The sequence below is a fragment of the Gigantopelta aegis genome, chromosome 6, assembly GCF_016097555.1.
Source record: "Gigantopelta aegis isolate Gae_Host chromosome 6, Gae_host_genome, whole genome shotgun sequence".
Lineage (NCBI taxonomy): Eukaryota > Metazoa > Mollusca > Gastropoda > Neomphalida > Peltospiridae > Gigantopelta > Gigantopelta aegis.
In genome coordinates, this window is record NC_054704.1 from 20,925,569 (window position 1) to 21,069,747 (window position 144,179).

Genomic DNA, 144,179 nt, shown 5'->3' on the forward strand with positions numbered 1-144,179 from the left:
CGTGTGTGTGTGTGCGTGCGTGTGTGTGTGTGTTTCAGTTGATTTAGATATGAACACAAAAAGTATTTAAAATAAGTGTTCAACCAATCAATTTGCCGTGATCACATTGATTTATTAAATAATCGGCTATTTGATGTCAAACATTTATACATTTTGGCATTTTTCTATTAGTAGCAAGGGATCAATGATTAATCAATGTGCTCTAGTGATGTCCTTAAACAAAACAAACATTAACTTTTCTTTTGTATAATTATGAAATATTTTACTGGACACCCAGCTTTAGTCCAGCTGAAGGGGAGTACAGCGTAGTGTGGTCTGCATGGATAGAAGAAAGGGAGGAATGTTTTATTTACCAACGCACTCAACACATTTTATTTACAGTTATATGGTGTCAGACATATTGTTAAGGACCATACAGATATTGAGAGTGGAAACCCGCTGTCGCCACTTCATGGGCTACTATTTTCGATTAGCAGCAAGGGATCTTTTATATGCACCATCCCACAGACAGGGTAGTACATACCACGGCCTTTGATATACCAGTCGTAGTGCACTGGCTGGAACGAGAAATAGCCCAATGGGCCCACTGACGGGGATCGATTTCATACCGACGGCACATTGAGCGAGCGCTTTACCACTGGGCTACGTCCCGCCCCTGCATGGATAGAAGAAGGAAGGAAGGATCAGAAGCCGTGGCATGTTTTATCTGACGACGCTCTCTTCACATTTTAATTACGGTGATATGGCGTCAGATGCATGGATAGAAGAAGGAAGGATCAGAAGCCGTGGCATGTTTTATCTGACGACGCTCTCTTCACATTTTAATTACGGTGATATGGCGTCAGATGCATGGATAGAAGAAGGAAGGATCAGAAGCCGTGGCATGTTTTATCTGACGACGCTCTCTTCACATTTTAATTACGGTGATATGGCGTCAGATGCATGGATGGAGACAATACGTTTAAAACAGTACTTTAATGTTTAATGATAGCAGCACATGAACGCAAAACGACCAAATAAAAGTGATTTGAGAAGAAATAATTGTACTTAAATGTCATCATTCATTTTATGAAAGACTTGTCAAGTGTATGAATGTTATTTGACCGTCCATTTTGTCAGGGGATCTTTACACATCAATATATTAGAGCAAATATTTTTATATTTTTGTATTTGTTATTAAAAATTTTGACCAAAATACTGCCTTTGTTTTTGTTTTTATTTGATGATTTCAAGACAAGAATACTGTCGCTCTTAATGCAAATGTCTAACGACACCTCAGCACATTTAAAACAATGGCTACTTGGTGGCTAACCATTTCTATTTCGACATTTGGTCAATAGATAAAATCCGCTTCTTTCACATAAAAATGTCAGATAAAGCAGCAAGAGCTCTTTTATAAACACTTTCCAACATATTTAACAGTACATACCACAGCCTTTTATATTCCAGTCGTAGGCATTGGTTGGGATGGGGAAAAACCGTGGTTTCAAAGGGTGAGCGCTCTACCACTGAGCTACATACCGCCGTCCTTTTTTAATGGCAACATACTTAATTTAAGTGTGATGTATCTAGGCAATTGACCAAAATAGTGTTTATTAAGTGTGTTTGCGTTTCTATTTTGCATTGGGAACATGTTATAAAACAGGGATGCGAGATTACAGCCTCAAAATATGGGAACTATGTTTTGTTTAACGACACCACTAGAGCATATTCATTAATCATCAGCTATTGGATGTCGACTATTTGGGAAACCCACTACATTTTTCCTTTAGCAGCAAGGCATCTTCTGTATGCACTTTCCATAAAACATGACGGCACATACCACGGTGTTTAATTTATAATTCGAGGAACACTGACTGGGATGAGGAAAAACCCAATCAGAAAAGGGGTCAAAAGAGCAAATCTCAAAACAAACAAACAAAAGTTTAAAGAATGGCCTAAGGTTGAATTTATAATTTTATGATACACTTATCAGGTTATGTGTATATCTATAGCTCTCTATTGATGGAGGTATTAAATACACGCAGATGTGCAATGTGTACACACATTTAACCGGTATACTTCAAAGAAAATGCACAATAAATATGTTTGTGTTATATTTAGAAATATTTACATAACATTTGTTGGGATTTGGGATAGAATACCATGTAAAAATTACTTAATTTGTAATAGTTATCGATATAAGAAATTCTAATCGCAGTTAATTTTATCCAAAAAATTCCCAAAATTGAATAAAACTAAACAAATACCGGTAGGTCTGTATTGAACTTTATTAGACAGAAGCATTGAACCCTGATCCATGTCATACAAATTAGAAATGATTGACAAACGAAGCGAAATCAAAGTCCATATGCTCCAGATTTTCGCCAACCTATCAAAAGAAACGAATAGTATATTTGTTTAAAGACATCTCGGCATATTATATATATATATATATATATATATATATATCTAGGAGAGGCCTAGTAAGTTGGCAAACTTGTGCCCAATCCTTTTTGTTGTTTATGCAATAAAATATGTTTTCAATCAATATACACTGAAGTAAATACAGACCTTTGGCCAATCTAAATTTAAAGCGTCCATTTGGTTGTCTTTTAAACTGAAAATATAAAGTAAAACTCGTCGGTAGACAGCGTCCATCAAAGGTAGCATCAAACAGTACTGTAATAATATTTTTAAATAGCTGTTTAATACAAGTCAGTTTGTTTTATTTTATGTTTAAGTTTATCTCATATATTAATATATGTTTTCATTTATTCATTCATTTCAACTTATTTTCATGCTTATATCTAATTAAGGTTCAATCACGATGTCCTGGGCACACACCTCAGCTATCTGTTCAGGACAGTGGGTTAGTTATTAGTGGTTAGTGAGAGAGAAGAGGGTGTAGTGGTCGTTAAAACTCACTCTGGGTGGGAGCCGATACCGGGTTGCGAACCCTGTACCTACAGCCTTATGTCTGATGACTTAACCACGACACCACCGATGCCGGTTGTATTTTCAATTTTCTTTATGTCTATACTTTCAGTTTACAGATACATTTCTCAACTAAATTAATAATGTTTTTTTTTTGTATACCTGGTGGGATTATTTTTCCTCTTTTCCCATGAAATCAACCCAAAGGCCGATATATTGATTGTTACATTAGAATCCTCATCCTTGTATGAGGAAGTTAAGGAAATGAATCTATTTTTAAAAGAAATATTATAGTAAAAGAACTGCTGTTTAAAAGTTGTAAAAGTACATGCATAAAGTGCAGTGTTAAATTTCAAGATATCAAACCCCTAAATACCTAACGGGCACTTATGACTTGTTTTGTTTTTATTACTTACAGTACCTTCAAATTATGTTCTGGCAGAAAGCCTGTCATGGCTGGTATATTAAAGGCTAATCTAATTAAAATTAGCTCCATTACATGTGGATCTAACAGCAGCCCGTTGGAGCTCATGTCCAGTTGACCTTTCATTCGACCAATCAAAACCTTACTTGCAAAATCATGCCAGTGATTTGAGTGCGAGTGCGAATAATTTTTACATGCTCAAAAACCACTAGAGTTTCGAGCATGTTCGTCCTGAGGCCTGTCTCTGGATAGCCAGGGGCTTGTCCCGGGACAGAAAAAAATTAAGCCGACAATTTTGAAATTTACATCCAAAAATTAAAAAGTGGGCTTTTAAAATTTTGATGCGCATCTCTAATTAATATAATTAATAAAAAAAATTCTACTCATTAAATTTGGTCGCTAGATTAGATCGGGTGGTCAAAAAGAAATTAGATAAGATCGGTGGCCTGACTCGGGATGGAGGGGTGTGTGTGTGTAGAGTTGAAAATGTGCAGAATTTTGAAAATAGCAATTAGTGAAAAAAAGTTAATAGAATTTTTAAAAAGAAGTTACAAGCCTAAAATAAAAAGAATTGACTGCTCGGTCGAATATTTATATAATTTGGAGCATTTTAGAAGGACAGTCCAAAAATAAATAAGAGAAAGAAGAGAGGATCGGACTATTTAATAATATTAAAAAAAGAAAATAATTTCGACATAAACTTTTGAACGAAGGTCCGATTTATATGTCAACGTGAGTGGCCTCGTTAAGGCCGTTAGGGCACACAGCGTGTACGGACGAGATGGGTTGCATCCCGTCAAGAAAACTACCAATCTAATTAAAATTAGCTCCACTATTACATGTGGATCTAACACCAGCCAGTTGGAGCTCATGTCCACCAATCAAAACCTTACTTGCAGAATCCTGCCAGTGATTTAAAAATAATTTGAAAACATTCCGAATTATCCTGAGGGTATACGACATGTTTCGTGTGAATTACGAATGCCTTAAAACATGTTTTATTTTATAAAATAAATAATTTGTAATGTAAAACTGAAGACTGATTTAGTTTGGGGTTTTTTTTTTTAAATAAATAAATAAATTTTAATGTAAAATTGAAGACTGATAACCCATCCCGTACGTATTGGAGTAATTCACACGAAACATGTCGTATACCCTCAGGATAATTCGGAATGTTTTCAAATTATTTTTAAATCACTGGCAGGATTCTGCAAGTAAGGTTTTGATTGGTGGACATGTTAGATCCACATGTAATAGTGGAGCTAATTTTAATTAGATTGGAAAACTCCTAGATTGACAGTCAATAGACGTTGAAGGTGTAGTGCTGTGTTGAAATACAGATCTTGAGAAGCCGGATCCGTCTGAGCGAGAGAGAGAATCAGACTAGGGTATAGTCCAGTCGTCATGGGTTGGTATAGTGGTGCGGACGGGCCAGACTCCGGAGGATACGAGATGGTATCACAATAAAACAAAGTAAAGTCTAGAAAAGAGTAGTAGGGGCCGACCCCGCTTCCTATTTCTTCTTAGAGTGGGGCGGTCAATCTTCCAGTGCTGCTAGGACAGGCTCGGATATGTAGAGACTAAACGAGAACAACCGTGGCGTTCTGCAGAATGGCCGTCATACGAGTCACGAAAAAAACAAATCAACATAGTCAGACGGAGAAATGACGTGGAGGCAAGGAATCTCGCTAAAAAAGAATCCAACCTGGTGGTGCAGACTGTCGGAACGAGAAGCGTTCCAGCTTTCAATCGGTTCCAATGGCCGCATACATCCCAGTAGAAAACTTCTCTTCGCTGACAAAAACAACGAAGTGAAGGATCCCCAAGTCGAGCCGCGAAAGCACGGGCAGGGTGCACAAGCGAAAAAACAAAAAAAACACGTCTTACCGCGTGGAGTTCCAGACTGGGAATGATTTGAAAATAATTTGAAAACATTCGGGATTATACCGAGGGTATACGAAATGATTCGGGTGAATTACGAAGTATGCCGGAAACTAATTTCAATATAAAATTTTATATAAAATTCGTTTCAAGACGAAAAAAAAAAAAACCCCGTGATGGTATAGCCATAAAATCTGTTTATACTAGTATACAATCCAGAGTTTATTACTGCACTTTTACCCCTGTTTTTTTCAATATTGAAATAGACCAACAAGTTCGCCTATTGCATAGATAGTCTCGCCCAGTATTTTTAGAAAATTTGTATGCTCCTGAATAACGCTATAAAAGGCGAAGTGTAATTGGTCGATATTTAAATTGTTATTTATAGATGAAATCTCACCTGGACATGGGAGTCCACGCATTGCTGTTAGATCTAATGGTAGACCAGTAGAGCTAATTTTAATCAGATTGATTAAAGATCGTGGTGTGTACTATCTAGATATGAAAACGTGCATTTAAAGATCAGTTGCTGCTCGCTCGCTCGCCTGCCTGCCTCTCTCTCCCTCCCTCCCTCCCTCCCCCTCCCTCCACCTATCTCTCTCGCTCCCTCTGTCTCTCTCTCTGTCTGTCTGTCTCTCTCTCTCTCTCTCTCTCTCTCTCTCTCTCTCTCTCTCTCTCTCTCTCTCTCTCTCTCTCTCTCTCTCTCTCTCTCTCTCTCTCTCTTTCGTATCGTTAATTAATTATCTCCTTGCCACTTATAAAATGTTATAATTATCGGTAAATCTTTATTAATGATTATGATTAATATGGTCTGGTGGAACGTATTCGGGATTCAGATTCCGAAATCGGCCGAGATGTTCCGAATGCCGAGGTTCAAGCGTTATTGTTGTTGAAGTCGTTTCCTCCCCTAGTTGGTAGATCCATACGTAATGTACTGCTACGAGAACTAAAGAGTTGAGAGGTACCATTCATTTGCCAGGCAGTAAAAATTGGTTACATAACAAGGAATGTTTAACATATTCGTGATATTCTTGAATGTCTATCAGTTCTGACATGCTTTTGCTTGGATACCGAACTTCCATTCGAATGATTAACCATAAAATACTACAAACCTCTGAAAAACACCATCCATGTGACTATGTCTATGGCATAGTTATTTACAATTAAGTCAGTACGGGCCGTGATAGTAGGCCAGTATTTGGCCATTTTCAATCTATTTCAAACCTAGAGTTAACTGACATGGGGCAGATTCAGGAAATATTTTGTGAGAAACAAGCATACTCCTAAAAAGCTTCGGGGAAAGTATTGCTGCGTTAAAGGTGCAATGACCAATTTAGTGCAAGCTTTGCAAAGAGGCAGTGGAAGATGAGGCACATTTTCTCGTGGACTGCAAACGGCTAGAAACGAACAGAAGAAAATATTTTATTACACTCGCACAAGAATTCCCAATATTCCAAACACTAAATAAATACGAAAAGTGTTATTATATCATCAGCTGCCCTAAAACACAACTCATTACAGTCGCACAACTCTGCTCAGATTTGGACACAGCACGAACTAGCCTTCTAACTAGACCCCCTTGCCACTTAATAATATTTATTTATTTTAATTAACCAAATATCGAAGAACAGACAAAAGACAATAAAACCTGTTACACTACATGTACTTTATTAAACAAGAGTTGTAGTTTAATTTTTTTGATGTTAGCGTTTAATTTTATGTACTTTATTTTTGCTGGTCAACCAGACTATGTTTTTATTATACATATATGAACATGGAAATAAAGTTATTGTATTGTATTGTATTGTATCCAAGTTTGTTTTAGCCGGGCCAAAACTAAAATAACTAGATGGGTGCAGTAAATGAAGAACTGAGGCTCAGTTTGCTCCAGCTCAGCAATAAGGGCACTTCGAATTTAAAGGGAACTTTTTAGGGGGTGGAGGTGGGGTAGATTACAAAGGGCAGTTGTTGTTTAGTAACTTTTTTCTCTGCCTGTGTAATACAAAAAATGGTAGACTATCAGAATACATGCTTAAGTATTTATAAATATAATATATTAGAGTGGGATATAGGCTAGCTCAATGGTAAACCATTGGGGCAGGACGTAAAGTGCTCACCTAGTGCACAGTCGGTCTGGGATCGATCCTCGTAGGTGGGCCCATTAAGCTATTTCTCATTCCAGTCAGTGCACCACAACTGGTATATTAAAGGTGTGAGCTATCCTGTCTGTGGAATGGTGCATATAAAAGATTCCTTGCTACTAATGAAAAAATGGAGGGGTTCCCAATCTAAGACTATATTTCATAATTACCGGTCAAATGTTTGACATCCAATTGCTGATGATTAATAAATCAATGTGCTCTGGTGGTATTGTTAAACAAAACAAACTAACTTTTGGTAAACCATTTGTTTGAGGTGTCATGAGTTGTAGAACTAATCCTCCTCAGTGCATAAACCCATTTAATTTTTCCATTTCCAACCAGTGTATATCAAAGACTGTGCATGGTATGTGCTATCTTGTCTGTGGAAAAAAGATTTAAAAAAAGACATAAAATTACAGGTATATGAATATAGGCAATGGTTTATGCTAGGTATGTGACATAAACAAAACAAACAGAAAATTAAACAAAACCGAAACAAAAACAAAAACATAAACATAAGAAAGGCAGTGGTATATGTTATCATGTCTGTGGCATGAAAAATCCAGCTAGTAAGTAACCTATGTTTGTTTTGTTTTTTTTCTAGACAAGGGCCAGTTTGCAGTTACCCAGTGTTTGATCCTGAATAGTCATGTATAAAAAGAGGCTGTTCAGTAGTTATGTGACAAAAAATCGGGCCATTTTTGTAACTCTTCCACCACCTATATAATATATAATGCTAAAATCACTGTCAGTCTGGTAAAATGGAAAGAACTCTAAGTATAACACTGATAATGTAGGCCTACACATACATTTAATTTTTTTTTTTTTTAATCCAGTTTTGTATATATAACATGTATTTGCAGATAGTTGTCATGAAACACTTTATTGGTGTTGACGTCGGAACAGCCAGTGTGCGGGCTGCCGTTGTTGACTGTAAAGGAAATATCATTGCTACGTCCACAGAAGAAATCAAAATCTGGAATCCAAAAGCTGATTTTTATGAGCAGTCATCCCATGACATATGGAAAGCCGTTATAAAAACTGTCAGGGTTTGTACGTTAAATATGTGTTATGATTATTTTAAAGCAAAGTTTAAATTTGCAGTATAAAAAGGAAACAAATGTTTGTTTAATGACACTTATGGGCTGTGGTGGGATGTAGCCCAGTCGGTAGATCGGTTGACTGAAGTGCTTGGGTCATAGGATTCCATAGGATCGAACCACCTTGGCAGATATACTGGCTTCTTCTTATGACTGTTTGATCAAAGACTGTGATGTCCTGCTGGTATAAAAAATTCCTTGCTGCTAAAGGAAAAATCAGAGTTACCAAATGATTGATAAGATACTTTATGCATTTCTGGCCTGGTGCTTGTAAAGCTTTTAGAGTCTAAAACTCGAGACTCTAATAGCGTCTGAGACAGTAATGTCATGACAATGCCATACAAATAGTATGTGTGTGACGTCATTAGAGATTGAGTCTGCACTCTAAACGTTTTATAAGCACAGGCCCTGGTGACCTTAGTGCTAAGATTGCTTCATGGGTTGTACCTGGGGGATAAGAGTTTGTCTCCCACAGCAATTTTTAAAAGAATTGCCATGGGTGAAACAGTCCACCGACGGCAATTTTGAGCCTGCCTATGGCAATTTTTTTTAAAGTGACATTTGCTGCAAATAAACCTGACTGAAAGGCTATCTTTTTATATGTAGACATCTTTTAAATGTGCAAATGTTAAATATTGGCAGATAACATACACCAGGTGTATATATTTTGCCATTATTGAGGAGCTTTATCGATGGCACACAAGTGCCATCGGTGATGCTTGCTACCTACAGCAATTTATATCTCAACGACAGTACTTGCCAGCGGTGCCACCGTTAAGTTTGAGCCTTGCGATGGGGAGAAACTTGAGACAATTGATCCTATAACCCACCACATGTCACATTTATGAAATGTTTGACATCTAATAGCCAATTTATTTGTTCATTAGAAGCACAAGCACTGGTTGCGATGAGGAAAAACTTGAGACCAACAATAGCAATTGATCCTATGACCCAATACATCCCAGGCGAATACTCTACTACTGAGCTATATTTTTCCACCTTATGGTATAAGCTCAGATCCAAATTCATTCAGGCAATGAGATAGAAATACTGGTAAATGTTTAGTGTCATCAGTTCTTAAAGTAAAATAGAAAAGAATATTTATTAATCAGGCCTGTGAAAATTGGGAGAATGGTCGTTTCGTTCACGCGTAGCTCGCGAAAATCTAATTTTGCATAACTGTTCACGCAAAATTTGGAGCAGAATTTACTTGGATATAACGGGTTCCACAAAAAGGAAATGGGTTACCTGGATTTATTTCTGCATAACCGATAAATGGGTCACACAAATTTTCAATTCTCAGAGACCTGGTAATGACACCTTAGTAAATTATTTAATACCTAGAAATCTTTATTCACTAACAAACCACAATTATCAAATGTTTGACATCCAATAGCCAATAACCAATTATTATTAGTAGGTGATGTTTCATTACAAACACCAGCACTGACACTATTTGTCTGTAATCATCTATGTTTTATGTTCAAGGAGAACCTGCTCAGTGTACATAGGGTAATAAGGAAAATTGGGCACCCAGCTTGTCTGGTGATGTTCAAAATGTTAAAAAAATTAAAGCAAGAAAGCATATTGCTGGTGGTCTAGTGGTGGACCATCAATGGACTGATCAGTAGCTTTATTGTTGGCCCAACGTCATTTTAGTCTGTCAAGCCATGTTTGTTCACTGTTGTTGGCTGTCACAGTAGTCTTTCATTCGTTAACCAGTGTCCATTCCAATGAAAATCACTGTGGATCAGTGGACTAATTTTGATGTTAAACATAACAATGGTAATTGGATTAGATTATTAAAGAAGAAATTTATTTTCTCAAAATGGGGTAGAGGCAAAATGTTATTTTTATTTTATATTTTCACGACATTAGAAATATCACACATGAAGCAAAGCCATTGGGGAGGGGCAATGAAAACATTGGGCAGGGGCAATGAGTAAAACAAGGCCCAGCCTTTATCCTTGGGGTTGGTGGGGATGTAAAAGTAGAATTTAATTTATAATGGCCTAAATGTTTTTTTATTTTAGGGTGCTGTGGACAAGTCTGGAGTTGGTAAGGAGAGTGTTTCTGGAATTGGTTTTGATGGAACCTGTTCACTTGTGGTGCTGGATAAGGACTGTAAACCTCTGTCAGTCAGCCAAACAGGTTTTCTTTTTTATATTTTAGTTAACATTTTGAAATATTAAAACATTTCTTAATTACTTTTTAACTGCTAACATTCCAGTTTTCATATAATTTCCTTACTCGTCTATGTAACAGTTTAAAATACCACCAGTCACCCATCCCTTCAGATAAATACCATGACCATCAACCTATGGGATGGGATGTAGATCTGAGGTGGAGATCTTGCCTACGGTGCAAAGAGTCATTGAATCAATCACCTTCAGTGACCTTGGCCTTTTCAACCAGTGGCCATGGGGAAGTGTATAAAAAAGATTTGCCCTCGATTGACTCAAGTTTTGTCTCCATCCCAGCCAGTGCTCCATGGTTGGTACATCAAAGACTGTCATATGTACCGTCTCATCTATGGAAAAGTATATATATAAAATATCCCTTGTTGCTTTAGTATTAGGTGGTCAGGCTACTTGTGCTCCCTTGCACATACCGGTGCAGGCGACCCTCTCACCCACCCCAAACCTTTTCCTGTCCTGAATGGAGGAGCCGGCGAAATTCAACACCTGTGCCCCTGACAAGTGTGTGCTACAACAACTTGTTCTGAATGTGCACTTTAAAACCTATGACCTGACCTGACGTTTATCATTAGGAATAGCCAGTTTGGTGATAGCAGGTTTTCTCTCTTTCTTTCTGTTAAACAAATGTTGAAATAACCATATGGCATATATTAGGTATCGTTCCAGCCAGTGTGCCACGACCGGTATATCAAAGGCCACGGTATGTACTGACCTGTCTGTGAGATGGTGCATATAAAAGATCCCTTGCTACTAATGGAAAAATGTAATGGGTTTCCTCTCTGAGACTATATGTCATCATGACCAAATGTTTGACATCCAATAGCCGATGATTAATAAATCAATGTGCTCTAGTGGTGTCGTTAAACAAAACAAAACTAACTATGCTATACCAAATAGCATAGTTTAAAATGTGCTAAAGTAAGGTGTTGTTAAACATATCTTGCTTTCCTTTTTCAATAAGTCTGTTTGAGTTTAATTTGACAGAATTGTAATATTGTTTTCAGGTCTTGCTGAGTGTAACATAGTTATGTGGATGGACCACCGTGCCGCTGAGCAGGCCAGTGTTATCAACAGCACCAAACACGATGTCTTACAGTATGTCGGCGGTAAAATGTCCCTCGAGATGGAACCACCAAAACTGCTCTGGTTGAAGCAGGTTAGATTGGGAAAAACTATTTTCATGCAGATGTGTATATTATTGTTTTTGTTTGAATTCATGCCTTATAGTGAGACGAGTTAATATTTTGTCTTATATATATATTACATGTCTAAGTATGTTTTATATATATATAACTAATGCACGTATAAGTATGTGATATTTATAAAGTAATACATGAATAAGTATGTTTGCTATATTTAAGTACACATACATGTACAGAAGAGCACAATATATGAAATTATCTTTACTTTATTGGTATATCAAAGGTTGTGGTATGTGCTATCCTGTCTGGAATAGTGCATATCAGGTGCGTAGGACGGATTTTCAAAGTGGAGGGGGGGGGGGGGCTAATTTTTATGGTTACAATATAAAATGTGTTGTGCGAAATTGCGAGCACCGCAGGCACGAAGCCCCAAAACCCCATAAGGAAACATTTAAAATATTAACCCCCTTTATAGCGATTCTGGCGAGACATTTAAAATATTAACCCCCTTTATAGCGATTCTGGCGAGACATTTAAAATATTAACCCCCTTTATAGCGATTCTGGCGAGACATTTAAAATATTAACCCCCTTTATAGCGATTCTGGCGAGACATTTAAAATATTAACCCCCTTTATAGCGATTCTGGCGAGACATTTAAAATATTAACCCCCTTTATAGCGATTCTGGCGAGACATTTAAAATATTAACCCCCTTTATAGCGATTCTGGCGAGACATTTAAAATATTAACCCCCTTTATAGCGATTCTGGCGAGACATTTAAAATATTAACCCCCTTTATAGCGATTCTGGCGAGACTTTAAAATATTAACCCCCTTTATAGCGATTCTGGCGAGACATTTAAAATATTAACCCCCTTTATAGCGATTCTGGCGAGACATTTAAAATATTAACCCCCTTTATAGCGATTCTGGCGAGACATTTAAAATATTAACCCCCTTTATAGCGATTCTGGCGAGACATTTAAAATATTAACCCCCTTTATAGCGATTCTGGCGAGACATTTAAAATATTAACCCCCTTTATAGCGATTCTGGCGAGACATTTAAAATATTAACCCCCTTTATAGCGATTCTGGCGAGACATTTAAAATATTAACCCCCTTTATAGCGATTCTGGCGAGACATTTAAAATATTAACCCCCTTTATAGCGATTCTGGCGAGACATTTAAAATATTAACCCCCTTTATAGCGATTCTGGCGAGACATTTAAAATATTAACCCCCTTTATAGCGATTCTGGCGAGACTTTTAAAATATTAACCCCCTTTATAGCGATTCTGGCGAGACTTTTAAAATATTAACCCCCTTTATAGCGATTCTGGCGAGACATTTAAAATATTAACCCCCTTTATAGCGATTCTGGCGAGACATTTAAAATATTAACCCCTTTATAGCGATTCTGGCGAGACATTTAAAATATTAACCCCCTTTATAGCGATTCTGGCGAGACATTTAAAATATTAACCCCCTTTATAGCGATTCTGGCGAGACATTTAAAATATTAACCCCCTTTATAGCGATTCTGGCGAGACATTTAAAATATTAACCCCCTTTATAGCGATTCTGGCGAGACATTTAAAATATTAACCCCCTTTATAGCGATTCTGGCGAGACATTTAAAATATTAACCCCCTTTATAGCGATTCTGGCGAGACATTTAAAATATTAACCCCCTTTATAGCGATTCTGGCGAGACATTTAAAATATTAACCCCCTTTATAGCGATTCTGGCGAGACTTTTAAAATATTAACCCCCTTTATAGCGATTCTGGCGAGACATTTAAAATATTAACCCCCTTTATAGCGATTCTGGCGAGACATTTAAAATATTAACCCCCTTTATAGCGATTCTGGCGAGACATTTAAAATATTAACCCCCTTTATAGCGATTCTGGCGAGACATTTAAAATATTAACCCCCTTTATAGCGATTCTGGCGAGACATTTAAAATATTAACCCCCTTTATAGCGATTCTGGCGAGACATTTAAAATATTAACCCCCTTTATAGCGATTCTGGCGAGACATTTAAAATATTAACCCCCTTTATAGCGATTCTGGCGAGACTTTTAAAATATTAACCCCCTTTATAGCGATTCTGGCGAGACTTTTAAAATATTAACCCCCTTTATAGCGATTCTGGCGAGACTTTTAAAATATTAACCCCCTTTATAGCGATTCTGGCGAGACATTTAAAATATTAACCCCCTTTATAGCGATTCTGGCGAGACTTTTAAAATATTAACCCCCTTTATAGCGATTCTGGCGAGACATTTAAAATATTAACCCCCTTTATAGCGATTCTGGCGAGACATTTAAAGTTCCGAAATAAAAACTGGCGAAACAAAACAAACTTTATTTCTTTTTGTTCTCCATTTTAATAAACTGGTATAAAATATTTCTTCAAGCATAAATACTCATTTTGGATGGAGGTTTTTATTGGCAGTGCTTTCTATGTATTATAATCTTATTTTCATATTTGTGTCCTTTGAAAATTGCACTAGATCAGAATGCACTATAATGGTTGTTATTCCGAATAATTCAAGTCACCCAGTCATGTGTTTCGTACAAGGTCAGAAATTATGCTGTTCAATAAAATAAACATTTCTCCTGAAATGATGCTAGGCGAGCAATCAAATAAAGTTTCAGATATAATGTATAAACATTTTATCACAAGGTGATCAATTTACCACTCTCCTGAAACTTTCCAGGTGAGCATGTGGACGGGAGTGGGAGTAATCACCCGCCTTTCCTGGTAAAGACTGTAGGCATGATTTTCTTTTATGTAAAACCCCAGTGTAACAAACAGGGGTGCAGACATAGAAAATATTTAACTATACCCACCAGACCAGAACCAACTAAAGTTTACTAGCCCACCAGAATTTCTACTTGTCCACCAGTCTATAGAACAATATATTATTAACAATATTATAGTATACAGTGTCTTCACTTCAAATGATATATATAGATATATTGACAAAACATTATTAAGAACACTTGGTAAGTGATAAACATCACGTGGCAAACCAAATAAAAAAGACAGATCGCTCGTCGGACTGGTAGTTGCATTTTACTCACTTTTGTTGAGCGGGCGAGTACTTTCTGCATCCCTGACAAAGCTACATTTTGAAGGACACAGAAATTACATGAAGTGTGGTTTTCTTTAAAATTATTTTATGACAAACGTTTTGACAAGAACGCATATATTAATATGGACGCTATAGTTTTTCAGCAAATCAAACAATGTAGCACAATAAATTCCTACCTACTGGTGCTAAAACTAACTGTCTGGTTCTGTATGTAACTTAGTTATATACAACATTCTGACTTGGATTGCAGATTTAGTCAAAATCAGGCCAGATGCATTACAAAAATTAACATAAACCTCAGTTTTAAGATCTATTCTTTATTTAGATTTGGGGGGGGGGGGGGGGCGAGGTGAGATGTAGCCCAATAGTAAAGCGCTCGCTCGATGCGCGGTCAGTCTGGGATTGATCCCCGTCAGTGGGCCCATTGGGCTATTTTTCATTCCAGCCAGTGCACCACGACTGGCATATCAAAGGTCGTGGTATGTACTACCCTGTCTGTGGGATGGTGCATATAAAAGATCCCTTGCTGCTAATCGAAAAGAGTAGCCCATGAAGTGGCGACAGCGGGTTTCCTCTCTCAATATCTGTGTGGTCCTTAACCATATGTCCGACGCCATATAACCGTAAATAAAATGTGTTGAGTGTGTCGTTAAATAAAACATTTCCTTCACTTCGCTCCAAAGCTATAGTACCGGACGCCACGAAAACAAAACAAAATGGCTGCCCCCAGTCAGCAGGAATAATCACGATGTTTTATTAACTCTAAAATTACGCGTTTTTCATTTCTTAAAGTGTCAGTATGTGTTGGTGGTCCGGGTATGCATCTTTCCAACACATAAGGCTTGTTTTTCAGTTTACTATGCCTTTAAGTTCAGCCATAAATCAATGAGCGAAGCAATTTTGTCAAAAGAAAACACGGACGTCGATTAGCATCAAACAGGCACGTGATTCGAGACGTTTTGAAATGCACGCTGGTATTAGATCGATAAAACACTAACAGAACTGATTAATACGTGTTTTACATACACAGTGCACATTATTATGCATGCTGCACTATATTTTATGCGCAATCTATAGAGCTTCTCGGGTTCTGCCGTGTATATTTGTTTTTAATGAAGAATCGGTTTTCAATGACATGCATGTTGTGATTTATTAGTCACCTACTGGTCTAACAGGAAGGGACTAGTATATATTTTGTATTACTTTGTCTGTTTCTCTCTCTGTCCGTCTGACGCCATATAACCGTAAATAAAACATGTTGAATGCGTCGTTAAATAAAACATTTCCTTCCTTCCTTATTTTGAGTTTTGTTTTAGGAAATTTGGCTCATACATGTAAATAACATTAAATCAGTGGTCATTTTTGCTGTCCCAGTTTTTTCATAATATTTTATCAATTATTTTGGAAAATGTGAGGTTTTTTTAGTTTGTTTTTGTCTGTCCAAGCAGACTAATTTTTTCCTGTCTGTTTCACATAATCCAGGGAGTATTTTAGGGGAACTGAGACAAAATTGTTATATTATTAATTGTGTATTCAACTGTCTAAGTGTCTTGGGGTAAAAAAGGTACTATTTATAAAGGACTTTTTCATTTTTAGAATTTGAAAGACCACTGCTGGGATAAAGCTGAACAATTTTTTGACTTGCCAGATTTCCTCACCTGGAAGGCAACTGGAAGTATGTCAAGGTAGGTTGAACAAGATGTATCAATATTATTTTCACCGGTCTCGGACATAAGACTGGTAGGTACAGGGTTTGCAGCCTGGTACTGGCTTCTACCCAGAGCGAGTTTTAACGACTCAATGGATAGGTGTAAGACCATTACACCCTCTTCTTTCTCACTAACCACTAGCCACTAACCCACTAACCTGGCCAGACAGCCCAAATAGTTGAGGTCTGTGCCCAGGACAGCATGCTTGAACCTTAATTGGATATAAGTACGAAATTAAGTTGAAATGAAATATTATTTTCTATAAGTGATCTGTCAAAAGAAACATTTTGAAAACTAAACAAATTTTCAATGGACAGATGAAATGAATGGGGAAAAAAACGAGGAAAAATAAGCAAACTAAAAAAGAGAGAAAGAAGCATGTATTATTTACTCCGATTTTCAAGCGAAAAGATTCAACCATTTCTCCCAATGTTCATTAAATTTGTCATACTGTCAATTTTTAAAATAAATACATCTTTCTATTTGGAATTTAGAAAAACTAAACTAATTTGTGCAAATTTTTTCGGGTCTTGTTTTTTAGAACTGCAATCTTGCCACGTCATCTTGTAACAACATTTTAGTTTTAATTAATTTTAATTTCAGATTTTTAGAAAGAAAAATGTTAAATGAATTTAAATCCTGTATTATGTCCGTAAACAAAACCCCTAATGTGTATGTTTGTTTTTGATGTATTACTAGATCCCAATGCTCTCTGGTGTGTAAATGTGGCTATACTGCAACTAGCAAGGAACATGGCTGGGATGATTCTTTTATGACATCTATCGGATTGCAAGATCTCATTGAAAATGAATACGTGAAAATTGGTGAGGTGTTTAAAACCTATGAATTGGTTTTTAGATTTCTGTATTAAAATCACAAATCTATTATTGCATTAAAAATTATATAATTATACAAAATGGAGTATTTGAGATATTTGAATGGAGTCATTACACTTTGCAGCTATCTTCCTGTTTTCTCTTTGGGGTCATACAAATATAACGTAACACTTTATACACTAACTTTGTATACTAACGTGTACAGCTTTACATAATGTAATTTGTTTGACTTAAATAGTTATTATTTTTCCATGCAGACAACATACCAATACAATGTAGGTAGTTACAGCTAGATGTATATACATACAGTACCAATTATAAGTAGTGTACCCATACTTTTTCAGTTTGTAATACAATACATAATAATATTATACCCATTGCATAATAGTGTCTAAGTGCGAGTGGGATTAATTTTTACATGCTCATATACCACTAGAGTTTCGAGCATGTCCGTCCCGGGATCTGTCTCTGGATAGCCAGGGGCTTGTCCTGGGACAGATAGTGTCTAATGATACATGTTTAGATCTTGATATTGAGGTTAGTATGTCTGGAGAGCCATGTAGAAGTGGATTAACATGGTTTGTAACAACTTTTTAATTTTACCTGTTTAACATAGGTTATAATAATTTCCAATTATTCATCTTCAGGTCAAGAGGTCAGAAAGCCTGGAGAACCATGTGGGAATGGTTTGTCTGAAGAAGCCGCAGCTGAACTGGGTTTACTTCCAGCCACACCCGTCTCCACCTCGATCATTGATGCTCATGCCGGGGCTATAGGTGAGCATTACATGACAACTAATTTTGATACTGTGTATGTATTTTTGTTCTGAGCACAGCAAGGTATATTATGAACACAGTAATGTAATTAACAATAAAAGGAAAGAGTCAGGCTAGGCTATCTGATAAAGGGTTAGTGATACATATGTATTCAGAAATGCAATTTGAGTTATTGTAACCTAATTAAGGCGTAATATTTGAGAGGTTTTCGAATGAATTGGTTTGATACTTGTTTAGGCACCATTACCTTATGACATCTTTATTTTGGGGGGGGTGGGACATAGCCCAGTAGTAAAGTACGGTCGGTCTGGGATCGATCCCCATCGGTGGGCCCATTTGGGCTATTTTTCGTTCCAGTCAGTGCACCACTACTGGTATATCAAAGGCCGTGGTATATACTACCCTGTCTGTGGGATGGTGCATATAAAAGAACCCTTGCTGCTAATCGAAAAGAGTAACCCATGAACTGGCTACATCAGGTTTCCTCTCTCAGTATCTGTGTGGTCCTTAACCATATGTCCGACGCCATATAACCGTAAATAAAATGTGTTGAGTGTGTCGTTAAATAAAACATTTCCTTCACTTCACTTCAAAGCTATAGTACCGGACGCCACGAAAACAAAACAAAATGGCTGCCCCCAGTCAGCAGGAATAATCACGATGTTTTATTAACTCTAACCATATGTCTGATGACATATAACCGTAAATAAAATGTGTTGAGTGCGTCGTTAAATAAAACATTTCCTTTCCTTTCTTTATTTTGGACGCAGTGTTATGTCTCTGGTGTAATCTAAAACCCTGTTGTTAGAAGTCACAAAGAAGTATTCAACTACAGTTAAAACTGTGGATAAAAAACACACTGTCGCCTCATAGAGCCTACCAAATTGTTGAAGAATGCCTGGGGAATGCCGTTCTAGATCTGGACTAACGTCTGAGCCAGTGCTGCCAACGTCACCGGCTGGTTAGGCAGCGCATGTACACGACGTTGCATCTCATCCCAGACATGCTTGATTGGTGCAAGATCGGGTGAGACTGCAGGCCACTGCAACACATCGATGTTCTGCTGCGCTAGAAAATCCCTTACCACCCGTGCGACATGAGGTCTAGCATTGTTTTGCTGAAACGTGATGTGACGTTACTGTCCTTGCACAAATGGGATGACGTGAGCTTGGATAATGTCTCCACAGTAGCGTACGGTGTTCAAATTGCCATCGATGACCACAAGAGGTGTTTGTCCAGTTGACGTGATACCACCCCAAACCATGACACTGCCTCCACCAAATGCACGTCACTCCACAACACAGGCGTCACTAAAACGTTCTCTAACACAACGATAGACTCTTGAATGGCCGTCGCTGTTGTCTAAGTGAAACCTGGACTCATCCATAAACCGAATACCAGCCCAGTCTCGGCGATTAAAGCGTAAGTCTCTTCTAACCAAGCCAGATGTGCTACACAATGGCATCTTAGCAAAACTGGCCGGACAGCCGGACATCGCGGATGGATACGCCGTTCACGTAATCAATTCCGTACAGTTCTGGGGCTGATGGCACGCAATTCAAGAATGGTCTGCACTGTCAGATTTGCCACTTGGATTGTCCTGCTGTCGTGATGTCATGCGTGGATGACCTGCACATGGTCGGTCTCTGACATTACCAAATTGTTGAAAACGTCTCCACAAAGCCTGAATAGTGTTTATGTGGACACAAAATTGCGTAGCAACAGCGCAATGGAGCATACCAGCCTGGATCATACCAATTGCGCGAAGACGGTCATTTTCATTTAGCCTGGACATTGCTCTACGACCACTTTCAACCGAAAAAATCTGCTTTTCTGTTCCCCCGGTTGCCAGACAATGATCCGACAGTAGCAAAGTCGACAAAAGCTGAAGCAGTAAAATGTTGGGCGGAAAAAGTGTGAAAAACAGACCCATGTCCATGAAGCGAAACGGCACATGCCAATACGGCATTGACCCAGCGATTGTGTGGTGGTGTGTTCACTGGTCAACTGTGCAAAACATCAGGCTAAAATATTGAGCGGTGTTAATTTTATCAGATTTTTTTAGGTTACACTGTTACTTTGCTGCTAATCGAGAAGAGTAGCCCATGAAGTGGCGAGAGCAGGTTTCCTCCCTCAATATCTGTGTGGTCCTTAACCATATGTCCGACACCATATAACCGTAAATAAAATGTGTTGAGTGCATCGTTAAATAAAACATTTTCTTCCTTCCTTCCATTCAGTCAGTGTTGCACCATTCAGTCAGTGTTGCACCATTCAGTCAGTGTAGCACCATTCAGCCAGTGTTGCACCATTCAGTCAGCGTTGCACCATTCAGTCAGCGTTGCACCATTCAGTCAGCGTTGCACCATTCAGCCAGTGTTGCACCATTCAGTCAGCGTTGCACCATTCAGTCAGTGTTGCACCATTCAGTCAGTGTTGCACCATTCAGCCAGGATTGCGCCATTCAGCCAGTGTTGCACCATTCAGTCAGTGTTGCACCATTCATTGAGTGTTGCACCATTCATCGAGTGTTGCACCATTCAGCCAGTGTTGCACCATTCAGTCAGTGTTGCACCATTCAGCCAGTGTTGCACCATTCAGTCAGTGTTGCACCATTCAGTCAGTGTAGCACCATTCAGCCAGTGTTGCACCATTCAGTCAGCGTTGCACCATTCAGTCAGTGTTGCACCATTCAGTCAGTGTTGCACCATTCAGTTAGTGTTGCACCATTCAGCCAGGATTGCGCCATTCAGCCAGGATTGCGCCATTCAGCCAGGATTGCGCCATTCAGCCAGTGTTGCACCATTCATTGAGTGTTGCACCATTCATTGAGTGTTGCACCATTCAGCGAGTGTTGCACCATTCAGCCAGTGTTGCACCATTCAGTCAGTGTTGCACCATTCAGCCAGTGTTGCACCATTCATCGAGTGTTGCACCATTCAGTCAGTGTTGCACCATTCAGCCAGTGTTGTACCATTCAGTCGGTGTTGCACCATTCAGCCAGTGTAGCACCATTCAGTCATCTCGCTCTAGCCAGTGCACCACAACTGGTACATCAAAGGCTGTGGTATGTGCTATCCTGTCTATGGGATGGTGCATATAAAAGATCCCTTGCTGCTAATCGAGAAGGGTAGCCCATGAAGTGGTGACAACAGGTTTCCTCCCTCATTATCTGTGTGGTCCTTAACCTTATGTCCGACGGTAAAGTACGGTCGGTCTGGGATCGATCCCCGTCGGTGGGCCCATTTGGGCTATTTTTCGTTCCAGTCAGTGCACCACGACTGGTATATCAAAGGCCATGGTATATACTACCCTGTCTGTGGGATGGTGCATATAAAAGAACCCTTGCTGCTAATCAAAAAGAGTAGCCCATGAACTGGCTACATCAGGTTTCCTCTCGCAATATCTGTGTTGCACCATTCAGCCAGTTTTGCACCATTCAGTCAGTTTTGCACCATTCAGTCAGTGTTGCACCATTCACCGAGTGTTGCACCATTCATCGAGTGTTGCACCATTCAGTCAGTGTTGCACCATTCATCGAGTGTTGCACCATTCATCGAGTGTTGCACCATTCATCGAGTGTTGCACCATTCAGTCAGCGTTGCACCATTCAGCCAGCGTTGCACCATTCAGTGAGTGTAGCACCATTCAGTGAGTGTTGCACCATTCAGTCAGTGTTGCACCATTCAGCCAGTGTTGCACCATTCAGTCAGTGTTGCACCATTCAGCCAGTGTAGCACCATTCAGTCATCTCGCTCTAGCCAGTGCACCACAACTGGTACATCAAAGGCTGTGGTATGTGCTATCCTGTCTATGGGATGGTGCATATAAAAGATCCCTTGCTGCTAATCGAGAAGGGTAGCCCATGAAGTGGTGACAACAGGTTTCCTCCCTCATTATCTGTGTGGTCCTTAACCTTATGTCCGACGGTAAAGTACGGTCGGTCTGGGATCGATCCCCGTCGGTGGGCCCATTTGGGCTATTTTTCGTTCCAGTCAGTGCACCACGACTGGTATATCAAAGGCCGTGGTATATACTACCCTGTCTGTGGGATGGTGCATATAAAAGAACCCTTGCTGCTAATCGAAAAGAGTAGCCCATGAACTGGCTACATCAGGTTTCCTCTCGCAATATCTGTGTTGCACCATTCAGCCAGTTTTGCACCATTCAGTCAGTTTTGCACCATTCAGTCAGTGTTGCACCATTCACCGAGTGTTGCACCATTCATCGAGTGTTGCACCATTCAGTCAGTGTTGCACCATTCATCGAGTGTTGCACCATTCATCGAGTGTTGCACCATTCATCGAGTGTTGCACCATTCAGTCAGCGTTGCACCATTCAGCCAGCGTTGCACCATTCAGTGAGTGTAGCACCATTCAGTGAGTGTAGCACCATTCAGTCAGTGTAGCACCATTCAGCCAGTGTTGCACCATTCAGTCAGTGTAGCACCATTCAGTCAGTGTTACACCATTCAACCAGTTTTGCACCATTCAGCCAGTTTTGCACCATTCAGTCAGTGTTGCACCATTCAGCCAGCGTTGCACCATTCAGTGAGTGTAGCACCATTCAGCCAGTGTTGCACCATTCAGTCAGTGTAGCACCATTCAGTCAGTGTTGCACCATTCAACCAGTTTTGCACCATTCAGCCAGTGTTGCACCATTCAGCCAGTGTTGCACCATTCAGCCAGTTTTGCACCATTCAGTCAGTTTTGCACCATTCAGCCAGTTTTGCACCATTCAGTCAGTGTTGCATCATTCGGCCAGTGTTGCATCATTCGGCCAGTGTTTTAACCTTGCTTCACTGTGCTCTGGAGACTATGGTTCTATTTGCCATGGACAGTCATCAGTGTCTTCTAGTTTCTGGTGGTACATATGGGACTGGAGATGGCAGTGACGAGTCCATAGTCTGGATATTGTCATCTGCTGGCATCTCTCCAGGTTGTGGAGTGGGTCCTTGTTTATGGTAGTTTTTGTCTTTCTGTAGGAGATTGGTATAGGCATAGGAACTCTATTAACATGCCCATATCCAATGAAGGTTCAGGCGCGCCCATCCCAGGCTTAACCTCTGACTTCACCAGTGACTAATTCCGGGACAGGAGGGAAGGGGGTAAGTTTGAGGTGGGCAGAATTTTGATTTTTTTTTTTTTAAAGTTGAAAGTGACATGTCTGGTCAAAATTGAAAGCCAAACAAAACATTTGAGTGCTCATCCAAAGTTTGAAGGTGATTTGAGCGCAGGAGATTGGGTTGCTCAGCTGTTCTTTGTAAGCTTTATATAGGGATAAAATAATATGATGTGTGCTACAACAGCTTGTTCTGAACGTGAACATAAAAACCCTAGCTGACTCATGTGTGTCTATTAAACTTGTGGCTAGTATACAAGGTATCCCTACATCATCACCATGATTTCTGTTTTGCAATAGGTTGTCTTGGTTGTCAGCCTACTCATCTGAGTGTTGAAGGGTCAGAGGTCACAGGTCATCTGGTTCTCATTTGTGGAACATCTACATGTCATATGGTGGTATGGTATAATATATACTCTTCAAAAGAAGAAACGCAAAACCACATTGTCGTAACATTTGGAGAATTGATTTAATTATTGAATGGTGAGACCGATAATTACCAAATGTTGCAGGATTGTTCACAATTCACTCTAGTCCATTGTGAGTAAGTGATAGGACACACCACCAAGGTCAAGGTCATCTGGAGTCAATACCGGGTGTGGCCTCCGCGTGTGTTGACAACTGCCTGGCACCGCCTGCCCATTGAAGCAACCAGAGTACGGATGACGTCCCGGGGGATGGTGGCCCACTCGGCCTGCAAGGCTGCTGCCAGCTCGGGCAGGGTCTGGGGCTGTGGTTGTCGCTGTCGGAGGCGTCGGTCCAACTCGTCCCATAGATGCTCAGTTGGGTTCAAATCCGGTGATATCGATGGCCAAGGAAGGACATTAATGTTGTTGTTCTGTAGGAAAGCCGCTGTGAGACGTGCTGTGTGAGGCCTGGCGTTGTCATATTGGAACACTGCGTTGGCGTTGGCCATAACTGGAACGATGTGTGGCCGGAGGATCTGGTCAATGTAGCCCTGTGCATTCAGGTTGCCCTGCACGTGGACCAGGTCAGTTCTGCCAGTGTGTGAGATGGCTGCCCACACCCCGCCGAATCTGTCCACTTCCTGCACGCAGTTTGCCGCATAACGTTCACCACGACGCCTATACACGCGACATCTTCCATCATGACGTCGGAGCAGAAATCGGGACTCGTCACTGAACCACACCTGTCTCCATCGCAGTTGAGGCCATTGTCGATGAATCTGGCACCACTGCAGTCGGAGTCGACGGTGTTGTGGTGTTAAGATGACACCTCGAACTGGACGTCTGGCACGAATTCCTACCTCACGTAGGCGGTTCTGTACGGTCTGGTCGGATATCCTGCGCAAACCTGGTATTGCTGCGGCTGTGGAGGTGGCAGTAGTCAATCGTTCCCGAAGGTGGCGTACCCGGATGTAGCGGTCCTGCCCGGGGGTAGTGACCCGTGGTCGACCGGATCTAGGGAGGTCACGTGTTGATCCATGTTGCTGGTAACGGTCCCACAGTCTGGAGATGGTGCTTGGGGACACATGGAATGCCCTGGCAACGGCCGTTCTGGATTCGCCTGCGTCTAGTCGGCCGATGGCATTGTTTCTCTGCGGTTCACTGAGACGTGGCATGTCCTGGATTGTCAACTGTCGGCCAGATACAGAGGCCAGGCAAGCGAACACCCTGCACTTTTATACTGTCGGTGTTCATGTTGCACGTGCAGACAACGCACGTGCAGTGGTGACATGGTTTGCACGTGGCTGCGTTTTTGCGAATATTCACATTTTGGAACTTTATTGTACAGTATCTGCGTTTTATCGAATGTAACCGTGGGAATGTGTTTGGGACATGCAATGACCTTATATTCACAAAGCATGAACCGGTAGGAAACATAAAATCGGAGTTATAACCCATTTGTACCCTTTTGCGTTTCTTTTTTTGAAGAGTATATGTGTTTAGGAGCCATGTTCATTTTACAGTGCTATACAGTATGTTTTGTTGAAACTTACAATTTCCTGCTTAGAATATTAATTTCTATTCATCCTCTGTTGGTTGTACAAATGTGGTGGTATAGTATAATATGGGTGATTTAAGGAGCCACATTCTTTTTACAATGCTATACAGGACATTTAGTTGTAACTTACAATTTTTCTTGCTTAAAATATTAATGTCTGTTCATTCTCTGTGTTCTTAGTTGTTCAAAGGTTCATAGAAGCTCCAGATAGTGTTTTCATGTCACCATTTGGCAGATGCCAGAATTTGGATGATTTTTCTTAAAGGTTGACTTAATAATAGAATTGTTAACTACATGTATGAGGTATATGGTTGCTGTAAATTTGGTTTTCCCAGTAACAAGTAAAATGTGTTACTTCTATTTTTGCTTTTACATAAGTTCTACAAAGCATCTTAAAAGATACCTCTGTTAAACATTCTTAAGTATTTTTAATAACATGATGTCATTCTTAATAATTTTCTGATTGTCACGAATCACTACATAGCTGTCGTTGAGGAAATCTTACAATTACCTCACTATTCAAGGCAGTTAATTCATGGTACTTTTTGTTTTGAGTCAAAAAACTATTTTAATGCAGAATTTTCATTCTTTTTTATTCAATTAAAATAGTCTCCTTTTAACTTTACATTAGTACGTTTAGTCATGGAGAATTATTCTTTGACTAATCAAGACAAAAGCAATGATTTGTTTAGCGACAAAATTTAAAACATTTAGGTTGGGGAATGTGCGATGCATTTATAAATGATTTGGGTGGAACATAATAGCCTAGTGGTAAAGCGCTCACTTGGGATCGATCCCCATCAGTAGGCAAATTGAGCTATTTCTCATTCCAGCCAGTGCACCACAGCTGCTATCCTGTCTGTGGTATGTGCTATCCTATCTGTGATATGTGCTATCCTATCTCTGGTATGTGCTATCCTGCTTGTGGTATGTGCTATCCTATCTCTGGTATGTGCTATCCTGTCTGTGGTATGTGCTATCCTGTCTGTGGTATGTGCTATCATGTCTGGTATGTGCTATCCTATCTGTGGTATGTGCTGTCCTGTCTGTGGTATGTGCTATCCTGTATGTGGTATGTGCTATCCTGTCTGTGGTATGTGCTATCCTATCTGTGGTATGATGCATATAAAAGATCCATTGCTACTAATGGAAAAGTGTAGTGGGTGACTATATGACATTTTAAAAAAAAAATTGACATCCAATAGCCGATGATTATAAAACAATGTGCTCTAGTGGTGTCATTAAACAAAACAAACTTTTGTAAATGATTATGTACTAACATATAAAGTCTAAGAGAAGATATGAAATAATTAATATTTCAAACAAACAAAAAGAAAAGAAAAATGTACAATGTGCATAAGCAATATGTTTTTAAATTGGATGCATATATTTTGTTTACTTTGTTTTAATAACTTTATTTAAATTGTAATGTTTACCATAGTAACAGATATTACCAATAATATTTAAAATTTTACCACAGTAACTTATATGAATGTAGTGATATTCAGAAGTACCCTACAGTTTTGTAAGAGGGGACAAATACTTTAATATGTTTAAAATCATTCCAGTATACACAGCCATATATAACTGGACAAGCCATAGTATTTTGTGTTTCTAAGAATGTTATTTTAAAATAAATATTGGACAGCTCTAAAATCATTGTGGACTGAATGTATGAACTGAGAACTGAATCAATATAAAACAGGTTCTTTCAGCAGGGGCAGATCCAGAAAACATGTTTGAGGGTCCCCTGGTCCCACCCCCCAGGATTTGCCTCTGTTCAGATCTATAATATAAGTGACATTTCTTACACACTTGTTGATGAGAACACCATGTGTTATTTATGATTACGCATACTTGTTAACACATGTACGTATGTTGACAATTTCAATATATACGACTGGCTGCTTCTAGGTGATGACCAGGTCACCATTGAAATACATCCAATAAAAAACCAGCACGATGGAAATTGATTAGACTGTGACGTATAGTTAACCTGACAATCATGTGTCTGTGACACGTAAGTCAGCTACAAGTGCAATGGCTGTAAATAACTTTAGTCAAAAAAGATGTTAAAATTTGCTTAAAACATGGTTTTTGAGGATATGTAAGAAATAGAATAATACATTTGTGTCCATTAGATTATCTTACAACTCGTTGTTTAGAAACATATCAAACTCGCTTTCGCTCAGATACATTTTAAAACAACTCATTGTGAGATAAATGGTATCTAATGGCCACTCATGTATTATTCTCTATTTGATTGTATTCTATATTCAGTTGAGTGCTCAGCCAGTGTTTGTGCCTGGAGTGTGGGGACCGTATTACTCTACAATGATTCCTGGATACTGGAACAATGAAGGAGGACAAAGTGCCACAGGAAAACTGGTAAGCATTAGGAAAGGAAAGAAAAGTACTGTTTAACCACACTTTAGCACATTTAATGATGGCTGTTCAGTGTCTAACATATGATTACTTTTATATTTGGTCAATAGAGAGAAAGAGAAGAAACCTGTGTGCGATTTTGAGGAGAGTCCAGGAGACCTGGGTTGCAAAAATCATATAGGACTCTCTAGCTTGGCTAGCATACAAGCCCGCATGGCTCGTAAAAATTATTTGTACAAATTACATTGATTCTTTGAAATGACACAGTCAGTGTATATATCAAAATCCTGGGAAACCACAGTCTTGAACAGCGATCTTTTCCATGGTTTCATGCAAAACATCTAGTTAGTGCTGCAACAATAAACCGGTATACCGGTATACCGCGATAATTGATCAGCTCGATACGAACCGCGGTACAGTTTTGCATATCGCGATTTTTATACGCTATTTTTTTTCCTTGTATTTTATTTGACTTGAAATAGGCAAATAAACAAACAAAAACCACATCATTTTATTAATTGGTGGTGACAGGAAGTGTAACTATCACGTTAAGCGTAGTCGGCTTACTTGTTGGCATACGAAGTGATAGGTCGGTTATACTTGGTTCTGACTTCTAAACAAAACGTGTTTAATGTCCATTGAAAATAACCAGTTAACGATAATTACAAATAAATGTTTTGTTACTTACACATTATCATTCATTGTTCATTTACGTTGGAATACGGCTACGGCTATCATCTTCAAAGAAATAAACCAACAAGTGAGAATCACACTTCGCTGTTTTTCACTGAACTCGGAATACTTCAGCCGATCGTTCAAAATACCTCAGCTAATAACCTCGGCTCTGGTTTGGTCGATCTGCCGAAACATAGCAACTCAATACGTACATTTCCGTGTTAAGCGAGCAGCAACGGAAAAGCCCGATAGTAAGGATTTCCGAATGTGACAATTTATAAATAGTTTGACACCGTCACACCGGTGTTCTAGTAGACAAGTATTGTGTTAAAAAATAAAAATATGGCCTAAAACATTTAGCCTGACAGCTGAAACTAATAAAAATCATTAAAAAGTTATGCCTTCTGTTTTCATTAAAAAAAAGACCCAACCCATAAATATTAAATTTAAATAATATCAACTATATTGCAATACATATTGCAATACGGTTTCTTATATCGCAATATATCGCAATACGGTTTTGACCGTATCATTGCACCCCTACATTTAGTATATCTTCTGTTCTACTGGACATACATGGCAGGGCTCGCTGGGTTGGTGGCAGGCTCTAAATATTTGCAAACAGGAAGTCCATATGACACTTAAATTTTTAAAACCAAAATCACATACTGAACATATAGACGATAAAGCAGCATAGAGAGGATAGTACATACCAAGGACTTTAGTGTGACAGTCTTGGGGTGCTGGTTGGTACAGAAGATACAAAATCTGTAGAAGTCAATGAATCTTGCAACCTATTGCATCTCAGGCGAATACTCAGAGCTTCATCCAAGCACACACCCCACCCCCGCCTGTAGAAAAGGAAAGGAATGTTTGTTTAACAATTGGTTAACACATTTTAAACTACAGCTATTGGAGATTGATTTATAGACATTGGATTGGCTGTTCCTTGAGGATGACCACTGAAATTAACACTACTGATTGTTACCAGTGATGCACAATAACTCTGCAAGTACATGTGCCATAAATAACTTGGTAAATATCCTGGATTTTGAGATTATGTAAGAAATAAAACAACTACACTTGTGTCTGTTAGGTATCATTTATCTTACAACTCATTTAATCATTTAAAAATTTATCAGTTTAGTAGAAACCTGTGTTTTGTAGATCAGGGCACAATATTTCACGAGAACCGTTGTTCTGTTCGCGTGTCGGTTACTTAACTTTAAAATCACGAGAACCGCCAGTCAGTTACATGGTGAACAATTACATTCAAAAATTAAAAGTACCATATATTAGTAATGAAAGTGAAAATCAGTTTGTGTTTTTCAGCCACCAATGTAGCACAGGACTGTAGTCCAAATGTTTTAGGATTAGGTAGGCCTAACTGATCGGATACAAGAACTATATTCATGTAACCGAACAATCGGTTACCTAAGTAAAATGTACATGAACTGACTTCCGGTTACCTAAGATTTTGAAATATTGTCCCCTGGTAGATTAATATCTTGCATGATGAACACTTACTTTTTTTTTAAATATAGGAAATAATTTCATTGTCTTGTCATTAATTTTATTTATCCATTTATTATAATTTCAGATAGATTTTGTAGTTGAAAATCATTCAGCTTTTACAGAAGCCAGTGAGTTAGCCAGTAAGAGGTTAGTAAATACAAATCTTGGATTTATTTAAAGCCGCACACCCTAGTTCCATCCAGCGAAAATAAATTATAGTTTGGTTAATCTACAAACCTGTAACACACTTAGATCACGTTTTTATCAAATGGAGTGAAAAAGCAGGTTTTATATCGATAAATACCTTGGGAATCCCCATGTCCCAATTGCTTGAAATAATTTTGAAAGTTAGTATTCTGATGTCACCGGTAGATGTTGCTCGAAGCACAACAATGCCTACGTCACGACAAATTTCACAGACTTGGGGTGCGTTCGTTTCACCTCTCCTGGACATGTTCCAACTGTTCTGTCCTGGTTGTATCCCCTCTCCAGATATCGTAAGACTTAGCAAAATTAATGGTTTTAAGGGTTTGTAACGTTTTGTATTGAGACACTTACTTATCTGAACTTTATTGTTACTGAAAATGTTCACGAACTGTGAAGAAAAATCTCATAAATGAACAACAACAAATCGGATGTTGATTGCGCGAACCGTGCACGAAAAAACAAACCGAACCAAAATGATAACGGTCATGTGATATACCAATGTCTGTGACATTGAAATGGAAATATCCCCTCTAAAAATAGATTGGACCTCGCTTGCTTAACGTTTTTTTCTCGACAACACGTCTTATGAAAAAAATGCAAAAAATGCATTTCATAGTTTTACAAACATCAGGATTACCAAAAAGCACTTCAGGTGAATGGAAATGTGTATTCTAAATAATAAAATGTAAGTTAAGTGCAATTTTATTTGTGAAAAATGGTGTTTAATAGCAAAAAACAACGCCGTAATGGTTAACAAATAAACGTAACTAGGGTGTGTCCCTTTAACAGCAGTTTATTACTATATTAAAGTTTGTTTTGTTTAACAACACCACTAGAGCACATTGATTTATTATTCATCAGCTATTGGATGTCCGACATATGGTAATTTTGACACAGTCATAGAGAGGAAACCCACAACTTTTTCCATTAGTAGCAAGAGGTCTTTTATATACACCATCCCACAGACAGGATAGCATATACCACAGTCTTTGATATACCAGTTGTGGTGCACTGGCTGGAATGAGAAATAGCCCAATGGGCCCACTGATGATGAAAATAACCAAAAAGTTTGAAATCCACTACTTTACTATTATACTCTGAATCATGATATTATAAATGGTGGTGGGTGTGAACAACGCTGGTAGGAAATCTACAGTGCTAGTCAGGCCGAACCATTATTAACAAAGGTGGGAAGGACCCTGCTTCTTGTATTCATTTCAGATCCTCTCACTCCTCCCCTCTCCCCACCAATTTGCCCTGATTGGTGTATAAATATTGTTTGTATTAAATTTTAAAAAAGGTTCTGCATTTGAAAAAGTAGCCTTGCTTACCAGTCATTTTATTTTATATTTCTCTCCTAATTTAGTTTTCCTATTCTAAATAAAAGATGTGCTGAAATATATATATATACACATGTAGATTAATTTTTCTTTTATGTATTTCAGAGGAATGCACATCCATGATTATCTCAATTATGTGCTGAACAACATGGCTGTCAGCAGGGGCAGACAATCTGTGTCTGAACTGACAGAAGACCTTCATGTGTGGCCTGATTACCATGGCAACAGATCTCCCCTTGCTGATCCAACCTTGAAAGGAATGGTATAAAATGAAAAATAGATGTTACTGATGACATTGAAATACAGTCGAACCTGGTCTAACGATCACCTGTACATAACGGTCACCTGCCTATAACGGCCACTATAAATCCCCCCAATGCATTTCCTTCCTTATTGGACCTGTGCATAATGGTCACCTGTCCATAACGGCCAGCGGTCACTATTTTCCATCCAAAATCACAGGTTGAACCTGCTATAACGGTCACAAGATGATCGTTGTGAAGACGTTTTTTGGTTTATTTTTTTACCCTGGTTATGTCTTTACTTTTTCGATCATCTTAAAAACTATAAATTAAATGTGTTTATATGGCCATGTCTGTAGTTTTGAGTTTCTTTTCCGTCGAAATTGAAAAACAAATGGACACTCAATAACTTCCGTGACACGCAGTTACTGGTGGTGTAATTTGATTGGTTCTCACGCATCCTCACTGAACAGTAGATGACTTCCCATTGACTGTACATAATGTCATCTGTATGTATGGTCACTCTATTGAGTCTTGAGAAACAAAACAAATGAGGTGTTATGTTAGGTGTCTGATTGTTTTTAGCTAGACATGATTAGTAAATAAACATGAATTTCTGAAGGCGGCGGTCACATGGGTAATAACCTTCAATTAAACAAAATATCTTCTGACATGGACAGTCTCATGTAATAAAAAAATCTTATTTATGACACATGTATGTCTTCTATGTATGTCTTCTTTCTTTATGACAGTTGGGATATGTTTTAATATATGGGTTCTAATTTTGAACCTGTTTATAAGGGTCACCTGTCTATAACGGCCAGTTTTGTCAGGTCCCTTGAGTGACCGTTATATACAGGTTTAACTGTATATATTAATGTATTTTCTTTTTGTCCAATTAAAACTGAGAATTATTTTTTTTTTAATATGGGTGCACCATATCCAGTGCACCATAACTGGACAAAGGCCATGTGCTTTCCTGTCTGTGGGAAAGTGCATATAAAAGATCCCTTTCTGCATTAGGAAAATGTAGCGGATTTCCTCTGACGACTACGAGTGAGAATTACCAAATGTTTGACATCCAATAGCTGATAATTAATTAATCAATGTGCTCTAGTGGTGTCGTTAAATAAAACAAACTTTAACTTTAATATAGGTGAATATCTTAATTTGATATGTTTTTATTTAAGTTATAGATTTTGTTATTGATAATTGATAATCATAGTTTACAAAACAAATTAATTCTCCCATATTTAAAAGTTGTTATATAGCCAAATAACCTACAGTGATATGAGGTTATTTGTTACTTTTATTACAAAATAGTAACAGTTGTGAATGTGGTATATGACAATTTATGTAACAAAAAAGTGTTTTGTTTTTTAAAAATCTGATAACAGTCAACATTTCATGAACATTTCAAAATAGATTCAGGGTGGATTTAAAAGGATTCCAAACAGCAAAATGAGCCAGTGCTTTAGCTTAAGGGTGCATCCACAGTTTGGTTTCATTGTTTATAGATTTGTTTGCATGTCAATCATCAAGTAAATCTACTTCCTAAAAACTGCAGTCACGTTTTCTTTCAATATTGTGACATTGTTCACAGAATTTATATTGACATTAATATTATATTGAACTGAAATGAATGCAAAAGTGATTTATGATGTGCAACCGTAACAGCTTAACACAGAATTGACTGTTTGAACAGGTTTGACCTCACTCTATATTTTCAGGTGTGTGGATTGAACACAGCTTAACACAGAGTTGACTGTTTGAACAGGTTTGACCTCACTCTATATTTTCAGGTGTGTGGATTGAACACAGCTTAACATAGAGTTGACTGTTTGAACAGGTTTGACCTAACTCTATATTTTCGTGTGTGTGGATTGAACACAGCTTAACACAGAGATGACTGTTTGAACAGGTTTGACCTCACTCTATATTTTCAGGTGTGTGGATTGAACACAGCTTAACACAGAGTTGACTGTTTGAACAGGTTTGACCATTTCAGTGTTTGAGCTAACTCTATATTTTCAGGTGTGTGGATTGACTCTGCTCGCTAGTGTTGAAAGTCTGGCCTTGCTGTATCTTGCTACAGTGCAAGCACTGGCAGTAAGTGTTCATCATTCAAATATATTGTCAAAAATCTTCTCTTTTTTCTCTTTGTTTTTTTAATTACTCCAGTCATTTACAGGGGATGATTTCTGGAGTTGAAACCCCCTCTGCTCAAACAAATAAAAAAATATATATATATTTTCATGGGGAGCATGAATTCACCCAACCCCATAACCTCTGCTTTCCAGTCTCGACCCCCGGCTAAAATTATTATGGTTGATTTTAAAAAAAGTAAGTTTTCATAAGATGTTAGGGCTGTTCAAGAAGTGGAGGGCAGAATACACTATAATATTATTATTTTATGAGGGGTCTGCTGCATATTTTTATTTATTTTATTTTATTTTGTGAGTAAAATTAATATTTTCCGCCATTTTTCTTTAAATGGTTAAAAAACAAATAGTTTCTTCTTTGTGGCATGTTCTTAAAATGAATGAGGGTGGGACATAGCCCAGTGGTACAGCGTTCACTTGATGCGCGGTCGGTGTGGGATCGATCCTCGTCGGTGGGCCCATTGGGCTATTTCTATGTGCACCACGACTGGTATATCAAAGGCCATGGTATGTACTACCCTGTCTGTGGGATGGTGCATATAAAAGATCCCTTGCTGCTAATCGAAAAGAGTAGCCCATGAAGTGGCAACAGCGGGTTTTCTCTCTCAATATCTGTGTGATCCTAAGCCATATGTCTGACGCCATATAACCGTAAATACAATGTGTTGAGTGTGTCGTTAATAAAACAGTTCTTCTTTTTTTTCTTTTTTTTTAAATGAATGATTTAAAAAACAATTTAGAGTGAACAAAATGTCAAGTGTCATTACAAGCCAACATGTAGCAAATCCTAGCTCAACACACATTTCGGTAGTTTTCATAAATGAAATAACAAAACAAACCTCAGTGTGCAAGATGTTTGCATGTATAACAGGTCAAAATGTAGAGAAACAATGTTTAGAAGTCGTCTTTTATCAAAACTTGCTCAAATAATATGACACTTGCAAAGAATTACCACAAAATCTGCTGGCCCTTAATTAATTTGGGGGAGGGATTTAGCCCAATCAGCAGGATCAAACCACCTTGGTGGATCCATTTAACTGATTTGGGTTTTTCAACTAGTGCACCACAACTGGTCAAAGGCTGTGGTATGTGCTTTCCTGTCCATGGGAAAGTGCATATAAAAGATACCATGCTGCATTGAGAAAAATGTAGCGGGTTTTCTCTCATGACTACGAGTCAGAAATACTAAATGTTTGACATCCAATAGCCGATGATTAATTAATCAATGTGCTCTAGTGGTGTTGTTAAACAAAACAAACTTTAACTTTAATTAATTTGCCTCACATGTGTGACTTGTGGATTAAAAATTAGCACATATCATTTTGTTTCACCTTATCCATGTTCTCATTTTAGTGGGCATAACAGTCATAACAAATGAAATGATAAATAGAATGTCAGTTAATTTTACCCATCCTAACCAGTGTCCCACGATTGCAATATCAAAGTCTGTGGTATGTGCTATCCAGTCTGTAGGAAAGTGCATATAAAACATCTCTTGCTACTAATGGGAGAAGTGTAGTGGTGTCGTTAAACAAAACAATCTTTTACCTTGCAGTATGGAACTCGTCACATTCTGGACAAGATGAATGACAGTGGACACAAAATATCGGCAGTGTACATCTGTGGAGGACTTAGAAAAAATGAGCTTTTTGTTAAAACAAATGCTGATGTGATTGGTGAGACAGTCCTCTTTTCCTTTCCTTTAGACAGTCCTCTTTTCCTTTCCTTTAGACAGTCCTCTTTCCCTTTCCTTTAGCCAGCCCTTCTTTCCTTTAGACAGTCCTCTTTTCTTTCTCTTTCCTTTAGACAGTCCTCTTTTCTTTTCCTTTAGACAGTCCTTCTTTCCTTTAGCCAGCTCTTCTTTCCTTTAGACAGTCCTCTTTTCTTTCTCTTTCCTTTAGACAGTCCTCTTTTCTTTTCCTTTAGACAGCTCTTCTTTCCTTTAGACAGTCCTCTTTTCTTTTCCTTTCCTTTAGACAGTCCTCTTTTCCTTCCTTTAGATAGTCCTTCTTTCCTTTAGACAGTCCTCTTTTCTTTTCCTTCCTTTAGATAGTCCTTCTTTCCTTTAGACAGTCCTCTTTTCTTTTCCTTCCTTTAGATAGTCCTTCTTTCCTTTAGACAGTCCTCTTTTCTTTTCCTTCCTTTAGATAGTCCTTCTTTCCTTTAGACAGTCCTCTTTTCCTTTCCTTTGCATGCAATTTTAGTTTTTTCAATAACGATGGTGTGACATCAGTGGTGTTTACTTGTTGTGCATTTATTTTTCACTATCCATGTTTGCAGGTCTACCAATCATATTACCCGATACATCAGAGACAGTGTTACTAGGGTCAGCCATTCTAGGAGCTTGTGCTTCCCACACTTTTGCCAGCACTGAGGTACATCATTTAGGACAATTAAAAACAAAATGATATGGTATGAATGTTCTTAAGGGTTTTTCCTGTCCCAACCAGGGCCCCATGACTGGTATACATATTAAAGGTTGTTTCATGTGCTGTTCTGTCTGTGGGAAAGTGCATATAAAAGATCCCTTGAAGCTAATGAAAAACATAAGAAGTTTCCACTGAAGACTATATTTCAGAATTACCAAATGTTTGACATCCAATAACAAATTATTGATAAATCAGTTTGCTCTAGTAGTGTCCTTAAAGATGGGGTCATTCCCCCTTTCTTGCTTCGTTCTAGCCATATCCCTCTTTAACTGCATTGTTCCAAGATTTTTTTTTAAATGAAACTGTTTTATAAATTGTATTAATTGCAGGAAGCCTTGAAACAGATGGGAGGTCAAGGAACTGCTATAAGTCCAAATGACTATGTCAAAAGGTAATTCCATTCATTAAAAGGATTATCCTTAGTTTGTAGCCATTTTAGAAGATTTTAAGACTACAATTCGTCATGTGAGAGCCAGAAGGACGTAAGTGCATCAAAATTCATTTTTAAAAAGCCGAGATAATGCAGGAAAACTGTTTTTCTTGATCAGTAGTTAAGATGTCGAATTTGTTTTAATGATAATGAAAGCTGAACATATTTATGATTTCTTTGTATATTTGCGGTATTTATAGTATATTAGGTGTTTTAGTTATTTGCTTAAATAGTTGTAGTTAAGACAATTATTCATGAGTAAATTAAATGCGTCATTTACGACCAACAGTATATCAAGTATATTTAAATATTTATTCTGAAAGAACAATCACTTTTAAAACATTTCAGTTTTGCAAATCACATTTATTTTTAAAAAGGAGAAAGCTTGTAAAAAGAAAATATTTAGAAGCAAACATTCAAATATTACGTGAAAAAAGTTATTTTACTTTTGTTCATAATAATATGATAAATAAAATCACCAATTGAACAAAATAATAATGTGAAAAAAAGTACTTTGACTTGTGAAATCCTTGTTTTCTTTGACCCACCCCTGATTTTGTGTGACCTTATCTGGTGCAGGGTTTCTGCCAGAGGGTAAAATAGGTATGGTACCATACCGAAATATTTTTGTAGAACGTAACCCATTTTCTTTCGGAGGGAGGACCCCCCATATCTCTGTTGACTGTGGTTGCATTCAGTTCCATAGAGCCAAAAATTTCTATCTGGCAGAAACACTGCGGTGGTAGTGCTCCATGTTCGTTGTTTGATGATAGGACATCAGAATCAGACGACTTGTCCATACAAAACCTTTTTTTCTTGGTAAGTATTCGTTCCTGATTAGTCATCAGAAAAGCTGATGTCATGTTGTGTGCAGTGTTCTTTCCGCGTTCCTTGCGCCATGGTATCCTTTAATGAAGAAACTATGTTTAGTAGCTTATTAGTTTGGGATATACCGGGTTCAAGTGAAGCTCATTCAAAGGATATAGGCTTTACATTGCCAATGAGGGTGTGTACTGAATATCAGATCCAGAAGCAGTGAACACTATACCATGTTCACCTATTGAGTATACAGGATTCTCTCCAGGTTATACTGAGTGAACAGCAAACCCTATAGCTTCTGCTGTGCATTGAGTGTACTCTCCGGGTTCATTTGTGTGTTCAGTGCACACTACTGGTTTTGTTGTATATTTGGTGATCTCTCCGGATTCCATTGTGTGTCCAGTGATCTCTCCAGGTTATAATGTGTGTTCAGTGATATCTCCAGACTATGTTATGTGCAGTGTTCTCTCCGTGTTTTGTCGAGTGTTAAGTGATCAATTCTCCGGTTTCTGTTGTGTGTGCTAAATTATTTTCTGCATCTGTTGTGATTGATATGTCATGTTCAAGTTCTCTTATGTGTGCTATGTCACGATCATGGTATGTTGTATGTGTGTTCTGTCATGTTCTTTAGGTTATGTTGTGTGTACTATGTCACGTTCAGGTTCTGTTGTGTGTGCCACGTCATGTTCAGGTTTTGTTGTGAGTTCTCTATTATGTTCAGGTTATGTGGTGAGTTCTCTATTATGTTCAGGTTCTGTTGTGAGTGCTATGTCATGTTCAGGTTCTGTCGCAAGTGATTGGATAAAGGCTGTGGTATGTGCTGTCCTGTCTGTGGGGAATTGCATATAAAAGATATGTTGCTGCATTAGGAAAAATGTAGCGGGTTTCCTTTGATGACTATAAGTCATAATTACCAAATGTTTGACATCCATTAACCGATGATTAATTAATCAATGTGCTCTAGTGGTGTTGTTAAACAAAACAAACAAATGAAATGTCGCAAGTGCTATGTCATGTTCATTTTCTATGGTGATTATTTTCTCATGTTCAGCTTTTTGCTGTTATATTCAGGTCTTGTCACTGATGTGCCAAGTATGTTGTGTATGCTATATATCATGTTCAGGTCCTGCTGTGTGAGCTATGTTATGTTCATGTTCTGTTGTGTGTTCTTTGTCATGTTCAGCTTCTGTTGTGAATGCCTATGTTGTGCTAATGTTTTGATGTGTGTGTTGTGTCATGTTCACATTCACCATTCTGTTGTTTAGCTTAGCTTAGTAACTGGTTTAACGTGTCCATATACCACTAGGGTTTCAAACACACCTATCCAGAGTCCGGCCTCCGATAGGATCAGGGGTCTGACTCAGGACAGGGATATTCTGTTGCAAATATTTGTTAACTGTAAAGTTAATCAAAGTTCATAGATCTTGCTATTGTTTATGTTGAGGCCACATTCACTTTATTCGCCTTTTAACCTTACATCTGATAACACTGTCTTTTGTTACTGGACTTTGTCCTGGATAACTTACAATGACGTTTGTATGTGCAATATTGTTAATCCATAATGCCTACATTAGGGCAATCCTGTAGATCTTCAAAGGCAGCTGAAAGGCGGAACTTGATCACCGTAACATATAATTAAATACATGTACATCCCAAATCAGTGTGATTATGCCACATACAACATTATTATGAATTAAAATTGTATCTACAGATACAAATTACATGTTGGAAACTTTGCTTCAATTAAAAACAGATATTTGTTTTTCAAAAAAATTCACCAAAACATGTTTATTATTATAATTATGGTGCACATAAAATAGCAAACCATACAAACGTTAATGTTACTGCAATTCCTATTTATATATATATAGACACCATTCTTGTCTAATGGTTCGTTGCGTGCAGTACCAAATGTTTTTCTTAAACAGACCAGGCTCTCACAATGACAAAAGTCATATTATTTTTAGGATTCAAGCTCATACAAATATTGACATAATGTATGCTCTATTGTACTTCGCATTTGTAATTTCTATCACAGACCGATAACAAAGAATACATATGTGTCGTATTTGGCACATGCAACCTATGTCAGACATAATTATATAATGAACTGTATTTAAAAAGGGTGTATCTACCACACACGACCAGTCATGTTCACATAATGGACAGCAAGCAAATCGGAGGAAAGACGTATGTGTCAGTTACATCTATTTTCGTGCAAATTGGTATCTGTGATTCACTTACGACCATTTAAATCCTTCTGTATAAGCTACTGTCACACCATGCCGGAAAGCATTAATGGACGTCCGACAGAGCGAAAGAAAATTATCCGGTGGTGAAAGTTGTCTCCATTGCTGCTCAAGGCCCTTCAAATGGAAGAACACCCGATATTTAGCGGATAAAACACACAATGACCGCACAAACACCGGACAAGTACAGGACAATTACCGGCCACTATAACAGACATTACCGTATGAGCAACGGACAAGATCCGGTCAAAACGAAAGCGGAACGCATGAGAAACTGACAAAATGTTCTTCAAACGTATTTGTACAGGTCATGTGACGGACAAAACGGGTATAAATAGTCCGGTGAATTGAACACAGGGCGCACATATCATCAGGCTCCAGTTGGCTCATCAAACATCTCAGGGGGCATCCTCATGAAGGTGACAAATGCATTCTGGTCTTCTCTCCGCAGCTCCATCATGAGTTGGTCATAAAGACCAAACTGTCGCCGCCTCTCAGGGCCCAGCCATGCCCTAGACCACCATCTCCGCTGCCCCCTTCTCCTCCTTCTGTTCTCTACATGGGCATAGATGTTGAGATTGGCATCTAGCAGGTCAATCTGTGCCTGGATCAGGGCCACTTTATACTGCAGGTGGAGTCTCACATGACACTCCATCATGAAGGTCCTCATGGTCCCAGAAGGTCTTGAGGGGGTGAGACAGGGAAGCCATATTATATACCCCGGAGGATGTACATCGATGTCCGTTTCGAACCTGGTGAAGACCCGTTACATGTATGGTACTTATACTGTACTTTTCCTGAAGTCATCAGTTTTGTCCTGTCGACCCCGTTACACATCCGTTATTCATCAGTTCCCATGCGTTCCTTAGCAGGTAATCGTCCGCTGAACATGCGGTACACCTCCGGTTCATCTGACACGTCAGGTAGTAGTCCGGCCGTGAGTCACGTCCACCGGACATCAACGAATGCGAACTGACAAGTACAGGATGAGGAACACACGAGTTCCGAACAAAACGCATGCCCAGCGCACAACAACCGTACAACCGGCGGATGCCTTTGTCCGGTGGAGTCTGTGGAGTCTGTTCCGCCGGGTTTGAACGGACCTCGCCGGATATTGCCTGACAAGGAACGCATTCGCCGAACGACAAACAGACAGGAAACGCATGTGAACGGAGAAGAACGGATTGAAAATTTTGCTCACCGTCGGACATCCGTTAACGCTATCCTGCAAGGTGTGACAGTAGCTTTAGTGATGCAATTAGGGACACAGCTACGATTTTTTGTGACAATATGTAATCGGGGATGGCGATTCCGAATATGCAAAAAACGCGTTTTAGGTCGTATCTGCCACTTGCGACCTTTAAGCTCTCACGCGACAAATTTATTTACATTTTTTGCTTAAAATATGAATACAGATCTCAATAATCAGTGCATTTTTGGACATCGTAATATTTTATTTTAATCAACAGTCAAATGAAATTTAAAATAATTCACCCAAAAGTCATTCCAGATGTATTTATCTGTATGTTTTACATTTAAAACATGTAATGAAATGATAGTTTTGAAATACAGGGAAAAGCAGTGTTTATTTTGGGGGGAGGGGGAACAAGTCTTGCAAGGCTGAAAACTCCAAATAGTCCATATAAAAAATAAAACCTTTTTTTTTTTAAACTATTGTGAAAAGTAGATAATTAAAATGCTATCAAATCAAAGCTCTTCAAACTCATTATGCTCAGTGTGTTGTGGATGGTGTTTTCTTGCTTTTCTTTTTTTTGGAGAGGGGGCAAAAAGTATAACAGACGTCAGTGATGTTATGTACAACATTCTCAAATGTCAATCAATAGCTCATATAAGGCAACACTACTTCTAAAAGGCTTCTTTTTTTTCTTTTTTTTTAAATGTTTCAAAATGTATGATCACTAGTTAACATAGCAAATTGGGGAACATGCCAAGTAGAAATACAGCAGAGATCTTTCTTTCAAGCTAAATACTTGCAGTTATCATTGCATGTTGTTGATTTGTTTTTGTGAAAACATGAAATGAAATAGTCACATTTGATGTGGCATATTATTCAAATAGGGAGTTTTGAAAAAGTATGTTTGGTGTTCAAGATGGCCACCAGGTTTAAAGTTGGAAGTTCATGAGAAGAATGCTTTTAACATTAAAATAACAAATGAACTTTTTAAAATGTGTATTTAAATCACAAGTTCCAGTTTCTTGCATGTGTAAATTAGATTAATCTGTAATATTTCAATATCAATTTAAATATTATTTTGACACATATGGTTAAGGACCACACAGATATTGAGAGAGGAAACCCACTGTCGCCACTTCATGAGCTACTCTTTTCAATTATTTTTTAAAATTTCAACATCATTTTACAAAAAATTTAAATATTATTTTGACACATATGGTTAAGGACCACACAGATATTGAGAGAGGAAACTCACCGTCGCCACTTCATAAGCTACTCTTTTCAATTAGCAGCAAGGCACCATCCCACAGACAGGGTAGTACATATCACGGCCTGTGATATGCCAGTCGTGGTGCACTGGCTGGAACGAGAAATAGTCCAATGGGACCATTGATGGGGATTGATCACAGACCGACCGTGCATCAAGCGAGCACTTTACCACTGGGCTACGTCCCACCCTATGGTTTATACTCTACATGCATATTATCAAGAGGTTTAGCAATTTGTTATTCAATGTGCTCTAGAGGTGTCATTAAAACAAATTGTAACTTTAGTCATTTGGAACACTTCATCAGTACTGAACTCCTTTGAAAATCCACCTCCCAATAATCTGTTATTGTTAGTGCATATGTGAGGCTACTATAAAATGCTAAAAAAAAATCCATATCCTTTTCACAACTCAGATTTGACTGGTGCATTTTCAATGAAGTTAAGTACATAAGTGTAACACACTGCATAAACTAGATGTTTATCTTTAAATTACTAGCAATTTGTTTTTTTTCTTCAGATTTCATGACAAGAAATATAAAGTGTTTCTGAAGATGCTGGAACATCAAAAAGAATATCAGACTATCATGGCCTCCACCTAGTGACCAGGGGCACATCCAGGATTTTTCCTGGGACAGGGTACATCCGAAAATGGGCCATCAGTATTTGACAATCTATTAATAAATGATAGAAATTGAATAATTAAGGCATTGACAATCCCCAGAAGGGTCAAAATCCACACAACCACTGCTGGTAGTAGTTCCATTGCAATACTTTGTTAATCCATACAATTATTATTTTCTATTTTTTTAAAATCTATTTTACTTATGCAAATCTTATTAAATGTCCAAATGATTATTTAATGCATGTTGAGCATTTGCAATGAATGATAAAGGTGGTAAATGTTTTTTCTATTTGTAATTTTAATTATATGTAATTATGAATAATTATTTTTTATAAAAATATATTGTAAAATTTATATTTAAAAACCTGTTATTTACATCAGTACCGCGGTACTGGTTTCTTAAAAGTAATTTTTTGTATATATTTAATACATTTAGTTTTAGGTACTATTGAGATCTCATATTGACCAAGTGTGCTTTAATATACTACAGGAATGCGATATTAATTTTAAATCAAAACTGAACTGTAATATTATGCTCAAATGAAGGTAAATTTTTTTAGATCAAATTAAATGTTTGTGAAAATTATTTTATACTTAAGAGCTGGAAAATCACATCCCTATTTTCATAGAGCACTGGATGTAAAATTTCAGATATTGTGGATTTCAGCTCAATATCTTGATGTATTGCATATAAATACTATATAAGTTCAAGGCATTAAGGAAAAAAAATAATAAAAAGTCCAAAATACTATCTTGGATATTTCATTTCAACTTATTTTTTGTCCCCTGTCCAGGACAGTGTGTTAGTTGTTAGCGAGAGAAAAAGAGGATGTAATGGTCTTACACCTACCCACTAAGTTGTTAAACCTCACTCTGAGTGGGAGCCGGTACCTACCAGCCATATGTCCGATGGTTTAACCTCGACACCACCTAGGCTGGTAGGCTGGACAGTCGTAATCTCTGAAGTCAAGGGCCGTAACTCGGTCAAAATGGGAAATCCCCATTGAAACTCAAACTTGAGGTGTGATCCTCAGTGCCATGGCATAAGGCATTGTTAAAAAAACAAGGGGGGGGGGGGGGGGGAGGGAACGAAAACCATATACAGGACGAATGGACATACATAGAGAAAAACTGTGTCCCCTCTGGTTGGACCAGCAGTGAACTAATAAAAGACAACCCCGATATGAAATAATGGTTTATTTTTTAAATCTTTTAACAAGTTCTGGCATGTGTACATGTACACAGTATGTCTGCACATCATACCACACTTTCATGCACATTTGTTAAGAGCACACACTGTTGTAACATTCAGCATGACACTAAACTACACAATGTTACAGCTGTTTTACATTACATGATAGATCAGAGCTCTTCAAAAAGCACATTGGGGGGGGACCCAAAGTTAATAACAGCTTTCACACTGAAAATGAAAACCAATTTATCAACAATTTAAATGACAGCTTTTGATTATGAGTCTTGTGTAATAGAATTGGGACAAAACAAATATGTGATAATGCAACAAGTATCCAAGTTCAAAGTTTATCTTAACCCAAATAGAACAGATTTTAAAAATATATACTGTTTCAAAATTCTGTTGTATTTTTAAATAAAAAATTGTAAGCTACAGTAACGTTTCAAATTCTGTTACCATCCTAAAAAGAGACTGCTATTGGGATATTAAAAAAAAAAAATCTTTGATAGAGATCAGTTCATTTAAGCATGAGTTTTAAGTACAATACTGGTGTAAACAAATTATCATTAGAAGTAAAATATTCTGAAATTAAATACTGAAGATTTACATTAACTATTTTTGTTCTTATTTTTTAAAATCGAAGTGTTAAAAAAACCCTCACCAACCGTCAAGTACATGTATCCACAACATATATAATTAAAAACACCAATAGCTGTTTATTAACACTCTCACTACCAAATTCTGTTTGCCATTTAAAAGATATGAACAGTTTTAAACAAGAAAAGAAGAAACTGAGACATTAATACTGAGTGTCTATGGACAATGGCAACTGGGGGAAAATATAGGACCTTGATAATCCTACAATACACAAATTAAACTCACAATTAATTCGCTTCACAAAATTAATTCAACTAGTGAATAATAATAAAAGACAACTTTAGTGAATTCTGGTATAGATTTAATTTTATAATTTTATAACCTATTGAATGCAAATGAATTTCCTTAAAACATTTACAATAAAGGTTACTGTAATAAATGTACACAAGTACTTAGAATAAAGTGGTAAACACAACAGGCCGAATTTACAAGTATATATCTCTTGGTCATACAACTTTCCTAAATAGTTGTGTATATTTAATAACCTACAATAGATGCAGGTGTTTATCCACATTTTTTTTCCATTTTTTTGGGTCTGCATTTGACTTAATTAAACATAAAAATAAAATAAATGCACTATGATCACCTAAAGGAAATTTTGCCTATTAGGTTTTCTCAAAATAAAACCAAATTATTTGAGGGTTGGGGGTGGGGTCAACGAGTAACGAGCAAAATGCACGTTTGCAAAAACTTTACATAAAAGCATGATAATCTGTCTAGGCACAGTGTGTTGCATTTCTCTCCTCCTCCTGTAAGGCCAATATGTTCAAATGCTGGCCATTATTGGTTCACATACATTTTGAGACTTAAATTTAATAGTTATTTTCTTAGTCTCATTCATAATGAAATCCATGGATGCTAAGGTTGTGGTATTTTATGTAATGGATTATTAACAGAAGAGAAAAATGGTAAAAATGTCATTTAAAAAAAATGTTGCAATATAGTTTTTAAAACAAATTTGATGGAAGTTACCTCCTCTTGGCCAAAAGCTGACACTATACATGCCAGAATGTCAATATTCAGACAAGTCTTTCATACAGTATGCCAAATAACACAAAAAGTACATCAGTTTCTTGGAACAAATTGTTGTAATGGCAACCACAATGAAGGAAATGTTTTATTTAATGACGCACGAATGAAATGTACCCACGTTCCTTGACCTTCAGTATCTTGGTTGTTAGACAGAGTTCCCTTTTACATGAAACGTAAGTCACCAACAAGGTAATTTAGTTTCAAGGTTACCTACAGCATACCAACATCCAAACATCCACTGTCCAATGGTTTGCAGGTAACACCACAAAACGTCCACATCGTTAGCACAAGGTCGTCTGTATATTTTCCGCAATGGCTATGACCACTACACTGAGAAACTGAGATTGATCCCCGTCAGTGATCCCCGTCAGTGGGCCCAATGGGCTATTTTCTCTATCTAGCCAGTCCTCCACAACTGGTGTAACAAAGGCCCTGGTATATAGCATCCTGTCTGTGGGATGGTGCATATATAAAATATCTTGTTGCTATCGAAGAGAGTAGCCCACGGAGGGATGACAGCAGGTATACTCTCTTTATCTGTGTAGTCTTTAACCATATTTCTGATTGTTCAGTTACACAAATTATATTTGCACACTGAATAAAGTTCTCAACATCCTGAAGTTTGTAACTTTTTATTTTTAAATGTAACCAATTAGTGGTTCGTGTTAATTTAAAGTTGTGTAACCGACACTCAAATAGAACCACAGTCTGCATAAAATACTGTGCACTATACTCTTCAATCATGGACTAGATGTACTCCAACATTGGTTTCAACTACTATCCTGAGGTAGTTAATGAAAAGGGAGGGTGACATGGACCACTACAGCAAGGCAGCTACTTAATACAAGACGTCCGATATGACAATACAAGGCCATGGTAGAATAAAAGTGACACATACCTAAATACCAATAGTCTCAGGTGATGGGATGTGGCTCCATACAAATTTACAAATAAAAGTTCTCAGATAAATCTTAAACTGAATATATATGTCACAAACTTCAGTACCATACATTGATAGCTCAACAACTTAATAAATTCCACAATAGTGCATTCTGTTTAAGATGGAGCATATATAAAATATTGTTAAAATCGAAACAAAATTAATCAAATGTTTTCAGTCTTTATAAGGATTACTTACATACAGACATGCCAAAATGATATCCCATTCAAATGACAGGTAAATGTAATTGTATCTTATGTATTATCATTAAACTTACTTATATAATTTTCATAGCTAAGCTAAAAGACAAAAGCTCCTCATAGAACTGGCCATCCACTTTGATCATTGGTAAAATTACAAGCACACAATTATAATGATGCATAAAGATAGACATTCCAACAACTGATCACAATGTGAACATTTATAGCAGGTAACATCAGTATGAAAGTTTAATGCAATTACATTAAAACATTGGGCACAATATGAATAAGTAAGGGATCAGCAAAACTGTTCAGACATTTGAAACAAAAACGACTGAAATACAGATAGCTACAAATGTGACTTAAGAAAAATTAAATCACTTCTGCCATTTGTCATACATATTTAAAAAAAAGAAAAAAAAAGAGAGGAAACAGTAAAAAAAAAGAAAAACCCCAATTAGCTCCATGTGCTTCAAATCTTCAGTCTTATGTTCATAATATATTCATGAATAATGATATCACATGAAAAAATTCTTTGTGTGACCACGACCAGTTGAAGAAATCTCAACAACCATCAGAGTTTAATGTCAAGGTTGTTGTTGTCACCGACTGGACAAAAGGATGATGCATCTCCTTGCCACCCGCGTGGTAAAGAATCTGTACAAACAATGATGATGCTATGAGAGTGATCCCAAACATGACATGAACAATATTAGTCTTATTTATAATCAGTCTGATTCCGATTTTACTGTAAACGAGGATGAAAAACTTTCACAGGATGCTGAAATCAGAAAAACAGTTTACTTTCATTCAGTGTTCTACTACAACAATTTTAGTATTTGAAAAAACAAAACAAAACAAACAAAAAACACATATAAACTAAACTTACTGCTCAAAAAGCTGGTTTGATGCTAGATCTAAAATCAGATTGCACAAATCGAGACCCATTTGATTTAATGTCAATATGTTGTTACATGCACATCTACAATACATTAAAAAAACAAAAACATTTTCTTTAAAAAAAAAAAGAAATTGATGACAAAAAACTGGGTGCTTAAAACAAACAAATGAAGAATCTGATGCTGTATAACATAAGTACATATAAATAGTTCAATTATTAGCATCCATACATCAAATGGGCATTTCAGTTTATGATAATATTTGAAATTAATTCAACACTTTTGTCCGTAACCTTAAGCAATAAATACTTGCAGCTGAAATTTATTTCTGTGCAGGATCTGCAGATAATCAACTTCAAACAAAAAGAAGTGACAATTCTGATAAAAACCAATTTGAGAACAATTATTTGTTGCTGAACAGGAGGATGTATTGGTAGGTGGTAACATTTCATACAAGTTTGTAAGTCAAATGATTAAACTTTTACAGCAAAGAAACTGATATGTCATAACTTGAAAAACACTTTGAAATCAGCAGATAGATTTTTGAATTGCAAAAACATATTAATAATGCCAAATATGTATAATGGGGAAAAGCATAGATCATTAACAGATGCCACAAACATATAGACAAGGGTGCTACAATAGCTGTAGCAAAAAAAAATAATAATAAAAAAACTATACACCATTAATATTTAAAATAACAGATTAGCGATTTCAACAAAGATTTTTTTCAAAAATTGGCAGTTCAACTTTGTTCAAATCATGGTAAATACAGAAGGATATGCAAAGGTCAAAAACAAATGCATTATTCCATTCTTTATTTTAAAAAAAATAAAAAATTAATTGTGTGACAAGTACCACATCGGTCCACATTTGTATAATAAACAAGAATGTCCCACTGCTTTACGAAATCCCAGACAAAATTGTTTAAAAGCTCAGTCCACTACGAGTAATAATGCAGCGATTACTGTCCTCTACGCTCGGATCGTTTTAAACCATTTAGATGTGATACAAGTCAAATTTAGCCACCAGGCATCACATTGCACATGAGAATTTTTTTTAATTCAGCTGTGCATGGGACAACGTCTGGCCAGGCCCGGGTCAAGACTGACCTTCTGTCTCTGGGTCTTGAACACTGCTGTCGGACTCCTCGCGGCGAACAGCCGGCGTCACTCCTTCGGACTGAAGAGATATTTTTCTGTCAAAAAAACAGATCCACTTCTATTAGTGGGCAATATAGAACGGAATGGAATATTTGTTAGATTAACACCTCAGCATATTTTAAAACATAGCTATTTGATGTCTACATGTGCAACCATGATCACTGTTTCATTAATCAAGATCATATGGTTTGTAAAATTATAGAGTTAGATGCTAAAACGTAACATACCTATATGCAACAGATGATGTTGTCAACAAAAACCTGATATGCAAATGAAAGATAATTTTTGTTTAAATGTTCGAACACAAAGGCACAATGCTTAGTTAATGGCCATTTATTAAACAGTAACAGTGTGACATGGTGAAGAATCTAAGACAAAAACCTTTCAGACGTTAAATGAGTTTTCAATTTTTATACACCAATCATGGAGTATTTAATGTACTATACTACTAACATTATCTTCACTGACAGAGAATACTACAGAAAAATTATAAGCAATATAGTTTTGGGGGAAAGCAGACTGTGTACTAAAGCAAGTAATAAACCATAAAAAAACAAGTACTTACTGTTTTTTCTTTGGTGATTCGGCATCTGTTGAGTCTGCTTTTCTCTTCTCGGAAACCCTTTCTTCTTTTGCAAATTGTTCTTTTTCCTCAGCTAATTTTAGCTGCTGTATCCGCCAGTCAATTGCACGCAAAATAGTTTCACTATCTTTTGGATTTGACTGAAGAAAAGAAAAGAAAAATCAAGGTATAGTATTTACTTAAAAGGAATTATTGATTCCAATTACTGATGTTTAAGTTAGCCACAAATTACATCTTTATAATCACCATCAAACAAATATATATATATATATATATATTATTTTTTTCAAGTAACTAATGTTTTATTGGAAATGTACATATACAAAATATCTCAAAGTTACCACATAAATGTACTCATGGTTGTGGCTCACATTTGATGTTTTGAATGACAGCTGATAGTTCCGAGTGCAACAGCATACCAAGAGTAAGTTTATACAGTAAGTGATATGTCCCATACCCCTAGATAACATTACATGGCACAAAAAGGAAGTTTGACTCATTCAATCAGCAGTCTGGTTTAAAAATGTGTACTGTTATACAAATTTCTTGCAAACTTTTGTTAATGGGAAACAATCTAAGCATGGTATTTTTATTAATAAAGGCAACAATCAACTTTTTGTAAAATGATAATAACATAGTGACTAGCAGATACAATCATTTTCAACCTACTGGGATCATTTTGCCAAGTCGGTAAAAATGCTATAACAGACAAATGACAATACATTGAACTATCAAATAGAAAACATGTTTTTTTGACAAAGGATTCAACTTAATTAATTTAAACAATAGTCTGGGAATGCTTTAGTTGTTATTTACAAAACAACTTCAATAAACTTACCGTTATTAAGAAAACTTTAATTCCATCAACTCCATCTGTGGCTGTGATTCGGACACTCTTCTGACTAGCTCGCTCCACGGTCATCCCCGGCCAGATCTTTGTATTGAGTATTAGACGAAGACTGCCCTGTGTTCTCATGACTGAAATCACAACAACAACAACACATTAAACAATATTGGAAAACAAAGATTACACCCTGACAAAACAACCACTCAAGATTCTAGTAATTATGTTTTCTATTCACAAGGTTGAAGCTAGTATTCACCAAGTTGTCAGATATGATAATGTTCAGTTCCAAAACATATACAATATATTTTCCAAAGAGCCAGACAAAGAAATATTTGGTTAATGGGCCCATATTTTGTTCAGCTAAAACACATCATTTTACCAAAGATTTTCAAATCAAATACATCACAGATTAAACACAAATATTCTAACATTAAAAATGAATATAATATTTCTGATGAAAAGAAATGCAGATATTAGTCCAGTTTCTCAATGACAGGATGAAAGCACTAACGTGAAGACGTGTTAGAAATCTCCTACAACTTACTGAGTCTGGAATTGAAAGCTTCCGCCGTGTCTTCAGGCGAAGTGTCGTTCAGTCTAAGAGTTCCCCGACCTTTTTCCACCCAAACTTGTTTGTCACCGTCGAACAGAAATAACTTACAACACACCTGAAACCAAACCAAGACATAACAATAATGCAATGCCTTTCTACTGAAACATTTGTTTCAGACATGTCTTAAATGTTTATGGACATAACAATGGACACTGGTAAGATCAGTTTGTAAAAGTTGAAACTGGGAACATGTGGACAATAATCGCTCTCACCAATGCTAGATTCAGTGAGTAAAATGTAGATAATGTAACATTACAGTAAATATTTTCCAATTACATTTGATAATGGATTTCATAATCGATCTTTACATCACTACCAACACCACTACTGCCACTTGATATAAATATTAGCGTGGCGGAGGAACTGAAACAATAGCCAGGGTCTTTACCTGAAGAACAATACAGTCGATGATTGATTAATCAATTTGCTCTACCTTACCTGAAGAACAATATAGCCGATGACTGATTAATCAATTTGCTCTACTGTACCTGAACAATATCGCTGATGATTGATTAATCAATTTGCCTACTTTACCTGAAGAACATTGGATTCTTCCTCCTCCCCTGTTACAATCTCCACTTCTTTCAGGTCAGGTTTCAGCCCGTGCTTGGCTTGGTACTCTCTCGCCGACTCCTCCAGTGTTCGGTTAGCATTTTCAGCATCTACACAACACAAAACACAATTAAATAATAATACCAGCCATCTTTAATACTGGTCACCTAGATCAGTAAAAGAAGATAACAAATTTTTTAAAAATGGTCCATAATGGGAAGAAAATTAAACTGAATTGCCCATTTTTAATGCATGGCATGCTTGAGATTGTAATTTTAAAGCTGGTTGTGTCAACAGGAAGATTATTGGAACATTAATTTGAACAAAGAATGTAAAACAATAAATAAGCTAGATGAAAGAGCCAGGTTTATCGATTTTTAACATGTCAATTACCAAGTAAAAATTGTACTTTTTTTTTTTTTTAAATGAAAGAAAAAAAGCATTCTCAGAGTACTGCTAAAGCAATACATGTCCCCTAAAACAAATTTTCATCTCTTAAGTTGAAGGGTCATAACTATGTCAAAAATGGGCAAATCGACAGATAAGTCAACCTCAATCTATAACTCTACATGATAAAAGCAATACACCAAAAATATGTTGGACAGACAAACCGACGGATATAAAAATGGCAGTGACAATGATGTATAAATATACAGAATTTACTCTGGCATACGAACAAACTGAACTGAAATGCATGCAAAAGTGGAAGACTATGTTACCTGATGAATCCCGGTCATCACCATCACTGTTTTTTTCTGCCTCCTCCACTGAAGAGTGTGAAAAGACAACTCTGTCGGTCAAATTCTGACCAAATGTGAATCCCCTTGCCCCAGCTGCAGTGTCATTACTCGTCATCTGTGCAGCCGCAAAACTCTGAAAATGTAGTTAACAATCAGTGATATAAAATGTTGTTCAAAGAAAATTAAGAGGTTCTCAATCTGTGGAGACTTCTAAACTAGGGGTGGGGGGTGGGGGGGGGGTGGCGTAGATGTCAAAGGAAGCCAAGTAAATTACCAGTAGTTCACGTTTGGCTTTCACTATTTTTACTGTTTAAATTATATAACGTTTATTATGCTGCCAATAGTACCCATTTTCCTGAAAAGAGACCAAATTAGCATCTATCGTTATGGGAAAAAATAATAATCAAAATTTTAAATATCAACCAGAATTATTATCAGTGTTCAAAATTGAGCAAGAAATTTAACATTTAAAACCCCCAGCACAAACTAGTTAATAATCATGATAAAAAATACTTTTTAAAAATCTAAAATATTAGAACTCGGTTCCAGTTTTAACAGTGACTTATTTTTATGAAATACTAACCGTGACACGACTTGTCAAACTTTGGCAGAAAATATTGTCATTGTTTGATGTTGCACCAGTGGATGTGGAATCAACTTGGCTGTGAAATAAATAAATAAATAATAATAATTAGGACTCTGTTAATCATCACCATTGATAATAGCATTGACTATTAAGGGACATTACTGAGTTTGCTGCAATTTCTAAGATGTTATCGACTAACAGAGGCTTTTTAACGATTGTAATTACCTATCAAATATATTTTTTTGCGTAAAATACCAGTGTCTGTATATTAAACGTGTTTCTGATAGTTGTAATATTTGTACTAGGTTAAATTCCATTTTATTTCCTAAAATATTCTTTTTTCGTACGTATGAAATTATTTGAAGACAAAATCTAGTTTGGGCTTCTTACAAATATTAAGACGCTCAGACACACATTGAATATACAGACAGGGATATTCTAAACAAGAGAATATATTCACTATTCAAGTTTAATCGTAGAAATATTTTATTAGTCGAAAACATCTTACAATGCAGCAAACTCGGGAATGTCCCTTTAAGCTTTATGCTAGACCTGTCCTGTTAAAAAATTTTTATTAACACTGTTAGTTAATATAACTATGTAGAGACATTATTCTATTGCAACTCTTTAAATTAATGTTTTAATTTATAATAAATTTATAATGAAATATTAAAATGTAAGAGAGTTACTGGCAATTTGTTTTAGGTATAAAACTCTTCTTTTTTTCATGTATGTGATTATTACTGGATTGTATATATATTATATTTTTTTTGGTATGAATTTGTTATATTAAGCAAACTGCTGAATTTGTTTTATTAAGTTCCATTAAATATTGTCCATGTTGTATAATTCTGTATCAAATATCTGGGTTAAACAGTAACTAAAAGACATTCAATGAACCTGCTGTATCCATTGGAGATAACTTTCTCCGTTACGGGTGCAGCTTCTGCTATTCTAGACAGTCTGCTACTGTCCTGCTGATTGGTGGAGCTCACTTCACTCAGATCGTCAGCACTTGAAGCATTCGACACGGGATTGCCATTAGCTTCACTCTTTGATGGCATCACATCAGTGGAGTTTGAGGTTTTATCTAGACACAAGATTTAGAAACATTTTATTACATGTCTATTAAGCTGAAGTGTGTTCAGGTGGGCAAGTTTTTGTTAACAATGGATGGGGTATGAATTATGGCTAGCTCTGGGTGTGCAGAAGAATATTTTGCCAAATTATATATTAACCTTCAAAAATTGCAAGAACCATAGCATTATCTTTTCAGCAATTTTAACATTAAATTATTTCGCCAAATTAATACAAAATTTGCCAGTTGGGTTTAAAATTCATAACTGGTAAATTTGGCAAGTGGCAAAGCTAGCCCTGTTGAATGAATGTATGTTTGTTTGTCTTCTGAACTTCTGTATCGGAAATAAAACGGTTTATGAAACTCACTTAGCATTGAATTCTCCCATATTGAAAAAAGAAACAAAAGAAGATGAATGATGTCGGTGATAAACCAGAGCTCCACAACCCGGCATCACCAACATTTCTGGGGATAATACACAATACGATAAAATATAATAATTAAAAAATACTAATACAAAATAAAACCCCATTTAACTGAATTATCCTATCACATTCATATAAAATTCAGTCTTATGACACATGATTGCTTGACCTCCTAAACAAACCTCTGGTTTATTTACGGTAGAATTAAATAACTACAAAACTTAACACATCTTTAATATATTGCATTTACAAACCACATTTAAATTATCTCTAAAGTGAAAATCATACTAAAATTATTTCTCTCCAGTTGATAGGTGGTTACTGGTAAAACAAAAAACAATGATGTAAAATATTAAAAACAGGTAAGTAATAGAACTAACTTAATTCTTAAACAATATGCCGTAGAAATCTCCAATCAAGAAAAAAACTTTTTACATGTGTTATTATAGAGTTTAACAGTTGAGCTTTATGATGTAATTTAAATATCCAAAGTAACATCTGAACTACATTACATTTTCATTACTTTATAAATTAGATCAAGATAAATGTAATAATTAACAAGATTCTAAGAATACTGCTAAAGCAGTACATGTCCCCTGCCAATTTACCAGGCTGAAAAATTTTTTTTGTATCTCTAAAGTTCAAGAGCCATAACTCTGTGGTGACTAATAAAAAGTGAAAACTAAAACCTAAACAAACATTAGTATATTTATTTGCAAATTTCTTTACCTACCAGAAAGCTACTTAAGTTTTAATGGGCCAATCGTATGACAATTTAAAAACTGAAATTACCTTGTTCAGGCTGTTGACGGGGATCAGGAAGAGTGGCAGGCCGAAGTATTGATGGAGGAGGAACTGATGCCGAACTTGCTTCTAAACGGTGGAAATAAAAATACTGACGTGCATCAAAATGTAAAAGACAATGGCAATTTACACACACACACACAAACCTTAAGCAGGGCTCACAATGGGAAATTTTTTGGTTTAGCCAATTTTCTTATTCATATGTAGAGAATTTCATTAAAAATTATTAACAATTTGTTAATTTAAAGGTAGACTAAACTCCAACAAGAGCCTTATGTGTTGGAAAGATGCATACCCGGACCACCAACACATACTGACACTTTAATAAATGAAAAACACGTAATTTTAGAATTAATAAAAAACCATGATTATTCCTGCTAACTGGGGGCAGCCATTTTGTTTCGTTTTTGTGATGTCCGGTGGTATAGCTTGGGGCGAAGTGACGTCAGCTCAGGTCCAACTTCTCTATTATGCACAGTGTAAACAAACGCTCTAATTTACAAGGTGCTTCGCTTTCATCAACCTGACTTGTAAAACAACATAAATGACTTGATAGTATAATAAACTATTTAACTAAATATATTTCAATTTGCATCAATATAATGAAATGGAGTTACAGTATTTCTTTTCTTTTAAAAAATCCAAAGAAAAAATGCATATTATTAGGCCTATTGGTAGGATATGTTCAAGTAAAAACGACCACTCATGATACCCAAGTGGTAATTTTATTTTATTTTGGACTACATAATTAGTTAGTTTTGTGATTTTAGATGGGAGAGTCTACTTAATCAAGGGTTTTACAAAATTACTTACAGTAAAATAAAACAGAACGGCTGGTAAAGTCCATTACGATTTGAGGTTATCACACAATACCCTGTGATCTTAATAAAAGAGGCACGTCTTTTTAGTGTGTCTAGACAGTGTCTAGGGACCGTCTAAAGATACACCTGCAAATCAAGAACCACAGGTACAGGCCACGGAAAGAAAACACCAATTAACCAAGAAAACACTCCGACTATTATTTGGGTTTTGGGTTAATTTATATACAAAATATAAGTTATTTCAACACTTTGACAATGGTGGTTTATTATGTATTGAAAAATAAACCACATATACACGTTGCTGTGTTACTGGGATGTATATTATTACAGAACATTGCGATGCATCCGCAAAAATCGGGTATGGTTTGTTTCTTCAGTTCGATGACCAATTCCTGATGTGACACGTTAGGTATTACATAACTACCAGCTCGCCAGAGGGTGTATTCACTGGGATAGCACAAAATGGCTGCGCCCGTTATATATAATAGCCGTCACATTTAACCGTTTTATTAATTAATTATACGATTATACTTGTTGATATTGAGCAATAATGTGCATTATGTATCGTTGAATATGCATACCAGTCCAAAAGCCTTGCTTTAGCATTCCTTTAAGGAATGTTTTATTAGCCAAAGATTAAATGTTGTAGCCAATTTGTATAAAAATTAGCAAATGGCTAATTTTGAAATGCACAGGGGTGAGCCCTGCTTAATTTATTTTAATATTTTTTTGATAATAAAAGGCACCACCAACATGATTTCTTATAGCCAACATTTACAACATGTAATTCACATCATACCTGCTAAAAATAGAACCCAAGCCTTTCAAAGGTCAAATCTCTTGACCAATGGGAATCTTCTTTAAATAAAATGGCTGCAAGCAAAACAATGCAGTGGCACAACATCTATATTAACCAAGGACTAAAAAAAAAGTGTGAACTTTGTATGGATTTGTATTCAGATTTGTACCAGTTGAAAAACTGTTCAACTTTGTGGTAAGTGATATATTAAAAAAAAAGTAATTAAAAAAAAATATATATATTCCTTGGAGATATTAAACATGCCTAAGTACAACAGCATCAAATCATACCATTCTTTTTCAAAGCCTCTACTTGGTCTGCTAGTCTTGATGGACGAAATAGAAATTTCACTTTGCTGTCATCTTTCCCACCTTAAAAACAGAGTTAATTGTAAATGCTTATAATTAGTAAAACATACAATACTAAATTATTATAATTAGTCTTATTAATTTAAATAAAAACTATACTTACAATCTAATACAACAAAGATTTGGCAATGTTCTTTAATTTTGTGCACCATATTATAATCTTTAAAACAATATATAGAGCTACAATGTTTATTTTAAAGCAATAACGTTACAATGAGAAAAGAGATGTTGTACTAAAAAGAACCAAGTTATCAAAAATATTTTAGCAATTTAAATTTTTATCAGACTCACTGCATGGATCAGAATCTGGGTCACTCTGAGATGAAACTTGGCTGTCCGACTGTTGTGATAAAAACGGATTAGCAGAAAACCGACTTGGAGCTATCAGTCCAGCACCTTAAATAAAAACGAAGAGTAAAATTCTATCCAATTCTGAGTAATATATTTTTTATATTAATACATAAAGATTAACTTCTTTATAACACAAAAGGATGAACAAACAAAAAAGTAAGTTAATTAAAATTAATTAAGTACATTAGTTCAAAAAACATTTAATTAATATTTTTGAAATGGGTTGCTGTAACCTGACCTGAAAAAAAAAAAGAGAGAAAGAAAATGCCAAGTATAGCTAAAAGTAAATCACATGTGAAATGACTGTCATTATTTACCTTAATTCTGTTTAATGGTTGACACTATAAAACAAACAGTATTAAATCATGTGTTGAGGATTACAACCAACTTTGTGAAGTATGCTTCTCACACGTAATTAAACAACTAAGCATATTTTTTAGATATCACTGTATGCACCAGTTGGCATTAGGCAACTCCATTATTATGTAAATTGTGAAAACATGTTTTAATTTTTCAGTTTTGGTGCAAATTTCTGTGCATGTTATTTGATCAATTAAACTTTTAACGTAGCCTTATAAGAATGAAATCTGAAAAATGTACACGGTTGCATAATTTTGTGTAATCTAAATATATGTATTATTAAACGTACAAAGGATTGTAGTGGGGGTATCTATTACATATTGCATATACCAACAAACCTTCTGAAACTTGTGGATGCTGATTTGCTGTTGATACAACATCATTCTTTAATGTAGGCTGAGGACCAAAAGGGTTACTGGAAAAAGTACCTGCCAATAACAATTTTTAAAAAACATGATGATTTGACACAGAGAAAAAAATACACCAAATAAATATTCCCTTAGACGAAAATTACTCAAGCAAAGATGCAGGAGATATGTCCTACAGAAACTAAAATATTTATGTATTAAGTATAAAATGTTACAAAGAAATCAAGAACCAGAACCATGACACTACCATTATATCCATTTCTGGGGGTTAATAAAACTACAGTGAAACCTCTCAAAATCGGACCTTCTGTAAACCGGATTTCCCATAAAGCCAGGCCATTTTTTACGGTCCTTTTTTAAAAATCAATACAGAAATTAACCTCTTTAAACCAAATACCTCTTGAACTGGACATTTTACTTGGGCCCAAGCTTAGAGGGGTTTCACTGTATTTAAAAAAGAAAGAAAAAAAAAGAACCAGAACTTTTCATTATCTGGCATTAATTTCGAAAATCTAGAAACATTATTATGATACTTTAATAACCAAAATAAATTAGTGCTTGTATTAGAAAATGTTATAATTTTAATAATTTTGTCTTTCATACATAATGAATTTCTAAAACCTTGGAGTCTGTCAATCATTTATACATTACCCAATTACAAACCTGAATTAGTTCCTGTACCACCAAAGGCTGAAAAAAGATAAATTTGATTGTTGTTTTTTTTAATATAAAAATCTTGGATATTTCAAAGGACTGGCAATACTTTGATATATCAACAAACACATATAAACTATAAAAGTAGTATAGTAGAAGCATATTAAAAAGATGAACAGAAATGAAAATCTTATCACTACCTAGAAATACTGAATACCAACACACACACACAAATACATACACATGAGCATAAGTTTAAAGAAAAAGAATAAAAATAAGTATCAGGAAAAATATTAAAAGCATGTACTCCCTCAACCAGTGTTACAACAGAGAGCATGATACTTGACAATCATGGAGAAGCAAACAAAATTGTATAATTCACCAACTGAAAGGGAACTTTTTTTTTTTTTAATTGTTCAAATTTTAATTTCCCACCTAAGTATCATTATAAACATCTACTGTATTATTAAATTATGGATGTAAAGTAAAGTTTGTTTTATTTAACGATGCCACTAGAGCACACTGATTTTTTATCTTAACATCGGCTATTGGACGTCAAACATATGGTCATTCTAACACTGTTTTTTAGAGGAAACCCACTGTCGCCACATAGGCTACTCTTTTATGAGAGGCAGCACTGGAACTTATATTTGCGTTTCCCACAGGAAGGATAGCACAAACCATGGCCTTTGTTGAACCAGTTATGGATCATTGGTCGGTGCAAGTGGTTTACACCTACTATTGAGCCTTGCGGAGCACTCACTCAGGGTTTGGAGTCGGTATCTGGATTTAAAATCCCATGCCTCGACTGGAATCCGAACCCAGTACCTACCAGCCTGTAGACCGATGGCCTAACCACGATGGATGTGGAAGTTAATATAAAAGTGTCAGTTTCTCCTTTTTCTTCCTTTTTTTTTTTTGACACATTAGTTCCTTCATGTATTCAATTTAATTTTAACACACACAATAAATATATATGCATTCTATTTTGGACTTATAATACAGTTGACTTTCAGCATGGTATGCTTAATTATCCTACATTGTATTCTGCAGGCTCAAATCCATAATTGAGAAGTGAATTCTCCCTTCCCAGGAGAAAGTTGGGAAGTTTGATAAAACTTTTCATCATGTTCTGCGTTAATTTTGTGCATAAGTAAAAACACAGATCGACAAGGTAACAAGTAAGCTATGGTACCAAACAAGTTTGTGTTTTGATGATTGTCGTGTGATTTTGTTTTTAAAATCAGATTAGGTCCAAAATATTACAGTGATTTTGACTTTTCACTACTGCTAACTCAGCAACTTGTGCCAACTTTCGGCATTAAAAAGACTGTGTCCATTTCGCCCGCTAGATTAGGGCTTGATTCTGATTTTGCCTAGCATAACAACTGAGAGGCTTACTGTACCTGTGAAACCGGGTCTTAACTGTGAGCCCAGTTTTGATGGCTGGATGACTGAAGAATCATTTTTCTGCTGATTGTCGGAGCTAGTGGAGGAAGGGGAAGTACCAGATATGGCAGTCGAATTCAAGGCTGGAGATGTCTGGTCTGAAATAGCAACAGCAAACTTAACAGAAATTTTTTAAACATGTAGTGTGTAATAATTATTCAAAAACAGACTTGCTTTGAACTTGCTATCAGAAATTATAGATTCGTATTAATAAGCAAACACTGAAGAACAAAAAAAACATGAGTGAAATTCTTGGATCTAGAGAGGTCTGATGTAAAAAGTCTCAGTATATGACATCAGAAGTCGAAATAATGCCATCTCAAATGATTTTTACCGGACAACACCATCATGGGACGGAAAAGTTTTTACCTGTCGTCCCATCAGACCAGCAATTGTTTTGTGTTTTCAAAGTCATATTTGGTCCAGCAGGTTTTGAATCGGGCTGGCTGAATTTGCAACTTGCTGGAACAAGTATCCAGCAGAAATGTCAGCCCCCGAACTTAATATTTTTCTATAACACAATCACATGTCTCGTACTATCACAGGTTCAATATTCAACTCCTCAACCAAAAGGAAAAGGAAAAAACAGTCATAGAAATAAATTGCCAATGATTGGTCAAGTCTCATATCGGTTACACAATGCATGATTTTTACCATTTCCTCACTTACTGTCCATATTTTCAAGTATGTTTATTGTATTTCATATAGTGGTGACAACTCTCACTGACATCATTTTGAATTCATTAACATTGATTTTATCTCGTGGAATTAAATGGGTCCTACCAAACATACTAAAATTTATTGACTGAAAATTTTGCACAGGGAACATTTTGTTCAGTATCATGTCATGATTTGCTAAGCAAATTTCAGAGATAGGTACACAATTCTAAAATGTTAAAAGAAGGGACAATTAAGGCATTTGGCCAGGTATGCATATTCAACGATATATAACGCACATTATTGTTTAATATCAACAAGTATAATCGTATAGTTGATTAATAAATAACGAACGCAGCCATTTTGTACCATCCCAGTGAATACGCCCTCTGGAGAGCTGGTGGTTACGTAATACCTAACGTGTCACATCAGGAATTAGTCTTCGAAATGAAGAAACAAAACATACCAGATTTTTTGCAGATGCATCGCAATGTTCTGTAATAATATCCATCCCAGTAAGCCGGCAACATAATACAGTTATTTCAACACTTTGACAATGGTGGCTTATTTTGTATTGAAAAATAATATATACTTGTTTTGTACATAAATTAACCCACATACTGAAATAATAATCGGAGTGTGTTCTTGGTTAATTGGTCTTTTCTTTCCGTGGCCTGTACCTGTGGTTCCTAATTGGCAGATGTATATTTAGACGGTCCCCAGACACTGTGTCTAGACCCACTAAAAAGACGTGCATCTTTTATTAAGATCACAAGGTATTGTTTGTTAGCCGCGCAGACGCCCCTCAAATTGTAATGGACATTATCACTTTATTACTGTAAGTAATTCTGTAAAAGCCTTGATTAAGTAGACTTTCCCATCTAAAATCACCAAACTGACCAATTACGTAGTCCCAAAGAAAATAAAATTATCACTTGGGTATCGTGAGTGGTAATTTTTGCTCGAACGTACCCTACCAATAGGCCTAATGATAAGCATTTTTTCTTTGTTTTTTTTTTAAAGAGAAAAATATTATAACTCCATTTCGTTCTATTGATGCAAATTGAAATATATTTAGTTAAATAGTTTATTATACTATTAAGTCATTTATGTTGTTTTACAAGTCAGGTTGATGAAAGCGAAGCGCATTGTCGTAAATTAGAGCGTTTGTTTACACTGTGCTCAAGAGGGGTTGGACAGAGCTGACGTCACTTCGCCCCAAGTTATACCACTGCAACGAAACAAAATGGCTACCCCCAGTTAGAATAATCATGTTTTTTTATTAATTCTAAAATTACGCGTTTTTCATTTGTTAAAGTGTCAGTATGTGTTGGTGGTCCGGGTATGCATCTTTCCAACACATAAGGCTCTTATTTGAGTTTACCCTCCCTTTAAATAGTAGTTGCCACTCTATTTTCAACTGTTACTAATCATCAATTTGTTACAAATTTCTGTGTATTTGAAAAATCATGTTTTGAGATTGCTTTAAACCTCATACAAACACATGCCATGATTATATAGTTCAGGACAAATAAGATTTGCTGCATTAACAGAATGCTCGATTCAACTAAATGTCATGTGGTTTATTACAATGTTTGGTACATTCCATTCTAATGGCAAGCTATTTTGTCATCTAGTTTAAATTTTAAAACTGGTATCATTTAATCAATTCGGTTACGACAGAAATATCAAATACAACCTTACTAATCTGTTACCATGATTACAGCTTATTTTTTTAAGGGCTGAACTGTGCATATTTGTCATAGATACAGGAAGGAAGGAAATGCACTCAACACATTTTATTTACGGTTATATGGCATCAGACATATGGTTAAGGACCACAGATACTGAGAGAGGAAACCTGCTGTCGCCACTTCACAGTCTTTTATATGCACCATCCCAGACAGGATAGCACATACCACGGCCTCTGATGTACCAGAACTTTGTGATGCACTGAATGGAGTGAGAAATAGCACTGACGGGGATCAATCCCAAACCGACCACACATCAAGCGAACGCTTTACCACTGGGCTACGTCCCACCCTATCATAGATAAAGTTACACAATATACTGCATTAAAAAGTCTTCTTCTATGTTGCATGTTCAAAATATATGACAAACAAGATATAAATATAGTTACCGTTGGCTGCTGCAGTAACCTCTGATGTGGTTGACACCTAAAAACAAGTGAAAATGTATCAAACGTTTGTTTGTTTTGTTTAATGACATCACTAGAGCACAATGATTTATTAAGAATCAGTTATTAGATACATTAAAAAAATGTATATACACACATACCAGTCTGACAGGCATGGAAATAAATTGATGCCTGTCACCAAATGTTGAAATAATGTTTTGTTCATAATCAAACAAGTTGAATTGTCGTCTGACATGCTGATGCTGCTTTCCTTGAAGCAAAGTTGAAAATTTCATCCGTTAACAAAAATGGAAACTAAGCTTCAAGACTGCGATGAGGCCTATGAAATATTCAACAAATTCCAATCACATTCAAAACTAAAATAACTTTATAATAACAAAACTCCAAATAAACTTATTAAATAATATGTTCTTTAGTTATTTTAAAACCAATATTACATGTTTCCATTTAATTTTTATTGCTTAATTGACATTCGTCAGAATGCAACACAATCTAAGGTACTGTTGTTGATAAATATAGACTGACAGAAATGTGCATATCACACTAGTAATGTGCCGGTCAAATTGGCTAATGTAAATAATGACCACTACCTGTGGGATCATGCGGTTTTAGAGATGCAACTTAAATAAACACAATGGCACTAGATCATTTGTTCACTGTTCAGTTTAGAAGGGTAAATTTGTGTTGATTGTTGGAGCCATTCGGAACACATCACGCTTTTCTGGGTAAACTTCCTATTATAAGCATGTGCATGCTGTATGATACGGTCAAAATTGATTTTAAATACTGGTATGCATTTTAAAACATACTGCATCAAACTACTTCAACACAGAATTACTTCATTGTGTCGGACAAAATAACCACAAATAGTAACTTTGTCAGGGATTTAGATCTCACTACTTAGGGCCGTTTTGTCTTTTCTGAGCACAAGAAGGTTGTTTTAGTTCAGTACTGTCATTATCAGCTGCTGGACAGTTGTCAATATCCAGAAATGTATTTCAAGTTATTTTAACGTAATTCAAAGTAACAAACATTTCAGTGGTTTTGAGGTGAAATATTTTGAGGTCAGCATGTTTCATTATTTGTACTTAATTTAGGCCAGCCCTCTACATTAACTTTTTCATCTAGGAGCCAGATGGCACCTACTTCTATTTTTATATAGATAGTATGAAATGTTTTAGTTGCCAAATGAAAAAGAAATGTCACATATATGACCAAATCAGTTACAATGTAGAGGACTGTGGGAGTGATAATTTGGGGCATATACTGTAGATCTATCCATTATGTATTGCGTCATGAATGTATTGCGATATGCCAACAGCAGCCCAAACTGTTTGTAGAAAGTATTGCGACATCAGATGTAGCTTACACATAAAGTATTGTGACCTTAGCAGGTACAGATAATAAAAATAAAAACTCTCTTCAAAAGCAAACAATTTGTGTCAGTGTTGAACAGTGCTTACTGTTACACGCCGTGTGTGGCATGTTGTGTTGCACCAGTCAGCTCCAGCCCATGGATTTATCAGTGAACGCAGATTTTAAATTAGGAATAAAGTGAAAATTTATGGAATGGCATGCTGACATTGTGGCCAAGAACATAAAAGAAAACACCAATAAGCCTGTTAGACTTAAGATTCAGTTTGATCAAACCGTTTCACGCCGGGTGGATTGTGGCATGCATTGACCAGTTATCGAAAGACAAAGAAACTGTTACGCAAAGCTGGCGATTATCAGGTCTGCTTGCTGTGGTGTGAAACCTTAGTGTAGTTTGTTAATTACACAAGGTAATTGACAATGATTGCTGTTTAGATTTGTTCACTGAATGATATATTGATAATACAATAAATCAATTTAAAAAAATTGGTTGTTTTATTTGTAAGTAAAGTCGCTATATTATTGCGTGGATAAAGTACTGCGATAATTAGTTGTTCGCAATATTTTGTTGTTCGCAAAACTTTCATGTTCTACAGTACCGTATTTTTTGGCATATAAGCCGCTACTTTTTTACTGTGAATTGCTAGGTGCGGTTTATAAAACGGTGCGGTTTATTTATGAATTTTACGGTAACCGCTGTGCATATAAACCAGAACTTTTTTTGTTTCATTCTCATAATAATAATATGGCATACCAAATGACTGGGACTGAAGTATTACAATGGAATGGCTCTTTATTAATAGTCTAGTCAGGCTAGAAACAATAAATCACTTGTGTATTGTTATACTTAGTTTCAAAAATGGACTCGTCCGCGAACTTTCTTAGTTTGATTTCTGTAACATTTATTGTTAGTAGTGCATCAGATGTGTTTGTCAGATGTTCTAAAATGAAGTATCTTTCCTCATATTATACAAAGTAGTGTTGTTATACTTTGTAGTAAACACACTCAACTTGCATGTTCGATACTGCAGATAAAAAGCCAGTGGCAGCCTAAACAATGTCACGTGTCACGTGATACAATTACAATGTCATGGCCATTTATGGCCAATAGCAAAAGCCGGACCTTAACAAGGACATCAAAAGTTTCTTAATATCTTTAACGCCACTGTTTCTAACCTGTTTGTAATGTTTTTAATTAATATATCAAAATTTAAGTTTAGTACGAAGCTTGCGAAATAAAATCACATAATCGGAGTACCTGAAATGTTTGTATTAAATGTCGACATTTCCAATCTAATTAGGCCGCTAATTTATACAGAGCATAACATTGTTGTAATGTATTTTGTTTATTACATGTAATTATACATATATAATTTTCGGCAAATATATATATATATAGTTATAAAACTATGTTGAAACTGTAAACGATTGATAGGAGTGTGCTTAGTTTCGGTTCACTACCACTCCAGCTTGACCCGACCTCGTTTGAATATGTAATTTTTGCACACGGCACGCTAGTTAGGTTACACAGAAACGCGTGTTTTGCAATCAAGTGACTAGATCTAGTAGTAATTTTCATTTGTACCCTTTTTTTTGTGGTTCACGCTTTGTAATCATACTGAGACAAATAAAATATTATCATGTATATTTGTTTTCTTTGCAACTAATGCAAGATTACGAAATTAGCATTATCAAGTTCTTGTTCACATTTACTTAAAAGTAGCGAGGTTTGTCAATGCCAACGGTGTTTTGTTTACGAAACTTTCCCATTAGGTGAAATGAAACTGAAAGCAACACAATCAACAATTATTTATTGTTTGAATTTAAGGGAGAATGGATCTCTTTATTATTATTAAATACAAACAATAATTATCTGTAATTAAAATTGTGGCTTTATTTTAACTGCGGCTTATTTAAAGGTGCGGTTTATGTACGAACAAAGGTCGGAACTTGGTCTAAAAACAAGGGGTGCGGTTTATACACCAGTGCGTGTAATAAGCCGGAAAATACGGTATGTATTTTGGGTACAACATTTATTGCCTCGACTGTCACTTATTTCCAGGCTTGTTTGATATAAACCAGTTATGGAACACTGGTTGGAAGGGGAAAACACCCATCAGAGAAAGGGTATATAATTCTACCAACAGACCTCAGTCTTTTCCTGTTAATATACTCTTTAAAAAAAGAAACATGACATTGATTTTCAAAGTTCAATTAAAAAAAAAAATGGCAGACATGATACAAGCAACCAAAGATAAGACGCCATGGGAAGGTGATTACTCTGTACATGTCCGAAACAGTATCTCTGGGAATCCACCGTAAACATGTACAACGGCATATGTGTGACATAGGGGTGGGCAAAATGTCAATATCGGTTATGACCACCACGAGCTCTGATGACAGCTTGACAACAGCAATGCATGGAAGTAATCAAATGTTGCACAGCACGTGGAATGTTCTGCCACTCATGCTGCAGTGCCGTAAGAAGTTGTGGAAGTGTCTGGGGTGGTGGATTCCTCCGGCGCACATGCTGATCCAGTGCATCCCATAGATGTTCTATTGGGTTTAAATCTGGTGAACTGGCAGGCCAAGGTAATGTCTGGACGTTGTTGCGCTGCAGAAACTACTGACTAACACGTGCAACATGCTGAAACATTCCATCTTCTCAATATCTGATGCCTGTCAGTGCACCAGCCACATGCACAAGTACTGTCCTACCACCATGATGGATTCCTGCCCACACCATGACACTGCCACCACCAAAACAGTCAACTTGTTGCATGCAGTTTGAAGCATAATGTTCCCCTCAATGTCTATAGAAATGTGTGCATCCATCAGCACGTGACAGGAGAAAATGAGACTCATCTGAGAACAAAACAGTCATCCACCTGGCACGTGTCCATTTCACCCTCTGCTGGCAACACAGCAGACACTCCGCTAAGTGACATGGGGTCAAAACGTTACGTTGCACTGGTCTTCTAGGGAAAATTTCTGCCTCCCTCAGCTGTGGTTATTGCTGTTGTGGTTTGATTTCGAAGATGACACACCTGGACATATCGATATTGAGCGGCAGTGGTTACTCTGGGACGATTTGACCTTGGCCTGTCATTAACACTTTGAGTGGTGTTGTTACCTGCCCATAATGCAGTCTGTTTGAAACACTGCCGATTTGACCTTTTATGCCCCACCAACAGAGGGTCCGGCTTTTGCGTTTCAGTAAAGAGACTATGGCTATGTTTATGCGAATCAAACATGTTTTATAGTGTTTTTGCATCATCATTCGCTCACTTACTTGATTGTCTTTACGATGTCTTTGATTCTGTAAAAATAATGCAATAGCATTATTTTTACCAATGTCAAGTTTCTTTTTTTGAAGAGTATAGTATGGTATTAATTGATTAAATGACAATGTGTATCGAAAGTTATTTAAAATTGACAAACCTTAGAAGAATTATCTCTATTTCCATCTTCATTTTCCTCTTCACGATTTGTAGAATCTGCAATTATGAATTTATGTTCTCAAATTAATGCAACATCTGTATCTGAAGTTTTTCTAGCCAAACACCCATAAAATATAGAAAAACCGTGTATTAACAATCGATCTCTGATTACATAATGTATTGTTTACAAAAAGCTAAAAATAAATGGGGGGGGGGGGGGATGGCAGAAACTAGTTACATACATTTCAGGATTTAAAAAAGTGTTAGACAGCAGAGGACAATTGTTCTAAATCTAAGGTAACCAGACGACATTTACATGATTCTTTACATACTAGTATATATGATATACATGAGTTATCCCTACCCTGTTTTAGCACGGCACTCTGTCTCAATAGTCTTTTAATTATTTCACCACAGTGCCATGTTAACCCTGGATCAATGGCACATTGCCCTGAGATTTATCAAGAAATTTATCAAGACATTTTGAGTAATTAACTTTAAAATGATATAACCAAACAATGAATGTGTCAGCTATGCATACAGATTATAATTTCAGTAGTGATCAGATGACAGGAATTTATTACTATCTAGATGTTTACTGAGCAGTAATATGTGACCATGTTGAAAGCATGAAGACTTCACTGCACTGGATTAATCTTTCCACATAAATTGTCTTTAGACAGTGATGGCAGCAGATGGTTTTAAGTGTATTCTTGTGGTAAGAACACACACATGTATGTACATCAACTTCAAATGTAACAGATATATCAACCTCTACTGAGGGGATTCAAAGCAGGGACTCTACCTACTGAGCTAATAGGGGAATTCCAGTAGGAGCACTTTATACCAACAAGTGCTATTACAATAGTGTTGGGAATTGGTTGGAATTTCATCATAAATCATCAGCTGTAATTGACTTGCAGCAATTGATCAATTTTCAATTACACAAGCTGTTAACAAACCAAAACACAGGGCTCAAACTTAACAACGGCTTCGGTCAAGGACTTTACTAATAGCATTTTGCTGACGGATAAAAACTATTGCCGTCAGTTGAAGTGACTAAATTAGGTTTTTATATCTGTTGCAAGTTACCAAACTTTGATTGTTGGGACAGAGTGTGTACCTGTGCTTGAGTTCTTTTTTCATACATGTACCAATTTTTTTAAATCTAAAATAGTGCTCTTTTTAATTCAAATGAAATCATGTTTAAGTGAATAATTTTTTTGCTGGTGACATATTGTTAGAAAGCTATGCACCTTTTTTTCCCCCACATAGGATTGATTTCAGTGCAATTACAAAATAACAACCATTCAGCACATTAGAGGCTTTTGACATTTGAGATAAACCAATTAAAGGATGTAAAAGAGCAACACTTCACTAAATAAAATAACAATGTTGTTATGGCATGACTACAATGCACATGTGCGGAAAAATATCCGCCCTGTCCCCCCCCTCCCCTAACCCCAACCCCATACCCCTACCCCTAACCCTAACCCCTAACCCTAACTAAAAATAATGGAGGGGACCGGGCGGATATTATACCGAGAGGTATGGGTCAAACTCTTTCCTATTTGTGTGTTAAATCTTCATTGTTAAATGGTAATGAAACAAAAATACACATGGTCATGTATGTATGAATCTGCATTTGCTGTCCGAGGAAGCATGCACTATTACCAGTGTGTTTATGGTTGTAAATAGCAGTTAAAATAGTAGTAGTATATAAAATAATGAGCTATCTCGCACAAACATGCTTTTGTTTTATCGTGTAAACTTGGGTATTTTTACTTTCAAATTTAGTTTTTGTTGTAGTTGGCATTTTGTTTTCTTTTTACCAATGATAACTTTTATACTTAAGTTATCATATTCTTATGCAGGCTGTCATATCAAGCAAGTAAAAAATATTAAATATATCTAGAAAACCAGATTGGTTCATTATTACGTGCATATATATTGCAAAAAGAACACTTTATAACTTTGCGATCCCTCACCAGCTCCAGAATCCGCCATCTTGCCTGTTATGTTTGTAAAATCACGTGACGAGCGGCGCGTCAAAAATTATTATTCCTACTGGCTAGCCTCTTTGTAATATAACACTTTGCTGATCGTTAAATACTGTTATAGCTCTAATATAAATTTAATTTTTTGTATGTTTTTAATAATATATTTATCATGTAGTCACAGTTATAATTGGAAGAATAATATTTAGTAAACGACATGGCACAGCCAATGAATTCCAGCTGGTCAGTTCGCCCCATATTTGCCAAAACAAATTTGCCCCAAGGTATCAACTCGCCCCAATGATTGGCTACACTGGGGCGAGTTGATTTTAGAGCATGTTGACCCGCTCTCAAATGTGTCACATGACATAAACCAGACCGTACTGGTATTGCCAGTCTGTCATGGACAGCTTATTCTGAATGTGCACATAAAACCTGACCTGGTATTGCCAGTTGGTACAATAATTTCAGTGTAAATTTAGAGGTTAAAAACACGTCTTACATACTCGTAGGTGAGAACATTTGATAACACTGGCATGAGTTTAAAGTCATACGACTGACTGTTTTAGATGGTCGCTACATACCATACATTGAAAAAAAAATCGCTTACGCTGTGACGTGTAGGTTAACCTAAAATTGATTTCTCTGTGACGCAGTAAATAATTTTGAGTTGGACAAGTGGTTTTAGCATATATAGTATCGAATACATATACTTATAAATACTATATTCCTGTCCGTTACATGCCATTTATCTTACAGCTCGGTTAGAAACGTATAATCAACTCGCTTGAAGATCTAGACACGTTTTAAAACAACTTGTAGGATAAATGATATAGATCGGCCATTCATGCAGTATTCTCTATTTATCTTTTTAAAGAAAGTCTTTGTACGCCTAAGAATAAATATTATTGTTTATGGAGAATGCGAGTTGACCTGCTCCCTTTATGGATACCCCACTATTTTTTATCTAGTAGTACCAATGTCAGTATATAAGTCCATGAGGAATTTATACATATTAAATTAAATTATGTTGATAAGTTGTCTTCAATTTTGATGATTTGCAACAAAATGATTCCATCCATGGTTTGTTTCGGGTGTTTCAGATTATTTATAGGACCGAATAGTAACCGATTATTTTTTCACCTTAACAAATGACCTAACACCAGTCTATTTCTTTTCAATGCAACTTCCGGTTTTCGTCTTTTTTGCGTTTTCTATTTGTAATAGACGAAATATTACGTTGTTTCATCAAATTCAAATCGATGCTGCGATGGAAGAAGAAATAAAGAAGAGAAATGCAGTTTCCTTTGGGTTTACAAAGAGACTCGAATCAAAAAAATTGGAAAAATCTGTCGTTGGTGAGACAAGTAATATTCTGAATGAAGATTCTGAACAAACTGATTTTGTGACGTCTTTGGAAGGAAAGAAAATAAACAGTACTATACCAAAACAAGAAGTTAAAAAAGAATTTATTATTCCTTTGATAAACGAAAACAGATGGAGGTATGAACAAAATGGGGAAAAGGGTACTGATCTGCAAAGTAAAGCTGTTCAAGAAATTTTAGAGACTGCTGCTCAGCAGAATCAGGAATGGGAAGATCGCGATAAGCCGGATCCAAATTTAACTGTTCCACTATTGATGCGAAACAAAGTACCGAATGGTTTTGAAATGGATGACAACTTAAATGTATCCTTGCGTCCAGACGAACCCATGGAGGTCAATTATGAATCAATACCAATTGAGCAGTTTGGGTTTGCAATGTTGCGAGGAATGGGATGGAAAGAAGGAGAAGGTCTTGGCAAGGACAAAAGTGTTATTGATCCTGTGAATGCAGTACTGAGACCAAAAGGTTTGGGATTGGGAGCTGACAAAAGACAGCATGCAAAAAATGAAATAAAAGGATGTGATGAGAATAACGAGGAATCTTTAACATATAAGAAGGGAGCATTTTGTGTACTTACCAAAGGGCCTCAAAAAGACTTTTATGGTATTATAGAAGGAATTGATGAGGATAATGCCAGGGTGATGGTAAAACTTGCGTTAAGTGGGCACACTGCAACACTTTCTCAGTATGGTATTCAACTAGTTGGACAAAAGGAATATGAGAAATATTCAAAGTATTTGAATAAATCAAAAGTAGAAAAATATAAACAGGAGAATGAATGTAAACTTAAATCCACTTCAAGTCACAGAAGTAAGAATTATAATGACAGTGATGACATTGAGAATGTGAATGGAAATTCAGATGACGAAGCTCGTACCAGAAAGAGAAAATCGAATCATGACGAAAGAAATTCTCATGGTCATTCTTCAAAACATGACAAACACAGATCTAAGCATTCAAAGAAGTCCAAAAAATACCATCATGATGATCATCATGAAAGTGACAGTTCCAGACCTTCAAGATATGGAACAGAATCTGATTCGGAGAAAAGAAGAAAACACAGAAGGGACCAAAAGTATACCACATCTTCTGATGAACATGATTCAAGAAATAGCAAACAGTTAAAAAAAGAAAGGAGTCAGAAACATAGTTCTGAAATCAGAGGTAATGAATTTGGAACATCATCGCCTTCAAGTAAAGATGACAAATGTCAAGCCATCAGTGCCCAACAAGAGCTGGTTAGTGCCAGAAATAAAATTTGGATGTGCCCAAATATGAAAGTTCGAATCGTAGACAAACATTTTAAAAATGGTAAATATTTTAAATCGAAAGTTGTGATCATTGATGTTATAAGCAAAAACAATTGTATCTGTAAAACTGAAGGTGGACAGATACTGGAAAATCTATCTCAGGACCACCTGGAAACTGTTATTCCAAGAGAGACTGGTGACCAAAGAGCGATTGTCATGTTGACTGCCACATCACAGAAAGGAAGAATAGGCGAGATCATCAGTCGGAACAAGACCAAAAGTCAACTTGTTGTTAGATTACTTTGCTCTGGATATGAAGATGAAAATATTGTAACGCTAGATAGTTACGACCATGCTTGCGAGTTTGTTGGATTGCTGGAAGATGAACTTCATTAAATGATGCAATTTGAAACACCCTGACAACATTAATGTATATAAATTAGGCAGCTATTTGTGTACATGTTCTTGTGTACTGATAATAACAATTTCCATATATGTATTGTTGGTACCTTTAATACATTTAACATATGTTTACTATTATCTGGTACCCAATATCAATTAGCATGTATACTTCTCAAATTCAAAAACATTGTAAAATTAGAATGGTCACATAAAGAAGTCATAAGCAGGTTTCTAAGTTCTTCACAAGTTGTCTATGCTGGGCCATTAAATTTACACATTTCATTCACTATTTAGGGTGACTGAATATAGGCACTGGAAAATGACAGCAACTGGGGGTGGAGTCACTGTATCATCTTCAGAATTTAGCAGGGCTAGCTCTGGGTCAGCAGGAAATTTCGCCAAATTATCTGTTAAACTTTAAAAAGTAGCAGAAACCCAGTTATTTCTTTATAAAATATCAATTACTACATGATATTATTTCGCCAAATTATCTGTTAAACTTTAAAAAGTAGCAGAAACCCAGTTATTTCTTTATAAAATATCAATTACTACATGATATTATTTCGCCAAATTAAAATAAAATTTGCCAGTTGTTTTTGAAATTCGCAATTGGCGAGTGCCAGTGTTAGCCCTGGTTTAGCAAGAGGAGGCAGTGCCAGTGGCCACTTGCGACACCTGTTCCAAAGGGTGCACATAATGTATCATCCAAATTAAATAAAAATCAGTAGTTAACATAATGTATTAAATATGATGAAAAAAATCATTCAACTGCAAGGTTCAAGCATTTTGAGCTCATAGTAACCAAATGACAAGAGATGAATCTATTGAAAGCTAGATGAGAATTCTGTTCTAGATATCAGGATATCAGCTAAAGTAAAACACTTCAACCTGAGTCACAAATTGTCTTTTTGGGTTTTTTAATAATTTGTCTCTTATTGGATGTCATTATTAAAGTGATGGGGGTTTATCGGCCCCTCTATAAACATCTTGCAAATATTGAACACCTCATGGATATAGGAAGGAAGGAATTTTTTTATTTTATGATGCACTCAACACATTTTATTTACAGTTATATGGCATCGGACATATGGTTAAGGACCTAACAGATATTGAGGGAGGGAACCCGCTGTCGCCACTTCATGGGGCTACTCTTTTTCGATTAGCAGCAAGGGATCTTTTATATGCACTATCCTATAGACCGGACAGCACATACCACAGCCTTTGATATACCAGTCGTGGAGCACTGGCTGGAGTGAGAAATTGGCCCACTGACAGGGATTGATCGATCACAAACCGACTGCACATCAAGCAAGCGCTTTACCACTGGGCTCCATCTCACCCTCGTGGATATAGGATTACTACTGGTATGTCAAATGACGTGCATTAATTATGTTGTCCTTACTTAGTACATGCCTAATGACATTTTACGGGGGGGTGGGGGGGGGGATGTGTGGGGAACTACAGGTTTCATCTCTGTCCCAGTTTGATGGACTTTTTGTTTTCATAATGCCTCAGTATATTGAGCTGAAATTTGTGTATAGGTTTGTCATGTTGCTTATCAAGTTTGACTTTTATATGCATTTCCCCATTTTTGACCGTTATAGCCATATCAAGTTTTACTTTCATAGGAATTTATTCAAGGGCCATAACTCTGTGGAAAAATGGATAAAATCCATGTTTTACTGAATTATAGCCCTTGAACTTTTGAAGTTTGTGGAGCCCAGTAGGGTACATGTATGTATTTCTTTAGCAGTACTCCGAATGCTTGTTTCTGCATATCCTCTATATGTTACATATAATAATATATGGTATTAATAACTGCTGATAACTTATCCCCACCTCATTATGTGTGTGCGAGCGTATTGTTTTCTGGATATATTAAAAATGTATACCTATATATTTCGTCCATACAGCTACCCACCCGTTTTGTTGAAAATACCTTCTTTGAAAAAAAAGAAGAAGACTGCTGTCGGTTCTTTGAAGTTTCCTGATTACACTGTACTAAAATGTCAAATGTATCCTGATTATTGTGTATTTTGTTTTAACTAATTACTAAATATAAGTAGCAAATCCGTAACACACTAATAGCAGGGGTGGAGTTGGGGTTCAGGGTCAAAACTATCCCCGCTGAATAGGTGTTTTCCTAAAATATATTTTCCTGGAAGCATGACTCGCATGCACACACGCACACACTTCCTATAAACTTCACTCTTGATGTGAACCGGCTTCGGTGGCGGCGTGGTTAGGCCATCGGTCTACAAGCTGGTAGGTACTGGGTTCGGATCCCAGTTGAGGCATGGGATTTTTAATCCAGCTACCGACTTCAAACCCTGAGTGTGCTCCGCAAGGCTCAGTGGGTAGGTGTAAACCACTTGCACCGACCAGTGATACAAAACTGGTTCAACAAAGCCCATGGTTTATGCTATCCTGCCTGTGGGAAGTGCAAATAAAAGATCCCTTGCTGCTAATCGAAAGAGTAGCCCATGCGACGGCAGGTTTCCTCTCAAAATTTGTGTGGCACTTGACCATATGTCTGACACCATATAACCGTAAATAAAATGTGTTGAGTGCGTCATTAAATAAAACATTTTTTTCTTGATGTGGGGGCGAGACGTAGCTCGGTGTTAAAGTGTTCGCTTGGTGCGCTGACGGTTTGGGATCGATCTCCGTTGGTGGGCCCATTGGGATATTCATCGTTCCAGCCAATGCACCACGACTGGTATATCAAAGGATGTGGTATGTGCTATCCTGTCTGTGGAATGGTACATATAAAAGATCCCTTGCTGCTAATCGAAAAGAGTAGTCCATGAAGTGGCGACAGCAGGTTTCCTCCCTTAATATCTGTGTGGTCCGACGCCATATGACTGTAAATAAAATATGTTGAATGTGTTGTTAAATAAAACATTTCCTTCCTTCGCTCTTGACTTGAGTAGACCTTCCTGCATAAATTCCTGCACATGTGCCTGAACCAGGACACGTTCGCTTGTAAGTCGGACAGTGGTTTGAAAACCAACATTCCTATTTTATCAATATACCTGATTATCATCGGAGAACAAGAAACAAATCTTTTTCTTTCTTTTTTTCGTATTCAACATTCTCGCTATGGTTGCTTTGTCTAGTATTGTACAAAAATAGTGCAATCCCGTAACAAATTACAAATTGTCTCCTAGACGTTCCATAGCTAATATACATATTAATCTAAATATTATGTAATCCCTTGTAGTTTAATACCCAGGAAATACAGTTCAAATGTTGTCTGACTTGAGATCAATGTCTTGGACGTTCACCCTTGGAAGGGGGAGAAGGATTTAGCTCTGAAGTCCGCTTGCTTGATGGGTTTATATCGTAGGACCCTCTGCTGCTAATAAAAAATAAAAAAAATGTAACGAGTTTTGTTTGGAGACTACTTTTTCAAATATATGACAACCAATAGCCAATATTTAATTAATCAATGTGTTCTAGTTGTGTCCCTAAATATAACAAACTTTAACTCTACACCCTTGGGTATCCCATCTTTTTAGCTTATTTCATTAGCATGGTTGGTTTGTTTTGTTTAGCGAAACCTCTAGAACACATTGATTTATTAATCATCGGCTATTGGAATGTCAAATATATGGTAATTTTGACACTGTCATAGAGAGAAAACCTGCTACATTTTTCCATTAGTACCAAGGGATCTTTTATATGCCCCTGCGCGTGTTGTAACCTCACCGTGGTGCAGGGGTGTAACATTCTCTTTGAGAATGGCCAATACAGCACAAATCCCCTTGTTTTCTTCGGGATACAATTAAAGTTTTGAGTAAAAGTCAGTATCTATCTGTGATATTTGTATTTTTGCACAGCTCTACACTGTTTTTGTTTGAATCTTGAATTTTTGTATTGATGTTGATCATCACTTTATTTGTTTGCATTACCATGGTTTGACACCCAATAGCCGATGTATTTTTCGTGCTGGGGTGTCGTTAAAACATTTATTTATTTTTATCTTTTATATGGACCATCCCACATACAGGGTAACACATACCACGGACTTTGATATACCAGTCAGGGTGCACTGTGACGATAAATAGCCCAATGGGCCCACCGACAGGGATCGATCCCAGACCGACCACTGGGCTACGTCCCGCCCCCTGCTGATAGAGCCTGACTATATGGATAGGATGCACGGAATTCTTTTTTTCTTCTTCTTCTTTCTTTCTTTCTTGCGCTAATGCCGATATGCACTTTCATATATTTGTGCAACGCATTTAAAACTCAAGTTCTTACACTAATTCCTACTCTGGTACATTTATCGATCACGATATGGCTTTATGCCACAATGATACTATTTACTTACAAAGTACTTGATTTTTCGTTGGACCACGTGACGACATAAGCCACTGTCGACAGTATGAACCAGAACTATACACAAAACAATTAACCGTGGAGAGACATCTGTCTTTCATTCTATTGTTTAATGTGTCCACCATGTAGCAGAAATATTTACCTAAGGTACTGTAGAAAACATTTCTGTCTTTTTTTTCATGCAAAATGTTTTTACTTCTAATGCAATTATTGTCGTACCATACCATGAGGTAAGCGAATATATTAGTAACGCTTTGTTCGATTCAATTAGACCATATCTGTTCAGTATGTTGTATTGTTGACTGACGTTTGCCCAACAGGCAATATTCATTCTTTTTGTCGGGTTTTTTTTCTTCTTTTCTTTCTTTGTTATTCGCACACAGGGGAGGGGGGGGGGGGGTGCTATTCGCTTCGCTAAATACATTATACTGTAAAACGATTAACACCTATTAACCATACAATAATATTCTTTAAAGGGACATGCCCTAGTTTTTAGAGGAATATTTCTTAATTATTAAATCGTCAAAATTATTAAGAATCAAATGGAATTATTTGGTATCGCTAATTGTGGAAGTTTAGTGGACACTGCGTTCGCTAGCTGTAAACGCTAGTGTACGTTACATAAACTGGTAGCAATACCGCGCGCAACGTCAGTACAAGTTTGCCAGTTACAAGGAATTTTTTGTTTTGTATTGTTTGTTTTTTGTTTTTTTAGTGGGGCAGGTTGATTTTTGCCCGAATTAAACGAAAATGCCCGAATCGGGAAAACAACATTTATTCATATATTACTATTTCTGCCAAACAGCTATGCAGAGTTGCAAACGAATCACTAAGCATGTTTACATCTATTACAACTAATTTTGCTGGTAGAATGATGGAAATACATGGTAAAAAGGTCTCGTGCTAGCATATATTGCCCAAAAATCTCTATCATTTGTTCCCGAATTTGAGTATCTGCTTACGATCGCGACTGGCAACTTTCGGAAAATTCGAGGTGTGCTAGGTGTCATTTGAACAGTACACACTCGTACATGTTTTTCTGTTCTTTCTGTTTAATATTCTGACAAATGTTTCAAGGAACACCCCTGTCGCACCATCTGCAAGAGGGGGATACCCCTCCCATACCCACCATCTCCGTCGCCTTAATGTCAAATTTCTTCCGACGCCCCTTCCCCATATTCAGTTATAGTTTTTAAAATGCACGATTTTATTAAATTTGTTTGTTCTAAATACAATTTTTTTTAATTATTATTATTATTATTTCCAATTAATATTTTATTATTTTCTTTCTTTTTACCAGTGTTTGATATTGGACGAAACCATGGCGAGTGGTTCTAATGCTGATGTGAGTTTCTATTGCTTTATAAGTATATAATTTACATTATATCTGTTCAGATGTTTAATACAAGGACATAACGAACGTAAAATATAACATGTAAGCAGTCGTTAAAACAGGCTTCTGTTATTGGGGGGGGGGGGGGGGGGGGCGGCGAGACGTAGCCCAGTGGTAAAGCGTTCGCTTGATGCGCGATCGGTTTGGGATCGATCCCCGTGACCCATTGGACTATTTCTCGCTCCAGCCAGTGTATCACGACTGGTACATCGAAGGCCTTAGTATGTGCTATCCTGTCTATGGGATGGTGCATATAAAAGATCCCTTGCTGCTAATTGAAAAGAGTAGCCCATGAAATGGCGACAGCAGGTTTCCTCTCAATATCTGTGTGGTCCTTAACCATATGTTCGACGCCATATAACCGTAAATAAAATGTGTTGAGTGCGTCGTTAAATAAACCATTTCCTTCCTTTCTGTTATTAGAAAACTTGTTTTTTTGTATAGGCCTGCGAAAATTAAGGGTTCTGCTTTAATATTTTCAAAGTGTCTCAAATTCAAAATGTCTCAGAGATGAAATAGTACATATTTAAAATAATTAATATTTTCAATTTAAGTCATACGAGAAATCTAATAGTATGTTTGATTAAACGAATGTGTATTTTAGTTTAAATTTTAATATGAACTACAGTCAAGTAGTGGATGTATATATAGTGTTTAAAAGCAGTACACTCTTGCTTAGTACAGGTAAATTTAGAGATTGCAATAATAAAGTTCACTGTTGCTAGTACAAAAAGAATCGGGGCCCTGCAATATACGATCTTTTCCAGAGAGACCAAAAGGGCACTTGTAAACTAAGATGGACACGTTTTTTCAAGAATAGTTTTAAAGTGGTCTTTTGAGTCTCGTGACTTCGCGGCCATTGTTTAAGATGTTTCAGACTAACAGATAGGACAATAATTACATATTACATACATTTCCCCCGTTTAGAATAACGTTTTCGTATGATCAATGTGGTTTTGATCCGTCTACTGTTTGTAGCAGCTCAAAACAAATTCTTCCTAATATATGTTTTCTTTCAGACATTAAAAATTATACGGAGGTGAAATCTAGTTTAAACTTAATAAAAACAAGACTATCAGAAACTCCTTGAATACTAGTACATGTATATAGACACTGATATTCTAAACAAAAACATGATTTACAGAGATTGTTCTGAGTATGCTGCCTCTGTGACGTATTTCCGACCAGAAAGAGCCTTTTACACTATTAAAATTACATATTAAATACAGTGGCAGTGGCGGATCCAGAGAATCCGTTTGGGGGGTGGGGGTGGGGGGCGTGACATGAGGTGGAATGCCAAGGGAACTCGGAAAGATGTTTTGGGGGGGGGGGGTCGTAAAAAAATTGAAAATTAATATATAATAAAATTATAACTCGCAATTTTTTGGGGGGCCGTCCGTCCCCCCCCCCCCCCCCTCCCCCGCTAGATCCGCCTCTACGTTCTCATTTAGAATATCAATATTTGTATATACAGTGCGTTCCTGATCGTCCTAAGTTCTGTAGTAGCCCAAACTTATTTTTACTTCCTAATGCATGTATATATATTTTAAAATGTTCGGAAGATAAAACGAAGTTCAGGCTGTTGCAAATATTAGTACGACCCGAAACACATTTGGAAACACATATATATGGAGTGATATTTTAAATAAAAACATGCATTTAATGTGTACATGGAATTTTAGTCGTTAAAAAGGATCCGTTAATCAAAAACATTTTACCATGACAGCAAACTCAGGACAGTATCTTTAATGTAGTGGCGATCACTTGACTAGATATGACTGTTACATAACTAATATAATTTATTTTTGCAGCGTGAAAAGTCATTCGAGGTACAAGGGCATAGTATTCTAATGGGACCTGCACACTCTGACTTGTCGTCTTCTCAGACAGTCGGGTGTTCAGAATCCGGATCCGAGTCCACTGGATACGACGACATGGCCAGCCAAGTGATGGCCATTAACACCAGTCTGGTCCAACAAATTGACGCTCTTCGGCTACGGTTGGAAATCGATTACAAACACCACGAGCAGCAGCGAACTGCCTTGATAAAAAACACAGACGAGAAACTCAACGAAAGGAGTCATCACATTTCAAACCTGCAATCAAAGCTGCACGAAAAGGAGCATCTTGTGAACGATTTAGAAAGTGAAAACAAGAAGAAAGCTTTCGAAATCGCAGGCCTTCAGAGACAGATAGAGGATCTCAGGAGAGACATCCAGGAAGCTCAAGTATTTGCTGAACAGCTCCAGACGGAAGTGACGTTAATACAGTCTAACAAAGGAAAATTACGAAATGGATCGGCGTACAAGGAAAAAGATGAAGAAATTCGTTGTCTTCAGATAGAGGTAGATTGCCTGAAAAATAATTTGATCAAAATGGACAAGGAACTCTCCAGGGCTAAAGAGATTATTGCCCAGCAGGGTGTTAAAATTAGACTGTTTGAAAACGACAAAGCAAACATAGATCTGAAGTTTAAAGAGGATCTGAAGAAAGTCTCACAGACGGTGAGGCTAGAAATAGAGAAACTGCGAGATGTCATGAGAGGTCAGTGGATGGAGATGAAGGCGCTGCGCGAGCAGAATGAGAGTATGCGCAATGATATTAAAGAAATCCGTGAAATGTTAATGATTGCACAGGCCAATTCCGTTAAGTCTGTGCACCAAAAAGGCAATGTGACTATTTTCAAACCATCTTTCCAAACAAAGAAAGACGTAGGTCTTAAACGTGGAATCCAGTCTCCCAAAAAGTTCCATTAGTGAAAAACCTAAAGGTCTTATTCAATTATGTACAATGAGATTACACGTATGAGTGTTTGTTGTGCCTTTGATTGTTGTTTTTCTTGGGTGATTATTTTTCTGTATGTGAAATATAAATTGTGTATGTTTTGTAAAGATGTGTTTCTTTTAATTATACTATATAGTTTAAATATCATCGTTGAGTTAACCATAACATGCAAGTTGCCATTATGATTTATCCATATATACAAATTTGAGACGAAGTAGCATGGATTACAATATTTATATCTGCTTTTAAAGAGGCAATAATTATTAAAAAGGTGAAACAAGGCTTCAATTCCCAGGAGACATCTAGACGACCAATAGATGTCATTGTTAGTGTATGAACAGGTTCGTAGATGATGTTTGGCTAAACCTGCTTCGTTAACCTGTCCGGCTTGCTATGTATAGTTAACTTTGGCATTACCTGAAGGCTGTACCTAGTTGCTCTGCAAACCCCCTACCGCAGCACCCACCCCAAACATTGCAAAAATGTAATGTACTATTTTTAGTTAAATGTGCAGCATTTAAAAAAAGTTGTTTTGTTTAATGACACAACTTGAGCACATTAATTTATTATTCATCGGCTATTGGATGTCAAACATTTGGTAATTGTGATATATATTCTTTGGGAGGAAATCCGTTAATTTTTTCCCATTAATAATAAGCTTTTAGGCACCTTTTATATCCCATAGTCAGGTAGCAAATACCGCGGCCTGTGATATACCAGTTGTGGAATGTGCACCTTACTTTTACACGGAGAAGACATATTAGTGCGCCCTTAATATTGTTTTACAACCCCAGGTTATTTTAAGCTAGATATGGTCTTATTAACTCGGGCCATTACTTACTTCAATAGGCAAATATCGTCTACGATTCCAACGATCTTGAAATTAAAAAGCCAAAAAATATATATTTATGTACTGAAACTCGCTATGGTGAACTGAATGCATGCTCGACGTTATTGATATTCTTTACAAGTGATGATAAGTTTGACATAGTAATCGTATCAGGATATAAGATGTCAGTTTGATTCATATTGCTTAAGTCCAAAGTTGATCGATTTTGATAACGTGAGCAGGTTACCAACACTTGAACGTTCCTACTTTCAGGTCTCGCATTGGCTTTATCGCGCTGGCATTGTTCGCCACAAAATCAAACTGTCAAGCGATATAGCATAACCCACTGTAAGTCAAAATACATGTTACTTGGATAACAGATGGTAGATACCCATGTGGCGCTTTCTCACTCGGGAGTATGCACGCATATTCTAGTGTCAATAGCTTTCTTGGGTTAACCACTGGTTATTTATTGCGTGTTGTGTTTATTTGAACTTTCGGTGGGTACAGCCGTGTTGTGAAGAGGACGAGCAAAATAGAAAGGTATGTTGATAAAAACAAAAATACAATTTGTCAGACATATATATTGGTTACTCATAAGCGTACGAGGCAGTTGGCGGGGGTGGGGGGGGGGGGGGTCAACAAGTTCTGGAGTAAATCCTCGAATTTGGGCAAAAACTATATAAATATTCAGGCATAATCTGCTAACCCAAGACCTTTTTATCATTCATTTCCATAATTTTACTGCGCAAAATTAGACGTACTCCATGTAAAAATGCGTAGTGATTTGCTTGCAACCATATATAGCTGTATGGCCATTTTCGTTTAATTCGAGCAAAAACCAGCCAGCCCCCCCCCCCCCCCCCCCTAAAAAAAAATGGGAGCCCGTACGTTTATGTGTAGTGAACACTTTATGTACACCACATTAACAAACATAAAATTAGGCCTGCATAAGTCACACTTAAGGAATTATAAGAAGCAAGAATTAACGAACTGTGGTAAAGTCGGAGGTTGTGTCCATAACCTGCGTGCTTGAACAGATGGAAGTATGTCAATAATTACCTACATCCACATAAAGTAAACATTATAGAACTATGTTCAATCAAATACCACTTTCGTTATGGTGTATAAAAAGTTTATCGTGTAATGCTTTAATTCAGATACTAATAATAAGTCTGCAATAATGTCGATCCAACTAAAAGAAAAGTTTTGAAATATTTTAACGACATCTAACATTGGTTTAATCGGCGACTTATAGTTAATTAGCATATTATACAGGCACATGTGACGCCGGTTAGCGGTAAGGAGTGTTTCATATGCAGGTTACTAGTATGTCATAAACTGAAAATACGCATTCAGTTTGCATCAATCAAGGATGTTCCGTAATACTAAACCTGTTAATGCCTTTGTCAACCGAAATAGTATGGCTGATCTAGTTGCTCCACCACCACCACCCCACCCCATCTCATAAACATATTTCTTTTCGATCTGAAGAAGACCCTCTATCCTTGTGCTCTGGACATACACGGAGCGGGACATAGCCCAGTGGTAAAGCGCTCGCTCGATGCGCGGTCGGTCTGGGATCGATTCCCGTCGGTGGGCCCATTGGGCTATTGCTCGTTCCGGCCAGTGCACCACGACTGGTATATCAAATGCCGTGTGGGATGTTGCATATAAAAGATCCCTTGCTGCTAATCGAAAAGAGTAGCCCATGAAGTGGCGACAGCGGATTTCCTCTTTCAATCTGTGTGGTCTTTAAATATATGTCTGACGCCATATAACCGTAAATACAATGTGTTGAGTGCGTCGTTAAATAAAACATTTCTTTCTGAACATACACCAACAATGTTTAGGCTGGATACGACCATGCAGCATTAAAATAAAAACTTGTTAATCTTTACGCTATTTATCAGTTTACAGTCGATTCTGAACTTCGACTCTGGATTCGTGTATTGATACGCTTTGTCATTAATTACTATATAGTATACAGACATGTCGAAGCACGCTTATCATGCACCTCACATCAGTGTGACACACAACACTCATTGTAGTATATAATAAAAAAGACAGCTGTTTAGATACGATTTGTTGTGATAATGTCACCATAATAAGCATTAGACACGCGTCGTCCGAACAAACCCTGCTCAACTGTCCAGTTAGTGGAACGGTATTCTTCCTCTCATGTCATATGTATAGATGAATAGGATTAGCTACAGAGTCCACACTGCACATTGCATGGGGGTTTTAAACCGATAAATGTATGATGAATTAACTTTTTTCCGTTTTGTGATCTAAAGTTACCGAGTAAATAAAGACACATACACATCCACGAGAACGCAAATACGAATATATACAGTCAAACCTATTTTAAGCGGTCATACCAGGGAGTAGATAAAAGCGCCCACTTAAGACAGGCGGCCGCTGATTACAGGTTGCCACATATACAGTCTTTTAAACGTTTGTTGTTGTTTCCTTTTTTGCCATCAGTACTGCTAATTAATGGTTGTGTTGCCTCCTTCAGAAATAAGGTGATTGGAATATTAATATTAATTTAACCGTTGTTTTCACAGTTGAGATGTTGGGACTGAATGGGTGACTATAATTTTTTTTTTGACATGTCGCCTCCTTCAGAAATAAGCTGACTGGAATATTAATATTAATTTAACCGTTGTTTTCACAGTAGAGATGTTGAGACTGAATGGGTACCATTATTCCTGAAGGTGTGAAGATCGGTAATTTGCTGCACCTTGTCAATGTTGTTAAAATATCCCTTGTATATAACATTAACATTTACTGTGGCCGCTTAATACAGATAGTTTAGCGATCTAGGATCTGAATTAGGTGGCAGCTGACCGCGTTAGACCGCTTATCACAGGTACATTCACATTAAACATCGTTTGGGAGGGGAAACGTGGCCGCTTTAGGCAGGTGACCGCTGATACAGGTAGGCACTAGGACAGGTTTGACTGAAGATATGCATGTTTACACAAGTAAATGTAAATTCACATTTTCATGTCTTCTTAATTTAGCTTATTTTAAAAATTAAATACAAATGTCTAAAATGCTTAAATCTACACTGTGCTATGAGAGATTATGATTTGTTGTAACTAATGCGAAGGGTGCATGTATAGGAGTATTTCCAACCACTAATAAAATGATTGTTTGTATTTACATGTATTTGCATAAACTATTTTTCCTTCACATCCACCCCTAAAACATTTTTGGAATATCCCCAAGAATGTTTTTTTTTAAAAACACATCAATGTGTGTGTGTCTTACCCCACAACTGAATCATTGACGTATCGACAAAGCAATACTGAAGGCAGCAATTTATTACGAATTTGTGAACACTTCAATAGTGAAGTCCGATACCGTCTAGGAATAAATATCAGGCAAGGATTTCTGCAGGTTCGTTACTCAGTGCATTATTATACAGTTATATATTGGCAAGCCTCCAGAAACCACTCTAATCCAACCATGGGATTTGTTGACCGTCTCAACACCATTCAATACCACAGTGTGTTGTCGTTTTAAGTCGAGAAGGGTAGCGACATGAAGGTTTTATATCATTTTTAAAATTTAATACTTTGATTTCAGAATATTATTGCATGTACGTGTGCTTGTACTAGTGCCAGAGACAGGATGGACCTATATTGGACTGTCACAGAGAGAAAAGCATGTTGATATTGAGGTAAGAGTCTGTTGTTCACTGGTGTGTAAAATATACACACGAAGCTAACTTACTTGGCGTTGATTAAATCAAGAATGGGTTCAATGCCGAATATAAAACAGTGTTAATATAAACTTAAATAATATTGTGGTAAAGTTCAGAATAGTGAGGTTGTTTTTGTTTCGCTTTTTATGTTTTGTTTTTGGTGTGTGTGTGGGTTGGGGTAATTTATTTATTTAAAAAAATGACAGTATTTCGATTCGAATAATACAAAATTAACAAACATGTTCAGACAGTAAATCGTTTTCAGTTCACGGAGGTTATCAGAGCCATATTTGCATTCGAACTTGCAAATGCATATCAGTATACAATGTAGTATGCAGTGCTATGTTCAAGTGACGTTTAACAAACACACTGACACACGAACAATGACAACACACACACACACACGGAGAGAGAGAGAGAGAGAGAGAGAGAGAGAGAGAGAGAGAGAGGAGAGAGAGAGAGAGAGAGAGAGAGAGAGAGAGAGAGAGAGAGAGAGAGAGAGAGAGAGAGAGAGAGAGAGATTATTGCTATATAGCAGCTTTATAGCATAGATGTTTTACCAAGGATAGACTAGTCAAGAGAATATGATGTCAGAGGCGGATCGGGGCGTGTTGGACGCCCCCCCCCTAAATTTTGCGAAAGTTATAATTTTGTTATATATTAATTTTTATGTTTTTACGATCCCCCTCCAAAACTCTCCCAAAGTTCCCATGGCATTCTGTCTCATGTCACTGGGGCGCTGCTAAATTGATTTTCTGGATCCGCCACTGGATGTTAACACTTGTTTTTAGGTCAGGCTCACAATTTTACTTTTTAACAACTTGGCTGTATGATCTCTTTCTTGTTACTAAACAGATAAATGTTTGATTAAATATGCGAGTCATGCATCTCTAAAGTTATAGTCATTAATATAAAACAAATTATTGTTTACTTTTTTGCAGGTTCTAAAGCGGCGGCCAGATTAAATAAAATGTCTCAAAGCAAGACACTGCTGAAGGTAAATTCATATCGTAATAAATATAAAATACTACGTAAGTTATTAGAATTGAACTTTTCCCCCAATAGCTGACAGAACTAAACGTTCAGTACCATGATAAGTGCCAGATTCGTCAAAATATCTAACGAAAATAAGTTTGAAATGTATTCATTACCAATTTTTAAATGTAATAGATTGTTGGGTGGGGTGGGGTTTTTAGTTTGTTTGTTTGTTTGTTGTTTTTTTTTTTTTTTTTTTCTGTTTTTTTTTTGGGGGTGGGTGTGTGTTTGTTTTTCAATTCGTAAATCGAGCAATTCGGATATGTAAACATATTTTGGTTTACAATAACGGATGTTAACCGAGGTGAACTAATACTACACATTACAATTTAAACAAGTGTCAGAGCATTGTGAAATATTAAAAGTTAATAATAATTAAGTTAACGCTCATCTTTTTCTTTGGTTTTTATTTATTTAGACACCGGTCTTGAAAGTGGAAGGAACCGGCATCACTCCACGTAATGAAGACTTGGATATAATGACAACCACATCGTCCAGACCGTCTTCAGGGTCCATCCATTCAGACGAGTCAAAGAGCGTGTTTTCTGGAGATGCCTACAACGTCGTACAAAGTGTTATATCCATGAATAGGGCACTAGAAGGTCAAATCGACGCCCTTCGTTTAAGACTCGACATTGAGGACAAACATCACACATCTGAGAAAGAGAAGATACGACAAGAAAAAGAACAAGAGATTGGGACGAAGGAGCAACAGATTGAAGAACTGAGAGACTCGATGACAAATCGCGATGAACGAATATCTCTTCTGGTTAAAGCTGGGAATGAAAAAGATAATGTCATTCAGGAGAAAATAAACGAGTTAAATGAACTGAAGAAGCTGGTCGGTCAATCGGAGGACTATGCCAATAATCTGAAAAAACAAGTGAGAAAACTGCGTGAAGAACGGAAACACTTAGAGTCGGACACGCTGTACAAGGAGCAAAATGCAGAAATAAATAATCTCAAGCAGCAGATTAAAGTTCTTAAACATACAATAGTTGCAATGGAAGACGAACTAAAACGAGCAAAACACATTATTGACCAGCAAAACGTGAAGATAATGGAAATCGAGGGTTTTCAAAAGGGTATGCAGAAGAAGTTTAAGGAGGAACTAGATAAAGCAACCAAAGCAATGAGACAAGAAGTGGAACGAATGAGGGAAGTTATGAACCAGAACTACGAAGAGATGAAAACCATGCGAGAACAAAATAAAGAAATGTCAAATGATGTCAAAGACATTAAACAGCTACTGATGCATGGGAATGCTCTTGTAGAAGTTCCTTCCCAACTAACGCGACAATATTCACACATTCCACACAGGCCTAATAGCCAGCTGAACATCCACCAAATGATAGTTCCAAACACCGCAAGGACACCCAACAATCCAAAGACAATAGTGACTGCGGCTAGACGCAGTGTGGATCAGATTTCCATAAACATGAACAGTCGAGCAAGACAAGCTAGTCCTGGTCCTAACAGAGCTAGTCCTGGACCTAACAGAGCTACCCTCTCACGGGCTGGATTCCGAGCTCCTATCGGCGGGACTGCTAAATCAGCAGGAGTAAAGGCACATGGCAACCACCAAACAAACTTTCCTGCATTGCCATCTGACACTAAAGATAAAAAAGAATGGATACCAGGTTGGCAAAGTGACTCTCGCGAAATGGGAAAAGTGAAGTCTTCAACTAATGTTTTGTGTCCTAAAACCAATAAAAGATGATTGGTTCAGTATTGTTCAGTGATAAGAACTGATGACGTTATCACAGTGTAAAGTTATCCGCTGGGAACAATTCTGTTTTACCAAATAACAAGTAGATTACTTGTTTTTCACCACAAAGACAAAACATTCGTGGTTATATTAATCTATTTCAATCCAATGGTCTGAAACCACCTCGCTGTTACGACGACAACTAGAAAGATCCAAATGTGCTTTTGTTATATTTTAAATTATAAAATTTATTTGTTCATCACAAAGACAACAAATCGTGGTTAAATTATTATATCTTATTGCAAACGTCTGAAACCACTCCGCTGTTACAAAAATGACAAATGTGCTTTTATGTTATATTTTAAAATATATACCATTATTTTATATTAAAATGTTTCAGTCATTTATTCATGGATTCGTTGTCATACATTGGCAGCTGCAGTGAAATCTGCTCGACTAATTCCTTACGATCGATAATACATGTTCATGGATTCATTCTTATGATTGACAAGAAGGCCACAACAGCCGAACGACGTGGTTGAAACGCGTGGTGTCAATGTTTTAAGTGATGTAATAACTATATATGTATGCTCAGACAAATCAGTCTTCCTTTACAATGTCTCTACCGTGCAACAATGTCTTCGACCATGGCAAGACAATGTTATGCACTACACAACTAGCTTTAAAACTGTGTGGAATACAACGGTTACGTTACCGCCAGGAGGATACAAACAGCAAGAAACGACAAGAATGTAATTGTTAACCGACTTCCATTAAACATAGTGCAACAATGTTATGTGTTTCTCTGAACTATAAGTATAACCATTTCAACCAAGTGACAGTAATGACCACGGTGTTACCGTCTGTATCAAATTCGTGTATTTCACAATGCAAAGCTTACAGTGCTGTCTTCTGGATTAAACCAATCATGTCACATGCCACAGTGGAATGAATAAGTCTCAAGTGGGTGACCAGTTATATCAACCATTGCAATCACTGACCACAAACCAAATACACGTTAATCATATACAGAGATTATATTACTGTACACTGAAGCAATTAAGAGCATATAAGGACATCGTAGCCATATCTAATCAGTGGCGTAGCTAGGATTTCATATTGTGGAGAATAATTGCCCTGAAGTACAAAAATAAGTAAATATATGTCTTTTAAGTTTGAAAGTGCCCTTTTTACCTAGTTGTAGAAGATATTATTTTTCTTACCCCCACCCCCCATTACTTCATGCTAGAATTTAGGTGCTGATTGAACCTAGGTATTAGCTGAGGCTGAATCTTAACAGTTTGTTAAAACATGTTTGAAATTATAATTTTAATTTAAGTTTTTTTGTGGGTTTTTACTTTTTTGGTCAATAATTCCAGTTTGGTTTGCTGTAAAGAGAAAAGGAAAAATGCTTTGAGAATAATGAACAATGTGATGTATGTACTTAAGTTCTGTTTTATGTGCAATTTGTACAAATATTAGTGACTCGGAATATAAATAAAACAGAAAAATCACCTATAGTGACAAATGTCTTCTGCTCACAGAGTATGATATAATAAAAAAAAAAAAAAAAAAAAAAAAAATATATATATAGATCTTCAATTAGTAGACAAATATTAACCAAATAATAATCAAACATATAGTTTATTAAGAAAAACTAATCAAGAAAATATAATTTCAACTAAATGAGTAAATGTTATTCTGTACTATGGGCGAGTCTTACCGTTATATCTATATGATGACCAATGCACATTGTCATTTCCAAAACAGTTTTCCGTTTTGTACAGGACATAGAATATAACCTGGCCCCATTAATTGTTCACATTTTATGGTATGTCAAACTTAGTGAATTGATGAGGAATACAAATAAGACTGATGGTGTGTTCAGAAACTGATCAGTTGTGAACGGTTTAACTGGTACCATTTGTCTTCTATCACATCACATTATCTAATGTTTGGGCACAAAAAAGTCTACCGAGTGACTGCAATCACTCGCCTCCGAAAAAAAGAACAATGAGGCATTCAATCTGGAATGATGCGTTTACTTCTTGTAAAACATATACTTTAACACACACACATTCACTGGTGAATTTTTCACAATAAGACTGTAAATATATTTAAACTGGAATGATATAAACATTGGTAACAATCATTTTATAAAATTATTATACAGTCTATAAATAAATAAATAAAAAAGTGTATGCTAAATACACAAAATGAATAAAACACAGACTTAATAGAATATTTGATCTTAACAGGTTTACAATAATTATTAACAAAATAAATGTTTATAATTCTGTGTAAAATAAAATTGTTTCACATACATGATTATGAAGTATTTTAAAAAATTAAGCACAATGAAAACTAAAACTAAAAACAATATTAAATTTTTTTTTAACTGAATTTAAGTTAAATGTAATGACCCCACTAGTGCACATTAATTTACTAATCATCGGCTATTGAATGTCAAACATATGGCAATGCGGACATGTAGTCTTAGACAAATGTTTTATTTATTTTCCAATTAGTAGCAAGAGATCCTTTATATTTAGTTTCCCACAGACAGGATACCTGAATTGCAGTATTTTATGATAATCACTTAAATCTGCTGGCATCTGTGACTGAAAAACTTGTAATTTACTTAGCAACATAAAACATATTTGAAAAAAAATTATGGACATTAATCTTCACTTAATCATTTAAAGATTGTGTAGAATTGATTAATTTTTGTATTAAGTTTGTATAAATATGTATATAAAAATGCAAAACTATGATAATGCACCTTTAACAGCAAAAGTTGAATACTGATGCCCAAAACACACCGAAGCTGGGTCTGGCGAGTGTGACCATGTCTGGCATATTTTGACACCTGGGTTTCTAACTAATAGTGTTATCAATACACAACATATTCATATCTTTAGATATATTTTCTTCAATAAACAACAATAATTATGATGATACCACATTAATTAATATATACCTTTCCTGTAGTTTATAAAAAGTTTGTTTTAAAAGATTCTGACATTGTGCAGATTCCAGTCTGGTAGTGTGAAAATATAGTGCATATTCTGTCGTCTGCTGCCAGATCTGTAGTTTGTGCCAACACGGACACAGTGTGTTTTGTCACATTCAATTCAGTGTGTTTCTTATTCAACTGGTACCATACTGCTCAGACCCATCTTCAATGTATTTTGGGCCTTAAGATACTTGTAACACTATTATGCTTTTGTAGGAGACTAAAAAAAATTCAGATGTTGTAAAAGTGCATTTTACTAAATTCATAAAACTCAACATAAAACAGTATCACAAATTATGGTATTTAACTAACACAAACAACAACAAAATTAAATCACGTTTATATATAATCCAAATAAAAATAAAATAGTTGTAAAAATTAACCTTTTTTCCTGGTGGTCTCCATTTATGATAAAGTGACAATGTTTTTACAGAAAAAAAAATATAATGAAGTAATTATGTGTCACAATAACAAAACATTTGTTTGAGGTTGGTCTAAATAAGTCAAAAGGTCATGCCTCATGGTTCTTTCCCAGCCTAAGTAGGTCAAACGGTAATGACAACCCTCATTAAAGCATGTGCTATGGGCCTCGCGCTTCAGGGGACCCCACAGTGATGTGTATATTTATTTTCCCCAGGTCATTTTTACCCCTCTTCCTGAGGGGGTTGCAAAATATGTATCCTAGGAAGGGGGCCCAGCTGTAATTTGTGCCACAGGCCCTGCGGATCCTTAAACCGGTTCTGCATTTAAGTAGATCAAAATGTCGTTGTTTCCAACCTGCAACCGTTCATCGGATATGTCAAAACTCTCCCAGTTATAAAAGGTGATTTTACTTAAAACTTACTACATGGACATTTTTGGTGCAAACAACAATTTTACTGTTAAAACATTACAAAATACCACAATAAATTTACAAAGATACATTATACAAAATTAACACTAGTAGTATATTATACAGTCACTTGTTTCGTGACCTCTCTTGTTTGGTTAGTCTTGGAAATCACAAAGCCAAAAAAATGGTCCCATGGCATAATTATCACCAAAAAACACTACGTTTATCTTGACCAACCATTATCTTGAGCTGTTGGGTTCAATCATTTCATTAATGTAATCATTCTAACACCCAGATAACGACAATATAGTGTTAAAATATATCCATACATCAAGCAAGGGTCAAACAGCAATGTTCTACCAGCGATCAGGTAGAGACAAAAACTTTATTATTTGTTGAAACATATGGAAACCCTATTTTCAAAGCCCCCTTTTTCTCTAAAAATCTAATGTTGACATACTATCCAGGCGACATGATCAAAACAATGAGGATAACTCAGAAACATTCTTTGGAATGATAAACATACAATGACAATAATATAGGTAACCATCACAAAAATGTGTTTGTTGTAATAAAGTTTGACTATAAACATATACCGACTACACATATATGTACATCGTTAACACTAAACTTTAGCATCTGTCTTAGAGACAAGACAAATTATGTTCTAATGATCTACACTGCAAATATAATTATAACAAATATAAATTAATAACATATATAAATACATTATGACTTAGGTATTTGAAACTTTAAATTGAATTTTAAGGATTTTTATTTAAATAGAATTAAGCAATAACAAGAACAAATAGAACAATGTGCTATATGTACTTACAATAAAAAACATTTTATATTTTAACCTAAACTCTTCCTACATCTACTTGCTTCAACAACAAACAACATTCTTTCCGATTAAAGAATATGGCACTACTGGTGCATCAGACTGTTGAAAAATAGAAACAAAAATATTTGTCTTGTCTTAGGAAGCAATAGACATTTACAACTGTGAGTGAGTTCTATACACACAATATTAAATAATGAGATAAATCTACAAACAATACAACTATATTTTTCAGGGTCAGTAATCATTTTGTTGAGAAAATAAAAATATTACAAGACATGCAAGATGTTTCTATACCAGACAATTAATGAAACAAAAATTTCCTTTGAAAGGAAAAACCCCCCCCCAAAAACAGTAAAATTTATCAGCAATACTTTTTGGTCACTAAAATAGCCAAATCTAGTGTTCAAAAACTAAATTAGATTGTCCAAATTCTTTATAATTGTTTGTCTAATACATGCAGCTTGTTAGGACACGAAATACATGACAAACAAGGAGCGAAAAATATATTGGTAGCAAATGCCAAAGAAATAATATGACTTAATGCAATTATTATTATAATATTGAATGCAAAACATAAAGCCAAATTTACAAAAGGGGACCACAATGTTTATTTCTGATGCGTTCAAGATGTAGACAAATTAAGGCATGTGTGCACACCACCAAATACCTGTGATTCTTATAAATGATTTAATATACATCATTCTTTAAGGACTTTGCACATGACTTGTAACTTTGACCCATGATTGTCAATTAAAACTCAGCTTGTCTGGGTTTCAATTAATAACAAAAAATCATCAAGAAACTGATATGTATAATATTTCCCTGCATGACAACTATCAGCCAACATAGCATTACATCAACTCAACTCTATAAGATAACATTATTTAAACTCCTAAAGGATCATCAAACTTCAAACACCTACTAAAAACAACTAAGTTAATCTTAAATTTGATATGTTAACTCTGTTGCCAATAAAGTGTTTGTGAATATCCATCTAAATACTATTTTCTGGGTAAACATAAATCACATGACCATCTTCAATAATTGCTACATCTACAACACAATAAACATATTGCACAGGTTCTCATATAGTTCCTTTATAATATAGTCAAGTATGAAATTTAAGGCTAAAATTAAAAAAAAATTAAACTATAGTACTGTCGGAAATAGAATAAAAATGATTTGCGTCGATTATTTCTTACATATTAAACAGACAAGTAAATATTATGTAAATATTTATTTAATGACAGTCTACCTAATTTAGCATTTACTTGTTTTGGATCTCATTGATGGAGTTTACTCTTGAAATTAAAATAAAGATGTCAGTAAACAGGTGATTTGTGCACTTTATTGGAACAGACTATAATACATTGTGATCAACATGTGTCAATTTCATTGCTGTTACAATATATGAGGGACTATTTCTGATGTCAGTTTACCCCTATTCCTCTCCTAAACAAAATATTTGTAGACATTTATAAGCAATGTTTGAGAAAAACTGTCAAGAACCATTTTGAGTTTGTGATCTATTATACCAGTATTAAAAATGCTATCTCAAAGTTGCATAATCACAGCTATTTGCAAATCATATTTTTATTAAATTTTGCTTTAACATTTAAAAATTACACCTTTAACTATATGCCCATAAATGATTATAGGAAATAATTTTATCTACTAGTAGAAAATACATTTTTGGGGAATCTTTACCACAAACAGATGCTCACATATAACTATGATATAGCACCTTTAAGTTGGTGCAAGATTGTGTAAATTTCTAATGTACTAATATTGATTTATATTCACTAAATATGCTGGTCATAATTAATAATTTATGCTGCAATTCAAAATAATCAGTTAACTTGCAGTTTTAAATTAAAAGTTTGTTTAAGGGTAAATGAAATTGACACATATCATCAAAATGTGTCATAGTCTGTTCCAATAAAGGTCACAATCTCCTGTTTACTGACAACTTCATTTTAATTTCAAGAGTAAACAAAACTGTGTACATTAATGAGAGTCAAAACAAGTAAATGCTAAATTAAGTAGAATATCATTAAAAAGGTATTTACAAAATATTTACTTGTCAGTTTAAAGCAGGGGACAATCAAGGCATTTGACCTGGTATGCGTATTCAACGATATATAATGCACATTATTGCTTAATATCAACAAGTATAATCGTATAGTTAATTAATAAAACGCTTAAATGCGACAGCTATTATACATAATGGGCGCAGCCATTTTGTACCATCCTAGTGAATATGCCCTCTGGCGAGCTGGTGGTTACGTAATACCTAACGTGTCACGTCAAGAATTAGTCTTCGAACTGAAGAAACAAAACATACCTGATTTTTGTGGATGCATCGCAATATTCTGTAATAATAGTCATCCCAGTAAGCCAGTAACAATTATATATTATATTTAATACAAAGTAAACCACCATTGTCAAAGTGTTGAAATAACTGTATTGTGGTTTGTACATAAATTAACCCACGTATTGAAATAATAATCGGAGTATTTTCATAGTTAATTGGTCATTTCTTTCTGTGGCCTGTACCTGTAGTTTGTGATTGGCAGGTGTATATTTAGTCGGTCCCCAGACACTGTGTCTAGACACACTAAAAAGACGTGCCTCTTTTTATTAAGATCACAGGGTATTGTGTGTTAACAGCACGGACATCCCTCTAATCGTAATCGATCAGCCGTCTTGCTTTATTATTGTAAGTAATTCTGTAAAACCCTTGATTAAGTAGACTTTCCCATCTAAAATCACAAAACTGACCAATTACGTAGTCCCAAAGAAAAGAAAATTATCACTTGGGTATCGTGAGTGGTTGTTTTTGCTCGAACATAGCATACCAATAGGCTTAATAATATGCATTTTTTTCTTTGGATTTTTTAAAAAGAAAAATACTATAACTCCATTTCGCTCTATTGATGCAAATTGAAATATATTTAGTTAAATAGTTTATTATATTACCAAGTCATTTATGTTGCTTTACAAGTTAGGTTGATGAAAGCGAAGCACCTTGTCATAAATTAGAGCGTTTGTTAACACAGTGCATAGAGCAGATAGACGGAGCTGACGTCACTTCGCCCCAAGCTATACCACCGGACGTCACAAAAACGAAACAAAATGGCTGCCCCCAGTTAGCAGGAATAATCATGGTTTTTTATTAACTCTAAAATTACGCATTTTTCATTTGTGTCAGTATGTGTTGGTGGTCCGGGTATGCATCTTTCCAACACATAAATCTCTTGTTTCAGTTTACTCTACCTTTAATATGAAAAAAAATAATTGATGAAAATAATTTTAATTCTATTTCGACACTACTTTTTTTTTTTTAGTTACCGTACGACTCAGAGCTAAACACACTCTGGCATTTTATTTTACTTTAGCGAAATAATCTCTTGTAATAATTGATCTTTTGTTACAAAATAACATGGTTTTTGAAAATTTTAAAGTTTGGTAGATAATTTGACAAATTGCTTTGCTCACCCAGAGCTAGCCCTGTGTCTGTTAAGATATCCATTGTAGTAGAACTGATGTCTTGAAAACTCACAATATATGTAATGACTCCGATATTAATTTGAAACATTGTTAATGTGCAGAAATAGGGTTTTTACTGAATATCTTGCAATTTACAGTATTTGTTTACAACTATCTACCCATAAAAATAACATTAAAAAGTTGTGTTTTTTTAATCGACACCACTAGAGCACAATGATTAATTAATCATCAGCTATTGGATTACAAACATTTGGTAATTCTGATATGTAGTCATCAGACGAAACCCACTACATTCTTCCTAATGCAGCAAGAGATGTTTTATATGCATTTTCCAGTTGCATTTGACCAGTTGTGGTGCACTGGCTGTAAAAACCCCCCCCCCCCCCCCCCCCCCCCCCCCCCCCCCCCCCCCAAAAAAAAGGATTCCCAGTCTGGAGCTCCACGCCGTAAGACATGTTTGTTTCGCATGTGCACACTGCACGTGCTTTCGTGTGCTCGACTTGGGGGTCCTTCAGTTCGTTGTTTTTGTCAGCGAAATGAAGTTTTGTACTGGGATGTATGCAGCCATTGGAACTGATTGAACGCTGAAACGCTTCTCGTTTCGACAGCCTGCACCACCAGGTTGGATTCTTTTTTAGTGAGATTCCTTGCCTCCACGTTATTTCTCCGTCTGACTGTCGACTTGTTTTTTTTCGTGACTCGTATGATGGCCATTCTGCAGAACGCCACAGTTGTTCGCGTTTAGTCTCTACATGTCCGAGCCTGTCCTAGCAGCACTGGAAGATTGACCGCCCCACTCTAAGAAGAAATAGGAAGCGGGGTCGGCCCCTACTACTCTTTTTCTAGACGTTACCTTGCTTTATAGTGATACCATCTCGTATCCTCCGGAGTCGGGCCCATCCGCACCACTATACCAAACCATGACGACTGGACTATACCCTAGTCTGATACTCTCTCTCGTTCAGACGGGTCCGGCTTCTCAAGATCTGTATTTCAGCACAGCACTACACCTTCAACGTCTATCGACTGTCAATCTAGGGGTTTTCTTGACGGGATGCATCCCATCTCGTCCCTTTAAGCTGTGCACCCAAATGGCCTTAACGAGGCCACTCGCGTTGACATATCGATCGGACTTTAAACTTTTAGATCTGTGTTCAGGATGGGCGTGTTCAAAACCCTAGTGGTATATGGGCACGTTAAACTAGTTATCATCACCAAAAAAATAACATGAATGCAGACCTCACTAGCTCCCTAATACTTCCCTGAGACTAATCAAGACTAATTCTTAGCACACTGCATCAGGTGAATTAAAACAAAAGTACTACAACAGGATTAAATATCAATACTCAATTTAGTATTCCCATCATCCAAGTTAGATCAGCAATTACCCACTTCCCTCAAAATTAAATTTCATTGAGGACTGCAATGTAACTAATTCAGAGGAATTATATATTACACATACATGTATATTACTTTTCCATCTAGGAGCCAGTTAGCACCTACTTCTATTTTTTAAGGGGCAGGACGTAGGCCAGTGGTACAGCGCTCGCTAGATGTGCAGTTGGTGTGAGATTGATCCATTGATCCCCATCGGTGGTCTCATTGCGCTATTTCTCATTCCAGACAGTGCACCATGACTGGTATATCAAAGGCCGTGGTATGTACTACTCTGTCTGGGATGGTGCATATATTATAAAAGATCCCTTGCTGCTAATCGAAAAGAGTAGCCCATGAAGTGGTGACAGCAGGTTTCCTCTCTCAATATCTGTATGGTCCTTAACCATATATCTGATGCCAAATAACCGTAAATAAAATGTGTTGAGTGTGTCATTAAATAAGACATTTCTTTCTTTCTATTTTTTATATAGATAGTAGGAAATGTTTTAGTCACCACCTGAAGAAAAAAAAGGTTACATATGCAACCAAATCGGTCGCAATGTAGAGGGCCAATGTACCAATAACAATACACATAATACACAAAACTTGACCATTAGAATAATACTTTCTTCTAGATTTCTTCAAATATTGCAGATATTATACAAAACATGACCTTGCCTTAATCCTAACTACTTTGTTCATTTTCCCTTTTAAAATTTTACTGAATCAACTACCAATTCACGTCATCAAATTATGGTTACACATTTTAGGACAATTAGGAAATACATTAAGGAATATTTCATGTTGGAATGTCCACAGGCAAACTTGCGTGTGCATGACTTTGATTCAAAGGGATATCACTGCGTTGTCGGTGGGCTTGATAGGCAAACCAGCTGTTTCCTGCTAGCGACAGGGAACAGATGAAACCAAACGCCTGAAAAAGACAAATTTTTAAATATTAAAACTTATAAATGATTATGTGTGAAAGTGCCACAGATACTGGCTCCTTATCTTCAATATACTCATCCATATAGTTATTTCAAAACATTGACAAATTTTGGACACTGTTTCACATCATGTGACCATATCTGAGAACCTCTTGTCCACAAGTCCATACTTTAGTTTCTTATTACATACCTGTTCAATCTTACTATAGTGAAAAAGACATTTCAAAACAGTGTGATAAATTTATTTTGGACTGGAACTTTTAAATGGGGAATTCCCTTTAGTCCTGCAGTGAAATGCTGTTTTAGGGGTCAACCTTGCACTTGCGTTCCTATAAAGTTTTTTTGAGGTTTTTATATCTCTGAAGGGTGCTGAACAAGAATCCAAGTGATAACATCCTGTCAGGTTTGGGCAATTTGCATAATGTGCAAATGAAGTCGGCCATTACCGAAATTCAGTTTTTTGGCTATATCTATGGCTATATATGGGATAGGATGGAAATAATGGTGTCTAAACCTAGGTTTTCATGGTCAAGGAATATAATAATACCAGTTACAAGTGTCTGAGATGGTGGCCATCTTGGATTCTAAGATGGCCACCACAGTGTTTGGCTATATTTATGGGACTATGGCTATATGGGATAGGACGGAAATAATGATTCTAAACCTAGGGTTTAAGGGTCTAGCAGTAATGGGTAAGGATAGTGAATGCCTGAAATAAGTAGATTAAATGGGTCCACGATTACGGGGTGTGTGTGTGTTGGGGGGGGGGGGGGGGGGTGGGGGGGAGGGGCTATATTGTTTGCCCTGTATTGACCAATATCATTGACCAGAACCATCTAGGATCCACGGAGACAACCAAGACAGCTCAAAGATTCGAGAGAAGCTGCAATTATGCATACAGCCACTGGATAATGACGACCATTCAAAAGGCCTGGTGAACATCCAAACCGGACAGATACAACCAGAGTCAGTAAATGTAGAGCACACTGTTGACATAGGCAAGGCACACATGATCGCTTTTGAAAGTAGTCTGCCATCTGGCTTCAATGTCCCTCTATCCAACAAGGTTGTCACGATGGCCGTCACGAAGAAATCCATCAAGGTTGGGGGCAAAGATGTATACGATGTCAATCTGATATACTCACGTGTGTTGGGGCTTCAACAAACATGAGACATTGACTTACCAACAGTTCTCAAACATGAACTTGCCCCCATGCCAACCTCCATATTCACGGAAAATGGCACCATGCGCATAGCGTCAGCAAAGTCTACACTGAAGAAAAAGCTCCAAATGTTAGTTTCCTCACGTGTTGTTCAGAAGGCAGAAGCTGTTATAATTGATGGTTGCGCTATCCTCTGGTGTGTCCACTGGCCATGTAAGGGTACAGTCAAAGACTTTGTGGACAACGTGTGCAGCTTCATCATCCGTCGAATGTCGCAGGGGGATGTCTATCTTGTATTTGATCGATACTTCGATTTCAGCATCAAAGGCACAACATTTTTACCACAAACTTGATCTCACGTGTGGCCTAACAATGGAATCTACTCATTCTGAAAGAGCCTTGGTCTGCCAAAGAGCATGCTAAAATAGCTCCATAGCTTCCAGCGATGCACTGCCTTTCTGGGTGCGATACTGTTGCGCAACTGTTTGGTGTTGGCAAATCAACTGCCATCAAGATGCTTCAGGCCAGTCAAACACTCGAATGCTTGGGTGAGTTTGATGCTCCAATGTCAACTATTATAGACGAAGCTACCAAATTTATCGCGAAGTGTTATGGGTGCACGACTACTGCAGACATGTCCGATACTAGGGTACAAGTATGGTCCTGGAAAATGGGGCGAAAAAATACGACAGCAGCGCCAAAACTAAAGACACTGCCGCCAACAAGCCAAGCATTCGTAGAAAATGTTCGACATGCTCATTTCCAGACGGCAATTTGGAAGGCGGCCCTTGAATCAAAGCCCCCCAACATGAATCCAGAAGAATACGGATGGGCGCGAGAGGAAACTTCCAAGTCTCTTCTTCCTGTTCCAATACCCACAGACGTTGCACTTGCTCCACCACAAATTCTGGAGTTAATAAGGTGTGGTTGTACTTCAGGCACCCCATGTAGAACAGTGCAGTGTGGTTGTTGAGCCCATTTACCATGCACTTTCTTCTGTGCATGTCACAGAGATTCAAATATTAATTGCCATAATGAACGTACAAAACAGGTAGAACATGACATTGACAATGACGAGACCGATGAGGAGACTGCTGATGACACTGACGATGACTGACCTGAGTTACATACTTCGTGCTTCTAGTCCTTATAATGGTACCAGCTATTATCCAAAATGTTGGTTAGAAATAGAATCCACTCCTATCTTCATAGATTTCATGTTGATACAAACTGTCATATCCCATATAGCCATAGTCCCATAAATATAGCCAAACACTGTGGTGGCCATCTTAGAATCCAAGATGGCCACCATCTCAGACACTTGTAACTGGTATTATTATATTCCTTGACCATGAAAACAGAGGTTTAGACACCATTATTTCCATCCTATCCCATATATAGCCATAGATATAGCCAAAAAACTGAATTTCGGTAATGGCCGACTTCATTTGCATATTATGCAAATTGCCCAAACCTGACAGGATGTTATCACAAGTTTGGATTCTTGTTCAGCACCCTTCAAAGATATAAAAACAGCAAAAAAACTTTATAGGAACGCAAGTGCAAGGTTATCTGGAATTCTGCAGGACTATTTTCTTTTTAGCACCTTTTAATGTCATATAATTATATGATTTACAAATGACGTCACATCGTATTTGAAACATTACACAAGGCTGTTGCAGAGTATGATTCTTAACATTAAGTAAATCCATGAAAGGAGGATCATAGATTTAACAAAGTGTTGTTATGACGTTAAATTAAAAACCGTTTCTGTAAAACATAAAAGAAGGTATGTAATAAATACAGAACTTCACAGACGTTGTTTTCGCTTCCTATTTATTGTACTCGTTTATTTTGCGAAAAAACATACCACTCGCGGTCTCGTGGTATATATTCTTACACAAAATAAATGTGTGCAATAAATAGGAAGCGAAAACAATGTATGGTTCTTATTAGACTTAATGTACAAAAAGAAGTGACCCCTTCAATGAAACTGATTGTGGAAATAACAGAATGATATCAGTTATTTAACGTAAATCTCACAGTAATAATAACTTATATAACAATAAATTATACATGATAACTTACAATAGCTCCTTCCATGCTAGAAAATGTGAGTCCAGCCTCTTTAACTGTAATGGAGTTGCCAAGCTGTGTTAAAGATGAACACATTACAATCGCTGCAATTAGCAAGAAACCCCCAAGAAGTGCATTTATAACGAGATCCTGAAAAACACAAATTTATAAAAATGAAATAACATAATGAAATCTCATATCAGTAAATCAACAATTTAGTCAATTACGATTCCTAGTACATTTGGTATCACTGACTAAACCCAAGGGTAGATAAAATATTCAGAAATAAAGTAGACTGACACTCCTTTGGATCAATTTGTGCAAAATGATGATGGATCACAAAACGTCATCCCATTGTCAACACTATAATTTACACAAACTGTTTTCTTTAGAACCAAATCACTTGAGGTTTGAAGTGTCCATCATTCATGAAATGATGGTTTTAAGTGTGTCCATAGGGGCATAGGCTAGTGGAGGGAGAGAAGGAGAGATTCAGATGACACCCTCCTGCTGAGGCAAAAAAAAATGTTTGAAGTGCAATATTAGGCTATTTATATAGGTGTCCAGGGAAAATGTAGCAAACAGGGTCTGCTAGGTGCATATTTGACCCTCCCACCTCCGATCGAAACCATGCTATGCCTGGTCCACAAGTTTGGTTCCTTTTGTCATAAAATCTTATTCAATTCCCCACACTAGACCAGAGCATGGTCTGAACACTTACAAGACATGGTGAAAGGTAAACTGGCTTGATGAGAATTACGAAGCACAAGATTGAAACTATTAACAGTGTCAGGACCGACATCCCGAGGAAGAAGTCGATGTTGTTTATCACATCATATTCACTGTGGTCAAGCTGTCGGTACGTCACTCCCTCACTTTTCCATCCAAATATCAGGGAGAAGGCAACAATGCTGCACAGCTGAAAATAGACAATAAAATTTATTTTAATAATACTATCATAAAAAGGATACTCCATACCCTTTGAAAATATTAATTTATGTATGTACTCGGCATCCCTTTCATATGGAGTTAAAAAGCAGCCAAAATAGTTTTTAAAAATCTCAAGACTCAAAAGATATCAGGGTTTCTGTGGGTCTGAACATAATCCCCTTCCCAAAAGAAAGTGTCACTAAAAATTGTCAATATACATATTGAATTATGTAATAAATTAATTTAACACTAACAGTAGTGTATTGCATCATTCAGTAGACTGAAAACATATCTTAAGTAGGATTTATAGACGCTAATTTTCCCAATCCCATCAGACATGGGACCCTGGTGAAATATCATGGATACATCCCTGGATATATACGTATGTATGTCATAGGGAGACCAGTGTTGGTAGGAATAAGCACTTGTTTCCACAATACACCAGTGTTTGAAAACAGACAGTTGTTACAAACAGCTTTTGATTACTACATAGTTTTATATATATGTGGCAACACTTGGTATGATTACATGGCCATGGTAGGATGCATTTTTTTCATGCTTAAAAATTATAATATGGATATATAATGGATAATTAAAAAAGTTTATTAGCAGAGATACAGAAAGTACTCGCCCGCTCACCAAATGTGAATAAAAATTCTGACGGACGAGTTAAAAAAATACAACTAACAGTCCGACGGGTGATCTGTCTTTCTCTGACTGAATGTGATTTCTGTGTTTTTGACTCACCGTGATTTCTGTGGGGTTTTTTTTTTTTTTTTTTTTCCCCCATCAAATCTGCGATTCCACATCAGTCATGTCTGAATTCCAAACCATTCAAACAAAGTATGTAGAATTATGACAAAATACACAACAATACATGTACCGCATTGACAATATTAGACGACTTTGGGGTTCCGGACTGCGCAAGTGCAACATTCTGGAAACAAAGCCAGTCAAAGGTCAATAATTCCTAGAAATGGCTGTTTACATTCAAAGTATGTTGCTGGTAATTTTGAACAGATTATTCTGTTAAATATACTCTTCCAAAAAAGAAACTTGATATTGATTTTCAAAGTTTAATAATAATAAAAAAAAGGTAGATAAGATACAAGCAACCAAAGATCAAGACACCATGGGATGGGGATTACTCTGTGTATGTCTGAAACAGTATCTCTGGGAATCCACCTGAAATATGTACACAGGCATATGTGTGACATAGGGATGGGCAAAATGTCAGTATCGGTTATGACCATCACAAGCCCTGATGACAACTTGACAATGGTGATGCATGGAAACAATCAAACATTGCACAACATGTTGTGGAATGTTCTGTCACTCATGCTGCAGTGCTGTAAGAAGATGTGGAAGTGTCTGGGGTGGTGAATTCCTCCGTCGCACATGCTGATCCAGTACATCCAATAGATGTTCTATTGGGTTTAAATCCGTCAAACGGGCAGGCCAAGGTAATGTCTGGACCTTGTGGCACTGCAGGAACTCCTGACTAACACGTGCAACATGTGGTCTGGCATTGTCATGCTGAAACATGCCACTATTGATGTTCATGTGCGGAATGATGTAATGCTGCAGGATCTCGTCTCAATAACTGATGCCCATCAGTGCACCTGCCACATGCACAAGAGCCATCCTACCACCATGATGGATTCCTGCCCACACCGTGACGCTGCTGCCACCAAAACAGTCGACTTGTTGCAAATAGTTTGGAGCAAAACATCTATAGACACGTGTACATCCATCAGCACATGACAGGAAAAAATGACTCATCTGAGAACAAAACAGTCCACCACCTTGCACATGTCCATCTTACCCTCTTCTGGCACCACTGCAGATACTCCGCTAAGTGATATGGGGTAAAAACGTTACGTCGCACTGGTCTTTTAGGGAAAATTCCTGCCTTCCTCAGCCAATTACGAACTGTCTGGTCAGAAATTTGGCATAGTCTTGGGATTTGCGTCGCTGTGGTTGTTGCTGTTGTGGTTCGATTTCGAATATGACACACCCGGATGCATCGATCTTGAGCGGCAGTGGTTACTCTGGGACGACCTGACCTTAGCCTGTCATTAACACTTTGTGTGGTGTTGTACCGTGCCCATAAAGCAGAGGTGGTCTGTCTGGAGACACCAAAGTTCTTTGCCACAGCTTGTTGAGTGGCCCCTGCTTGCAATCTCCTAATGGTATTACTGCGTTGAGCTGACATCAGTCTTGGCATTATTGCGTTACCTACAGTGTCGTTATGCAGTCTGTTTGAATCACTGCTGATAAGGCCGTTTATGCCCCACTAACAGAGGGTTCGGCATATAAAGTTACAGAACTTCATGATGCACGTGCTTCTCTGAGGATTGTGCTTTTGTATTTCAGTACAAACGTTGACTATGGCTACGTTTATGCGAATCGAACGTGTTTTATAGTGTTTTTGCATCACCATTCACTCACTTACTTGCCTGTCTTTACAATGTCTTTGATTCGGTAAAAATAATCTGATAGCATTATTTTTTACCAATGTCAAGTTTCTTTTTTTGAAGAGTATACTTGCCGGATCTAACTTAAATTTTGTAAATCTCTATGAAAGAAATGCGAACTTTTTTTACCAGAATATTTCAAAATTCATTGTTTGGGGCTTGATTCGTTTCCCACATGATGTTGATTACTTGACCAACCAAATGTCTTTATTATTGCTTTTGTCAAATACATGTATATAGCTATCATTTTCAGTGAAGACAGTGTATATTATAACATTGTTAAACAATAATAAATTGTTCTATATGCTGGCGGACTAGTAGAAATGTTGGTGGGGTAGTATATTTCAGTTGGATTCTGGTCCGGCGGGCTAGTGTAATATTTGTCATTTCTGCATCCCCGATTAGTAGTGCTGCAACGATAAACCGGTATACCGCGATAATTGATCAGCTCAATATGAACTGCCGTACAGTTTTGTGTATTGCGATTTTTATATGCTTTTTTTTTTCCTGGTATCTTATTTGACTTGAAATAGGCAAACAAACAAACAAAAACCACATCATTTTATTAATTGGTGATGACAGGAAATGTAACAATCACGTCAAGCGTAGTCTGCTTACTTGTTGGCATACGAATTGATAGGTCGGTTATACTTGGTTCTAACTTCTAAACAAAACGTGTTAAAAGTCCAATGAAAATAACCAGTTAATGATAATTACAAATAAATGTTTTGTTACTTGCACATTATCATTCATTGTTTATTTACGTTGGAATACGGCTACGGCTATCATCTTCAAAGAAATAAACCAAAAAATGAGAATCACACTTCGCTGTTTTTCACTGAACTCGGAATACTTCGGTCAATCGTTCAAAATACCTCGGCTAATATCCTCGGAAAAGCCCGATAGTAAGGATTTCGGAATATGACAATTTATAAATAGTTTGACACCATCACACCGGTGTTCTAGTATTGTGTTAAAAAATAAAATATGGCTAAACACACCCCATAAATATTAAATTTAAATAATATCAACTATATTGCACATATTGCAATACAGTTTCTTATATCGCAATATATCACAATACGGTTTTGACCGTATCATTGCACCCCTACTGATTAGCCAGTTGCTAAATGTTTTAGTCACTTTGTATAAAAATTAGAAATTTGCTAATTTGACAATGGGCTTGCCCTTCTTTTTTTTAATTCTTAAAATTGCCAAAATCCGGTCCAGGTTAACTTGTTGAAATTGTATTAAAATGAATGCCGACCCTAAGTAAAAACTTTAGTGATGGAAAATCAACTATTGGAGATATCATCAAGAAACAACACAAACCTCACAAATCAGACACGTCTGAAGACCGGACATTTTATTCAGTCCTGTGGGTGTCCAGTTTAGAAAGGTTTCACTGTATATGATATCAAAACATTTCCATCGAATATGTTATAGCGAGCACTTATGACAAGGTGAAATAACCTAAACAGACTGAATTCCATATACATATATACTCTTCAAAAAAAGAAACGCAAAAGGGTACAAATGGGTTATAACTCCGATTTTATGTTTCCTACCGGTTCATGCTTTGTGAATATAAGGTCATTGCATGTCCCAAACACATTCCCACGGTTACATTCGATAAAACGCAGCTACTGTACAATAAAGTTCCAAAATGTGAATATTCGCAAAAACGCAGCCATGTGCAAACCATGTCACCACTGCACGTGCGTTGTCTGCACGTGCAACATGAACACCGACAGTATAAAAGTGCAGGGTGTTCGCTTGCCTGGCCTCTGTATATGGCCGATAGTTGACAATCCAGGACATGCCACGTCTCAGTGAACCGCAGAGAAACAATGCCATCGGCCGACTAGACGCAGGCGAATTCAGAACGGCCGTTGCCAGGGCATTCCATGTGTCCCCAAGCACCATCTCCAGACTGTGGGACCGTTACCAGCAACATGGATCAACACGTGACCTCCCTAGATCCGGTCGACCACGGGTCACTACCCCCGGGCAGGACCGCTACATCCGGATACGCCACCTTCGGGAATAATTGACTACTGCCACCTCCACAGCCGCAGCAATACCAGGTTTGCGTAGGATATCCGACCAGACCGTACGGAACCGCCTACGTGAGGTAGGAATTCGTGCCAGACGTCCAGTTCGAGGTGTCATCTTAACACCACAACACCGTCGACTCCGACTGCAGTGGTGCCAGATTCATTGACAATGGCCTCAACTGCGATGGAGACAGGTGTGGTTCAGTGACGAGTCCCGATTTCTGCTCCGACGTCATGATGGAAGATGTCGCGTGTATAGGCGTCGTGGTGAACGTTATGCGGCAAACTGCGTGCAGGAAGTGGACAGATTCGGCGGGGGTAGTGTCATGGTGTGGGCAACCATCTCACACACTGGCAGAACTGACCTGGTCCACGTGCAGGGCAACCTGAATGCACAGGGCTACATTGACCAGATCCTCCGGCCACACATCGTTCCAGTTATGGCCAACGCCAACGCAGTGTTCCAACATGACAACGCCAGGCCTCACACAGCACGTCTCACAACGGCTTTCCTACAGAACAACAACATTAATGTCCTTCCTTGGCCATCGATATCACCGGATTTGAACCCAATTGAGCATCTATGGGACGAGTTGGACCGACGCCTCCGACAGCGACAACCACAGCCCCAGATCCTGCCCGAGCTGGCAGCAGCCTTGCAGGCCGAGTGGGCCACCATCCCCCGGGACGTCATCCGTACTCTGGTTGCTTCAATGGGCAGGCGGTGCCAGGCAGTTGTCAACACACGCGGAGGCCACACCCGGTATTGACTCCAGATGACCTTGACCTTGGTGGTGTGTCCTATCACTTACTCACAATGGACTAGAGTGAATTGTGAACAATCCTGCAACATTTGGTAATTATCGGACTCACCATTCAATAATTAAATCAATTCTCCAAATGTTACAACAATGTGGTTTTGCGTTTCTTCTTTTGAAGAGTATATAAGGAATGAATTTTTTTGTCGAAATATTGTAACAGAAGTGAAATTGCATTAGAAAAACAAAAATCGGAGTAAATGGGTAACAGATCTGCGATAAATGCAGAAAAAGGCTAATTAATCTTACTTTAGTAAATACCTTATGATCGAGATCGTGTTGATATATTTTTAGAAAATACATTCAATACATTACCATGCAAAACAAGGCAGATTCGCATATGCATTGTAGGTGAGACAATTATTTTTAAATATATAAATCTAATCAGTTGATTCATAAATAAATGAATAGTATAAATGTACTTTGCAACATATTATGGTCTATTAATATATGAACAAACAAAATAATATGACAAACAAACATTTACGGAATGGTTCGACATTATGCGTAAAACACATTTTAGTTTACGATAATTTAAAACAAATACTAATGTAAATTTGCACAGCCTAAATCATGTCAATTTTTTTTTCTTAATATTTTAAAAATACGATATTTACTCCTCGGACGTACGATTATATTACATTCGGGTCCATCGTGTTTCCTAAATGAACGCTGTCAATTCTGCAGAAATAATCAAAGACCATGTGCTAGAATATTTGTAAGTAAGATTAAATAATCATTGCTGTATGGTTACTTTGTCAATTACCAAAACGTAATACAACAAACGATGTTTATACTTACAGTCCGTCCCTTCCTTCTACCAACATTTCTTTTGTAAATAGACCTAATTTCAGTTTGGTTTCATGTAAGAAAAAAAGTAAACAAAACAAACTATTTGTGTGTACAAGTTTGAAATCAATCAGCTCAGAAATAATTCACTTGTTGTAAATTCCATAGTATGAAAAAATGCGTTACCATGGATTCGATGGAATGGTCCATACTCAATTGTAACCATGTCACCTATAACGACTGCTGAGATCTTCTAGGACAAAAAACATATAATTTTTTAAATGGAATACTCTTCACAAGGGGTAGAAGCCTCTCAAGTATGTGACATCATCACTATCGCATTATATCATAATCAACATGTCATGACATATTAGATTACGTCACATCCCGCTGTTCAATAATTACATAACGCTTTAAACATTGTTAATGATGATAAATTACTCATCTACCTTTAGTCCTTGAAAAAAATATTACACGTTTTTGGCAGACTGCTCTTTTTTTTCTCTTTTTTTTTTATGGAATACTTTTTATGAGGGGTGGAAACCTCCGAACAACATGACATAATTAATGTGACGTCATGACAATACTTTATACCATAACTCAATGGAACTAGTCATGTGCATATGCTATATTGTTGTATATATATTGTCTATAGTACTATATACAACAATACAGCGTACACGCATGACTTGTTCCATCGGGTAGTACTAAGTAATCACCCATACACCAGGAATCAAACACCCGTGAGAACACACACACATGCATATCTCTCTCCACAGACACACACACATATTTAATTTATCTTACTTGCGCTCGCTTTTAGGTTTCACCTAGTTAATATTATTTGTGTGCAAAGCCAAAACAAGGGTCAGGGTGTGGATATTGACTGTCTTAGATCTTAGTTAAAATTTCGACATACTATTACTATACTATGCAACTTGAATTTGATTTTTTATTTGAAGTTCCAGCATGCATGCTAATAATATCACTAACCCTAACCCTATTAAATGCTGGGACGTTCGGAAGTCTTGCCGAACTGATAATTTGATTGAGACATTCATAATCAATGATTATCATTTTCTGATAATCATAATCGCTTAAATGAGAAAGAAAGGGAGTGACCCAATATTCTTCATACTAAGTTTGGGGCTAAGCTATATATCAAAACATGAACTATTTAAAAACAATTTAAGGCATCTGAATATTTTAGATCTTATTAGAATATAGTCTAGTTCAAACCTACCATTTCAAGCAATCGTAAAATATTTGGTGGGAGAACGAAATTTCCCATCCTAAACCCCGCCATATTTGTTTACATTCGTCAAAAGTATTTACGTATAAATTGTATTTTTGATTTTTAAAAAATAATTAATTAAACAATTCATGAACAGTGCTTTTATGGTTTTTTATTTTCTTCAAGTATTGATGTTTTTCCACTATAAACATATAAATGCGAAACTATATTTTTAATCACTATACAAAACAAAATCTAAAAACATCATCCAAACGAACGAAACGAAATGTCAATGTGCAAACTATTTTTCATTTCTGGTTATTAAAAATGCAAGTTTATCAAACATATTAATAGCTAAACAATACATACAGCATGAGAAAATAGTACTTTAAAAAACCATTTTAATTTTTTTGCGAATTATTTACGGTTCCTTTTCCACAAATATTCCTAATTTTATAGCTGTCTTGTTGCCAGCATTCCATAAACAAGTGCTTGACAGAATTGTGAACCTCGAATACTTTTTGTGACATCTAATACACTTACAAATATTGGATGAAACTGCACTGTCGCGATGCAGCTTAAACACATTAAGACATTGCTAACACCACAGGTATTTAATTTAATAACAATATTTCAGAGTTTTAGAATTTTAATCATTTATCAAGGGTGAACCAATTTCGGTGAGCATAGCTGCCATAGGTGATAAGCATTCTGTTCTAAAGCATATCATTATTTATAAACGGACAGGTACAAAATAGGTACCTTTTTATTAGTATTTCTATACTTCAAATGAGCACTAAACTGGCGGCTATGTAGCAAAGTTTACTGCCAGTGCGTCAGAAACTATCCACCATCAGCAGTAAATAATTTTGACAACTCGTCTACAGGGTATGTTAATATGCTTTCCAGACGGTTCGTCCACTGGACAATTCGTCAACGGACGGTTCGTCCACGGACGATTCGTCCACTCACCTCGGACAATTCGTCCACTCGATGAGTGCATTTTTTTCAAACATATTAATAATTATTTCTTTGACATTGTAATCGTTTCTTAACATTATTTTGTGGTATACTATAGGAGAAGCCATGTGTTTAGGGAAGTGACGTCACGTATCAGCATGCGCGCGCATCTGGTAGGCAGAAGTCTATCATAATGGCCATTAGTAACAAAGCGAACTAGCGTAGTGTGAATAGCAAAGAATGGCCAACACGTGCTTAAATTACCGCTTGTAGCACGGGAACGCTATTCTACATAGCTCCTGTATGGAGGAGATACATGTACTCTTTCCACCCATAAAATTTGACGATTGACCGAGTTCAAAACTATAGCAAACTTCCTTTTTTTTTTTTTTTCTTTTTTCTTTTCACCTGAATAAATATTTTTAGTCCATGTATTTTTAAAGCGTCTGGTCCATATTTCAAGTAAAGCATTACAAACGAGTGCGCGCACACACATAAAAATAATAAAATAAAACGAGTAGGCCTATATTTTTTATTTAAAACTGTTTAAAAGAAATAATTGGCCTACACTTTGTTAAAGGAAATTATTTCTTTTAACAATTTTAAATAACCCATATATATATATATATATGCATATATGTATATATACATATACATATATATGTACATATAGATACACATACACACACACACACACATATATATATATATATATATATATATATATATATATATATATATATATATATATATATATATATATGAACATTTGTTACAAATGAACAACCAGTAGACAATATATAGACAGTAGTTATATATATATATATACTCTTCAAAAGAAGAAACGCAAAAACCACATTGTCGTAACATTTGGAGAATTGATTTAATTATTGAATGGTGAGTCCGATAATTACCAAATGTTGCAGGATTGTTCACAATTCACTCTAGTCCATTGTGAGTAAGTGATAGGACACACCACCAAGGTCAAGGTCATCTGGAGTCAATACCGGGTGTGGCCTCCGCGTGTGTTGACAACTGCCTGGCACCGCCTGCCCATTGAAGCAACCAGAGTACGGATGACGTCCCGGGGGATGGTGGCCCACTCGGCCTGCAAGGCTGCTGCCAGCTCGGGCAGGGTCTGGGGCTGTGGTTGTCGCTGTCGGAGGCGTCGGTCCAACTCGTCCCATAGATGCTCAACTGGGTTCAAATCCGGTGATATCGATGTCCAAGGAAGGACATTAATGTTGTTGTTCTGCAGGAAAGCCGTTGTGAGACGTGCTGTGTGAGGCCTGGCGTTGTCATGTTGGAACACTGCGTTGGCGTTGGCCATAACTGGAACGATGTGTGGCCGGAGGATCTGGTCAATGTAGCCCTGTGCATTCAGGTTGCCCTGCCGTGGACCAGGTCAGTTCTGCCAGTGTGTGAGATGGCTGCCCACACCATGACACTACCCCCGCCGAATCTGTCCACTTCCTGCACGCAGTTTGCCGCATAACGTTCACCACGACGCCTATACACGCGACATCTTCCATCATGACGTCGGAGCAGAAATCGGGACTCGTCACTGAACCACACCTGTCTCCATCGCAGTTGAGGCCATTGTCGATGAATCTGGCACCACTGCAGTCGGAGTCGACGGTGTTGTGGTGTTAAGATGACACCTCGAACTGGACGTCTGGCACGAATTCCTACCTCACGTAGGCGGTTCCGTACGGTCTGGTCGGATATCCTGCGCAAACCTGGTATTGCTGCGGCTGTGGAGGTGGCAGTAGTCAATCGTTCCCGAAGGTGGCGTACCCGGATGTAGTGGTCCTGCCCGGGGGTAGTGACCCGTGGTCGACCGGATCTAGGGAGGTCACGTGTTGATCCATGTTGCTGGTAACGGTCCCACAGTCTGGAGATGGTGCTTGGGGACACATGGAATGCCCTGGCAACGGCCGTTCTGGATTCGCCTGCGTCTAGTCGGCCGATGGCATTGTTTCTCTGCGGTTCACTGAGACGTGGCATGTCCTGGATTGTCAACTGTCGGCCAGATACAGAGGCCAGGCAAGCGAACACCCTGCACTTTTATACTGTCGGTGTTCATGTTGCACGTGCAGACAACGCACGTGCAGTGGTGACATGGTTTGCACGTGGCTGCGTTTTTGCGAATATTCACATTTTGGAACTTTATTGTACAGTAGCTGCGTTTTATCGAATGTAACCGTGGGAATGTGTTTGGGACATGCAATGACCTTATATTCACAAAGCATGAACCGGTAGGAAACATAAAATCGGAGTTATAACCCATTTGTACCCTTTTGCGTTTCTTTTTTTGAAGAGTATATATAACACATCAGACTTGTCTACTGGTTCATTTGTAAGGCTTTTCATCAACAATAAATTTAAGCAAGTATCTTATTAGAAAACTTTACAAAAACTTTAAAACTATTAATTTTATCAAGTCCTTTTTTATTCCTTAAACTTGCTGATATCGGATACATATTAACACATTGTATTAAAATGGAGGAACCTAAATTTAGTTTCCATACATGTTCCATGACCACACATACATTGCTCCCTCTAGCTACAGCGTCCCTTTTTAAATATTAGTACAGAACTTAGCCTTTTAAACCGGATACATCTCAAAGTTACTTGGTCCCTCACCTTTGTGGTTCCATCTTCAGAACATTTTGTAGCATTATTTTTTTATATATATATATACATAAAAATTGCCATTAATATTTTAATCGCCTAATCCCATGCAGGCCAGGACATAGTTTAATACGCAGTCGATCTAGGATTGATTCCTGTTGGTGGTCCTATAGGGCTATTTCTCATTCCAGCCAGTGCTCTACAACTGGTGTAACAAATGCTACACTATTTATTATCCTGTCTGTGGGCTGATGCATATAAAAGATCCCTTATTGTTAATCGGAAAGAGTAATCCATTATGTGACAGCAGCAGGTTTCCTCCCTAATATTATCTGTGTGATCCCTAAACATGTCCGACTCTATATATCCGTAATTAAAATGACTTGAGTGCATTGTTAAATAAAAGATTCCTTCCTTTCAAATCTAAAACAGTGTCAGTTACCTTTGACAAGAGGCACAGTTTCAAAGGCTATCACTTTCAACCTGATTAATAAACCAGTTAAAACAACAAATTACTGTAAATGGTAACAATACAATGTTTTAATGTAAGACACACATTAACACAATGCAAATATCATTTGATCATTGGTTTATAATGATAATAGAAAAAGAAAATAATAAATATGTGTTGTCTACTGTTTCTCGATATAATTTTATTGATTTTGTAAAGTCTGTTTTTATTAGAAAATAGAGATCCTGGTAAAAAAAGATTAAATCCAAGTGTTATCAATGTCATCATCACATACTGAATAGCCCCAATCATATTGCATATGGTAGTTTGGAAAGTCAGTGTGTTATCAATGTCATCATCACATACTGAATAGCCCCAATAATATTGCATATGGTAGTTTGGAAAGTCAGTGTGTTATCAATGTCATCATCACATACTGAATAGCCCCAATAATATTGCATATGGTAGTTTGGAAAGTCAGTGTGTTATCAATGTCATCATCACATACTGAATAGCCCCAATAATATTGCACATGGTAGTTTGGAAAGTCAGTGAAAAAAGTTCTGGTATCCCTCTTATGCACAGAAACATGAGATACTGTAGAAAAGAATCGCTGAATCTGATACCAGTGTTCTCCTTAGCATCCCTTAATTCACCCTAAAACTTAAACGCCCTTAATTCATCGTGAAAGGCCCATTTTTCATCCAAGAGTTGCCGGTTCTCTTTTTGTCCATAAACAGGGATCACTGATACCTAGAAAAAAAGAAGAAAATTGGTAAATTTCTATGATATATAAGTATGAAAGTTTTATATTGTGTATATTGAATATTATTGAAATATTTGAATACACATAAATGTATTTGTGAAGACATATTGACATCTGTCACTGATGACAATAATACTTATAAATACAATCAGCTCCCCTTTTCTTTCTTTATTTGCTGCAAACAAATTCAGATAACTTATATAATAAATGCATGTAACATAATTTATGTTTTTAATAAAATATAATGGCTATCACCAACTTGTGGATCAATATCCAGTTTTATTATTAGTATTTATTTATTTTTAATCCCAAACAAATGATTTCATACACCTGATATCCCACCCTGAAATGTTTATACCTTTTATTTTATTATTAAAAAATCAACTTACACATTACAAATACACCTGTGGATCACTTCTTCAATAAAAAAAAAGTAAAACATTATAATTAACATATAATATAATTAATAAATGGAAATATTTCAGAACCATTTTCATATGAAACAATATATATATATGCTTGATTGCACACACACACACACACACACACGCACACACACGCACACACACACAGCTCCCTGTTATTTAATTAAAAATATAAATACTCCAGCCACCTACATATTTTATGGCATAATACAATATAAAATATATTCAGATTTTTGTTTTACCCACTATAATGGATCTGTCAATACAAACAAAAAGTTACATAAAACGTTGTTTGTCGATTGACTGGGTAGGCCTACTGTTCACAGGGTAACTTTGTTTCCATGTCAGTTTGGTGGGGGCTTTTATTATTATTATTTTTTATTTTATTATCTTTTCAATTTTCATTTCAATAAATACTGACGTGTATTAGTATTACGAATGAATAACATACAACAAACCTTGTATAAAATGACGATCTCTGTTGTGGGATGGGCAAAGTTGATTGTTGTCAGCTTTAACTGTTCAACGTTTCGCTTCCACTGTATTTGATGAAACTAATTTCATAATCCTTACTACAGTGACTTGTGCATCTAACAACAACGTATGAAATTACCATGACAAAATACCATTCATCAAAACTAGTCTACACTGATTTAATTGACGGAAAAACATTCGATTGTTCATTACTACTAATGCCAGTATTGTCAACTGGTTTCTTGCCTACCAGCGCTCACGCGGTACCACGTGATCAAAACATGTGACGTCACCGTGGCTTCTCCTATAACCAAAAAAAGTAAAATAGAGTTAGAATTCAACATTAATATCCAGTTTTTATTAACTGTTTGTACAATCTAATTAAAATTAGCTCCACTATTGCATATGTTTCATGTGAATTACGAATGCCTTAAAACAAGTTTTATTTTATAAAATAAATAATTGTTAATGTAAAAATGAAGACTGATAACCCATCCCGTACGTATTAGTATGGTTCGCTGTACTGCGGCCACTAAAATAGACTCGCCCGATATTTTTAGAATTTGTATGCTCCCAAATAACGAAGTGTGACTGGAATAATATTTCATTAGAAGATAGAATTTGTACCCTGTGCAATGAAAGTGAAATTGGTGATGAGTTTCACTATCTTTTCATTTGCCACTTTTTAGTAATTCTAGGACTCAATTTTTACATCCCTATTACTATACTCGACCAAGTAGGCCTACTTATAAATTCAAAGAATGTTACCTGGACATTGGAGACTACGCAGTATTGTTAGCAATCTGATTAAAATTAGTTCTACTGGTCTAAATAAGGCATTTGTAATTCACATGAAACATATCGTATACCCTCAGAATAATTCGGAATATTTTCAAATTATTTTCAAATCACTGGCATGATTCTGCAAGTAAGGTTTTGATTGGTGGACATGAGCTACAACTGGCTGCTGTTAGATCCACATGTAATAATGGAGCTAATTTTAATTAGATTGCTGTTTGTATTCATTATCATGCGGATGATTCGTCCACTCGCTTGTACATTATCTCACATGTCACAATGAGGTAAATAGGTAATGCAAGCCTCCGCGTCGGAAGACTTTATTACCATGTCATGTTCTCCTTCAATGCCATAAATTCTATCCACTGTACCCTCTCTCGTCACATGTTATCCCCATATGCCTAATAACCTCGAAATAAAATAAAAACTTGTTATCTTCAATTCCAATTTAATTAAATGTTGTTTTAGATGCTACTGGATCCAACTTGGTGAAACAAGCTTAAACTAATTACTTCACAATATCACAATAGAGGACACCTGTACACTTAATTGGTAAAGCAAACAGAAACCAAACAAGCTGAAAGGGAAGGGCTAAAGATTATCTTTACTGGGTATATTGTACTAAAAACATCCTACGACGGCGTAATATAATTTATTTTCACCTTTGTAACTTTATGACACAGCAAAAAAAAACCGGGGTAAAATATATCTAATCGTTTATTTAGCCCCTACATACATGTAGTACACATTATTTAGTCCGTGGACGAAATGTACTGGGGAAATAAAAACCCAGTGGACGAATCGTCCGGAACTAATTTTTTGTAGTGGACGAATCGTCTCGAGTTCCTCAGTTGACGAATTTTCAGTGGACGAATCGTCCAGTGGACGAATCGACTGCATCCCGTTACTATGTAACCTGCCGTTACCTGGTGGTATAACTTACGCAAACCTGTCAACTCACCTGATTTGAAAGTAAACTGTCTGCAGCCTAGTTTTAAAAATAATTTTTCCAGTGACACTCTGAAATGTGCTGAAAGTGCAACAAAGGTCTACAATTATGAGCACAAGGGTTAACCACTCAGTTGACTGTTTTATTCTTTATTGGAATGTGAAATTATAATATTTTTATTTTTTTACCAAATCTCCTTTTTTTCCCCAGTACAAATCTCCTGCTTTTTCTTGAATAACAGTTGACAGGTCTGCTTACAGCAAAAACTTTCCAACACAAAACTTTTAAGTGTTTTATCAAAACATGTATGTTGTTCAACAAAGCATGTACGTATAATAATTTATAAATAAAAAAAAAATATTTTAAGGCATATTACAAAATGGAATCCTTGAAAATCAATGTTAACAGACAACATTGTAGGAAAACAAATATAATAATTCTTTCTTGCAATCGTGAACATTATAAGTTGAGCAAACAGTAAAATTGTTTCATTAAAATATATAAGCTGCATTCTGAGTTTTAATAAATATATAATCAGATATGCAGAAAATATTTGTTAAAACATATAAGGAGCATATATTTATGGCAAGTATCTGTAAAGAGAATTTTGCCATCAGATGCCGTGATAATCATGTGACTTCAATAACTAGATAGCAGTACAGTTGAGAACAGACAAAAATTGTTTTTAAAATTAAGTTTTGTTTCAGTCTTTGAAAATCATAGAAATAAGGTATTAAGAAATGTGCTGTGATTATGAATGGGTGAAGTACAATCTTGCTTGTTTTAACTATATTTTTATGAACATGTCTGTGAATGTTACAGATTATTTGTTACTTTCCTATTGCAAAAGTCATCGACGTCTGAAATCTTCAAATGTACGTACTGTTGTGCACAAACGACGCAACCACTGAAACAGGTCCATCAACAAAACAGGCCAACAAATGATAAGAAACAAGACGGCCAATAAACTCATGTTTATAATATTAGTTAGGTAAAACCATAAGTGAACAAAGGTTTTACTAGATTTGGCTTTTATTTCGAGCTCTGCAAAAATCATTGCTGTAACCAGACCGGCACAAATAAGTTGGAGCTACTAAATATCAGTCAACCAACTCATACAAAATGTTTGAAGAATTTAAAATCCTTGCCTTGCTAGGACTGCAATAACGAGACTGCACTGGTTAGTTTACTGATTTGTGTTTTGCCCATGACAAAATGTTAGAAATCGATATAAGGATCTCCCCATTATAAAACCAGTTTTAATAAGTGGTTGTAATAGCGGAATTTCACTGTACATAATATTTATTAATAAATAAAATGACACACCAAAGTTGTGGATGTCCATTTTAAATTTCGTCACACTTATATATGGACAATAAAGTTAAGATTGGGGCAAGTTGTCCAAACAATGGGGTGAGTTGACCAAACATGGGGGCGATTTGGTAATGATTTGGGGGCAAGTTGACTAAACTGTTTGGGGTGAGTTGACCAACCGCTGGGGCGAGTTAGTAGTGGGTGACTTGGTTTTGGGACGGATTCATCTGTTTTTCTTTTTTTAATTTACTAATTTTATTAACATGTTCTGTTCATTAATGCAGGATGGTGCAGCAAAGATTTGTGTGATAGCATGGTCACACAGTAACCAAAAGTTGGCAGTCTGTACATCAGACAGAGTGGTTCTGTTGTATGACGAAGATGGTGAAAAGAGAGACAAGTTTTCTCTAAAACCAGCCGATCCCAAGGTATGATTATTAGATATATATAAGCCAAGACATGAATCAAACCATAATTATTTTATGAAGATCTAATTAATGGAATTTTTCAACCTATGGTTATCTGGAAAATAAAGACCAATTCATCAAGTACAAGTTTCATGACTGAATAAAATTTTGTCTGTGTTTTTTTTGTTAATTAGTAAAACTGTACAGAGTTACTTTCCTTTAGTTTTATTTTCTATTACAGAATCTTGTCTTATTGCTGTTGACCTTTAATGTAATTTTATTGCTTGTAATGAGGTATTTTAATAATGATTTTGAGTTATTTCATTCTTTTTAGTTTGGGAAGAAAAGCTATACAGTCAAAGGATTAGCATTTTCTCCAGATTCATCAAAACTTGCCGTGGGACAGACAGACAACATAATCTATGTTTATAAAATTGGGGAAGCATGGTATGTTTAATTTATAAACTATACTGTACAGAAATGTTTAAATATTGATATTTGTTATTTCCATCTATTTTAATATTTAAAGTGCTGTTCCAGATGTATGATGTATTGAGCTATATCAATCAACATATTATTTAATATGATTAGAAAATTATTTTTAAAAATTTATAAAAATTATATACCGGTATATTTTCCATTTAAAAATATTCCCCTGAAAAACAGAACCAGCTGAATTCGTTTCGGGAATTTCCATAAGATTTGATTCGTGACGTCACGAAGGGAACTCCTTTCGATAGTCCGCGCCATTGTTCATTGCTTCTTTTGTGTTTATTATGGTTAAACGGCGTGTTGTTGGCGGCTGTAGCAATACAAAAGCCGATAAATTTAGTCTTCACGCATTTCCTAGTAATGTTGCTGTGAATAATCTGTGTGTGAATTTGATTAAAACAACGTGAAAATACTGGACAGGAAGAAAATGCCGGAGATCGTTGACTGCAGGCACTTTAGTTTCGATTCGTCCGAACTGGCTTGTCGGCTTAAGCGAGATATGGGAATACCATGTGTTATGGCTTTTAAAAAAAGATGCCGTACCAACAATTTTTCTGTGACACAAAACAAATGACAACAGCCGATGCCATCCACACCGAAACGACCTTGGGGTGCATATCGTCAATGTCCCAAATTGCGTTATACTTTCAACTCCGGTCAGTTTGTTTTTTCATGCACGGTTCGTGCAATCATCGAGATCCGATTTGTTGTCGTTTGCATCTCGTTCATTTGTGAGATTTTACTTTACAGTTCGAGAACATTAAAACAATAAAGTACAAACAAGTAAGTATCTATAGCCTAGTCCGTCCCATCCTACAAAAATGTAGGGTTTTTTTGTAAAAAAGAAAAAAAAAAGAGCTAGTTTTGTATGCATCTTAGAAAACAATCGGCTCAGAAATAAATGACTTGTAAATTCCATAGTATGAAAAAAGGCATTCCCTGTAAAACAGACTATAAATACATTAAATTAATTTTACTATACCTTCCCACAAAGAAAACCTTTTTTTCATACTATGGAATGTGCTATAAGTTATTTATTTCTGAGCAGACTGTTTTCACAACTGCACACAAAAAATAGTATTGTTTTGTTATTTCCAAAATACTTTTACTTTTTTTTTTTTACGTCAAACTAAACTGAAATTATTCACACAAAAAAAACATTTCATGGATGGATGGGAAGGACTAAAAGTCGTTTTTGTTTATTTCTTAAAATTAAAATAAGTTATTTATTTCTGAGTTTTCACAACTGCACACAAAAAAATAGTATTGTTTTGTTATTTCCAAAACACTTTTACTTTTTTTTTTACGTCAAACTAAACTGAAATTGTTCATAAAAAAAAAAAAAAACCCATCTTCATAGAGGGATGGGATGGGCTAAAAGTCGTTTTTGTTTATTTCTTAAAATTACCGATATCGGGTCCACTTGACTCGTAGAATTCAAGAGTTATTTATCGTCTTCTCTACTACAAGTATTAGAACATACAGTGTAGCAAAATAATTCGCACGAAAAGCTAAAGAACAAAACAAGAATAAAAGTTGTAAATTAGTGGTAAGCTGTCTCCACGACCATTTTCATCGTCATCTGTCAGGCCGCTGGTTCGTCGGAAGATGTTCCAGGTTCAAACTGATAAGGCATTATTTGTTGTGTTGCACAAATATTAGTCCAGTCGTCATGACTACACTATCCATCATCGAAAGAAGAATCGCATGATCAATGAGCTTGGCAGTCGCTGTCGGTCCCACTTTCGCTTGCGCTGAAAGTCATCTCGTGGTAGGTTTCTGTGAAGCGCGTTCCCTTCGTGACGTCATGGCTATTTACAGGCAAATGTTTTTACCGAGAATTTTACTCGGTCGTTTCCGGCAGTGTTCTACGGGAGTGATGTTTTAATACTTTTATGGGGCTTTTTCGTAATTATTGATTTACATATCGGTGTAAAATATTATTGCAATGAATTAAGAAAGCATTTAATTGTGGAATTTTAAATTTTAGTGTATGGCCTGGCACAGCACTTTAAACTAATTTTTTATTCATTTTATATCTTACATAGTTTATAGGAACAACATAGTTAATATGTACAAACAAGACCTCATTTATACATTCATTACAATTTAGTGTACTGAAAATATAATTTAAACTTCTACTTATTAAATTTCATGTTTGATTTACTTTTAGTCTACAATATAAGAGGTCCATATTTTAATAATTCACATGTATATTATTATTAGAAAATGTCATCATGTTAGTCAAAAATCAAGAATTTAGCACCTTAAAGATTTAATAGTATCTTTTCATCTGCATATGTTATTTACTCTTACGGTTAAAATGTACACTTGTATTCCACTGCATTTACTTTCAACATGTTCAGTATTTTTTTTAAGTATTTACATTACAACCTGTATAGCATTTTGTATTTCATAGTTGTGAGTGTGTGGTTACTACTTTGCAAATTTCAACAATTAGCACTACATATAATAATTACTTTTATGTCACATATTTTTGTATTCAGGGGAGACAAGAAGGTGATTTGTAACAAGTTTGTTCAGCAGAGTGCTGTCACGTGCTTGATTTGGCCACCGGAACAGCCTATTGTATTTGGCCTTGCTGACGGAAAGGTAAATTATATTTGGATTTGTGAATTGAATTGAGCTTTATTGATAGAATTAAAAAAAATTATTATATATAAAATGGAAAACACATTTTTGGGATTAGATATTAAAATTTGAAAGCGAAAAGAAATATAATTTTAAATATCTTTGATTCATTTTATTAAACAAATTCCTGCACTATGAATAAAATTTTATATGGATAATACATGTACTAAGATTTTTATTAAGAGTAATTTAAAATGTTTATGAAGACATAGTTTATTAATCTGATATTGTATTCCAGGTTCGCTCAGCCAATACCAGGACAAACAAGTCATCTACAGTATATGGGACCGATTCGTATGTTGTGTCTCTGGCAGCAAAGTAAGTGTTGCTAAAATCTGCTTAAAGTGGATGAGATCACAATAAATTTCCAAGTTTTTGTTACTGTGTACAAATTGTAATGAAATATTTCATCACAAATTCTATCTTTCAGATGATTCACAGAAATATTATTTATTGTAAAAACTGTTTTCGAAATGTACACATTAACGTTCGTCAAATATCAAATGCTTGGCACATTAAAGATTTAGTATCTTTTCATCTGCAAATGTTAGCTACTCTTACGGTTAAACTGTACACATGTATGCCATTGTGTATTTTTTTAAACATTTGCAAGACTTTATTCAGCAGTTACATTACCACCAGTATAGTATTTTGTATTTCGTAGTTTGGGTGTGTCACTATATACTTTCATTTTGACAATTTTGTATTTTGTAGCCCATCAGGCAAGGGATTCTTATCAGGACACGCTGATGGTTCCATTGTGAGGTTTTTCTTTGATGATGAAGGCTCTGGTGATAGACAGGTATGTTCAGGTTGACAGTATGCATTTGTTATTGGTCAAATAACATTTTAATATGAATTTCATTGAGGGATTATTATTATAAATTCTATTTCATATAAAAATTTTTTTTGCTTTATTCAGGTCAATAAAAATGTCATAAAATAATTTAATTAATTATTTTTGACTCTTGATATTAAAAGGGTTGTTTTAGAATTATTAACAGAATCATGTTTTGTTGAATTCTCACTATTTTCAAAATCTCATTTTCATGCTCCATTTTTTTGTCTCAAAGTTGGTAAGAAAACTGTTCTATCACTGCATATTTTTTGTTCTTCTCTAGGGTAAGCTCTGTACCCATCCCTGCCCTCCGTATGCCTTGGTGTACTCTCAGAATGCTATTGTTGCTGCTGGATGTGATAAGAGAATTATTGCATATGGTCGTGATGGCCGCAGCTTCCAGCACTTTGACTACAGCCGTGAGGATGACGAGCATGAATTCACCACAGCAATCTGTGCCCCTGGTGGTCAGTCGGTCGTATTTGGTAGTTTTGACAGGTATGAATATTCATATATCAATTAACATTAAGAAGGAATACTGTATAAAGCATAGGGGGAAAAAAGCTCTGTAAAATTATCTGTTATTTTATTTTATTGTTTGATTTATTTGTGACTTTATTTTGATTTTTGAAACTCTTGTGCTCTATAATGTTATGTCATCATTTTAATTTATTTTTTGTATGGAAATGTTTATTCTGTTATTGATATATTTTGGGGAAAAATACAATTAATCATTATAATGTACATGTGCTTTTTATACGCCTGTCTATGATGAGTCGTATTATGGTATGCCGTTGTCCATCCGTCCGTCTGTTAACTTTTTCTTGTCCGAACCATATCTTGCATACAGGACCATCAAACCTCACATATAGGAACAACTTGGGATGGTTGTGTGGCACATACAATTATTAGGTCACTGTGATACAAATAAATCAAATAATTTGTCTGTATTCTAAACATCATAGGAAAATCTTGTTTAGCCTTTGAAGAAAATGCTAAACAATAAAATTTTCCTTTCTCATAAAGAACAATAACTTCATTAATCAGAGAGCATTTTCTGCAATGGATACAGTATCATCAGTACATGTAGTTGGTCCAAAAATTTCACATAATTAGAATTGAATCTTACCCGTAACATATTCATTAATATCTATGGTTTTCAATCAAACTCCTGATGGTCGTATCATGTACCTCACTGGTACTCTTGTTATGAATATGATCTAATGGCAACCGAGTTGAATGACTATATTGCTTACAAAACACATTTTTATACTAAAAGTTCATATTTTATTTTGAATTATTTATTTGGTTCCTAACAATAACGCTCAATAAGATAAAGTACAATATAAAATGATGTTCCCTCACAACATTATTTTTATGTTCATCGAGAAATTAACAAACTTGCATTGCTATGGCTGGACCAACGAGATGACATTTTATTGTAATGAATGTAATAGAAATTAAATTATATTAAAATAACACAAGAAGAGATGCGATTGTCATCAAAACATTGTAATTATGTTGATAATCGCAGAAAAATCCTCGAAAATGTTGTGTTAGCAATGCCTTTAAAGTCATGGAATTTACTTGATAATGTATGGTAAATAATAAAATCACTATTCATGTTGTGTATTTGTTTTGAAGACTGCGTGTGTTCAACTGGAGTCCGAGAAGACAGATGTGGGATGAACCTCAGCTGAAGGAAATTCCCAATCTGTACACGATCACTGCTCTATCGTGGAAGAAGGACGGATCAAAAGTTACTGCAGTATGTAATCGATTGTTTGTTACAACATTTACATAAGAAAAATTGTAATGAGGTTGTACTTGAGGCATCAGATTGGAAAAAGTTTGCTTATTTGATGTCAATGTTACTGGTTTTTAATGGTAATTAAATGGATTACATAATGAGCCTAAATGTTTTATCAATTGGGATTTGCTTGGATTCTTCATGTTTTATTTACTAATACATGGTATATCTAAGTAATAATTATAATGTTAGGATCATTAACTTAAAGGATCATCATGTTGCAAAAATACAGAGAAATTTGTATCCAAAGGACTCATTTTCTAGACATAATTCTTTGTATGTTTCAACTGCATGTATTAGTACTTTGTTTAATTTAGTTATTGGAAGCTTGGAATACAGCCAGTGCCTCTTTTGTTGCTCCTTCCATTTTACAGGCATTCTTCTCAGTACATGCTTGTATTTTTATTTTAGGGCACACTCTGTGGTGGTGTTGAACTGTTTGACTGCTGTTTGAAAAGAACCTTGTACAAGAACAAGTTTGAAATCACACACGTTGGTCTCAGTCAGGTAAGTTTGTAGTTCTTATTGGTTTTTGTGTAATGTCAGGGCAGGGTTGGTAGTGGTTGGCAGGTGGCATTTGTGAAATTTTCTAGATGTTGACTTTTGTGTTATTTTAAAAACTAAATAATGTTTTTTAAGTAATGATAGACAATGTTTGTGGCTCTAGATTCCATAAAATCATGTTTTAGCTATCCCAGACTTCAAACCTTTTTCTTGAATGCTGATGAAAGTCACTTTTTTACATTTTAAAACCTGCTGATTTTTTCCAGAATTCTAAATATTAGTACCACCCAAAAACTTGATGAAAAACTTATAATAATGCCCTACATTTCAAGACCTCATAAACGTTTCTTGATTTTTCATCTCCCACTTTGTTCAGTGATGTTTTGATCATATAAAATTCAAGTTTATATTATTATAATTATATTCTTGCAAAAATCTCATATAGTAAATTCTCAGTGTAAAATCATATGTATGTGTAGATACAAACTACATTTAATTCAGACGATCAGGCCTAGCGCTTATGAAAATGTAGTCTGAACTCAAGACTTCATGGCAACACCATACAAATTGCATGCTTATGACTTCATTTGAGATTGAGTCTAGATGTTAAAAATAAACATTTTATAAGTGTGTATATCCACTGTGTTCATTTTAGGTGATTGTCAAGAATTTGTCAAATGGCTCACGTGTGGTGCTCAAGTCTCACTATGGATATGAAATTGACGAAGTGAGAATCATGGGTAAAGACCGCTACATGATTGCACATACATCTGATACCATCCTGGTTGGAGATCTTCAGTCGAACAAGCTCAGTGAGGTAAAAACATTTTACATCATGTTCAGTGAATGGATAACGGTTACACTTACTTAGTTAACATTTCTTGTTGGACATCATAGTATTTCTATATCCAATGGTAGAGTGTTTTGCTGCATTGTAAATGTTTGTGCATTACTCTATTATTGTAATAAAATATTACGGGTTAATAAAATAACTGCATTGAGAGATGTAATTGGCTTGGCTTTTGAAATTATATTTATACTTTCACACTAAAATCCATTGTATTTCTGTCTGAATAAACCAACAGTCCACTAGACCCATGTCATTTTACTTTGCAGATACCATGGCAGTCCTCGGGAGGCAATGAGAAATACTACTTTGACAATGAAAGTGTAAGTTTTACTCTACATTTTCACATTCTTCCACCCTACTGCTTCATAAACATGTGGAAATATTCCTAATATTTGTTATTTAAAAAAGTATGCTTAGTTATTGAATATTGTCAGTCTTGTTGTCATTCTTTTAATATTTCTTATAATTAAAGAGTTTATAAGCAGGATGCTTTCACAGCTTCATAATGGCTAACAACCTATTTTTAGTGGACTAATTGTAGGTAGAACCCATTACATGTTAAATTGAAGAATGGCACATGAGAAGAAAGTAACTGGGATAATCCATTCTAATTGCTTAAATATTATGAACATACTGAAGATTAACGTTTTAAATATCTTACTAGTCCCCTACTGGTCCAACCAATCTCTGTCCGTCTGTCTGTCTGTCAGTGTGTCCAACATACAGTTTTCGGGACTCTTTTTCGCAATGCCTCAAGATACTGAGCTGAAATATTGTGTGTTATTTTAGCATATATTGTTACAGAACAATTTTGACGTTCGTGCTGATTTACCCATTTTTTGACAGAGTTATGTCCCTTGAACTTAGGAGATACAAACATTTGTTAGGCCATGTAGGGGACATGTATTACTTTAGGAGCTTTTTTTAAAATGATAAATGTTGTTTTTAATTGTAGGTTTGTATGATTTTCAATGCTGGGGAGCTTGCTTTGATAGAGTATGGAGCAAATGAAGTTCTGGGAGTTGTGCGGACAGAATTTATGAACCCACATCTTATCAGGTGTGCTTTAAAAACATATTTGCTGATGAACACTTTTAAGTGGTGGTAAACATCTGACTGATTTGTTTTTTAATTCTAAAGCATCATATAGTTAATGTTTTTGTGAGTTTTTAATTGTGTATATATACTACTCAAAAGAATTTAAGGGTCAGACGATATTTTCGACATTATTTTCTGAATGTCAATTATATTAGCTAGACCATAATGTCACGCATGGTATTATTCCATTTTGACGAAAGTGGGTCTAAGCAACCCATAAATGAATTAAAATCCACTGTCATTGACACTGTCGACTAGTTCTAATGGCGAAAACATGCTTACATTTGCACGCAAATTAGGGCGAAAGCGAAAGGTCTGCTAAGTGCCCATAACTTGCTTTTTCACAAAGCGCTTCATTTGCACCCTTTGCATGTGTATTCCATGTTCCCAATGCTGAATTTCCGTATAAATGGAGCTTGCGTTCGTGTACGGTGCACACTCCAAATTCGACAATGGTACGACGTCAACTGACTATCGAAGATCGAGGAAGGGCTATTGCTTGGCTTCAGGATGGCAATACGCAAAGAAATGTTGCTCTGAGACTTGGTGTCAGTCAGAGTGTCGTTGGCCGACTGTGACAACGGTACCAAGCAACGAATTCTGTTCGAAATCGTCCATGTTCGGGAAGACCCCGAAGCACTACAAATAGAGAGGACCGCTACATCACCAATATGGCTCTACGTCAACACACAACCACTGCACGCCGATTACGTGACAATCTGTGGACTGCGACTGGAACTCGAGTGTCTGATCAAACCATACGCAATCGTCTGAGAGCCAATAATCTACTCTGCCGTCGCCAGGCTGTTCGACCACCACTCCTACCACGTCACAGAATGGCCAGACGTCACTGTTGCACACTTCATCTGCGGTGGCAACGTGTTCAGTGGGGTCAAGTGATGTTCACTGATGAGTCCAGGTTTAGTCTCCAGTTCAACGACGGTCAGGTTCGTGTCTACAGACGTCCTGGGGAGCGCTTCGCTGACGTTAACGTTAGACAACGTCACCGGTTCGGTGGTGGCAGTGTCATGGTGTGGGGCGGTATCTCTATCCACCACAGGACCCCCCTCTATGTGGTGGATGGCAATCTGAATGGAATCCGCTATCTGAATGAGATTATCTGGCTGTTGGTTCTCCCAGGCCTTCAGCAGATTGGCGGCGAGGCAGTTCTGCAGGATGACAATGCCAGACCCCACCGCGCCAGGGTGGTAACGGACTTTCTCAGACAACTAGGTATCGCCAGGATGGATTGGCCAGCATATTCGCCTGACTTGGCTCCAATAGAGCACGCCTGGGACGAATTAGGCAGGAGAATTCGGGATAACCATGCCCCTCCGGCCAACCTTCATGATCTGGGTCAACTTCTTATGACCGAGTGGCAGGCCATTCCCCAAGAGTTCTTCAGACGTCTGATCAACAGCATGAGGCAACGATGTGTCGAGTGTATTCGCGCCAGGGGTGGATTCACACACTATTAAACGAATGTTCTAATGTGTAAAATCCATGTTTGACAACCTTCAACTTTGACAGCATGTCATGTGACTTTCTTGTATACAGTGACATTTATTTGTGTTTTTTTGTAAATATGGAACAATAAATTAAATTTTTGGTGTAGTTTACATCATCAATCTAATACACTCTGAAACTTATTTGGTTATAAATTTTTGACCCTTAAAGTAGTATATATACACCCACACCATTTTCAGATTATGCTAAATTTGAATGTAGTAAAAACAAACGAAGCGACTGGGAATGTGAACTATTTTTTATGTTAAGTCTAGTTGGGTTCTCATAGCTTTTTGTGATGTGTTTTGGTTGTCTATTGTGGCAGCTGATGCAAAGTTTTCATTGTGAAATTCAATTTAGAGATATTTTCAATTCTAATACTGATATAAAATATAATTTTTAAAAAGTTAATTTTACCAGTTCTGCTTATTTCATTTTGTTTTTTATTTTCACAGTGTTCGGCTGAATGAGAGGAAACAGAGAAACGTTGGCGAGAACAAAAAGTTGGCCTACCTTGTGGATTTGAAAACCATTGCAGTTTGTAAGTTTTGGTGTAATTTCATAATTAGTTTTATTAATTCTTATACTGTAAAAAGTATGTAATCATGGATTTTTAATGTTGGACAATAGAAATATTTGTTCAGTGGTTCATTGTACTTTAGCTAGGCTTAGTACTTGGTTGGAAAAACTGCCAAACAATTACTTTTAACATTCAAGTAGCATTCTTTGTTAGCTATTCCATTTGCATTATTTATTATTTTTCTGATAATTAATCATTTTTATTTATCTAATCAAATTATATGTTTTGCTTAGAAAATAGTTCATTTGTTTAGGAATTGTTTATCGGAGTTTGCTTTTAGTCACCCATTTTTATTTACAGTTGATCTTGTGACTGGCATTAATCTTGGACAGATAAATCATGACTCAAAAATTGACTGGTTGGAGGTTGGTTTTGTTTTGTCCTCATTAATGTTTTCTTTTTGAAACAAATACCTTTTCAATAAAAACCATTGTTGAGGTATAAATTGTCACAAATTTCATAGTTATTTCACTTATTAGTTTGTTGAATAACAACAAAATAAGTAAATATTCAGTACAAATGTATAATTGGTGTAAACCTTTTTTCTACACATTAAACTATTATATGTGATGTAGGTTGAAGGGCTTGTATCATAATCTTGTTGCATCAGTGTCTAACATTAGTTTATAATTTTAATAATTTAAAAATCCATTAACACTGTTGACATAATTTAAGAAATCATACTGTCATTTGTCAAGATTTAGTTTACCTTCATTTATTATGTAAAAATAGTTATTGAATCTAATCATACTGCAATATCGGTAAACATTGTTCCTTATTTTATTTCAGCTAAATGAAACTGGACATAAACTGCTTTTCAGAGACAAGAAGTTGAAGGTAAAATGTTTTTTTCATTCTAAAGTATTTTAAGTGTGTTCACAGCATGCATTGATTGTAAATTTATAATAGCATCCACAACAAAAAACATCCATTTTAAATAATAATGTAAAAAATAATCCTTTTCAGTGTTATCTCTGCCACATGACATACTGTTACAGTGCTCTTTTAAATATATATTTGTCTAATTTTTTCTCATTTGATTTTCAGCTTCATCTATATGATGTTGAGAGCCAACAGAAGAACAGCATCTTAAACTACTGTTCCTATGTGCAGGTATACTATATTAATTCATGTTGTTTTCAATTAAGATTAGGTTTTATAATATGCCTTATACTAAGATGATGGACTACTATATACCAGTGTATAAGTATTAGTAATTGGTTTAATTATGCTGTACATGTGAGTCTTTTGGAAAATTATTAACCTAATTATAAATATAATATATCCAAAATAGTTTTAACAAACAACTACAGAGTTCTTGCTTTGAAAGCAGGTGAAATGTACACTAAAATGCAGAAAATCAGCAATTAGTTGCAGAAATCAGGTCGATAAAATTAAAACCTTTCTGTGTTGGTTTTGAATTTTCAGTGGGTTCCAGGCAGTGATGTGGTCGTGGCTCAGAACAGAGGCAGTCTGTGTGTGTGGTACAACATTGATTCACCGGAGAGAGTCACCATGTTCCCCATAAAGGTAAGAACCTTTATCCTTAAATCCAAGACCAGTTAATAAGTGTAATGTTGATTATTCAATGTAATTTTGCATTAGTACACTAGGTATAATTTTAACCTGAAATTGACTTCATTACACAGGTTAGATTAGATTCAATAAATATATTATTATATAAATGTTATAAAATCTTTGACATTTCAGTCAAAGATTGTACTGTTATAAAGTGTGTTTTTTCTGTTTAAAAGGAAGGGCAAGTTTTAACTAGCAGCTACCATTTTGTGCTCTTAAAACACAAGTCAGAACTGGAAAGTGATAACCAAATCATTTCACTGTCACGGTTAAGTGTGTGTTTCTGTAATTTTGACAAAGTTATCCTGTTTTTTTCCCTCTGATAGGGTGACATTGTAGATCTGGAGCGTGTTGATGGCAAGACGGAAGTGATAGTCAGTGAAGGTGTGGCAACCATATCATATGCACTGGATGAAGGGCTCATTGAGTTTGGCACAGCTATCGATGATGGTGACTATGCAAGGTGCGTGATATACTTGATAATCATTATCAGTAAGACACTTTAATGCTTAATCATGTGAGTAAAAATACTTTTAAATTGGAACAAATCCTTGATTTCTTTATTTGTTCTTATCAATATCATTTTAGTTTTACCGTAACGGTAGATTTCAGAATTCATTTCATTTTGTGGACCTGTTCTGAACGAAACAGTTTGATGTCTTAAAACGCATAACTTTCTCACTCCAGCCAGTGCACTACAATTGGCACATCAAAGGCTGTGGTGTGTGCTATCCTGTCTGGGATGGTGCATATAAATGCTCTAGTGGTGTTGTTAAACAATTTGTTTTTTAAAAATGCATAAAGTAAATATTTAAAAAACAAGCCTGTTATTTGTATTGTAGAGCGGTTTCCTTTCTGGAGACCTTGGAAATGTCATCTGAAACCGAGGCAATGTGGAAGACACTGAGTCATTTGGCTCTTGAAGAAAGACAGTTACATATTGCTGAGAGGTTCGTGCTTTAATGAAGTTTTTTTAAACACACTTTTACCAAAAAATTAATGGTAATGTTTTTATATTTGCTAACTCATACTCAGTGGAACATAGGTCAAGACTTACTGGTTGATGATAATTGTTTTTTTAATTAAACATCGATCTAAAGGTATCCAAAGTATTGTGTGTTGGAAATTGATACTGGAAAGTACATTTGTTTCTCTCTAACTGTTAAAAAAATACAGCCATCCTATTTTTTTCTTCTGTGTTTTGTTTTACTTTGAATTATTATAATAATTGTTATTTATGTATCTATATTTCATAAAAAGTTTGAAGATATATTTCTGAAGTATTTCAATACTTTCAAAAAAGTTACTACATTTTCATTTGAATGTGTTTGTTGTTACTAATGATTTTGACTACATTACTACAATAATTGTAAGTATTACCTTACATTTGTTTATTCAGATGTTACTCTGCACTTGGAGATATTGCTAAAGCCAGATTTCTGAGAGAAACTCTGAGGTTCGCTGAAGAAGCTGCAAAGCAGATGGTAAGTTTTCAATCTATTTAGTCTGCAGCCACTGAGTCTAGTGATTGGAGTTAGTACTGAAATAGAAGCGCAGTACCTACCAGTCTTGAATTGGATGTCATAATCACCATACTATTTAATCTGTAAAGATGACTTATTCTATATGTTTATTACTTGCTCAATAATTCATTAGGGACTCCTTTTTTTCCATTTTTTTTCACCTTTCTCATATTTTAATTAACAATACAGTGATTACAAATTTAAAGTCACTCTTTAATTGATGAAAATGGGCATCAGATACTGGTGCAAAATGGGATTCATTATTTGTTGAAGATTTGATGTTGATTTGAGATTCATTTCATATTTTATTGAGGTGTTAATTGAATTTCTTGATTTGTCGTAGGGTGGAGATGGCTACAACCACTACCGGGTTAGAGCCAGACTGGCCATCATGGAGAAAAAGTTCAAAGAAGCTGAGAGTATTTACCTTGAACAGGTACTTATCATCACTGACAATCATCACACATTGTTCATTATTCTAATGGCCGCTAGCGTAGACACATTTCAAAGGGAACTCATAATGTGTGCACAAGACAGATGAGCTTGAACCTTCAGTAGATATAAATATGTGACAAAAAGGCTGATCGATTGATCTAAGAGATAGTTGATATGGAATAGATTTGCTTATTAAGTTTTGCAAAGAGTGTCGGTAGAGAATGCAGAATGGTTGAGAATTTTGTGCAAATTGTTTGGTTTCATGTGTAAGAATTTATTTTCAGAATCATGTGGATGAAGCCATGGAGATGTATCAAGAGATGCACATGTGGGATGAAGCTATTGAAGTAGCTGAAGCAAAGGTGACCATTTGATTTACAATAAATTATGTTATTTTTTATTGTACATAAAATTATTAAAAAGTTGCATAATCTTTCTTATGATTTAGTGTATTATAATTTCATGTAAGGGAAACTTAATTGCCAAATTTTTTATATTTGACTCATATAAAACATTTTATTGTAATATTTAAAAGCAGTATTAAGTATCCCTCTATAATATTAACTTTGGACATTTCTTTCACAGAGTCACCCAGAACTAGACACTTTGCGTCGTAACTATTACCAGTGGCTGATGGAGACTGGGCAAGAAGAAACAGCAGGAGAGGTTGGTATATCTGTTATCAAATTAATGTTTTGGGTTTATATATTATTATTCCATCCTCTGTCCTGCTTTTTAAAAACAATTTAAGCATAAACCAACAACCATAATTGGAATGGCCTTAGAAATGCAAATTTCCTTCAAACCAGATAATTTTTATGGCATCAGATTTTGTTCTCCACTCATCATTTTTACTTTGAACACACTACAATTTTTCAGGTATGTTTATATTAAGTTAACTTTTCCTTAAAAAGATAATCAAGCACTGCAGAATCAGTAATTGAAAATTAGGTTGTGCATAAATTAAATTCCTCAATATTTTTCCATAACAGCAGATTTGAGTGTTATCCAAAAACTAAGGATCCCCATACTTTTCAAAACATTTCTGAGATTTTGGATTTTTGTCCATTGTCATTTTTACCTCTGTAGGTTAATTTATGTTTTAATAGAACATTAATCCTTTTTTTGCAATATGTAATATAATGAATCTGTATTGCCTTCATCATTGCAATCTGTGTATTATTGTTCAGGTGAAGGAAAGAGAGGAAGACTATCTGTCTGCGATCAACCTCTACATGAAGGCTGGACTTCCTGCCAGAGCAGCTAGACTGGCAACAAGCAGAGAGGTTTGTTATATACTAGTGGAAGGAAATAAGGAAACACATAAATAGTCAAAGCAAATATTGACATGCATTGCATGTTCCATGTACCCCGGGCTTGGGTGATACCAAGATAGCTCAACTGACAGCAAGCGTGAAGCATGGCCCTGTCAAGTACAGTGAGACCTCGATAATCCGGACAGTATGGTTTTTCCTAAAAGTGTCCAGTTTAACGAATTTCCTTAGTACTGAATCATACCTGAAGACTTATTTCCCTTGAATGGCAAACCAATAAAAGAAATAAGCAACAAATACAGATAAACAGTATAAACATTGGAAAAATAATTCTAAATGAATATTTTAAGAAAACAATTTAGTTTTAAAGTCATTTCTTAACTAGATTTTGAATTTTAAAATTTATTTGTACCAACATATTTCTTTCAATTAGAACAAATTACGTCCGGTCAAGTGAAGCATATTGTCTTTATTTTTTAGAAATTGTTTTGGATAATGGTCATCCAGTTCCAGAAGCTGAATATCCGGATTAACGATTAACGGATTAATTTATATAGTGGAGAGTTTGTTTTGTATGTCAGGTGTCTGTAAGGTGGGGTTTTCGGACTACTGGAGTCTGGATTATCAAGGTGTCACTGTAGTCCCATACCGAAATGGAAATACTGCGGCTTCACCATTCATCTCATCATCATCCATGCTTGTAATGTCAAAAAAAAAAAAAGTCTTTGTCTCTGTGTTCTTATGAACATTAATATGAGGATATTTCATGTTTAATAAGTTTTTTAGAGTATGTGAATATCTACATTCAGAAAGTTATTTGTACAATCTAATTGATTGTTGTATAATACTATTTATAGAGTCTGTTTTGTATCATTTACATTGTATGCTTGTATTATACATGTAGTTAACAAATGATATTTCCTGTCTTTCCATTAGGAATTGATGTCAAACTCTGATCTCATCAGTCGAATTGCTTCTTCTCTTATCAAGGGAGAACTCTATGAATATGTAAGTGTCTTATTGGAAGTACAGTAAAACACGGTTTAACTGCCATTTGTGAAACGAGTCGAAAGTGGCCACTTAATACAGGTTTCTACTCATTACAAGTTGCCTCTCATTACAATTACTGCTTGACAAACGACATTCCTTTTAAATAATAATATAACTGGGTTTTAAATTTAACCATTATAATTACTTTGTTGATCTTTGTTCGTGTAATTGCATCTACTAGAGATGTATTGTCATGGTAGATCAGCTACAAATGCCAAGTGTAACTTGCATGCAGTTCATGCATAATTCTATAACTGGTTCATAGTGGAGATACTTCGTTGAATTGATATTAATATACCTCTGGATGTCTGAATGTCACTAATGTCTGGTAACAGTTCATGATAATCCATTTATTAAAATAAAAAATCAGTGTTAAGTTTTTAAGAAGGTTATTTCAGTAATTATTTTCTGCATTCATTATATTTATTAACAACTCTTATTCTTAAATGCATATCCCTAAATGTACTTTATTCAACCATCTTCATAACCACCATACTCCATTTATTGATGATATTTTGTAAAAATAATTGAATTATGGCAATGGTCCATAATTCAAAAACTAAAATTGCTGAGAGGGTTAACATGGATTTCATTCCATCATGGTTCAGTTGAGGTGATGTAATAGCTAAATTTGGTTTTCAACAATTAATGTAATTTTTAGTTATTATCCATTTTTAGAGAAATAAGGTCCTTATATCCGTGACAGTATGCCTTTAACTACACATTGTTTTTTTAATAAAATATTTCAGGCTGGAGACATGTATGAAAAGATCAAGGATTATGACCGAGCGATGGAATGTTTCAAGAAGGGCAAAGCTTACAGAAGAGGTATATAATGTTGTGGAACTCTGGATTCTAGTTTTACAATCTGATTAAAATTAGCTCTACTGGTCTACCAGTAGATCTAACGGCATTGCGTGGACTCCCATGTCCAGGTGACATTTCATCTATAAATAATAATTTAAATATCGACCAATTACACTTCGCCTTTTATAGCGTTATTTGGGAGCATACAGATTCTAAAAATATCAGGCGAGACTATATATGCAATAGGCAGACTTGTAGGTGTATTTCAACATTAAAAAACAGGGGGAAAAGTGCAGTAATAAACTCTGGATTGTATACTAGTAACAGATTTTATGGCTATACCATCACTGGGTTTTTTTTTTTTTTTTCGTTTTGAAACAAATTTTATATAAAATTTTATATTGAAATTAGTTTCCGGCATACCTCGTAATCCACCCGAATCATTTAGTATACCCTCAGCATAATCCCAAATGTTTTCAAATTCTTTTCAAATCACTCATGATTTTGCAAGTAAGGTTTTGATTGGTCGAATGAAAGGTCAACTGGACATGAGCTCCAACGGGGTGCTGTTAGATCCACAGGTAATAGTGATTGACCAGTGGAGCTAATTTTAATTAGATTGCTAGTTTTACCTCAAAATGTAATGTATTAATTTGTTAGCACTTGAAGCTTTTCTTGGGTCTTTGTTTTAAGCAATGTTCGTGTTTGAATGGTTTCCTAAAAGGTTTTTGTGACTAATAATCATAATTACTGTGAGCTGACTATGCAGACCTCATTTAGTAACTAATAATATTATTAAATTAGTTTTGTTTCAATTTTTTTTTTTATAAAATTAGCAAATCATGTCGGTTAAGAATATAATAAATATTTGAAATATTTATAAATTAGAAATACTACTACTAGTAGGAATTTATATGTAAATTTGTAAAAGTATATTTGACAAAGCAGATGTATGGAGAACAACTAGTTAATGATGTAGAATATCGGCTTTATCCTGTGAAGGTAAGAAAGTGAAATTCTGCGAGGCTCTGCCCATAAAAATTATGGAAAAAAGCTATTATTTCTGTTATTTCGGCTCAATTGTATGATGACCTAGAGGTCAAATGAGCGATTTTGTAATGTAGCTATATGTGTGATGTCACATGATTGACGTCAAAAGTCATATCCCACTACTATATGTATATGACTTTACTTTATCCATCATTGTAATCTGTCAATAGAAACAGTGGTAGCAGAATAAATTTAACTATTTTGCAGCGGTTGAGCTGGCTAGATACGCCTTCCCGACTGAGGTGGTCAAGTTGGAAGAAGAATGGGGAGACTACCTGGTGTCTCAGAAACAGCTCGATGCTGCCATCAACCACTTCATAGAAGCTGGGTACAGTTTTAATTAGTCTTTCTATAGTTGTTATAATGAGACAATTTTAAAATCAGCCTTGATGGACTAGGCATTAAACCATCGGTGCTTAGTTCACACTCCAGTGCTGGCTCCCACACACTCCATTGACTTCTAATCACTAGCATCTATCGTACTGGATAGACAGTCCAAATAAATAGCCCAGGACAGCATACATTAAGTTTTAAGAGATTATAAGCATTAAAATAAAATAATTTAAAGATATAAAAACTTTTCTCATGTGTTCTTCCAAACTATATTAATTTAAAAAGTTCATTAAGTTGTCTCTTTCTTTAACATGTAAAAATGGTCCTGTGTTTATAAAAGCTGCAATTTTTTAGCATAACAGGTCTTTAGTGGGTTCTGTTGTATTTTCTTTAGAGCTACAATGAAATCAGTTGAAGCTGCCATCAACTCGCGTCAGTGGTCAAAGGCTGTCCAGATCTTGGAGCTGCAAGATTCCGCCATGTCATCACGATACTACAAGAAGATTGCTGACCATTATGCATCTGTTGGAGAGTATGAGGTAACTGTTCGGCTCTTATTGCAATTGTAATTTTAGAAACTTCAAAGAAGAATACTTATTTACTCTCCAATTTAGTACTAGAGAAAGAAGTAAGTCTTATCTTCTTGCAAGTTGCAAAAGATGTTGAATTTTTAAAATTTACATCAGTGTGGTGTCTCATAAGGATTTTTCACACAGTGGTTCTGTTCAGTTCAGCACTGTTGATGCTGATTGTGCTGCCAAACACTGCTTATTTTATTAAGTCAGTATACTTAGACTGAAATGCATATACATTATGTTCTTTTTATCTACATGCTAATTTTTGAAATCAGAATTTGAATCTGCTACAAAGGAAAGGTCACCTGTTTATAAAAAAGCACAAATTATGCATGCATTTTATATTGTATATAAAGACCATTGAACAATATTGGCATCCTTCTATAAATTCCATGGGTAGCCTTTATACCAAGGTTTGACTGTAGTGTTGTTACTATTGCAGACTGCTGAAAGGTTTTATGTTGAGGCTGGCTGTACCAGGGAAGCTGTCGACATGTACAATCAGGCCGGAAAATGGGAACAAGCTCATAAGGTAATCAGTCAATCCTGTAGTTTACAACAACAATAACAAAATTAAAAAAAAAAATCATTTCATAGGAAATTTCATTAATTATTTTCCATAAAATCTGATAGCATTGTGTATGTATTATATAAAAAAATAAAAAAATAAAAAAAAATATATACAGTAGAATTTCATTGGCTCGAACGCCCAACGGTCGAACCTACCGGTATTCTCGAACCAAGAACAATGTCCCGATTTTTTCTCTCTATTAAACCCTTTTATTTTGGTGCTGATTGGTCGAATACCCCTGGGGTCGAACAGAAGCTTTCTCTCGAACCAGTTTATTGATCCGAACTGTAAAATTAAACATATTTAGCTCGAACAGCTAAGTCTATGCAAGGAAATATATATAAAACAATAATTTAAGAATGTATCCTAATGGTAGAAAAATAGCCATGATTGTGGATAATTGTCCCGCCAACCCTAAACTGAAAGGTCTGAAAGTTATTGAGCTGATCTCTTTGCCACCTAACACAGCCCATGGACCAAGGCGTGATAAAAACCTGAAAAGCCACGACAAACGACAGAAACACAGACGTGCTAATTACTGGATGCAGTGTATTTGATGCAGGTGACACAAAAAACAATAGCCAATTGTTTACGTCACGCTAAGTTTTGTCCCAGCTCTAACGACGACACAACTATGAATGAAGATGAAGACGACGACAATTATGTTCCAGTTTTATATATCCTCTATTATATAGTTTTGTCAATCGTATTTGTTTCTTTAACGCTGATAAATAATTGTTACAAATATATATCTCATCCAACATTTGACGGCAACTTTATTACTCATGAGTCAATCGGATCATCTTGCCCAAGCTGGTTTTATGGAAATGTCCGATTGATTTTTGTGGTACAGAAACACCCGACAACGGCCGAATGCATGGTTCGAACTACCCGATGGGTCGAACAAACTTTGATGCACCGACAGTGTTCGAGCCAATGAGATTCTACTGTATATATATATCTCGAGTGGTTAGTGTCAGAACCACTTATCTCCTTTCCACTTCAATCTGAGAAAACTGCACTGAAAACTTTGGAATGCACTTAAAAATCGGAAACTTAACTTTTGCTAAATATTTTGCTTTTAGATGCTAGCAGTTATTTGTTTTAGTATAAACCTTAAAAGTTTTGTCTGCTAATAATAATAAATCATGATGTAATTAGATGAAGAACTATTTAATTTATTCTGGCTCCTGCAACTTGAACACAAACGGCTCCAACCAGCATGCCAGTTTTTCTTACAGTCCAGCATATGTGTGAATCTCAAGTCAAGAATAATGTTATCTTGCAGTGAGTCCACATGGCATACAGTAAACGTTTAATTTCGCAGCAGCTCTGAGACACCTAATTGGGTCTGTGTTATTAATACTTTGAAAATGTACTGGCGGCAGGAAGTAATTGTAAACAATAACAAATTATCTTTGGATGGCAGACACTGGAAAGGGTCATGGGTGTTTCCAGCTGTGTGCACAGTAACCTTATCCTACACTGAGATGGTAAATTGTGCTCCCTGGTATTGTAGAAGGTTGCTAGAAGCTCTTAACAACTTTAGAAAAACAATTTGTCAATCAAAGCAAAGCCTTAAAACCAGTTATAACAGATATATTTGTTATACCGTATAACCGGAAATTTTCGAGGATTTTTATTTTCGTGGGTTTCGAGGGTAAGTAGTTAGCATCGAAAATATAAATCCTTGAAAATATTTGAAAAAATCAACAAATTCTAACTAAAATATTTATTGTGAAAACCATAACACACTGACAATTTATCGGAACATTTTATTTCCTGTCATGCGCAGTCCACCGGATACGACAAGAGAATGGTATAGTCAAAACAACAAGTTAGAATTTAAAAAAAGTTATTGCGTGAATCTCACTGTTTGTAGAATATAATGAAATATTTTTAAATTTCGTATATTGTTTTTGTCAATGTCCGCCCACACTGCATCAGAGATTCTGGGGTGGATGAATGCAGATTTCAACATTTCCTGGCGTATTTTTAATTCTGCCATAACTTTCATAATCCACCTTGCATGAATTGGTTTTATCGCCGAAGTACGCATTTCGATCTTGATGTCCGTTACAACTTCGCCGTGTTTCGTAGCCAGGGAAACCCGCTTTGAATACCATGTGGTAAAATTAGACTTCATGGCTTCCTTAAGTGCTTTGTTCACACATACGACGTAATTGGCTTTACACAAAATCAAAGACTGTGATCAGTTGTCTGTCGAATAGCATACCGGGTATCACAGTGGCCAATTAGGCTACAGGTGATTGTTCTATTGTTTAACTTTACACGTCGGTAGTATCGAACAACTGGCAGCCGAAGTGAAACTTTAATCAACAATAGCAAGTATTCTCGCAACTAGACTTGCTAAAACTCGAAAATAAAATCACTTTCAAATTAGATTTGGCAAACAACGAAAATAAGAAACCTTGAAATGTTTTTATACCCCAAACCACGAAAAATTAAGACCACGAAAATTTCCGGTTATACGGTATTAATTATTACATGAAATGTAAGCTATCATACCAGATATAACATATATATTTATTATACTAATTAAACACGAAATGTAAGCTATCAGAGTAAACTGCACCACCTGTAGTGTTGAGCTACTGACTGAATTAATAATCAACCGTTAAGATAAGTTAATACGTTTAATGATTTTTAATACACAGTAATTTAACGAAACAAAATGAATACAGGGCCAGTAACTATATTCGGCATTTTTCTTTAAAAGTTTTCACTCATTCTAAAGTGTCTACGTTTTGACATGTTCTAAAACAAAATTATGTTCTGCAACTTAATGATTTAAACAGCAATTTAGAGAGAATAAAATGACAACTATATTTACAATCAACGTGTAATGATTCCTAGCAGAATGCGCATTTTCATAGGTTTTACAAAAATGCACAAAAATCTCATCGTGTGTAAGATGTTTGCATGCAACATGGGTCAGATGTTACTAAAACAATGTTTAGAAGTTATAGGTGATTAAAACTTACTAAAACAATATGAAATTAGCAAATAATTACCACAATTCTACTGTCCATGCAAGTAATACTACTAAAGGTACCTGTGTTGAAACCAAAATCTATTGATTGATATACTTTAAATTGTACATATATGCACTGGCGTATCCGGGTAGCCAGGGATTGGGCACAAGAGGACCTCTTTTTTCACAGTACCAACTTTTATAATACATGTCACCCCATAAAATGTGTAAAAGCAGTGCCCTCTATCTCCACTCCACCCCCAATAAACAATCCTGGCTACCCTAATATACATATATATATATGGCTAGTGAATTGTTAAAATCACCTATTCCATGTTCCATATTTTTTTTAATCCTCAAACTCTAGGCGTTTGGTGCTTGTGGGTAGTTGTGTATCAAGTTTTAACTGTTATTTTTGTTCCCCTAAGAATTCAATATAACGCAGGTGGGAAGGTGTATGTGTCCCTTGATCGTGACTATGTGGATCTACAAAACAAAGCTGGCTATGACACAGCACAACTCGAAACGAATCTGGCAAGTGATGTCTTGAAATCTGAGCTGGATTATTATCACATCTTAAGCCAGTGTCTTTCCGCAACGTTAATTTTCAATCCAGACCCCGGCAACCTGATCTGGAAGTTGTTTAAACCATAGTTATCATATGTCCTCTCTGTGAGGTATTTCGACACTTGGTCTGTAAAATGCAAAAGGAAAATTGTTACCGGCATAGTGGCTGCTCCAACAAAACAGTGACAAGGTATCATTTATATGCATTTCCCCCATTGACAGGAAAGTACATATCACAATCTTTAATGTATCAGTGAATGCCATTAAGTACAATAAGACCAGGTGTAAAACATATCTAAATACAGTTTAATGCATTCGTCATCAGCACTGATCTGGTGCGTGATTAAGTAGAATGTTTGTCTAATGCACTCGTAGAATGATATACATGTACACACACACATTTTATTTAAACACACTATAGCAGTAACCACTTTGTTATAATGACCAGAGATATCTCATCATTGGAACATCTGAAATGCTACAATTATTCCAGTTAATGTAGTAATATCTAGATATTTTAGCCCAGAAAATATGAATGTGCATACATTTCAACTACTACAATGAACAATATTTATTATTAGTATGCATATTTATTTTATGCCATTTATATAAAGGGGGTCACTTCTTCTAACCAATTAGTTATAATATGAACTACCATGAACGGACTCCAATTTAAAGAAAAATACTTGACCTTTATCTACTAATTCATATTCAACTATATGTCAAATATTATATAATATCTATAAAATATACAATGACTAAAAAAGTTACAATCCTGTGATGATGCCTTTGAAATAATATAAACTAATTTCCCTCTATGCTAAGTAAATTAAAATATTTTATTGCGTATGGTCATAAAACATTTATCATCTTTGGGCCAGCATCCTTTTTACAATAAACAATTCCCAGGCATTTTCATTTTAAATTGCAACTTAAATTTTTTTTTTTTTATAATATTCAAATTGTCTACAAAATACAGACATAGCTAGATCATAATTTTTAACTAAGGTTGTTGCATATGGGAGCCATGTTTA

At 36.1% G+C, this 144,179-nt stretch overlaps 7 protein-coding genes across 10 annotated transcripts in view; 5 read left to right on the top strand and 2 right to left on the bottom strand.

Annotated features, from left to right (window-relative positions):
- The first annotated feature begins 6,112 nt into the window (after positions 1–6,112).
- LOC121375818 (FGGY carbohydrate kinase domain-containing protein-like) lies at positions 6,113–43,613 on the top strand. Of its 2 annotated transcripts, XM_041503475.1 has the most exons (16): positions 6,113–6,182; positions 8,226–8,411; positions 10,496–10,613; positions 11,665–11,816; positions 16,508–16,596; positions 17,320–17,444; positions 18,104–18,232; positions 23,654–23,751; positions 27,599–27,706; positions 29,979–30,040; positions 31,546–31,702; positions 33,717–33,791; positions 35,400–35,520; positions 36,125–36,219; positions 36,603–36,664; positions 42,753–43,613. In XM_041503475.1, exons 2-16 carry the CDS (start codon positions 8,235–8,237, stop codon positions 42,832–42,834), a joined length of 1,650 nt encoding a protein of 549 aa, XP_041359409.1. In that variant the 5' UTR covers positions 6,113–6,182; positions 8,226–8,234; the 3' UTR covers positions 42,835–43,613. The 2 variants fall into 2 exon arrangements, with proteins under 2 accessions (XP_041359409.1, XP_041359410.1); XM_041503476.1 differs by lacking the exon at positions 6,113–6,182 and having other exon boundaries at positions 8,309–8,415.
- Positions 43,614–44,039: 426 nt separating this feature from the next.
- On the bottom strand, positions 44,040–70,219 carry LOC121375819 (ran-binding protein 3-like). Its single transcript, XM_041503477.1, has 18 exons — positions 69,956–70,219; positions 67,969–68,024; positions 63,136–63,172; positions 60,296–60,436; positions 58,899–58,925; positions 58,206–58,295; positions 57,448–57,552; positions 57,079–57,159; positions 55,157–55,237; positions 53,762–53,951; positions 52,859–52,937; positions 52,255–52,408; positions 51,518–51,645; positions 50,915–51,038; positions 50,362–50,501; positions 49,506–49,663; positions 48,890–48,975; positions 44,040–47,659 (listed from the first exon to the last, which is right to left on the bottom strand). The coding sequence occupies exons 1-18, from the start codon at positions 69,972–69,974 to the stop codon at positions 47,607–47,609; spliced, it is 1,749 nt and encodes a 582-aa protein (XP_041359411.1). The 5' UTR covers positions 69,975–70,219; the 3' UTR covers positions 44,040–47,606.
- A 940-nt stretch (positions 70,220–71,159) lies between these two features.
- LOC121375054 (G-patch domain and KOW motifs-containing protein-like) lies at positions 71,160–73,230 on the top strand. Its single transcript, XM_041502274.1, has one exon. It carries the CDS (start codon positions 71,235–71,237, stop codon positions 72,993–72,995), a length of 1,761 nt encoding a protein of 586 aa, XP_041358208.1. The 5' UTR covers positions 71,160–71,234; the 3' UTR covers positions 72,996–73,230.
- A 976-nt stretch (positions 73,231–74,206) lies between these two features.
- Positions 74,207–81,629, top strand: LOC121375947 (protein Hook homolog 1-like). 2 transcript variants are annotated; one of them, XM_041503677.1, is made up of 3 exons: positions 74,207–74,365; positions 78,646–78,690; positions 80,550–81,629. In XM_041503677.1, the coding sequence occupies exons 2-3, from the start codon at positions 78,667–78,669 to the stop codon at positions 81,492–81,494; spliced, it is 969 nt and encodes a 322-aa protein (XP_041359611.1). In that variant the 5' UTR covers positions 74,207–74,365; positions 78,646–78,666; the 3' UTR covers positions 81,495–81,629. The 2 variants fall into 2 exon arrangements, with proteins under 2 accessions (XP_041359611.1, XP_041359612.1); XM_041503678.1 differs by lacking the exon at positions 74,207–74,365 and adding an exon at positions 77,025–77,492.
- A 1,166-nt stretch (positions 81,630–82,795) lies between these two features.
- LOC121375079 (golgin IMH1-like) lies at positions 82,796–90,392 on the top strand. Its single transcript, XM_041502310.1, has 4 exons — positions 82,796–82,894; positions 85,949–86,042; positions 87,008–87,063; positions 87,520–90,392. The coding sequence occupies exons 3-4, from the start codon at positions 87,037–87,039 to the stop codon at positions 88,819–88,821; spliced, it is 1,329 nt and encodes a 442-aa protein (XP_041358244.1). The 5' UTR covers positions 82,796–82,894; positions 85,949–86,042; positions 87,008–87,036; the 3' UTR covers positions 88,822–90,392.
- Positions 90,393–98,816: 8,424 nt separating this feature from the next.
- On the bottom strand, positions 98,817–110,948 carry LOC121376432. Its single transcript, XM_041504299.1, has 4 exons — positions 110,889–110,948; positions 103,296–103,493; positions 102,587–102,724; positions 98,817–99,322 (listed from the first exon to the last, which is right to left on the bottom strand). Exons 1-4 carry the CDS (start codon positions 110,934–110,936, stop codon positions 99,188–99,190), a joined length of 519 nt encoding a protein of 172 aa, XP_041360233.1. The 5' UTR covers positions 110,937–110,948; the 3' UTR covers positions 98,817–99,187.
- A 406-nt stretch (positions 110,949–111,354) lies between these two features.
- Positions 111,355–144,179, top strand: part of LOC121374333 (intraflagellar transport protein 172 homolog) — a 60,567-nt gene continuing 27,742 nt past the window's right edge. For both annotated transcript variants that reach the window (XM_041501401.1, XM_041501402.1), the window contains exons 1-29: positions 111,355–111,489; positions 119,935–120,078; positions 120,392–120,504; positions 123,057–123,162; positions 123,440–123,519; positions 123,916–124,003; positions 124,323–124,537; positions 125,684–125,807; positions 126,261–126,356; positions 127,009–127,170; positions 127,470–127,523; positions 128,159–128,262; positions 130,263–130,348; positions 130,688–130,752; positions 131,177–131,224; positions 131,435–131,500; positions 131,816–131,917; positions 132,292–132,428; positions 132,808–132,915; positions 133,365–133,449; positions 133,832–133,924; positions 134,208–134,285; positions 134,509–134,589; positions 135,114–135,209; positions 136,134–136,205; positions 136,997–137,075; positions 138,312–138,432; positions 138,832–138,976; positions 139,455–139,544. In XM_041501401.1, the coding sequence (XP_041357335.1) occupies positions 111,451–111,489; positions 119,935–120,078; positions 120,392–120,504; positions 123,057–123,162; positions 123,440–123,519; positions 123,916–124,003; positions 124,323–124,537; positions 125,684–125,807; positions 126,261–126,356; positions 127,009–127,170; positions 127,470–127,523; positions 128,159–128,262; positions 130,263–130,348; positions 130,688–130,752; positions 131,177–131,224; positions 131,435–131,500; positions 131,816–131,917; positions 132,292–132,428; positions 132,808–132,915; positions 133,365–133,449; positions 133,832–133,924; positions 134,208–134,285; positions 134,509–134,589; positions 135,114–135,209; positions 136,134–136,205; positions 136,997–137,075; positions 138,312–138,432; positions 138,832–138,976; positions 139,455–139,544 (2,877 nt within the window). In that variant the 5' untranslated portion in view covers positions 111,355–111,450. The remainder of the gene's footprint in view (positions 111,490–119,934; positions 120,079–120,391; positions 120,505–123,056; positions 123,163–123,439; positions 123,520–123,915; positions 124,004–124,322; positions 124,538–125,683; positions 125,808–126,260; positions 126,357–127,008; positions 127,171–127,469; positions 127,524–128,158; positions 128,263–130,262; positions 130,349–130,687; positions 130,753–131,176; positions 131,225–131,434; positions 131,501–131,815; positions 131,918–132,291; positions 132,429–132,807; positions 132,916–133,364; positions 133,450–133,831; positions 133,925–134,207; positions 134,286–134,508; positions 134,590–135,113; positions 135,210–136,133; positions 136,206–136,996; positions 137,076–138,311; positions 138,433–138,831; positions 138,977–139,454; positions 139,545–144,179) is intronic.

Excerpts from the sequence above, each read along its gene's own strand:
- LOC121375818 (XM_041503475.1), top strand. The coding sequence starts at position 8,235 with ATGAAACACTTTATTGGTGTTGACGTCGGAACAGCCAGTGTGCGGGCT. Across the intron at positions 33,792-35,399 it reads CTACAGTGCAAGCACTGGCA|TATGGAACTCGTCACATTCT; the intron begins GTAAGTGTTCAT and ends TTTACCTTGCAG. Across the intron at positions 36,665-42,752 it reads CCAAATGACTATGTCAAAAG|ATTTCATGACAAGAAATATA; the intron begins GTAATTCCATTC and ends TTTTTTCTTCAG.
- LOC121375819 (XM_041503477.1), bottom strand. Across the intron at positions 52,409-52,858 it reads GTTTGACAAGTCGTGTCACG|AGTTTTGCGGCTGCACAGAT; the intron begins GTTAGTATTTCA and ends CTACATTTTCAG. Across the intron at positions 49,664-50,361 it reads TTAAAGTTTTCTTAATAACG|TCAAATCCAAAAGATAGTGA; the intron begins GTAAGTTTATTG and ends TCTTTTCTTCAG.
- LOC121375054 (XM_041502274.1), top strand. The coding sequence starts at position 71,235 with ATGGAAGAAGAAATAAAGAAGAGAAATGCAGTTTCCTTTGGGTTTACA.
- LOC121375947 (XM_041503677.1), top strand. The coding sequence starts at position 78,667 with ATGGCGAGTGGTTCTAATGCTGAT. Across the intron at positions 78,691-80,549 it reads CGAGTGGTTCTAATGCTGAT|CGTGAAAAGTCATTCGAGGT; the intron begins GTGAGTTTCTAT and ends TTATTTTTGCAG.
- LOC121375079 (XM_041502310.1), top strand. The coding sequence starts at position 87,037 with ATGTCTCAAAGCAAGACACTGCTGAAG. Across the intron at positions 87,064-87,519 it reads AAAGCAAGACACTGCTGAAG|ACACCGGTCTTGAAAGTGGA; the intron begins GTAAATTCATAT and ends TTATTTATTTAG.
- LOC121376432 (XM_041504299.1), bottom strand. The coding sequence starts at position 110,936 with ATGGGAAATTTCGTTCTCCCACCAAATATTTTACGATTGCTTGAAATG. Across the intron at positions 103,494-110,888 it reads TTTTACGATTGCTTGAAATG|CTGTGCAGCATTGTTGCCTT; the intron begins GTAGGTTTGAAC and ends GTCTATTTTCAG. Across the intron at positions 102,725-103,295 it reads TTTACCTTTCACCATGTCTT|GATCTCGTTATAAATGCACT; the intron begins GTAAGTGTTCAG and ends TGTGTTTTTCAG.